Source organism: Leptodactylus fuscus, chromosome 5, assembly GCF_031893055.1.
Source record: "Leptodactylus fuscus isolate aLepFus1 chromosome 5, aLepFus1.hap2, whole genome shotgun sequence".
NCBI lineage: Eukaryota > Metazoa > Chordata > Amphibia > Anura > Leptodactylidae > Leptodactylus > Leptodactylus fuscus.
This window is the reverse complement of record NC_134269.1, coordinates 207,654,647-207,789,133: the sequence shown is the minus strand read 5'-3', so window position 1 is coordinate 207,789,133 and position 134,487 is coordinate 207,654,647. Positions and strand designations below refer to the sequence as shown.

Sequence of the window (134,487 nt, the reverse complement as noted above, 5' to 3'; positions counted from 1 at the left end):
TGATGCAGCCCTCGCAGTGTGTGACTAGCCAGGACTCGGCTCACTATGGGGACAGGCCAGGGGGAGCAGCGCTACATGCGGGGTGACATTTACCTCAGTCTCACACCGGACCCGCCACTTCTAGGTGTCCGTCAACCCGGCATCAGTGTGTGTTTCCAGGACGCTGTTGCTGTAGGAACGGGATCCGGCGATGTGATTGGTCAAAAATGTCACATGGAAGAGAGAAGGAGAATTTCTATTGGCAGAAGGGTTTCCATGGAGAAAGGGCGGGACATTGGTAGTAATATGTAATGTGCGAGCGCTGAGAGGAGGAAACCATAGTCAGGTAGTGATAATACAGTAATATGTACAGGGAGGAGAGGGAGACCATAGTCAGGTAGTGATAATACAGTAATATGTACGGAGAGGAGAGGGAGACCATAGTCAGGTAGTGATTATACAGTAATATGTACAGGGAGGAGAGGGAGACCATAGTCAGGTAGTGATAATACAGTAATATGTACGGAGAGGAGAGGGAGACCATAGTCAGGTAGTGATAATACAGTAATATGTACAGAGAGGAGAGGGAGACCATAGTCAGGTAGTGATAATACAGTAATATGTACAGGGAGGAGAGGGAGACCATAGTCAGGTAGTGATAATACAGTAATATGTACAGGGAGGAGAGGGAGACCATAGTCAGGTAGTGATAATACAGTAATATGTACAGAGAGGAGAGGGAGACCATAGTCAGGTAGTGATAATACAGTAATATGTACAGGGAGGAGAGGGAGACCATAGTCAGGTAGTGATAATACAGTAATATGTACAGGGAGGAGAGGGAGACCATAGTCAGGTAGTGATAATACAGTAATATGTACAGGGAGGAGAGGGAGACCGTAGTCAGGTAGTGATAATACAGTAATATGTACAGGGAGGAGAGGGAGACCATAGTCAGGTAGTGATAATACAGTAATATGTACAGGGAGGAGAGGGAGACCATAGTCAGGTAGTGATAATACAGTAATATGTACGGAGAGGAGAGGGAGACCATAGTCAGGTAGTGATAATACAGTAATATGTACAGGGAGGAGAGGGAGACCATAGTCAGGTAGTGATAATACAGTAATATGTACAGGGAGGAGAGGGAGACCATAGTCAGGTAGTGATAATACAGTAATATGTACAGGGAGGAGAGGGAGACCATAGTCAGGTAGTGGTAATACAGTAATATGTACAGGGAGGAGAGGGAGACCATAGTCAGGTAGTGATAATACAGTAATATGTACAGGGAGGAGAGGGAGACCATAGTCAGGTAGTGATAATACAGTAATATGTACGGAGAGGAGAGGGAGACCATAGTCAGGTAGTGATTATACAGTAATATGTACAGGGAGGAGAGGGAGACCATAGTCAGGTAGTGATAATACAGTAATATGTACGGAGAGGAGAGGGAGACCATAGTCAGGTAGTGATAATACAGTAATATGTACAGAGAGGAGAGGGAGACCATAGTCAGGTAGTGATAATACAGTAATATGTACAGGGAGGAGAGGGAGACCATAGTCAGGTAGTGATAATACAGTAATATGTACAGGGAGGAGAGGGAGACCATAGTCAGGTAGTGATAATACAGTAATATGTACAGAGAGGAGAGGGAGACCATAGTCAGGTAGTGATAATACAGTAATATGTACAGGGAGGAGAGGGAGACCATAGTCAGGTAGTGATAATACAGTAATATGTACAGGGAGGAGAGGGAGACCATAGTCAGGTAGTGATAATACAGTAATATGTACAGGGAGGAGAGGGAGACCGTAGTCAGGTAGTGATAATACAGTAATATGTACAGGGAGGAGAGGGAGACCATAGTCAGGTAGTGATAATACAGTAATATGTACAGGGAGGAGAGGGAGACCATAGTCAGGTAGTGATAATACAGTAATATGTACGGAGAGGAGAGGGAGACCATAGTCAGGTAGTGATAATACAGTAATATGTACAGGGAGGAGAGGGAGACCATAGTCAGGTAGTGATAATACAGTAATATGTACAGGGAGGAGAGGGAGACCATAGTCAGGTAGTGATAATACAGTAATATGTACAGGGAGGAGAGGGAGACCGTAGTCAGGTAGTGATAATACAGTAATATGTACAGGGAGGAGAGGGAGACCATAGTCAGGTAGTGATAATACAGTAATATGTACAGGGAGGAGAGGGAGACCATAGTCAGGTAGTGATAATACAGTAATATGTACAGGGAGGAGAGGGAGACCATAGTCAGGTAGTGATAATACAGTAATATGTACGGAGAGGAGAGGGAGACCATAGTCAGGTAGTGATAATACAGTAATATGTACAGGGAGGAGAGGGAGACCATAGTCAGGTAGTGATAATACAGTAATATGTACAGGGAGGAGAGGGAGACCATAGTCAGGTAGTGATAATACAGTAATATGTACAGGGAGGAGAGGGAGACCGTAGTCAGGTAGTGATAATACAGTAATATGTACAGAGAGGAGAGGGAGACCATAGTCAGGTAGTGATAATACAGTAATATGTACAGGGAGGAGAGGGAGACCGTAGTCAGGTAGTGATAATACAGTAATATGTACAGGGAGGAGAGGGAGACCGTAGTCAGGTAGTGATAATACAGTAATATGTACAGGGAGGAGAGGGAGACCATAGTCAGGTAGTGATAATACAGTAATATGTACAGGGAGGAGAGGGAGACCGTAGTCAGGTAGTGATAATACAGTAATATGTACAGGGAGGAGAGGGAGACCATAGTCAGGTAGTGATAATACAGTAATATGTACAGGGAGGGAGACCGTAGTCAGGTAGTGATTATACAGTAATATGTACAGGGAGGAGAGGGAGACCATAGTCAGGTAGTGATAATACAGTAATATGTACAGGGAGGAGAGGGAGACCATAGTCAGGTAGTGATAATACAGTAATATGTACAGGGAGGGAGACCGTAGTCAGGTAGTGATTATACAGTAATATGTACAGGGAGGAGAGGGAGACCATAGTCAGGTAGTGATAATACAGTAATATGTACAGGGAGGAGAGGGAGACCATAGTCAGGTAGTGATAATACAGTAATATGTACAGGGAGGGAGACCGTAGTCAGGTAGTGATTATACAGTAATATGTACAGGGAGGAGAGGGAGACCATAGTCAGGTAGTGATAATACAGTAATATGTACAGAGAGGAGAGGGAGACCGTAGTCAGGTAGTGATAATACAGTAATATGTACAGGGAGGGAGACCATAGTCAGGTAGTGATTATACAGTAATATGTACAGGGAGGAGAGGGAGACCATAGTCAGGTAGTGATAATACAGTAATATGTACAGGGAGGAGAGGGAGACCATAGTCAGGTAGTGATAATACAGTAATATGTACAGAGAGGAGAGGGAGACCGTAGTCAGGTAGTGATAATACAGTAATATGTACGGAGAGGGAGACCATAGTCAGGTAGTGATAATACAGTAATATGTACAGAGAGGAGAGGGAGACCGTAGTCAGGTAGTGATAATACAGTAATATGTACAGGGAGGGAGACCATAGTCAGGTAGTGATAATACAGTAATATGTACAGGGAGGGAGACCATAGTCAGGTAGTGATAATACAGTAATATGTACAGAGAGGAGAGGGAGACCGTAGTCAGGTAGTGATAATACAGTAATATGTACAGGGAGGAGAGGGAGACCATAGTCAGGTAGTGATAATACAGTAATATGTACAGGGAGGAGAGGGAGACCATAGTCAGGTAGTGATAATACAGTAATATGTACAGGGAGGAGAGGGAGACCATAGTCAGGTAGTGGTAATACAGTAATATGTACAGGGAGGAGAGGGAGACCATAGTCAGGTAGTGATAATACAGTAATATGTACAGGGAGGAGAGGGAGACCATAGTCAGGTAGTGATTATACAGTAATATGTACAGAGAGGAGAGGGAGACCATAGTCAGGTAGTGGTAATACAGTAATATGTACAGAGAGGAGAGGGAGACCATAGTCAGGTAGTGATAATACAGTAATATGTACAGGGAGGAGAGGGAGACCATAGTCAGGTAGTGATAATACAGTAATATGTACAGAGAGGAGAGGGAGACCGTAGTCAGGTAGTGATAATACAGTAATATGTACAGAGAGGAGAGGGAGACCATAGTCAGGTAGTGGTAATACAGTAATATGTACAGGGAGGAGAGGGAGACCATAGTCAGGTAGTGATAATACAGTAATATGTACAGAGAGGAGAGGGAGACCGTAGTCAGGTAGTGATAATACAGTAATATGTACAGGGAGGAGAGGGAGACCATAGTCAGGTAGTGATAATACAGTAATATGTACAGGGAGGAGAGGGAGACCATAGTCAGGTAGTGATAATACAGTAATATGTACAGAGAGGAGAGGGAGACCGTAGTCAGGTAGTGATAATACAGTAATATGTACAGGGAGGAGAGGGAGACCATAGTCAGGTAGTGATAATACAGTAATATGTACAGGGAGGAGAGGGAGACCATAGTCAGGTAGTGATAATACAGTAATATGTGCTGGGAGGAGAGGGAGACCATAGTCAGGTAGTGATAATACAGTAATATGTACAGGGAGGAGAGGGAGACCATAGTCAGGTAGTGATAATACAGTAATATGTACAGGGAGGAGAGGGAGACCATAGTCAGGTAGTGATAATACAGTAATATGTACAGGGAGGGAGGAGAGGGAGACCGTAGTCAGGTAGTGATTATACAGTAATATGTACAGGGAGGAGAGGGAGACCGTAGTCAGGTAGTGATAATACAGTAATATGTACAGGGAGGAGAGGGAGACCGTAGTCAGGTAGTGATAATACAGTAATATGTACAGGGAGGAGAGGGAGACCATAGTCAGGTAGTGATAATACAGTAATATGTACAGGGAGGAGAGGGAGACCATAGTCAGGTAGTGATAATACAGTAATATGTACAGAGAGGAGAGGGAGACCGTAGTCAGGTAGTGATAATACAGTAATATGTACAGGGAGGAGAGGGAGACCATAGTCAGGTAGTGATAATACAGTAATATGTACAGGGAGGAGAGGGAGACCATAGTCAGGTAGTGATAATACAGTAATATGTGCTGGGAGGAGAGGGAGACCATAGTCAGGTAGTGATAATACAGTAATATGTACAGGGAGGAGAGGGAGACCATAGTCAGGTAGTGATAATACAGTAATATGTACAGGGAGGAGAGGGAGACCATAGTCAGGTAGTGATAATACAGTAATATGTACAGGGAGGGGAGGAGAGGGAGACCGTAGTCAGGTAGTGATTATACAGTAATATGTACAGGGAGGAGAGGGAGACCATAGTCAGGTAGTGATAATACAGTAATATGTGCTGGGAGGAGAGGGAGACCATAGTCAGGTAGTGATAATACAGTAATATGTACAGGGAGGGGAGGAGAGGGAGACCGTAGTCAGGTAGTGATTATACAGTAATATGTACAGGGAGGAGAGGGAGACCATAGTCAGGTAGTGATAATACAGTAATATGTGCTGGGAGGAGAGGGAGACCATAGTCAGGTAGTGATAATACAGTAATATGTACAGAGAGGAGAGGGAGACCATAGTCAGGTAGTGATAATACAGTAATATGTACAGGGAGGAGAGGGAGACCGTAGTCAGGTAGTGATAATACAGTAATATGTACAGGGAGGAGAGGGAGACCATAGTCAGGTAGTGATTATACAGTAATATGTACAGGGAGGAGAGGGAGACCGTAGTCAGGTAGTGATAATACAGTAATATGTACAGGGAGGGAGACCATAGTCAGGTAGTGATAATACAGTAATATGTACAGGGAGGAGAGGGAGACCATAGTCAGGTAGTGATAATACAGTAATATGTACAGGGAGGAGAGGGAGACCATAGTCAGGTAGTGATAATACAGTAATATGTACAGGGAGACCATAGTCAGGTAGTGATAATACAGTAATATGTACAGGGAGGAGAGGGAGACCATAGTCAGGTAGTGATAATACAGTAATATGTGCTGGGAGGAGAGGGAGACCATAGTCAGGTAGTGATAATACAGTAATATGTACAGAGAGGAGAGGGAGACCGTAGTCAGGTAGTGATTATACAGTAATATGTACGGAGAGGAGAGGGAGACCATAGTCAGGTAGTGGTAATACAGTAATATGTACAGGGAGGAGAGGGAGACCATAGTCAGGTAGTGATAATACAGTAATATGTACAGGGAGGAGAGGGAGACCATAGTCAGGTAGTGATAATACAGTAATATGTACAGGGAGGAGAGGGAGACCATAGTCAGGTAGTGATAATACAGTAATATGTACAGGGAGGAGAGGGAGACCATAGTCAGGTAGTGATTATACAGTAATATGTACAGAGAGGAGAGGGAGACCATAGTCAGGTAGTGATTATACAGTAATATGTGCTGGGAGGAGAGGGAGACCGTAGTCAGGTAGTGATTATACAGTAATATGTACAGGGAGGAGAGGGAGACCATAGTCAGGTAGTGATAATACAGTAATATGTGCTGGGAGGAGAGGGAGACCATAGTCAGGTAGTGATAATACAGTAATATGTACAGAGAGGAGAGGGAGACCATAGTCAGGTAGTGATAATACAGTAATATGTACAGGGAGGAGAGGGAGACCGTAGTCAGGTAGTGATAATACAGTAATATGTACAGGGAGGAGAGGGGAGACCATAGTCAGGTAGTGATTATACAGTAATATGTACAGGGAGGAGAGGGAGACCGTAGTCAGGTAGTGATAATACAGTAATATGTACAGGGAGGGAGACCATAGTCAGGTAGTGATAATACAGTAATATGTACAGGGAGGAGAGGGAGACCATAGTCAGGTAGTGATAATACAGTAATATGTACAGGGAGACCATAGTCAGGTAGTGATAATACAGTAATATGTACAGGGAGGAGAGGGAGACCATAGTCAGGTAGTGATAATACAGTAATATGTGCTGGGAGGAGAGGGAGACCATAGTCAGGTAGTGATAATACAGTAATATGTACAGAGAGGAGAGGGAGACCGTAGTCAGGTAGTGATTATACAGTAATATGTACGGAGAGGAGAGGGAGACCATAGTCAGGTAGTGGTAATACAGTAATATGTACAGGGAGGAGAGGGAGACCATAGTCAGGTAGTGATAATACAGTAATATGTACAGGGAGGAGAGGGAGACCATAGTCAGGTAGTGATAATACAGTAATATGTACGGAGAGGAGAGGGAGACCATAGTCAGGTAGTGATAATACAGTAATATGTACAGGGAGGAGAGGGAGACCATAGTCAGGTAGTGATAATACAGTAATATGTACAGGGAGGAGAGGGAGACCATAGTCAGGTAGTGATAATACAGTAATATGTACAGGGAGGAGAGGGAGACCATAGTCAGGTAGTGATTATACAGTAATATGTACAGAGAGGAGAGGGAGACCATAGTCAGGTAGTGGTAATACAGTAATATGTACAGGGAGGAGAGGGAGACCATAGTCAGGTAGTGATAATACAGTAATATGTACAGGGAGGAGAGGGAGACCGTAGTCAGGTAGTGATAATACAGTAATATGTACAGGGAGGAGAGGGAGACCGTAGTCAGGTAGTGATAATACAGTAATATGTACAGGGAGGAGAGGGAGACCGTAGTCAGGTAGTGATAATACAGTAATATGTACAGGGAGGAGAGGGAGACCATAGTCAGGTAGTGATAATACAGTAATATGTGCAGGGAGGAGAGGGAGACCGTAGTCAGGTAGTGATAATACAGTAATATGTACAGGGAGGAGAGGGAGACCGTAGTCAGGTAGTGATAATACAGTAATATGTACAGGGAGGAGAGGGAGACCATAGTCAGGTAGTGATAATACAGTAATATGTACAGGGAGGAGAGGGAGACCATAGTCAGGTAGTGATAATACAGTAATATGTACAGGGAGGAGAGGGAGACCGTAGTCAGGTAGTGATAATACAGTAATATGTACAGGGAGGAGAGGGAGACCATAGTCAGGAAGTGATAATACAGTAATATGTACAGAGAGGAGAGGGAGACCATAGTCAGGTAGTGATAATACAGTAATATGTACAGGGAGGAGAGGGAGACCATAGTCAGGTAGTGATAATACAGTAATATGTGCAGGGAGGAGAGGGAGACCATAGTCAGGTAGTGATAATACAGTAATATGTACAGGGAGGAGAGGGAGACCGTAGTCAGGTAGTGATTATACAGTAATATGTACATTATGTTAGGTCATATGTATATACTATAGATTTTCGGGGGGGGGGGGGGGGGGGGGTATCTCTTGGGGTCACGCCCTTCCTGGGTTACTTACATCCCTCACAGAGGATTTTCTGTTTTAGGCGCAGTTCACACCTCTATTGGAGACTCCGCCGCCAGAAATCTGTATAGAGAAAAGTCCTGCCCGGAGAAGGAGATGAGCGGCGCCCCAGAGCTACACCGGAGACTTGGGGTAAGACTGGTGACAGGGGAGAGTTAGGGCTAGTTCACACGTGGGCAAAGGGGAGGTTTTTGACAGCGGAATTCGCTTCAAAAACCGCTCCTTTAACATGGTGGTCTATGTAGACCACTAGCTTTTTTTTTTCCACCTAGCGTTTTCCGCCTGAAGAAGCAACATGACCTTTCTTCAGGCGGAAAACGCTTGAAGAATTGCATAGAAGTGAATGGGAGGCGAAAACCGCGCGGTAAAAAACCGCGCGGTTTTTTGCACACAAAACCGCGCGTTTTTTTGCAAAAAAACGCGCGGTTTTCGCCTGCAGTTTCTATAGCACATATAGGAAAAAAAAAACCTAGCGAAAACCGCGTCAAAAACCGCGTCAAAAACCGCGTGGAATGCAAAAAACAGCGTCAAAAAAACTCCCCGAGGTTTTTTACCTCGCACAAATAAGCTAGGCGGTTTTCACGTGTGAACTGACCCTTATAGTAAATGTGATGGGATGGGGCTTACTTACACACACATCCCCCTCCCCGCCCGCTCCATGTCCATAGTGGGAGCAGGGCTCAGAGACGTGACAAGTTCAGCCCCAGTTTTGGCCACTATTTATGTGAATTCCCATTAGTAACTGAGGGCCCGGGTCACAGAAAGCAAACTATGAGCTCAAATTCCAGGGACAAGTCAGACACAACCTCAATGTGAACAGTCCCCAACTAGTAAGACCAGTCAGACACAACCTCAGTGTGAACAGCAGCCTGTCCTCCTTGCTCAGGTCTTCCCTCCTCCTTGCTCAGGTCTTCTCTCCTCCTTGCTCAGGTCTTCCCTCCTCCTTGCTCAGGTCTTCTCTCCTCCTTGCTCAGGTCTTCTCTCCTCCTTGCTCAGGTCTTCTCTCCTCCTTGCTCAGGTCTTCTCTCCTCCTTGCTCAGGTCTTCTCTCCTCCTTGCTCAGGTCTTCTCTCCTCCTTAGGTTTCCTTATAGTAATGATCTCTTTTCCTCTGAAGTCTTCTCAGCTGACACCTGATGAAGTCCATAAAGCAGCCCAAAGCCCGGAGCGGGTGCAGGACGGAGAGGTGTCTTCTCTCTTCTTCCCTCACCGGACACTTCCAGGGTTTGCACGCAGTGGAAGAAGAAGCAACATCTCCACATCTCTGAGACTCCCTCCTGAGGCTGAAGCCCCATGTTGTGGAAACGCAGCTTTTTTTGTTGCAGATTTTGTTGCGGTTTTTCGAGCCAAAACCAGAAGTGGATTTTGCAGAAGGTGGAAGTGTAAGAACTTCCTATCTATTTCCCATTCCCTTTGTAGTCACAGCCTCAGCCTTAGGGTCCATTCACGAGGAGTTTTTTGGTGCTGATTTTGATGCTGAATCCGCCTCAGAATCCACGTGGAAAAAAAAACCTCCCATTGACTTCAATGGGTTTATAATATAACAAGTATAACAATAATAACTCTAATAATATAATGAGAACATAATAATTATATAGAAATTCGCATGGGGACTCCCCGAACGGACTACCGAACGCATTGGCAAGCGGTGTGCAGTGAGAGCCCACGGACCCCATAGACTATAATGGGACAGATTTTGAAGGGTTAAGGACAGTGGAAGGTGAGAGGACGAGATGAGAGATGTACGGATGTGACTTGATTCTTAGTGGCAATGTATGAGGTCAAATCCTTCCCAAGCCACTTGTGAGCGACTAAATAATAGAGGAGCTCGTGGGAGGACGGCTCTGAAAAGAGAGGGAAGGTGTCCGGTGAATACTGAGGAGCGCGGCCTCCCCGAGGTCGGATGAAAGGGGTTTAAGATGTTGTCAGATATAAAATGCTGGTGTATTAGGGATTCAGGAGAAGTGGCGAGAAAGGGATTTATAAATAGATAAGACGTTATATACAGGAGGCCGGGATTAGACTCCTCTATTAGCCGAATGGTTAAAAGCTTAGATGTCCCCAAATCAGATTCTGAAAAAGCGGCGAAGGATTATACCCGAGGTGCGTGGCACAAATAGGTGAGAATTAGAGGAATCTGGAGGGGCCCGGCCCGGGGGGGGGGGCTCATAGTGAGACCCCCCAAATGTCTGGGCAGAGGTTTAGTCTCTATTTAAGAACAGGAAACTCTCTTAAAGGAACAGTCTGCACCTGCTGATATAGCGAGTGATCTTCTATAGGGGGCAGTCTACTGAGATATCCAGATACTGTACTCTCTACAACAATCCATCACTCCTGTCTGTCTCTCCCTCTCCCTGCAGTCTCTCTCCATCACCCCCTGCTCTGGTCTGTCTCTCCCTCTCCCTGCAGTCTCTCTCCATCACCCCCTGCTCTGGACTGTCTCTCCCTCTCCCTGCAGTCTCTCTCCATCACCCCCTGCTCTGGTCTGTCTCTCCCTCTCCCTGCAGTCTCTCTCCATCACCCCCTGCTCTGGACTGTCTCTCCCTCTCCCTGCAGTCTCTCTCCATCACCCCCTGCTCTGGTCTGTCTCTCCCTCTCCCTGCAGTCTCTCTCCATCACCCCCTGCTCTGGTCTGTCTCTCCCTCTCCCTGCAGTCTCTCTCCATCACCCCCTGCTCTGGACTGTCTCTCCCTCTCCCTGCAGTCTCTCTCCATCACCCCCTGCTCTGGTCTGTCTCTCCCTCTCCCTGCAGTCTCTCTCCATCACCCCCTGCTCTGGACTGTCTCTCCCTCTCCCTGCAGTCTCTCTCCATCACCCCCTGCTCTGGTCTGTCTCTCCCTCTCCCTGCAGTCTCTCTCCATCACCCCCTGCTCTGGACTGTCTCTCCCTCTCCCTGCAGTCTCTCTCCATCACCCCCTGCTCTGGACTGTCTCTCCCTCTCCCTGCAGTCTCTCTCCATCACCCCCTGCTCTGGTCTGTCTCTCCCTCTCCCTGCAGTCTCTCTCCATCACCCCCTGCTCTGGTCTGTCTCTCCCTCTCCCCGCAGTCTCTCTCCATCACCCCCTGCTCTGGTCTGTCTCTCCTCCCTCTCCCTGCAGTCTCTCTCCATCACCCCCTGCTCTGGTCTGTCTCTCCTCCCTCTCCCTGCAGTCTCTCTCCATCACCCCCTGCTCTGGTCTGTCTCTCCTCCCTCTCCCTGCAGTCTCTCTCCATCACCCCCTGCTCTGGTCTGTCTCTCCCTCTCCCTGCAGTCTCTCTCCATCACCCCCTGCTCTGGTCTGTCTCTCCTTCTCCCTGCAGTCTCTCTCCGTCACCCCCTGCTCTGGACTGTCTCTCCCTCTCCCTGCAGTCTCTCTCCATCACCCCCTGCTCTGGTCTGTCTCTCCCTCTCCCTGCAGTCTCTCTCCATCACCCCCCTGCTCTGGTCTGTCTCTCCCTCTCCCTGCAGTCTCTCTCCATCACCCCCTGCTCTGGACTGTCTCTCCCTCTCCCTGCAGTCTCTCTCCATCACCCCCTGCTCTGGTCTGTCTCTCCCTCTCCCTGCAGTCTCTCTCCATCACCCCCTGCTCTGGTCTGTCTCTCCCTCTCCCTGCAGTCTCTCTCCATCACCCCCTGCTCTGGTCTGTCTCTCCTCCCTCTCCCTGCAGTCTCTCTCCATCACCCCCTGCTCTGGTCTGTCTCTCCCTCTCCCTGCAAGTCTCTCTTTATCACCCCCTGCTCTGGTCTGTCTCTCCCTCTCCCTGCAGTCTCTCTCCATCACCCCCTGCTCTGGTCTGTCTCTCCCTCTCCCTGCAGTCTCTCTCCATCACCCCCTGCTCTGGTCTGTCTCTCCTCCCTCTCCCTGCAGTCTCTCTCCATCACCCCCTGCTCTGGTCTGTCTCTCCCTCTCCCTGCAGTCTCTCTCCATCACCCCCTGCTCTGATCTGTCTCTCCCTCTCCCTGCAGTCTCTCTCCATCACCCCCTGCTCTGGTCTGTCTCTCCCTCTCCCTGCAGTCTCTCTCCATCACCCCCTGCTCTGGTCTGTCTCTCCTCCCTCTCCCTGCAGTCTCTCTCCATCACCCCCTGCTCTGGTCTGTCTCTCCTCCCTCTCCCTGCAGTCTCTCTCCATCACCCCCTGCTCTGGTCTGTCTCTCCCTCTCCCTGCAGTCTCTCTCCATCACCCCCTGCTCTGGTCTGTCTCTCCCTCTCCCTGCAGTCTCTCTCCGTCACCCCCTGCTCTGATCTGTCTCTCCCTCTCCCTGCAGTCTCTCTCCATCACCCCCTGCTCTGGTCTGTCTCTCCCTCTCCCTGCAGTCTCTCTCCATCACCCCCTGCTCTGGTCTGTCTCTCCTCCCTCTCCCTGCAGTCTCTCTCCATCACCCCCTGCTCTGGTCTGTCTCTCCCTCTCCCTGCAGTCTCTCTCCATCACCCCCTGCTCTGGTCTGTCTCTCCCTCTCCCTGCAGTCTCTCTCCATCACCCCCTGCTCTGGTCTGTCTCTCCCTCTCCCTGCAGTCTCTCTCCATCACCCCCTGCTCTGGTCTGTCTCTCCCTCTCCCTGCAGTCTCTCTCCATCACCCACTGCTCTGGTCTGTCTCTCCTCCCTCTCCCTGCAGTCTCTCTCCATCACCCCCTGCTCTGGTCTGTCTCTCCCTCTCCCTGCAGTCTCTCTCCATCACCCCCTGCTCTGGTCTGTCTCTCCCTCTCCCTGCAGTCTCTCTCCATCACCCCCTGCTCTGGTCTGTCTCTCTCTCTCCATCACCCCCTGCTCTGGTCTGTCTCTCCCTCTCCCTGCAGTCTCTCTCCATCACCCCCTGCTCTGGTCTGTCTCTCTCTCTCCGTCACCCCCTGCTCTGGTCTGTCTCTCTCTCTCCGTCACCCCCTGCTCTGGTCTGTCTCTCCCTCTCCCTGCAGTCTCTCTCCATCACCCCCTGCTCTGGTCTGTCTCTCCCTCTCCCTGCAGTCTCTCTCCATCACCCCCTGCTCTGGACTGTCTCTCCTCCCTCTCCCTGCAGTCTCTCTCCATCATCCCCTGCTCTGGTCTGTCTCTCCCTCTCCCTGCAGTCTCTCTCCATCACCCCCTGCTCTGGTCTGTCTCTCCCTCTCCCTGCAGTCTCTCTCCATCACCCCCTGCTCTGGTCTGTCTCTCTTCAATCTCAAAATTAGGGAAAAAAAATTCTGCCAGTCAGAACAACAGAGGAGCGCAGCCGTAGAATCTTACAGTCTAAGACCTCATACGCCATTTTTCTAACCCCATTACTTGGCCATTTTTGGCAACTCATTGGGGCAGATTTCTCACGCCTTTTACATCCGGCACAATTTTTTTTTTGTGCAATTTTTTGATATCTGGTGTAGATGTTGTGGGAAATCTACACCCGCTGTGATATTTCCCTCCAGGGGCACGGCCTGGCGGAAGGATCTTGGAATTTTTGCCCAAAAATTGTGACTTCTTGGAGCTACAGTAAATCCTGTGACTTTTCCCCCTGCAGCATATACATTCCATGTGACTGGGGGGCGCTTTATAAATGGGGGTCCTGGTTGGTCCTTCCCTAGTGGGTGTAGAGGACCTACCTGCGCAGGATCTTCTTCTCCAGAGGACCTGCATGGTGAACAAAGAAGGGCTTGAGTATTGGCCCAAGGGTCATAGATCAGAGGGGTTGAACCCCCTTGCATCACCATTAGGATTTTGATCTTTGCTATGGCGCCCCCTGTCTTCTCTGTGTGCTACTGTATAAAATTGTGGTGCATATGAGGTAAAGTTATTATATATTCTTACACAATCCCAAGTTACCTGCACGCATCTTGAATTATCTATGAGTGTTTGAGATACGTGACAGTGCGGGGAGTCGGGATATTGGGGTGTACGCAGCAGCAGGGGAGGCGTGGGAGCACATGTAGATCTGCAGACAGCGTGGGGACCGATGTGACGGAAAGGTAACAAGATGTTCCATTAACTATTTAATCTGGAATCAGACACGAAGCACCCGGTGAGGATTATTCACCAAGAAAGTTTCTTAAAGGGGTATTCTGATTTACAAGAAATGACTCAAGAGGACGGGGGGTAGGGGGGTAATGTGACTGCTGGAATGAATAGAGTGGTGGGAGTTCCAGTGGTTGGGGCCCGACTAATGACCCCTTTTCTTGTTATTAGATAACCCCTTTAAGGCTAGGTTCTATAACAAGGCTTACTGGAGAGGATGTGGGTCCGCTGGGTTGCTACAGGGCTGACATTGGGATAAACCAGGGACCAGAGTCTTAGGAAATTTGAGTTTCTTGCCTCAGGCAGCAGATCGCCAAGTCCCTGAGGTTAAGTTCACACAGAGATTTTTGGTCAGGATTTTGAGGCCGTATCTGCCTCAAAATCCTGACCAAAAAGACGGCTCCCAATGAAATCAATGGGAGCCAGTCAGGAGTTTTTTCCGGGAGCCGGAACAAGCGAGGTGCTGATTCTTCAGGCCGTTTCGCCTCGCAATTCGGAGTGAAGACAATCCCTCCTCCAGACTAGACCCATTCATTGTGCGTAATCCGGAGTGGAGTGCGCGATCGGATTGCGGTGTAGTGCATGGCATTCAGTCGTGGCTACCTGTTTTTTTTCGACTGGCACCTGAGGCGAAGGCCGCCTCAGGTGCCGGTCCAAAGAACCCTGTCTGAACTTACCCTTAGAGTATTTTATGTTACACCTGCCCAGGGCCTCGCCAGAGTTTGTCCAATTCCTAGACAACCCCTTTAAGCTGAGGCTGGGTGTATAGTCCCAGCTACTTTCAGTCACTGCATGTGCCGGGGACAGCCGTTCCGAATAGCACGCTCCCATACAAATGAATGGAAGCAGCCAGCACGCAGACTTTGCCGGCGGCCAGTTGCTTAACCCCCCGCGTGCCGGCTACGTCCATTCATTTCTATAGGAGCGTGCTATTTGGAACGGCTGTTACGAATAGTGTTCGCTCATCTCTAGTTTTATCCCTTTGTGACCAACACACAGACACGAACACACAAAGTTTTATAGACTCGCTCCATTAATCCGTCTCTCTTCGTATCCTCGTATCTCACGTCGGGCCGCACAATTACGGCGCCGTTTCCACCACCGAGATGATGGCGCCGGCGTCCTGGTGCTCGGATAAATTAAACTGTTCAATCTTTCGGGCCTGTATTTCTCCCGTCTCTGTATATCTTCTATATAGTGTTACTCAGCAAGACGTAAGATATCACAAATCTGCGCTGGGGGAGGGGGAGCTCGGTATTAATCTGCCCCATACTGGGTCCACTATTTGTTCCCCACTTATCGTATCAGTAATTTTATAGGAAGGCTTGTGTCTGCAATTCATTGCTATGTGTGGGGGATAATATTTTACCTTTACTGGGTATACAGGGACATGAGCTTTATAGCGCTGCGCACACTGCTGTGTCTCCAGTTGCTTCTGCGCCACTGTATATGGGGGTGCTTGGAAGGGCGAGATGGCCGAGATGGCAAGATGTTTCCATGTCAAAAAAACTCTGTGTGAACATATCCTAAGAGATAAAGCCTCGGACGCGTGTCCTAGTTTATGGCAACCAAGTTCTGATACAAGGCAGCCCAATGTGGCCTTCATGAAGTGTGATATTTTTCAAAATCAGAGCAGCACGCTGCAGAAAATTTACATATAATAAGTCACGTTGTTTACCCCGTCCATGTTTCCTGTGGCCCAGCCCAATTCCACCCAGTACCTTTGTGCCCCCATATAGTATAATGCCCCTCTAGTGGCCCCAGTAGGATATAATGTCTCCCTTAGTACCCCCATACAATGTCATCCCCCTTGTGGTCTTCACACAGTATAATGTCCCCTCCTTTTGACGCTCACTCAGTATAATACCCCTTCCTCTGGACCTTACACAATATAATGTCCCCCTCGTGGCCTTCACACAGTATAATACCCCCTCCTTGTGGCCTTCACACAGTATGTTGCCCCCTCCTCTTGCCCTTACACAGTATAATGTCCCCCTTGTGGCCCTTACACAGTATAATGCCCCCTCCTCTGGCCCTTACACAGTATAATTCCCCCTCCTCTGGCCCTTACACAGTACAATGCCCCCTCCTTGTGGCCCTCACACAGTATAATGCCCCCTCCTTGTGGCCCTCACACAGTATAATGCCCCCTTTTTGCTCTCACACAGTGTAATGCCCCCTCCTCCGGTCCTCACACAGTATAATGTTCCCCTTGTGGCCTTCACACAGTATAATGCCCCCTCCTCTGGCCCTTACACAGTATAATTCCCCCTCCTCTGGCCCTTACACAGTACAATGCCCCCTCCTTGTGGCCCTCACACAGTATAATGCCCCCTCCTTGTGGCCCTCACACAGTATAATTCCCCCTCCTTGTGGCCTTCACACAGTATGTTGCCCCCTCCTCTTGCCCTTACACAGTATAATGTCCCCCTTGTGGCCCTTACACAGTATAATGCCCCCTCCTCTGGCCCTTACACAGTATAATTCCCCCTCCTCTGGCCCTTACACAGTACAATGCCCCCTCCTTGTGGCCCTCACACAGTATAATGCCCCCTCCTTGTGGCCCTCACACAGTATAATGCCCCCTTTTTGCTCTCACACAGTGTAATGCCCCCTCCTCCGGTCCTCACACAGTATAATGTTCCCCTTGTGGCCTTCACACAGTATAATGCCCCCTCCTCTGGCCCTTACACAGTATAATGCCCCCTCCTTGTGGCCCTTACACAGTATAATGCCCCCTCCTCTGGCCCTTACACAGTATAATTCCCCCTCCTCTGGCCCTTACACAGTACAATGCCCCCTCCTTGTGGCCCTCACACAGTATAATGCCCCCTCCTTGTGGCCCTCACACAGTATAATGCCCCCTCCTTGTGGCCCTCACACAGTATAATGCCCCCTCGTGGCCCTCACACAGTATAATACCCCCTCCTTGTGGCCCTCACACAGTATAATGCCCCCTCCTCTGGCCCTTACACAGTATAATGCCCCCTGCTTGTGGCCCTCACACAGTATAATGCCCCCTCCTCTGGCCCTTACACAGTATAATGCCCCCTCCTCTGGCCCTTACACAGTATAATACCCCCTCATGGCCTTCACACGGTATAATACCCTCTCCTTTTTGCTCTCACACAGTATAATGCCCCATCCTCTGGTCCTCACACAGTATAATGTCCCCTTGTGGCCCTTACACAGTATAATGCCCCCTCCTCCGGTCCTCACACAGTATAATGCCCCTTCCTTTTTGCTCTCACACAGTATAATGCCCCATCCTCTGGTCCTCACACAGTATAATGCCCCCTCCTCCGGTCCTCACACAGTATAATGCCCCCTTGTGGCCCTTACACAGCATAATGCCTCCTCCTTTTGGCTCTCAAGCAGTATAATGCCTCCTCTTTGTGGCCTTCGCACACTAATCCCCATTATTGTGCCGCCCTACAGTATAATGCCCCTATATTGTGGCTCCCTCATTAATAGTGCAAAATGTAAATAAATAATGAATACTCGCTTAGCCCCGTTTACCTACAGTCTCTTCTGCTTGTGGCTTTGGAGGAACAGACACGTTCCAGTGACATCACTGCTGGGAGCAGAGACAGGGGCTGAAGACGGGACTGTACCCGAAATCCAGAACTGCCCCTCTGAATCAGTCAGGAGGTTTCCTTTGTAATGTGATACATGATCTGTATACTACCAGACACATATAGGTCCATAGGAGTCCCTGTTTGTCATATTACGGTTCCATAATACGGCCATATCATGTCATGAACAGCTTTGAGTATCATGCAGTGAACTTCATGTTTCAAGGTTTCAGGGTGAAAGCTGTGCCATAAGGTGGACCAATGCGCCACCTGCTGACAGATATGGGAACTACCCAAAGCAGTGCCATATGTGTATAGAGCAATGTAGGATGGTAAAGTATACAGCACATAGCAGAATGGAGAAATATTCAGATTTCAGGTTTTCAGGCCCCTGGGTGTTGTTTAATACTGATGCCCTATGGACAGAGTCGGTCATCAGTACCCAATCGATGGGCAGTTTGACACCCAGGCCCCGCACTGATCAGCTGATCCAGGCTACTGCTGTGTATGGGGCCAGTCTACACCTGCTCATAGGCCCGTTCACTGTATAGCAATGTGCAGCCCTGACCGTGTATGGGTTCATGGGTCAGTGCGGGACACACAAGTCTCAGGCCAGGTCCTATTCTTGTCCATTTTGCAATCCGGACTCATTAATTCGAGTGTAGGGGTCACAGATGTCAGCTGTGTGCATTGTTCATGGACCTGTACACAACCACACACAGTTGTGTGAACACGACCTAAGCGAGAATAGTGTAAGGATAAGTGAGCAAATGTCTCCATCTAGTGGAAAGTGATGAGATTGACAACACATGATCACAACTGTGCCAGTATTCTTTACGGGCCCCATGGACTGCCATGTGACCATCTTAATGTGATGGCTTCTTTTGGATATTAAAGGGGGTATCCCATGAAGTAAAGTCAGCAGGAACTTCTGTCTCGTGCTCCACATTCAACCTGAAAGCAAGATGTGGGGGGGACTGGTGATGGTCGACGCTCTGCCGCTGACTTTACTTTGTGGGACGACTCCCTTTAAGGATAATGTATACCATAGTACCCCCCACATAGTATAAGTCCTCCTTGGTTCCTCACATAGTATATTGTCCCCTAAGTGCCCGCACATAACATAATGTCCGCCTTACTACCCCCACACAGTATAATGTCCTCCTTAGTGTCCCCACACAGTATAATGCCCTTATTAGTGTCACCGCACAGTATAATGTCCTCCTTAGTGTCCCCACACATTATAATGCCCTCTTTAATGTCACCGCACAGTATAATGTCCTCCTTAGTGTCCCCACACAGTATAATATCCTCCTTAGTGTCCCCACACAGTATAATGTCCTCCTTAGTGTCCCCACACAGTATAATGTCCTCCTTAGTGTCCCCACACAGTATAATGCCCTCCTTAGTGTCCCCACACAGTATAATGTCCTCCTTAGTGTCCCCACACAGTATAATGCCCTCCTTAGTGTCCCCACACAGTATAATGCCCTCCTTAGTGTCCCCACACAGTATGTCTTCCTTAGTGTCCCCACACAGTATAATGTCCTCCTTAGTGTCCCCACACAGTATAATGCCCTCCTTAGTGTCCCCACACAGTATAATGCCCTCCTTAGTGTCCCCACACAGTATAATGTCCTCCTTAGTGTCCCCACACAGTATAATGCCCTCCTTAGTGTCCCCACACAGTATAATGTCCTCCTTAGTGTCCCCACACAGTATAATGCCCTCCTTAGTGTCCCCACACAGTAAAATGTCTTCCTTAGTGTCCCCACACAGTATAATGTCCTCCTTAGTGTCCCCACACAGTATAATGCCCTCCTTAGTGTCCCCACACAGTATAATGCCCTCCTTAGTGTCCCCACACAGTATAATGCCCTCCTTAGTGTCCCCACACAGTATAATGCCCTCCTTAGTGTCCCCACACAGTATAATGTCCTCCTTAGTGTCCCCACACAGTATAATGCCCTCCTTAGTGTCCCCACACAGTATAATGTCTTCCTTAGTGTCCCCACACAGTATAATGTCCTCCTTAGTGTCCCCACACAGTATAATGTCCTCCTTAGTGTCCCCACACAGTATAATGCCCTCCTTAGTGTCCCCACACAGTATAATGCCCTCCTTAGTGTCCCCACACAGTATGTCTTCCTTAGTGTCCCCACACAGTATAATGTCCTCCTTAGTGTCCCCACACAGTATAATGCCCTCCTTAGTGTCCCCACACAGTATAATGCCCTCCTTAGTGTCCCCACACAGTATAATGTCCTCCTTAGTGTCCCCACACAGTATAATGTCCTCCTTAGTGTCCCCACACAGTATAATGCCCTCCTTAGTGTCCCCACACAGTATAATGCCCTCCTTAGTGTCCCCACACAGTATAATGTCCTCCTTAGTGTCCCCACACAGTATAATGCCCTCCTTAGTGTCCCCACACAGTATAATGTCCTCCTTAGTGTCCCCACACAGTATAATGCCCTCCTTAGTGTCCCCACACAGTATAATGCCCTCCTTAGTGTCCCCACACAGTATAATGCCCTCCTTAGTGTCCCCACACAGTATAATGTCCTCCTTAGTGTCCCCACACAGTATAATGCCCTCCTTAGTGTCCCCACACAGTATAATGTCCTCCTTAGTGTCCCCACACAGTATAATGCCCTCCTTAGTGTCCCCACACAGTATAATGCCCTCCTTAGTGTCCCCACACAGTATAATGTCCTCCTTAGTGTCCCCACACAGTATAATGCCCTCCTTAGTGTCCCCACACAGTATAATGTCTTCCTTAGTGTCCCCACACAGTATAATGTCCTCCTTAGTGTCCCCACACAGTATAATGCCCTCCTTAGTGTCCCCACACAGTATAATGCCCTCCTTAGTGTCTCCACACAGTATAATGCCCTCCTTAGTGTCCCCATCACAGTATAATGCCCTCCTTAGTGTCTCCACACAGTATAATGTCCTCCTTTGTGTCCCCACACAGTATAATGTCCTCCTTAGTGTCCCCATCACAGTATAATGCCCTCCTTAGTGTCTCCACACAGTATAATGTCCTCCTTAGTGTCCCCACAGAGAATAATGTCCTCCTTAGTGTCCCCACACAGTATAATGCCCTCCTTAGTGTCTCCACACAGTATAATGCCCTCCTTAGTGTCCCCACACAGTATAATGTCCTCCTTAGTGTCCCCATACAGTATAATGCCCTCCTTAGTGTCCCCACACAGTATAATGTCTTCCTTAGTGTCCCCACACAGTATAATGCCCCCCTTAGTGTCCCCACACAGTATAATATCCTCCTTAGTGTCCCCACACAGTATAATGCCCTCCTTAGTGTCCCCACACAGTATAATGCCCTCCTTAGTGTCCCCACACAGTATAATGTCCTCCTTAGTGTCCCCACACAGTATAATGTCGTCCTTAGTGTCCCCACACAGTATAATGTCCTCCTTAGTGTCCCCACACAGTATAATGCCCTCCTTAGTGTCCCCACACAGTATAATGCCCTCCTTAGTGTCCCCACACAGTATAATGTCCTCCTTAGTGTCCCCACACAGTATAATGCCCTCCTTAGTGTCCCCACACAGTATAATGCCCTCCTTAGTGTCTCCACACAGTATAATGCCCTCCTTAGTGTCCCCATCACAGTATAATGCCCTCCTTAGTGTCTCCACACAGTATAATGTCCTCCTTTGTGTCCCCACACAGTATAATGTCCTCCTTAGTGTCCCCATCACAGTATAATGCCCTCCTTAGTGTCTCCACACAGTATAATGTCCTCCTTAGTGTCCCCACACAGTATAATGTCCTCCTTAGTGTCCCCACACAGTATAATGCCCTCCTTAGTGTCTCCACACAGTATAATGCCCTCCTTAGTGTCCCCACACAGTATAATGTCCTCCTTAGTGTCCCCATACAGTATAATGCCCTCCTTAGTGTCCCCACACAGTATAATGTCTTCCTTAGTGTCCCCACACAGTATAATGCCCCCCTTAGTGTCCCCACACAGTATAATATCCTCCTTAGTGTCCCCACACAGTATAATGCCCTCCTTAGTGTCCCCACACAGTATAATGCCCTCCTTAGTGTCCCCACACAGTATAATGTCCTCCTTAGTGTCCCCACACAGTATAATGTCGTCCTTAGTGTCCCCACACAGTATAATGCCCTCCTTAGTGTCCCCACACAGTATAATGCCCTCCTTAGTGTCCCCACACAGTATAATGTCCTCCTTAGTGTCCCCACACAGTATAATGTCCTCCTTAGTGTCCCCACACAGTATAATGTCCTCCTTAGTGTCCCCACACAGTATAATGTCCTCCTTAGTGTCCCCACACAGTATAATGTCCTCCTTAGTGTCCCCACACAGTATAATGTCCTCCTTAGTGTCCCCACACAGTATAATGTCCTCCTTAATGCCCCATTTAGCATAATATCCTCCTTAATGTCCCCACAAATTATAATGTCCCCTCTAGAGCCCCACATAGTGCATTGCCCCCTTACTTGTAGGCTTCTGTAGGGTCAGCCTTTGGAGAGGAATTTGACCCACTGAAATTCCTCCGAGTGACATTGTCCTAAAACCTTTTTTTAAAAAAGAAAAAAAAAATTGCTTGGGGGCCCCATATTTACACATCCAGATTTTTTTTTTTCATCTATAAAGCTGTGTGAGGGCTCGTTTGCAGGGTGAGCTGCGCAGTAAGTTGCTTTGTGACAACAATGATGGCAATGACAATGAGTTCGTCACCCACAAATTACTATTATACTCAGATCCCACAATATAATACATGGAGGCCCATATACTAAAGAGAGATACCTTACCTGAGCTCTCTTGCGTTCCCTCTTCGCTGATGTCACACACCCCAGGTGACTGCTGATGCCCCATCCTATTGAAGCATTATGACATTGGTGCCCCCCATTTAACTCTGAGGCCCTCTGTGGTGCATGACATCAGCCAGGAGATTGGAAGAGGATCCCAAGAGAGTGCCGGATGCCACAAGGGAGCCCAGGAGGGGTGAAGGAAGGTGAGTATAAGTCTATATTATTTTACTGCACCTCCCCGGGGCTTCTGCTTATTATGAAGGGAAATCCTGAAAATGGATTTCATAAGGTTCGCCCATCTGTAGCTGCCAGGGTTATCCCATTCCTCACGACGGTCCAGGACTCCATGACCTGTCTCAGTCGGCTGGATGGGATGTATGTCCTGACTCCAACTCATCTGCATCCTCTCCGGACACAGATGAGTTGTATACAATAGGGGCAGCTGGAGGGCGACATTAAACTGGGGGTAACTGGAGGGGGAAATTATTCTGTGAGGATAGATGAAGTGGGGCATTAAACTGAGGGAAACTGGAAGGGAAAATTATACTGTGGGGGTTGCTGAAGGGGGACATTAAACTGGGGGCAACTGAAGAGGGACATTAAACTGTGGGGCAATTGGTGGGGGAAATTATACAGTGGGGTCAGCTGGAGGGGGACATTAAACTGGGGGCAAATGAAGGGGATAGTTATACTGTAGGGGCAGCTGAAGGGGGACATTAAAATGGAGGAGGTCATGAACCTTTCAGAACATTGGGAGAGGGATATTATGCTATGGGGGCACCTGGATGTGTCATACCATGTTAGGGTGACTTTAGGGGCATTATGGAAATGGGCAGGGTCAATGTGGAAGTGTGTGGGGTTAAATTTGCCACGGCACATATAGTTGGGAGGTATGCTATCCTAGTCTACTCTCCAATTCTGAAAAAGTTCTGGGCAACAACTATGGCGGGGACCACTACGGTTTACACATGGGCCAAAAAGAGAATTAGAGATTTGGACACTCACAGCCCCAGATATTCTTGGCACCAGGGCATTCAGTCTGTATTCCCGACAACCCCCCCCCCCCCCCCCGAGACTCCGAGCTGATATATAAGATTGAGATTTTATTTATATAGAATGATGACACAAACCATACAACCAATGCGACAACAAAGCCCTGAGATGCGTTTCACACACAGCATTCAACGCCGGCTGACCCGCCGTCCGTCCGCTCCATGATCTGATTTATCAAAGATTCTGACAATAATCTCCATTGAAAAGCGCTAGAAAATACATTGAACTATGAACTCCACAAAGAGGAAGAGATAAGAGAGGGCGCACCCCCAGTGCCTCATAGGACCCATAGACAGAATTCATACGTTTCGTCACAGCCGGACAGTGGCTCCTGGTCTGTACCCAGCGCCGACCATGCTCTGATAGGTTTACTCGGCACCTGACGTGTCAGCAGTCACTGCTCCATAGAATAGAAGGGGATATAAGCAATGAAATACTGAGATAGGCAGTGACGGCGGCGGCCCGGGAACAGTATATTGTGCAGCAGGTGTAAACAGAGGCCGTAAGCTCATCTAGCTAATACATGGGGAATAATGCATGCGTTTCCTATAAGCTGAAGTCAAAGGTCAGATCAGACTTCCCCATCCTCTGCTTATACACCAGGTCGAATTTGTCATTCATCGAAACGGTGAAAATATCTTTCCATAGGCCGATCCTTCCTGAAGAGAAAGAGCAAAGGGTTAAAAATTCCAGTCAAATATGACAATTCTCCCTACTATATTCATCCTTGACCACAGGGGGCAGAATGAGCACGGATTGGGCCGTTGTACTAAAGATAGTCTGTGAGACAAAGAGTTGAATTGGATTTAAAGGGGACCGTTCACCACCTCAAGCATCGTCAACTTTTTGCAGACTTCAATAGCGGCCGCTCCACTGATTCCGACGCAGTTGGAACTTTTTCTCTAGCCCCTACCGTTCCTGAGCAATCACTGCTGTTAGTTTGTAAAAATTAGGCTCTACTACGGTTAGGTGGGCGGTGCCAAGCTGTTTGCTGTAGTCTAGGACCGCCCACCTGAACTATGTGAAACTAACAACACAGATTACTCAGGAACGGTTGGGGCTAGAGAAAAAATTCCAACTGTGCTGGAATCGGTGGAGCAGCGCCTATTGAATGACGTGGAGGTGGTGAAAGGTCCTCTTTATAGGGGTCGTACAGGAGTAGAAAATATAGCTGCTTTCTTTTCAAAACAGCGCCACACCCATCCACGGTTTGCATCTGACGTGTATGAGCATAGTGAGACATGATAGGACTGAGATTCACAATAGTAAGTCAGCATTTAGTAAAATCTGCTTTTTATAAGCCCCTCTTATTAAAGGGATTTCTAGAAGTTAGATGGATGGCATATCTTTAGGATGTTAGCAATATCTGATTGGCAAGGGTCCATTAGCCGGGACCCACACAGATCAGCTGCTCGAAGCCTGTGTAGCTCAATCACATTCACAAGAGTGGGGCTGAGCTTCAATACCAAACATAGCCACTATACAATGGACGGCGCTGTGCTTGGTTTTTAGTGAAGAGGCTACAGTGCTCATCAAACAGCTGATCAGTGGGGGTGCCGACCTATATTACAACAATATGATGTGCAATCTGCTAAGGAAAGGTGATGTTTGCCTTTAAATATGACGGTAGAGGCAGCGAACCTGCCCTGCATTATGGATGAGAAACCCACCTGACGCCCGCTGTTCCTGTAACTGGGAAGCATGCAAAACAAGCTAATGAAGAAGCTTCAGAACGAAAATAACCAAAGGGCTAAAAGAAAGCACAACAGAACTGAAAAATAAGACCATATTCACACCGCAAAAGAAACGGAAAGATGATGCATAAATAAAGCTTGACATAAAAAACATGAATGACATCAGCATCAGATTTACATAAACGCTAATAACATGCACACAATGAAAGGGAATACAATGACATGACTGTTTTATTCCAGACATAGCGCCACACTTTTTTCAAAGGTTGTTCCTTGTATTGCAGATCAGCCTATTCCTTTGAATGGGGCAATACCAAGCACAACCCATGGACAAGAGTGGCGCTCTTTCTGGAAAAAAGCAGTTTTTTTTATTCTTAAAGAAACACTGCAGCGTTTCTTCTTAGCTTTGCAATGTGGTCATTGTAGTAGTCACGTAGAGAGCAAATGTCATAATTCTGATGCAACTACCCATGTCTAGCACCTGTAGCCTTGTCTTGTACTTATGCTTAGAACCTGTATCCTTGTACTTGTACCCATGTCTAGTACTTGTACCTTTGGCTTATATTTGAGCTCATATCTAGTACCTGTACCCTTGTCTTGTACCCATGCTTAGAACCCATACCCTTATACTTGTACCCATGTCTAGTACTTGCACCTTTGGCTTATATTTGAGCTCATATCTAGCACCTGTACCCTTATCTTGTACTTATGTCTCATATCTGTACCATTGTCTTGTACTTGTACCTTTGTTTTATATTTTTGTTCATGTCCAGGTCCTGTACACTTATATCCATGTCTAGTTCCTGTGCCTATGTATTATACCTGTACCTATATCTAGTGCCTTTACACTTATCTTGTACCTGTACCCTTGTCTTGTACTCATACCTAGTACCTGTACTCTTGTGTTGTACTTGTACCCATGTCTAGTACCTGTACCCATATCGTGCACCTGTACCCATGTCTAGTACCTGTAATCTTGTCTAGTACCTGTACCCATGTCTAGTACCTGTAATCTTGTCTAGTACCTGTACCCATGTCTAGTACCTGTAATCTTGTCTAGTACCTGTACCCATATTGTGCACCTGTACCCATATCGTGCACCTGTACCCATGTCTAGTACCTGTACCCATGTCTAGTACCTGTAATCTTGTTTAGTACCTGTACCCATGTCTAGTACCTGTAATCTTGTCTAGTACCTGTACCCATCTCTAGTACCTGTACCCATCTCTAGTACCTGTACCCATGTCTAGTACCTGTACCCATGTCTAGTACCTGTAATCTTGTCTAGTACCTGTAATCTTGTCTAGTACCTGTACCCATGTCCTATACCTGTACCCATATCTTGTACCTGTACCCATGTCTAGTACCTGTACCAATGTCTTGTACCTGTATCCATCTCTAGTACCTGTACCCATGTCTAGTACCTGTACCCATCTCTAGTACCTGTACCCATCTCTAGTACCTGTACCCATGTCTAGTACCTGTAATCTTGTCTAGTACCTGTAATCTTGTCTAGTACCTGTACCCATGTCCTATACCTGTACCCATATCTTGTACCTGTACCCATGTCTAGTACCTGTACCAATGTCTTGTACCTGTATCCATCTCTAGTACCTGTACCCATGTCTAGTACCTGTACCCATGTCTAGTACCTGTACCCATCTCTAGTACCTGTACCCATGTCTAGTACCTGTACCCATCTCTAGTACCTGTACCCATGTCTAGTACCTGTACCCATGTCCTATACCTGTACCCATATCTTGTACCTGTACCCATGTCTAGTACCTGTACCAATGTCTTGTACCTGTATCCATCTCTAGTACCTGTACCCATGTCTAGTACCTGTACCCATCTCTAGTACCTGTACCCATGTCTAGTACCTGTACCCATGTCTAGTACCTGTAATCTTGTCTAGTACCTGTAATCTTGTCTAGTGTCTGTACCCATGTCCTATACCTGTACCCATATCTTGTACCTGTACCCATGTCTAGTACCTGTACCAATGTCTTGTACCTGTATCCATCTCTAGTACCTGTACCCATGTCTAGTACCTGTACCCATCTCTAGTACCTGTACCCATGTCTAGTACCTGTACCCATGTCTAGTACCTGTAATCTTGTCTAGTGTCTGTACCCATGTCCTATACCTGTACCCATATCTTGTACCTGTACCCATGTCTAGTACCTGTACCAATGTCTTGTACCTGTATCCATCTCTAGTACCTGTACCCATGTCTAGTACCTGTACCCATCTCTAGTACCTGTACCCATGTCTAGTACCTGTACCCATGTCTAGTACCTGTAATCTTGTCTAGTGTCTGTACCCATGTCCTATACCTGTACCCATATCTTGTACCTGTACCCATGTCTAGTACCTGTACCAATGTCTTGTACCTGTATCCATCTCTAGTACCTGTACCCATGTCTAGTACCTGTACCCATCTCTAGTACCTGTACCCATCTCTAGTACCTGTACCCATGTCTAGTACCTGTACCCATGTCTAGTATCTGTACCAATGTCTTGTACCTGTACCCATCTCTAGTACCTGTACCCATGTCTAGTACCTGTAATCTTGTCTAGTACCTGTACCTTTTGTCTTGCTTGCATAAATACAGTGTATAATATGAACCTAGAATACTAATTTTGCTGCGTGTTACATAGAGATATTCCATGCTGAGTAACACTGAATGTATGTTGTTGTATTGCATTGTGGGGATGTAGCTGTACAGTGACTGGTATACTGTAAGACTTCATAGGTATACTGTAGATATACTGTAAGACTTCATAGGTTGATCTTGAACTTTTGATGCAGCTTTGGATGTGATTGGAGAATAACATATGATGTCTCAAAAGCAAAATATTTTTGAATGACTATTATATTTTGATTCAAACTGTAAAATTGTGTTCCCGCTAGATCTTAGAAGGGTATACACAGGTGGTAGAGCTTTAGCTGCTGTATACTCACCTCTGCCGATAGGAAGTGCCTCTGCGTTGCAGCATTGGTCGATGAGCTGGTGGCAATGTTCTACTGTAGACTCCAACTGAGCTTTATCATAGGACACACCCAGGAATCTCACCAGCTGCTCCACCATTGTGCCGAGGTCCTGGTAAGACAGGCATAAACTGTATACACAGGTATATACCGTAATGTAACACTATTATAAGCCGCTCAGTGGGGGAAACTTTGGCCGTGCAATAATAGTGTGACAGGGCAGGACCATGGAAGGCCCATAACCCAGCCTTACCTTGTGCATATCTTCATACTTCAGAAATAGTACATTCGAGTCCAAACGGTGATCCCAGAATTCTTGGACGTGGTCAAACCATGAACCATAACCCACTGGACAAGGAAAGAGTCAAGAATATTCAATGGCATGTAAGAGGGTAAGGTCCATTATTCATCAGTCATGTAAGAAATTGTGAGAACTGCAACATGCTGCGTCTCTGAATGTTAAAGCAGACCGATCCCTTGGACAAAGACTGTGCAGCTGTAACTGTATAGCTGCACAGTTCTCTCTATCAGTGGCGTAACTAGCAATGGCGGGGCCCCGTGGCGAACTTTTGACATGGGGCCCCCTTCAAGAGGGGTACATGGGCGTGCAGGCTGTTTGTGAATAAGAGGGTGATGTGGGGTGCAGGGTGTGTATAAGCAAGACGGGAAATGGGGGTGCAAGCTGTGTGCGAGCAAGAGGGTGATCTGGAGGGGGAACCCCCCATTCCACCACACTCTTGCTCACCCACAGCCTACACCCTCATTCCCCCTTCTTTCTCACATACAGCCTGCACCCCCATGTACCCCTCTTGCTCACACACAGCCTGCATGCCCATGTACCCTTCTTGCTCACATAGGACAGAATGGGGGGTGCAGACTGTGAGTAGGAGGGGTACATAGGTGTGCAGGCTGTATGTGAGAAAGGAAGGAATGGGGGGTGCAGACTGTGAGTAGGAGGGGTACATAGGTGTGCAGGCTGTATGTGAGAAAGGAAGGAATGGGGGTGCAGACTTTCTCACACACAGCCTGCACCCCCATGTACCCCTCTTCCTCACAGCCTATAACCCATTCCCCCCATTGTACACTGACCTATACAATTCGGGAAGCTCCGCCCACAAAAGACACTGAGTCTATGTTAGTAGATTAAGGGACCTTTGATGACATCATGTCTCAGGTCCTTCAATCTACTAGTATACAGTCCTATGAAAAAGTTTGGGCACCCCTATTAATCTTAATCATTTTTAGTTCTAAATATTTTGGTGTTTGCAGCAGCCATTTCAGTTTGATATATCTAATAACTGATGGACACAGTAATATTTCAGGATTGAAATGAGGTTTATTGTACTAACAGAAAATGTGCAATATGCATTAAACCAAAATTTGACCGATGCAAAAGTATGGGCATCGCCCTTTTAAAGAGATAACAGCCTCTAGTCGCTTCCTGTAGCTTTTAATCAGTTCCTGGATCCTGGATGAAGGTATTTTGGACCATTTCTTTCTACAAAACAATTCAAGTTCAGTTAAGTTTGATGGTCGCCGAACATGGACAGCCCGCTCTCAAATGATCTGAAAACAAAGATTGTTCAACATAGTTGTTCAGGGGAAGGATACAAAACGTTGTCTCAGAGATTTAACCTGTCAGTTTCCACTGTGAGGAACATAGTAAGGAAATGGAAGACCACAGGGACAGTTCTTGTTAAGCCCAGAAGTGGCAGGCCAAGAAAAATATCAGAAAGGCAGAGAAGAAGAATGGTGAGAACAGTCAAGGACAATCCACAGACCACCTCCAAAGAGCTGCAGCATCATCTTGCTGCAGATGGTGTCACTGTGCATCGGTCAACTATACAGCGCACTTTGCACAAATAGAAGCTGTATGGGAGAGTGATGAGAAAGAAGCCGTTTCTGCACGTACGCCACAAATAGAGTTGCCTGAGGTATGAAAAAGCACATTTGGACAAGGCAGCTTCATTTTGGAAACAAAAATTGAGTTGTTTGGTTATAAAAAAAGGCGTTATGCATGGCGTCCAAAAAGAAACAGCATTGCAAGAAAAACACTTGCTACCCACTGTAAAATTTGGTGGAGGTTCCATCATGCTTTGGGGCTGTGTGGCCAATGCCGGCATCGGGAATCTTGTTAAAGTTGAGAGTCGCATGGATTCCACTCAGTATCAGCAGATTCTTGAGAATAACGTTCAAGAATCAGTGACGAAGTTGAAGTTACGCCGGGGATGGATATTTCAGCAAGACAATGATCCAAAACACCGCTCCAAATCCTCAGGCATTCATGCAGAGGAACAATTACAATGTTCTGGAATGGCCATCCCAGTCCCCAGACCTGAATATCATTGAACATCTGTGGGATGATTTGAAGCGGGCTGTCCATGCTCGGCGACCATCAAACTTAACTGAACTTGAATTGTTTGTCCAAAATACCTTTATCCAGGATCCAGGAACTGATTAAAAGCTACAGGAAGCGACTAGAGGCTGTTATCTTTGCAAAAGGAGGATCTACTAAATATTAATGTCACTTTTCTGTTGAGGTGCCCATACTTTTGCACCGGTCAAATTTTGGTTTAATGCATATTGCACATTTTCTGTTAGTACAATAAACCTCATTTCAATCCTGAAATATTACTGTGTCCATTAGTTATTAGATATATCAAACTGAAATGGCTGTTGCAAATACCAAAATATTTAGAACTAAAAATGATTAAGATTAATAGGGGTGCCCAAACATTTTCATAGGACTGTAGATGCCGGCACAGGGCTTGGGACAGTGGGCAGGAGATAGAAGTTTCTCCTGCCCGCTGTCACTATGCAAGTGCCGGGAGGCAGCAGGGGCCCGGACAGCGGGCGGTCCCTGCTTGGGTACAGTAGTAAAGGCAGCAATTTCTCGCTTTACTACTGTTGAAAGATGGACTGTGGAGGAGGCAGCTCCTCTCCATCTTCAGGCAGCCCCCGGCACTGCAGTAAATAGGGCCCATTACATGCTGGAGTTACACCAGCAGGTAACAGCCTATTTTTTAAAAAAAATCTGCAGCGGTAGCGGCTGTCACCGGGCCCCCTAGTGTCCCGGGCCATGTGGCAGCTGCTAACCGGGTAGTTACGCTCCTGCTCTCTATGATCTGGCAGATCAATGAACAGTTTGCCTGGTGATTTAGGAGAGAGCACAGAGAGTTGAAGATGGAGCAGAAGTGAGAAAAGATTTTACACTGAGTGGGAACAGGAAGGTTAAAAAAAAAAAAATCACAGGGAGATGAGGGCGAATAGAGAGGACTGTGCAGCTGTAACTGCATAGCTGCACAATTCACTCTATGACCTGGCAGGACAAGTCTGAAATGCTATGCATGACGATTAAAGGAGAAGCGCAGAGAGACTGCATATCTTTTAGTTTCAGTGGGAAGAAGAGTTTTCTCCTAATCAGAGAGAAAAGAATGCAGGGAAGGGATAGAGAACACTGTGCAGCTATAACTCTTTATGATCCTACAGAACAATTAAGGAATGCTCTACCTCATGATTAAGGGGAGAGAGAAGAGAGTCTGCCCATTTTATTTTGCATGGGAACAGAAAGGTTTCCTTCAAGTTGCAGAGAGAGAAGAGTGCAGGGAGGGGATAGAGAGGACTGTGCAGTCCTAAGAGTTCTCCCTACGATCTGATTATCCACTTTGCATGACAATTACAGGGAGAAGACAGGGAGTCTGTGTATTTTTAGTCTTAGTGGGAGCAGGGAGAGTTTGCTTCAAATCATAAAGGCAAGAGTGTAGAGAGTGGATAGAGAGAACTGTGCAGTATGCATAGTTTTAGGCTTAGTGGGGACAGATGACTTTGCTCCAAATCACAGATAGAAGAGTGCAGGGAATGAATAGAGAGGACTGTGCAGCTGTAACTGCATAGCTGCACAATTCACTCTATGACTACCTGGCGGGGCAAGTCAGGAACGCTCTGCCTAATGATTAAGGGAAGAGTGCAGAGAGCCTGCCCATTTTATTTTGCATGGGAACAGAACGGTTTCCTTCAATTTGCAGAGAGTGAAGAGTACAGGTAGGGGATAGAGAAGACTGTGCAGTCATAACAGTTCTCCCTATGATTCACCTTGCATGACAATTACAGGGAGAATACAGAGAGTCTGTGTATTTTTAGTCTTAGTTTGAACAGCAACATTTGCTCCAAATCAAAGATAGAAGAGTGCAGGGAGGGGATAGAGAGGACTGTGTAGCTGTAACTGTATAGCTGCATAGTTCTCTTTATGATCCGGCACAACAATTCAGGAACCCTCTTCCTGATGATTATGGGAGAGTACAGAGAGTCAGCACACAAGCTAGAGGAGAGGTGAGATTAGACTTTTTTCTCACATTTGTCATTCATGAACCTTCGGCAGAATTCCTGGAACGTTCCTCTGTAGCTCATTGTCCTCAGGGAGCGGTGGAACTGGTAATAAGACACTACTAAGTCTTTGGGATTACGAGCCATATAGATAACCTGTAACAAATTATATGAACCTGATTATAAAGACTGTGTGACTACAACTAATGACATCTTGGGTATTTTTAAAGGGGTACTCCACTTTGGTGGTGGTGGGTTCTTACCTTGGACTCTCCATTGTGCAGGTCTGTAGGCAGGAATCGGTATGGGAGGTGACTTTTTATAAGTCTAGGAGATGTCAATTCCTAAATCAAAAATACGTCAAACGTTATAAACATATGTAGAACAAGGAGACGTACCATTAACACCAGCTGGAAAGACATAACTAGGAACGGCGCCACACCAGTCCAATGGTTGTGTAGGGTATTGCAACTTGGCGTGACAAAAATAGGACTGAGTTGTAAAACCACACACAACTTGCGGACACATGTGGTGCTGTTTTGCTAATTTTGCACAACCCCCTTACTTCGTTTAGCAATGTCAATGGCCAGGCATAGGCCAAGCGATATATAATCCCACTATATGCCATATATATACCACTATATACTATATACCCAAGCCCCATATACTTACCTTGATTATATCCAATCCAGGCTGCGGATACTCGAGGACAGGCAGCTGCTCATCAATGTTCATCAGTCCTATCTCATCAGGGTCGGCTCCTTGACTTACTAAATACACTATTTCCTGGAGCAAGCTGGTTCCTACAGGAACACAAAAACAATGGGAATAATGCCGCATTTGTTTAAAGGGGTTTTCTGTCCCCAAATGGAATTTTGCATAACTAGCATAGACGTAGCAAACTTATGTCGTCGTCCCCCCCCCACACACACACAGCACAGCACAGAATAATGCTCCACAGTGGCATCCACACAGTATAGTGTCCCATAGTGGCCCCTCCACATACCGTAGTATAATGTCCCATAGTGGCCCCTCCACACAGTATAATGTCCCATAGTGGCCCCTTCAAATAGTATAATGTCTCATAGTGACCCCTCCAAGTAATATAATGTCACATAGCAGCGCCTGTATCCCGTATAATGTCCCATAGTGGCCCCTCCACATAGTATAATGTCCCATAGTGGCCCCTCCACATAATATAATATCCCATAGTGGCCCCTCCACATAGTATAATGTCCCATAGTGGCCCCTCCACATAGTATAATGTCTCATAGTGGCCCCTCCACATAGTATAATGTCCCATAGTGGCCCTTCCAAATAGTATAATGTCCCATAGTGGCCCTTCCATACAGTATTATGTCCCATAGTGGCCCTTCCAAATAGTATAATGTCCCATAGTGGCCCTTCCATACAGTATTATGTCCCATAGTGGCCCTTCCAAATAGTATAATGTCCCATAGTGGCCCTTCCATACAGTATAATATCACACAGTGGCCCCTCCATACAATATAATGCCCCCTAGTATAGACCCCAGAATATAATGGTAGCAGTTTGTTTCGGACTTGTTCGGTCTGAATCTCACCTGACGAATCTCAAGAGGTTCGCCCAACAAATACTATACTGATCCCCACTCCTGCCCATGGCAGCCTCCACTTCCCCTTCAGCCCTCCAGAGGACCTGTCAGATATGGGGTGCCCAGGGCCCCCTGGAGGGTTGGAGTGGAAGCAGAGGAGGCTGTGGGCAGGAGTGGAGATCCATAAATAAATACGGGCCACTAAGGGTGAGTTCACACTGCGTAAATGGCAGCTTATTCTGAACGTAAAACACGTTCAGAATAAGCGGCGTATAAAGCAGTTCCATTCATTTCTATGGGAGCCAGCATACGAGCGCTCCCCATAGAAATGAAGGGGCTGCTTCTTTCACTGCGAGCAGTCCCACTGAAGTGAATGGGAAGTGCTTGCGTGTACGGCTCGGCATGAGCAGAGCTAGACGTACATGCCAGCACTCCCCATTCACTTCAATGGGATTGCTCGCAGTGAAAAAGCAGCCCATTCATTTCTATGGGGAGCGCTCGCATGCCGGCTCCCATAGAAATGAATGGAACTGCTTTATACGCCGCTTATTCTGAACGTGTTTTACGTTCAGAATAAGCTGCCATTTACGTAGTGTGAACTAGTAGTTTTGCCATGGCTGATTACCTATCTGACCCCAGGACCCCACACTTATCATCTATTCTAGGAGCCTCCGGGTGGTGGGACCTGCTAGTGGAGCGTGCGGCACCAATACTATACAAGTAATAGGAGCGGTGCAGCAGCCCCATACACTGCAGAGCACCGATCCTGGAGCACTGCAGTGCTGCTCCTATTACTTGTATAATATTGGTGCAGCACGTTCCCCAGCAGTTTATAGCACCCAGAAGATGCCGAACAGCTGATCATGTGTCAGACCCCAGCAGATCACATACTGATAAAATATCCCAAATTTGGGTGGGAAAACCCCTTTATGGATCTGTTCACATCATTCGGTCTTATCTTGAAGTTGGGTTCACTATCAGTAATTTTTTTAGTCCCTAATTCCTTAGGATAGGTCATCATTATCTAATCAGTAGGGGTCCTATACCCAGGACCGCCGCAGATCAGCTGCTGAAGGCTGCCACAGTACCTCAGTGAAGGCTGACCTAATCTTAAGTACAGGTCATCAATCTTACAATCTCCGAAAACCCCTTTGCATAAAGCATGGTACAAGTATGGGGCTGGCACAAAGGTCATAAAACAGGGCAGTCCTTAGACCCCTTTTCAGAACACAGCTCCCCTGCTGAACAGCTAGGCTTCTTATAGGTGGCCTCATCATTGGCCATTGCAGGTGGAGGGAGTCTGCCTACTCTGACCTATGGACGGGGGGGGCCGCCATCGCTATAGTTTCCATAGTCCATGGTAGGACACGTGGGCAGGACTTGTCTTCATGACACAACCCCTTTAACCCAATGCTATCCTGACATTATGTGCCCGTGTTCATTCAGCGTTGCAGAATGCGACTTAAATTTCACGCGACCTGTAAAATTTGGAAATCCATTATGTAATGTCCCCTCTGGTGGAAACATTCAGAGCAGATCGTGTCATGTGGATCGCGAGATCCTAGAAAAAGGAAGAGAATTAAAGGGGTTTCTGGTCTCCAAAGATCCCCATGTTGTGGGTCAATAAATCAGCAAGTTACCCCCTATCCACTGGATTGGTGGTAACTTGCTGATCAGTGGGAATCCCTGCCGGGACTGAGAATTGGGGTGTTTTGCACCCCAGTCTGGACGGGATAGGATGTGCCACTCCATTCATTTGAATGGGTGCCACACCATTCATTTGAATGGGGGCCACTCCATTCAAAAGTAGGGAACAAAACACTCCAGTTCTTAAGATCTATGGAGGACCCAGCAGTGGGACCCTCATGAATCAGCACGTTACTCCCAATCCTGTGGATTGGACAACCCCCTTTGAAGAGCCTCGATGTCCTCCAGTACCGGCCCATTTGCTATAGGACTCTTATTTCTCAGGTAGACACGGCAGGTCGCGCGGCTGCTCCATGACATTCAGCAATGCTTAATCTCTCATCATTTATTCATATCCACTTACATAATCCGGAAATTTCTCAAATGCCACCAAAGCACATACTAAAGAGGAGAAGCATTAGAACAATATAGCGGCTTTCTTCTAGAAACAGCGCCACCTCTGTCTATGGGCTGTTTCTGGTACTGCATCTCCATCCATATCAGTAAATGGGATCTGATGATGGTTGGGCAGCCAAGGTTACCTGTCGTGGCACTAGACCGCCACATACTACAATGGGCCACTTTCTACCGAGTCCTCCCAAAGGGAAAATTCAGTATAGTGTGGTTGGGCCTAGGAGAACGAATGGCGGCCATCACTAGGACCCACACCGACTTGCAAAAACTATACGTATCAACCACTATAAAGTCATATGTGCCTGGATGACACCTATAGCAGAGTTCTCCATCAGAACTACAACTCCCAGCATGCCTTGCCATCCTAATGATGAATTACTCAATGGCAGCCAACGTTGATATCATTGAGAGCCGTACTGTTTCCTTACAGCGGCCACTATTGGTGAAATGTAGTATTACACGTCAGCCATTCGATATGTAATACGTTGACGGGCCGGGTCCTCCAGGGCAAGAGCTTCTCCTTTCATTAAAGGGGATCCCTGACTCACTTTATGATTGATGGGGTCCGACTTCTAGCACCCCCAAGGAACCTGAGAATGGGGACGGAGTGTGACAGACCATGGTGCAGATCCCTGCCCGATCAGGAAGCCGGAGCCATTGTGCAGGAGAAATACCATGAAGGTGAACTACGCCCCCTTATGTTCAGGATCGGTGGGGGTCTCAAAGGTCGGACTGATCACAAAGTGATGGCAAGTCCTAGTGATATGCCCTATAACCCTATTCCTCATAGGGAGGGATTGTCCTTAGGAGAGGTCACCAATATCTGATTGGTGGGGGTCTGACATGCGGGACCCCGAAACGTCATCTATCTGAAGAAAGCATTGCATTCAGATGAGTGCTGCACAGTGCTGTGTATTGTATAGTGGCCGTGCTTGGTATTGCAGCTCAGTCTCGTTCACTGTAATGGGACTGAGCTACAGACCCGCCTCGTGACGAATAAACATGAGGTCACATGGGGAAGTAACACAACCCCGAGCACTACGGCCACTATGGACACCTGATCTGCGGAGGGCACGGGGTGACAGATCAGATATTGGCGCCCCGCCGTAAATTAAGTTTTTGGAACACCCCCCCCCCCTTTAAAGTTATAATAACGTTAGTCACAAAAATGGACATCATGCAACCCAAGTCAAATGGGCAACTAGCTCTAGCCTAAAGGTACAATGTGTCCCCTATGCTACCCCTATGATCAGGAGGTCTTAAAGGGGTATTCCCACTAAAAATGTAAGTTAGTATTTATACAATAGCTGATCAATCTGTGATTCCCGGGACCCCCGCTGATCACTAGTAAGGGCGTCCCCGCCTCCCATCCTCAATATGCGCCTGCTCTGCATATAGGACTGATGGAGATAGCCAAGCACTGATCTTACACGACCACCCTCAGGGGTCTGAGGACCCTCGTCCTAGTGAAGACCCCATCAGTCACGCATTGAGCGCTCTTTACTAAGTCTCTGCTCACATCGTAGAGGGGGAATAAATGAAATGATAAGAAATATTAAATGTAATGATAAAATAAAAATAAGATATAATAATAATACAAATAATAATAATAAATAAAAATAATACAAATAATAAAAATAATAATATAAAATAAGACATATAATAATAATAATAATAATAATAATAATAATAAATAATATAAAAATAAGATATAATAATAAATAAAAATAATACAAATAATAATAAAAATAATAATAATATTAATAATAATAATATAAAAATAAGACATATAATACTACTAATAATAATACAAATAATAATAATATAAAAATAAGATCTATAATAATAATAAATAATAATAATACAAATAATAATAATAATATAAAAATAAGACATATAATACTACTACTAATAATAATACAAATAATAATAATTAATAAATAAATAAAATAATACTACTAATAATAATATAAAAATAAGACATATAATAATAAAATATAATAACAATAATAATATTGAATGTAAAAATAAAATAAAAATACAAATAATAATAATATATTTACTCATTATGCTAATTAAAATAATTCATTTATTATTATTAATAATAATAATGATAATAAGAACACAATTTAAACATTTTACATGTATTACTATTATTATTAATAAATTACAAACTAAAAGATTTATTAATAATAATACTAATAATAAATATAAATAAACTGCACGTCGTTGTAAGATACATGATAATATATATCAGATATTGCCCGTTGCGTTTCCGCCGGCAGTGCAGGGGTTAGCCATGACACAGACTGTCTGGGGGCACCTTCCTGCCCATGTTCTGTTCTGCAGACAGCGCCCCCACCCCCGGTGCCCCCAGATCTCCTCACATCACAGCATCAGATCCCTTACCATGAAAGTTTCCATGTATCATTGTGCAGACAGACGCCCATACAGCAGCCCCTGCCCCCCAATGCCAGGCTCACCCCCTCCCCTGTGCCCCCCTCATGCAGCCTAGGACTATTGCACAGCAGTGTTAACCCCTTGCAGCCTCTCCTGCATTTACCTGATTTGGGATAGGTAACAATCCAGATGTCATTCTCCCTGACAGGGAAGTCAGCAATCTCCTCCATCTTCCCTCTGCAGAATGGGGGTAACCTGATCCCATTGTACTCAAAGTACTTGCTCTCAAACTCCACAGGAGTGCTGGGGGTCTCTGCCTCACTCTCTGCCATGCTCAGGGGTGCAGGGGGGCGAGCAGCAGCAGGTGATGGCTAGCCTGGGGGGCCAGGGTGGGAGAAGGGATGCAGGATGCTCGGAGGCGATGATGTAATGCGATGCTGAGGATGCAGCACATCTGCTCTCCGACTACACCTAGTGGCCGCCGGACGCCAGTGCACGGGGGAGCCTCAGCTGGAGGCGCATGCGCAGCACTCCCTGCTCAGTAATGCTGCACTTTGGGGAATTGTCCTAGGCCTGACTGCCTTTCTGTGAATGGAGCCCAATCATTGAGTAATATTAGCTGTCTGCTCTGGCCATGAGCACAGCTGTTGTTCTGTAAGCTCAAAGCCATTTACTACCTGTCCATAACAGTGCACAAGGCGGTGGCTACAGGGGGGCCATTATTTATCAGGGGCGAAGTATTCACTAAGATTTAGGAGGATTTAATAACTTGTAATAAAGAAGAGATTATGACGAGCGCAAATACTGTTGGCGGCCAGCCCGGATATAGCGCCCACGTGTAATCCGTATTCTGCCCTGAGACCCAATGGCTGAAGCCGCCGTATAATAACGTCCCATGTCACCCTATAAAGTCATATAGAAAACTATACCCTAATTATAGAAGGGGCTCGTTCTGTAACACTGTGTATTATGAGGTTCTGCAGCAGCTGAGGTGTGTATTATGAGGTTCTACAGCAGCTGAGGTGTGTATTATGAGGTTCTGCAGCAGCTGAGGTGTGTATTATGATGTTCTGCAGCAGCTGAGGTGTGTATGATGATGTTCTACAGCAGCTGAGGTGTGTATTATGATGTTCTGCAGCAGCTGAGGTGTGTATTATGAGGTTCTGCAGCAGCTGAGGTGTGTATTATGGTGTTCTGCAGCAGCTGAGGTGTGTATGATGAGGTTCTGCAGCAGCTGAGGTGTGTATTATGGTGTTCTGCAGCAGCTGAGGTGTGTATTATAAGGGTCTGCAGCAGCTGAGGTGTGTATTATGATGTTCTGCAGCAGCTGAGGTGTGTACTATGATGTTCTGCAGCAGCTGAGGTGTGTATTATGATGTTCTGCAGCAGCTGAGGTGTGTATTATGAGGTTCTGCAGCAGCTGAGGTGTGTATTATGAGGTTCTGCAGCAGCTGAGGTGTGTATTATGATGTTGTGCAGCAGCTGAGGTGTGTATAATGAGGTTCTGCAGCAGCTGAGGTGTGTATTATAAGGTTCTGCAGCAGCTGAGGCGTGTATTATGAGGTTCTGCAGCAGCTGAGGTGTGTATTATGATGTTCTGCAGCAGCTGAGGTGTGTATTATGAGGTTCTGCAGCAGCTGAGGTGTGTATTATGTTCTGCAGCAGCTGAGGTGTGTATTATGAGGTTCTGCAGCAGCTGAGGTGTGTATTATGAGGTTCTGCAGCAGCTGAGGTGTGTATTATGAGGTTCTGCAGCAGCTGAGGTGTGTATTATGGTGTTCTGCAGCAGCTGAGGTGTGTATTATGATGTTCTGCAGCAGCTGAGGGTGTATTATGAGGTTCTGCAGCAGCTGAGGTGTGTATTATGATGTTCTGCAGCAGCTGAGGGTGTATTATGAGGTTCTGCAGCAGCTGAGGTGTGTATTATGAGGTTCTGCAGCAGCTGAGGTGTGTATTATGAGGTTCTGCAGCAGCTGAGGTTTGTATTATGAGGTTCTGCAGCAGCTGAGGTGTGTATTATGGTGTTCTGCAGCAGCTGAGGTGTGTATTATCAGGTTCTGCAGCAGCTGAGGTTTGTATTATGAGGTTCTGCAGCAGCTGAGGCGTGTATTATGAGGTTCTGCAGCAGCTGAGGTGTGTATTATGATGTTCTGCAGCAGCTGAGGTGTGTATTATGATGTTCTGCAGCAGCTGAGGTGTGTATTATGAGGTTCTGCAGCAGCTGAGGTGTGTATTATGTTCTGCAGCAGCTGAGGTGTGTATTATGAGGTTCTGCAGCAGCTGAGGGTGTATAATGATGTTCTGCAGCAGCTGAGGTGTGTATTATGAGGTTCTGCAACAGCTGAGGTGTGTATTATGATGTTCTGCAGCAGCTGAGGTGTGTATTATGAGGTTCTGCAGCAGCTGAGGTGTGTATTATGAGGTTCTGCAGCAGCTGAGTTGTGTATTATGAGGTTCTGCAGCAGCTGAGGTGTGTATTATGAGGTTCTGCAGCAGCTGAGGTGTGTATTATGAGGTTCTGCAGCAGCTGAGGTGTGTATTATGAGGTTCTGCAGCAGCTGAGGTGTGTATTATGAGGTTCTGCAGCAGCTGAGGTGTGTATTATGGTGTTCTGCAGCAGCTGAGGTGTGTATTATCAGGTTCTGCAGCAGCTGAGGTTTGTATTATGAGGTTCTGCAGCAGCTGAGGCGTGTATTATGAGGTTCTGCAGCAGCTGAGGTGTGTATTATGATGTTGTGCAGCAGCTGAGGTGTGTATTATGATATTCTGCAGCAGCTGAGGTGTGTATTATGATGTTCTGCAGCAGCTGAGATGTGTATGATGAGGTTCTGCAGCAGCTGAGATGTGTATTATGATGTTCTGCAGCAGCTGAGGTGAGTATGATGATGTTCTGCAGCAGCTGAGGTGAGTATTATGAGGTTCTGCAGCAGCTGAGGTGAGTATTATGAGGTTCTGCAGCAGCTGAGGTGTGTATTATGATGTTCTGCAGCAGCTGAGGTGTGTACTATGATGTTCTGCAGCAGCTGAGGTGTGTATTATGATGTTCTGCAGCAGCTGAGGTGTGTATTATGAGGTTCTGCAGCAGCTGAGGTGTGTATTATGATGTTGTGCAGCAGCTGAGGTGTGTATAATGAGGTTCTGCAGCAGCTGAGGTGTGTATTATGATGTTGTGCAGCAGCTGAGGTGTGTATTATGATGTTCTGCAGCAGCTGAGGTGTGTATTATGAGGTTCTGCAGCAGCTGAGGTGTGTATTATGAGGTTCTGCAGCAGCTGAGGTGTGTATTATGAGGTTGTGCAGCAGCTGAGGTGTGTATTATGAGGTTCTGCAGCAGCTGAGGTGTGTATTATGAGGTTCTGCAGCAGCTGAGGTGTGTATTATGGTGTTCTGCAGAAGCTGAGGTTTGTATTATGAGGTTCTGCAGCAGCTGAGGTGTGTATTATGAGGTTCTGCAGCAGCTGAGGTGTGTATTATCAGGTTCTGCAGCAGCTGAGGTTTGTATTATGAGGTTCTGCAGCAGCTGAGGTGTGTATTATGATGTTCTGCAGCAGCTGAGGTGTGTATTATCAGGTTCTGCAGCAGCTGAGGTGTGTATTATCAGGTTCTGCAGCAGCTGAGGTGTGTATTATGAGGTTCTGCAGCAGCTGAGGTGTGTATTATGGTGTTCTGCAGAAGCTGAGGTGTGTATTATGAGGTTCTGCAGCAGCTGAGGTGTGTATTATGAGGTTCTGCAGCAGCTGAGGTGTGTATTATGGTGTTCTGCAGAAGCTGAGGTGTGTATTATGAGGTTCTGCAGCAGCTGAGGTGTGTATTATGAGGTTCTGCAGCAGCTGAGGTGTGTATTATGAGGTTCTGCAGCAGCTGAGGCGTGTATGGTGATGTTCTGATAAATAGATAGAATTATTCCAGGCTGGGTCATAAATCATGTTAATCTTCTCGAAAATCCACTTACATAATCTGTCACTAACCTGCCCTACCTGTGTATATCTGTGCCAGGATATTGGTGGATTATCTGATTTTCCAGGATTAGGGTCAGATTACCGCCCATTGTTGTAGGTTTTTTCTGTGTACATGTGGGTACGACGGCAGTGGTCAGATGTTACATCACTACGTATGACTACGGCCATCCAGTCACATAATACAGTCTCACAATCTCCTTGGGCCCCTCGGTTGGTTGAGATCAGATTGTTCCTAGACTTGAGACTGCTGCAGCCACAGACAGTGGCTAATAAGACTGCCCCGTAGCTGCATCCCATCGTCATGTGTGGGACACCTGAGACGCCTGGACGTAATCCATCATGTAGTTATTAGGACATATAGATATCACTTCCATCTCTGGACATCCCTCTATTAGTCAGTGCCGACTGTCATGGCTTCCTTTGAGATCGCCTGTCCACCAGGAGGCGCTGTGGAGTATCACATGTTGGCAGGGTCAGACTACACAGGGCTTGTATGTAGTCTGTAGCCAAGGCAGCCTATAGGCCTGCGCTCAGTGGACACGTGTTATGATCCATTATGGCCTGGTATTTATAGTACGCCACTTCATGCCTTCCATATTGTCCTATTTAGATGTCCATTTAGCCGTCCGCTGTCTACGTGATGGATTCTCGGAAGTTCTCTTCGTCTTTCGATTGATTTTTGATGTAGCGTCTGATGTTTCCCTTGTCTGTCTCGTGTGTGGCGGTGCGTGGATAATATAATACCACAGGGCCCTGTACACATTAGCGCTGGTTTGGTCATCCATCAATTACGTATAACTAGAGATGGCCGCGCCGCTTCATCATGAGCCGGAGTCAACCTGAATATCCCAAATGGTTCATTCTTTTAACAATTGGGGATTAGTCTTGTATGAACTAAAATGGCCGCCGTGACATGCAGTAAATTATTATATAATGGGGTCTCATCATACCCCAGAGTATAATAGGGGAGGCCCGGGGGGGTATAAAAAATATTTGTCATCACTAGGGTTGAGATTTCAGGATCGATTTTAAAATCCGATTTCCGATCATTTTCCAGCCGATCCCGATCGTGAAATTTGTTCGATCGCCGATCGGGATCTGATCTTTCCCGATCCCGATCGCTCAACCCTAGTCAATGCTTCTCTATGGGAAAAGTCACTTTTAGGGTTGAGCCGATCTTGAGATTTCAAAATCCGATTTCCAATCATTTTCCAGCCAATCGCGATCGTGAAATTTGCTCGATCGCCGATCGGGATCTGATCTTTTCCGATCCCAGTCGCTCAACCCTAGTCGTCACCTTCCCTCACAACTTTTGGGCCTCCTTGCGGTGTCTGGCACTGTTCAGCAGTGACCCAGACTGTATGACGTCACCAAGGAGATCAAGAGGAAGCCCAAAACAGAGGAGGGAAGGTGAGTATAAAAGGTTTTTATTTTTTACGCCTCTACCTATTATACTCTAGGCCTCCAGTTCTAGTCGTAACACTTTGGTTCCTCAGGGGCGGGGTCTATATATGCTGTATGTCATGCAGTGTTGACTAAGAGACCCTAATTTACATCAACACTAAAAGAGCTTATAATTTTGGAATAGCTGAACGGTTTTGGATAAGCAAATCAAGATGAGGTTGGGATTTTCAGACCTGGTGACAGGTCCCCTTTAATCGTAAAGCTGATCTTACGCCGGCCCCTTAAGACACCTTCTCCATTATGACTCCATACACATTCTGCATTATCACGCTCTGGAAGATTAGACTGGAACATGTATCAGGGACTTTGCAACATGTCATAACATTTCAGATAAACCTGCAATAAAATACTAGATTAGAGTTCCAATTATACCACAGGTCAGAAAGTGAAAGCGGCGAAGGATATAGGTGCGAGGTCATGTTGTTGCAAGGACTGTATAGGAATGCCCCACAATTGGTGGACTATTAGCACGTCTTCTATGATCAGTGGTCTCCTTAGGACAACAGTGGTCTTTCGATTATAAGTAAAGTAATCAAACGTAATCTACAGAGGATCTTGGCATCAAGTGTTCTATTTCCCTGCAGTGCCTCCACAGGAGAAATAAGGCATTGCATGTACAATAAAATGAATAAACTGTTCATGGAACGAAGAGATTGTTACGAGACTGAACCTCCGAATCAACATGACAGCCAACGTATTCTGATCCAAGTTGGCAATTTTAGAACAATATCCTGAGTGATGTCATGACACGTGATCAGTCCCTTAATCTCGCCCAGACATCTGGAGTTTATTACAATAAAATACATCACAGGTGGTTTTCTTGAGAACTTTAGCCTAGATGCCAACCAACCAAACTACCTTTATACCTGGGCTGAAATTTGAGGCTTATAAAACTATAACGTTTCGGTAGTAGTTCCCGTAACCATAAGTACTTCAAAAATTTGATAAGGGAGCCCTGTCTGCTCATGTAAGATTGCGCTGTCGGCCACACACAACAATTGTTTACATTATCCTTGAAGAACATGGAGCTTGTCTGGTCTTTTGTTGAGTAGGGCAACCAACTCCGGGTGAAGAACTTGAGGTAGGGTTGGATTGTCTTGGTAGAACTTGAGGTAGGGTTGGACTGTCCTGGTAGAACTTGAGGTAGGGTTGGACTGTCCTGGTAGAACTTGAGGTAGGGTTGGATTGTCCTGGTAGAACTTGAGGTAGGGTTGGACTGTCCTGGTAGAACTTGAGGTAGGGTTGGACTGTCCTGGTAGAACTTGAGGTAGGGTTGGACTGTCCTGGTAGAACTTGAGGTAGGGTTGGACTGTCTTGGTAGAACTTGAGGTAGGGTTGGACTGTCCTGGTAAAACTTAACATAGGGTTGGACTGTCCTGGAAGAACTTGAAGTAGGGTTGGACTTTCCTGGTAGAACTTGAGGTAGGGTTGGACTGTCCTGGTAGAACTTAACATAGGGTTGGACTGTCCTGGAAGAACTTGAGATAGGGTTGGACTTTCCTGGTAGAACTTGAGGTAGGGTTGGACAGTCCTGGTAGAACTTAACATAGGGTTGGACTGTCCTGGTAGAACTTGAGGTATGGTTGGACTGTGCCGGTAAAACTTTACATAGGGTTGGACTGTCCTGGTAGTACTTGAGGTAGGGTTGGACTGTCCTTGTAGAACTTGAAGTAGGGTTTGACTTTCCTGGTAGAACTTGAGGTAGGGTTGGACTTTCCTGGTAGAACTTGAGGTAGGGTTGGACTGTCCTGGTAGAACTTGAGGTAGGGTTGGACTGTCCTGGTAGAACTTGAGGTATGGTTGGACTGTGCCGGTAAAACTTTACATAGGGTTGGACTGTCCTGGTAGTACTTGAGGTAGGGTTGGACTGTCCTTGTAGAACTTGAAGTAGGGTTTGACTTTCCTGGTAGAACTTGACGTAGGGTTGGACTGTCCTAACAAAACTTGAGGTTGAGTAGGATTGTCCTGATAGAACTTAAAGTGGATTTGAAGTGTCCTTGTAGAACTTGAGGTATGGATGTGCTTCCTTGTAGAATGTGAGATAGGGTTGCACTGTCCGAGTACAACTCGAAGTATGGTTGAACTGGCCTAGCGGAGAAGCCTCAAGTGGGCCCAGGTGCTGCCACAGTAATGAGCTTCCATGGTGCAACAGAAGCCAACCCCATTAGAACCTGATTTCCAACCAGTTACTCATTCCTAGGTTCTTATGGGTTTATGGATTTATAGATAATATCACCTTTGCACTTCGGTTCACTTTGACATTAGTTTTGTGTGAATGTATTGTGAACCCTCCTAATTGTTTCCTCTGTTAGGCCCAAGAGATTTGATACTGGAGGTTCTCTCACAGGCCACACACCTTAAGATGGTGATATCAGATACCAACTTGCTTGTTCCAACACTTATGTGTTATGGGATCAGAGGGTCAGAGTCTCCTTGAAGTCCCTACCAATAACCTAGTAGGCTGGACATGTGATGTAGCGGCCACTCGCTGTAGAGGTGGTGTCCCTGCTTGGCCTATGGAGTAGCCTTGGACTGCGGAGAGGTAAGTTCTTGTTTTATGGCTTGTTTTCTCCTGTTATGGCCGCCCTTTGTACAACCGTATGACAGTAAGAACAATAACTGGTATCGTAGCGATATGACTTCTGTTTTTGTTTGGTTACATCATTAGAAGGTTTCACCATATTGAAGTGTCCCATGCCATTACATATATATTACATGATCATTATTAGATACGTGAATCCCCCGTTTTGTTATGGAGATCACAAGCATAGGCTGAGCGCTAGTCACATTTGCCATATACTGGCCCTTTTTAGACACCAGCTGCAGCACACGAGAAACTGGCGGCATGGGGCGGGATAGGACCTTAAAGGGGTTGTTCAGGGAGTTTAAACTGACTAATCTGAATTAGCAGACCCCCGGGTCATGTGATCAGAAACAATGCTCCATGCCCTGATTTGCTCCACCCACTCCTTCCTTCCCTGGTCTATGCAATGGGGGCTGGCTGACTATAGTAAGGGGGTTGTGGCAAGGCTGGAACTCTCGGTCCATCATCATCATCTGCCGGATCGGTAAATCAATGTATGTGTTTCATAGATAGAGCAGAGAACAGCAGGCGAGCGAGGAGAGGGGAGGATTAGTGGCTTTTATGTTTGTTTGGTACCAGGAGAGCGACATAATATTGTGGGGTAACTGGGGGGAGGGATATTAAACTGGGGGTAGCTGGAGAGGATGAGCGCAGCTCTGGAGTATAATACAGGATAAGTAATGTAATGTATGTACACAGTGACTGTACCAGCAGAATAGTGAGTGCAGCTCTGGAGTATAATACAGGATAAGTAATGTAATGTATGTACACAGTGACTGTACCAGCAGAATAGTGAGCACAGCTCTGGAGTATAATACAGGATAAGTAATGTAATGTATGTACACAGTGACTGCTCCAGCAGAATAGTGAGCGCAGCTCTGGAGTATAATACAGGATAAGTAATGTAATGTATGTACACAGTGACTGTACCAGCAGAATAGTGAGTGCAGCTCTGGAGTATAATACAGGATAAGTAATGTAATGTATGTACACAGTGACTGTACCAGCAGAATAGTGAGCGCAGCTCTGGAGTGTAATACAGGATAAGTAATGTAATGTATGTACACAGTGACTGCACCAGCAGACTAGTGAGCGCAGCTCTGGAGTATAATACAGGATAAGTAATGTAATGTATGTACACAGTGACTGCACCAGCAGAATAGTGAGCGTAGCTCTGGAGTATAATACAGGATAAGTAATGTAATGTATGTACACAGTGACTGTACCAGCAGAATAGTGAGCACAGCTCTGGAGTATAATACAGGATAAGTAATGTAATGTATGTACACAGTGACTGCTCCAGCAGAATAGTGAGCGCAGCTCTGGAGTATAATACAGGATAAGTAATGTAATGTATGTACACAGTGAATGTACCAGCAGAATAGTGAGCGCAGCTCTGGAGTATAATACAGGATAAGTAATGTAATGTATGTACACAGTGAATGTACCAGCAGAATAGTGAGCGCAGCTCTGGAGTATAATACAGGATAAGTAATGTAATGTATGTACACAGTGACTGCACCAGCAGAATAGTGAGCGCAGCTCTGGAGTATAATACAGGATAAGTAATGTAATGTATGTACACAGTGACTGCACCAGCAGAATAGTGAGCGCCGCTCTGGAGTATAATACAGGATAAGTAATGTATGTACACAGTGACTGTACCAGCAGAATAGTGAGCGCAGCTCTGGAGTATAATACAGGATAAGTAATGTAATGTATGTACACAGTGACTGCACCAGCAGAATAGTGAGCGCAGCTCTGGAGTATAATACAGGATAAGTAATGTAATGTATGTACACAGTAACTGCACCAGCAGAATAGTGAGCGCAGCTCTGGAGTATAATACAGGATAAGTAATGTAATGTATGTACACAGTGACTGCACCAGCAGAATAGTGAGCGCAGCTCTGGGGTATAATACCTGATAAGTAATGTAATGTATGTACACAGTGACTGTACCAGCAGAATAGTGAGCGCAGCTCTGGAGTATAATACAGGATAAGTAATGTAATGTATGTACACAGAGAACAGCAGGCGAGCGAGGAGAGGGGAGGATTAGTGGCTTTTATGTTTGTTTGGTACCAGGAGAGCGACATAATATTGTGGGGTAACTGGGGGGAGGGATATTAAACTGGGGGTAGCTGGAGAGGATGAGCGCAGCTCTGGAGTATAATACAGGATAAGTAATGTAATGTATGTACACAGTGACTGTACCAGCAGAATAGCGAGTGCAGCTCTGGAGTATAATACAGGATAAGTAATGTAATGTATGTACACAGTGACTGCACCAGCAGAATAGTGAGCGCAGCTCTGGAGTATAATACAGGATAAGTAATGTAATGTATGTACACAGTGACTGCTCCAGCAGAATAGTGAGCGCAGCTCTGGAGTATAATACAGGATAAGTAATGTAATGTATGTACACAGTGACTGTACCAGCAGAATAGTGAGCGCAGCTCTGGAGTATAATACAGGATAAGTAATGTAATGTATGTACACAGTGACTGCACCAGCAGAATAGTGAGCGCAGCTCTGGAGTATAATACAGGATAAGTAATGTAATGTATGTACACAGTGACTGCACCAGCAGAATAGTGAGCGCCGCTCTGGAGTATAATACAGGATAAGTAATGTAATGTATGTACACAGTGACTGCACCAGCAGAATAGTGAGCGCAGCTCTGGAGTATAATACAGGATAAGTAATGTAATGTATGTACACAGTAACTGCACCAGCAGAATAGTGAGCGCAGCTCTGGAGTATAATACAGGATAAGTAATGTAATGTATGTACACAGTGACTGTACGAGCAGAATAGTGAGCGCAGCTCTGGGGTATAATACCTGATAAGTAATGTAATGTATGTACACAGTGACTGTACCAGCAGAATAGTGAGCGCAGCTCTGGAGTATAATACAGGATAAGTAATGTAATGTATGTACACAGTGACTGTACCAGCAGAATAGTGAGCGCAGCTCTGGAGTATGATACAGGATAAGTAATGTAATGTATGTACACAGTGACTGTACCAGCAGAATAGTGAGCGCAGCTCTGGAGTATGATACAGGATAAGTAATGTAATGTATGTACACAGTGACTGTACCAGCAGAATAGTGAGCGCAGCTCTGGAGTATAATACAGGATAAGTAATGTAATGTATGTACACACTGACTGCACCAGCAGAATAGTGAGCGCAGCTCTGGAGTATAATACAGGATAAGTAATGTAATGTATGTACACAGTGACTGCACCAGCAGAATAGTGAGCGCAGCTCTGGAGTATAATACAGGATAAGTAATGTAATGTATGTACACAGTGACTGCTCCAGCAGAATAGTGAGCGCAGCTCTGGAGTATAATACAGGATAAGTAATGTAATGTATGTACACAGTGACTGTACCAGCAGAATAGTGAGCGCAGCTCTGGAGTATAATACAGGATAAGTAATGTAATGTATGTACACAGTGACTGTACCAGCAGAATAGTGAGCGCAGCTCTGGAGTATGATACAGGATAAGTAATGTAATGTATGTACACAGTGACTGTACCAGCAGAATAGTGAGCGCAGCTCTGGAGTATGATACAGGATAAGTAATGTAATGTATGTACACAGTGACTGTACCAGCAGAATAGTGAGCGCAGCTCTGGAGTATGATACAGGATAAGTAATGTAATGTATGTACACAGTGACTGTACCAGCAGAATAGTGAGCGCAGCTCTGGAGTATAATACAGGATAAGTAATGTAATGTATGTATGTATACAGTGACTGTACCAGCAGAATAGTGAGTGCAGCTCTGGAGTATAATACAGGATAAGTAATGTAATGTATGTACACAGTGACTGTACCAGCAGAATAGTGAGCACAGCTCTGGAGTATAATACAGGATAAGTAATGTAATGTATGTACACAGTGACTGCTCCAGCAGAATAGTGAGCGCAGCTCTGGAGTATAATACAGGATAAGTAATGTAATGTATGTACACAGTGACTGTACCAGCAGAATAGTGAGTGCAGCTCTGGAGTATAATACAGGATAAGTAATGTAATGTATGTACACAGTGACTGTACCAGCAGAATAGTGAGCGCAGCTCTGGAGTGTAATACAGGATAAGTAATGTAATGTATGTACACAGTGACTGCACCAGCAGACTAGTGAGCGCAGCTCTGGAGTATAATACAGGATAAGTAATGTAATGTATGTACACAGTGACTGCACCAGCAGAATAGTGAGCGTAGCTCTGGAGTATAATACAGGATAAGTAATGTAATGTATGTACACAGTGACTGCTCCAGCAGAATAGTGAGCGCAGCTCTGGAGTATAATACAGGATAAGTAATGTAATGTATGTACACAGTGAATGTACCAGCAGAATAGTGAGCGCAGCTCTGGAGTATAATACAGGATAAGTAATGTAATGTATGTACACAGTGAATGTACCAGCAGAATAGTGAGCGCAGCTCTGGAGTATAATACAGGATAAGTAATGTAATGTATGTACACAGTGACTGCACCAGCAGAATAGTGAGCGCAGCTCTGGAGTATAATACAGGATAAGTAATGTAATGTATGTACACAGTGACTGCACCAGCAGAATAGTGAGCGCCGCTCTGGAGTATAATACAGGATAAGTAATGTATGTACACAGTGACTGTACCAGCAGAATAGTGAGCGCAGCTCTGGAGTATAATACAGGATAAGTAATGTAATGTATGTACACAGTGACTGCACCAGCAGAATAGTGAGCGCAGCTCTGGAGTATAATACAGGATAAGTAATGTAATGTATGTACACAGTAACTGCACCAGCAGAATAGTGAGCGCAGCTCTGGAGTATAATACAGGATAAGTAATGTAATGTATGTACACAGTGACTGCACCAGCAGAATAGTGAGCGCAGCTCTGGGGTATAATACCTGATAAGTAATGTAATGTATGTACACAGTGACTGTACCAGCAGAATAGTGAGCGCAGCTCTGGAGTATAATACAGGATAAGTAATGTAATGTATGTACACAGAGAACAGCAGGCGAGCGAGGAGAGGGGAGGATTAGTGGCTTTTATGTTTGTTTGGTACCAGGAGAGCGACATAATATTGTGGGGTAACTGGGGGGAGGGATATTAAACTGGGGGTAGCTGGAGAGGATGAGCGCAGCTCTGGAGTATAATACAGGATAAGTAATGTAATGTATGTACACAGTGACTGTACCAGCAGAATAGTGAGTGCAGCTCTGGAGTATAATACAGGATAAGTAATGTAATGTATGTACACAGTGACTGTACCAGCAGAATAGTGAGCACAGCTCTGGAGTATAATACAGGATAAGTAATGTAATGTATGTACACAGTGACTGCTCCAGCAGAATAGTGAGCGCAGCTCTGGAGTATAATACAGGATAAGTAATGTAATGTATGTACACAGTGACTGTACCAGCAGAATAGTGAGTGCAGCTCTGGAGTATAATACAGGATAAGTAATGTAATGTATGTACACAGTGACTGTACCAGCAGAATAGTGAGCGCAGCTCTGGAGTGTAATACAGGATAAGTAATGTAATGTATGTACACAGTGACTGCACCAGCAGACTAGTGAGCGCAGCTCTGGAGTATAATACAGGATAAGTAATGTAATGTATGTACACAGTGACTGCACCAGCAGAATAGTGAGCGTAGCTCTGGAGTATAATACAGGATAAGTAATGTAATGTATGTACACAGTGACTGTACCAGCAGAATAGTGAGCACAGCTCTGGAGTATAATACAGGATAAGTAATGTAATGTATGTACACAGTGACTGCTCCAGCAGAATAGTGAGCGCAGCTCTGGAGTATAATACAGGATAAGTAATGTAATGTATGTACACAGTGAATGTACCAGCAGAATAGTGAGCGCAGCTCTGGAGTATAATACAGGATAAGTAATGTAATGTATGTACACAGTGAATGTACCAGCAGAATAGTGAGCGCAGCTCTGGAGTATAATACAGGATAAGTAATGTAATGTATGTACACAGTGACTGCACCAGCAGAATAGTGAGCGCAGCTCTGGAGTATAATACAGGATAAGTAATGTAATGTATGTACACAGTGACTGCACCAGCAGAATAGTGAGCGCCGCTCTGGAGTATAATACAGGATAAGTAATGTATGTACACAGTGACTGTACCAGCAGAATAGTGAGCGCAGCTCTGGAGTATAATACAGGATAAGTAATGTAATGTATGTACACAGTGACTGCACCAGCAGAATAGTGAGCGCAGCTCTGGAGTATAATACAGGATAAGTAATGTAATGTATGTACACAGTAACTGCACCAGCAGAATAGTGAGCGCAGCTCTGGAGTATAATACAGGATAAGTAATGTAATGTATGTACACAGTGACTGCACCAGCAGAATAGTGAGCGCAGCTCTGGGGTATAATACCTGATAAGTAATGTAATGTATGTACACAGTGACTGTACCAGCAGAATAGTGAGCGCAGCTCTGGAGTATAATACAGGATAAGTAATGTAATGTATGTACACAGAGAACAGCAGGCGAGCGAGGAGAGGGGAGGATTAGTGGCTTTTATGTTTGTTTGGTACCAGGAGAGCGACATAATATTGTGGGGTAACTGGGGGGAGGGATATTAAACTGGGGGTAGCTGGAGAGGATGAGCGCAGCTCTGGAGTATAATACAGGATAAGTAATGTAATGTATGTACACAGTGACTGTACCAGCAGAATAGCGAGTGCAGCTCTGGAGTATAATACAGGATAAGTAATGTAATGTATGTACACAGTGACTGCACCAGCAGAATAGTGAGCGCAGCTCTGGAGTATAATACAGGATAAGTAATGTAATGTATGTACACAGTGACTGCTCCAGCAGAATAGTGAGCGCAGCTCTGGAGTATAATACTGGATAAGTAATGTAATGTATGTACACAGTGACTGTACCAGCAGAATAGTGAGCGCAGCTCTGGAGTATAATACAGGATAAGTAATGTAATGTATGTACACAGTGACTGCACCAGCAGAATAGTGAGCGCAGCTCTGGAGTATAATACAGGATAAGTAATGTAATGTATGTACACAGTGACTGCACCAGCAGAATAGTGAGCGCCGCTCTGGAGTATAATACAGGATAAGTAATGTAATGTATGTACACAGTGACTGCACCAGCAGAATAGTGAGCGCAGCTCTGGAGTATAATACAGGATAAGTAATGTAATGTATGTACACAGTAACTGCACCAGCAGAATAGTGAGCGCAGCTCTGGAGTATAATACAGGATAAGTAATGTAATGTATGTACACAGTGACTGTACGAGCAGAATAGTGAGCGCAGCTCTGGGGTATAATACCTGATAAGTAATGTAATGTATGTACACAGTGACTGTACCAGCAGAATAGTGAGCGCAGCTCTGGAGTATAATACAGGATAAGTAATGTAATGTATGTACACAGTGACTGTACCAGCAGAATAGTGAGCGCAGCTCTGGAGTATGATACAGGATAAGTAATGTAATGTATGTACACAGTGACTGTACCAGCAGAATAGTGAGCGCAGCTCTGGAGTATGATACAGGATAAGTAATGTAATGTATGTACACAGTGACTGTACCAGCAGAATAGTGAGCGCAGCTCTGGAGTATAATACAGGATAAGTAATGTAATGTATGTACACACTGACTGCACCAGCAGAATAGTGAGCGCAGCTCTGGAGTATAATACAGGATAAGTAATGTAATGTATGTACACAGTGACTGCACCAGCAGAATAGTGAGCGCAGCTCTGGAGTATAATACAGGATAAGTAATGTAATGTATGTACACAGTGACTGCTCCAGCAGAATAGTGAGCGCAGCTCTGGAGTATAATACAGGATAAGTAATGTAATGTATGTACACAGTGACTGTACGAGCAGAATAGTGAGCGCAGCTCTGGGGTATAATACCTGATAAGTAATGTAATGTATGTACACAGTGACTGTACCAGCAGAATAGTGAGCGCAGCTCTGGAGTATAATACAGGATAAGTAATGTAATGTATGTACACAGTGACTGTACCAGCAGAATAGTGAGTGCAGCTCTGGAGTATAATACAGGATAAGTAATGTAATGTATGTACACAGTGACTGTACCAGCAGAATAGTGAGTGCAGCTCTGGAGTATAATACAGGATAAGTAATGTAATGTATGTACACAGTGACTGTACCAGCAGAATAGTGAGTGCAGCTCTGGAGTATAATACAGGATAAGTAATGTAATGTATGTACACAGTGACTGCACCAGCAGAATAGTGAGTGCAGCTCTGGAGTATAATACAGGATAAGTAATGTAATGTATGTACACAGTGACTGCACCAGCAGAATAGTGAGCGTAGCTCTGGAGTATAATACAGGATAAGTAATGTAATGTATGTACACAGTGACTGTACCAGCAGAATAGTGAGCACAGCTCTGGAGTGTAATACAGGATAAGTAATGTAATGTATGTACACAGTGACTGCACCAGCAGAATAGTGAGCGCAGCTCTGGAGTATAATACAGGATAAGTAATGTAATGTATGTACACAGTGACTGTACCAGCAGAATAGTGAGTGCAGCTCTGGAGTATAATACAGGATAAGTAATGTAATGTATGTACACAGTGACTGTACCAGCAGAATAGTGAGTGCAGCTCTGGAGTATAATACAGGATAAGTAATGTAATGTATGTACACAGAGAACAGCAGGCGAGCGAGGAGAGGCGAGGATTAGTGGCTTTTATGTTTGTTTGGTACCAGGAGAGCGACATAATATTGTGGGGTAACTGGGGGGAGGGATATTAAACTGGGGGTAGCTGGAGAGGATGAGTGCAGCTCTGGGGTATAATACAGGATGTATCTAAGTACAGTAGCAGAGACAGGTGTAGTGTAGTGTAGTGTAGTATAGTATAGTATACACAGAGACCACTATGACAGTATGTGGAGACACTAATGGGGGGCATTACGGTACACATTGAGTGTTTGGTTTGGACACAAATAATATAGTGAATCTGGTGTTACAATGATGAGCCCCGCCCCCATACAAAGTGTTTTATTTGTAGACTATATATACTGTATATATAACACTGGTAATGGAGGCTAACAGTGGACATGCCCTTTAACTCTACTCTAAATACTTTCTCTCGGCAGACTCCTACGTTTGCTATGTATGACATCTGCACTGCCACGTGACGTCATACATAGACATGCTTGTAGCTGTTATTTTTCTGTTCTCTCGTCACGTGATCTCGCGGATTCCGTCTAGACTCACTGACGTCACCAGAGGGGGAGTGCTAGTGCGCAGGCCAGAGGCCGGGCAGGCGTTTGGAGCGCTGATTGGCTGCTGCAGGGTGCGGGCACGCCCTGATGGGCGGGGTCAGGGTGTTAGCCCTACTAGCTTGTAGCGCTGCGGCGCCCGGAGCTCAGCTCTTCCCGGTGCTTGGCGGCTGCTGCTCCCGGGTCTCTCTTCTCTGCGCCGCCGCGATGTTTGACAGGGAGCGGGGCTGGAACTTGTCCTTCGCCGGCTGCGGCTTCCTCGGCGTCTATCATGTCGGGGTGTCCAGCTGTCTGCAGGAGAAGGCGCCCTATCTGATCAGCGAGGCCGCCAAGATCTACGGAGCGTCCGCCGGAGCCCTGAACGCTGCGGCGCTGGTGTGTGGCTGCTGCCTGGGTGAGTCATCATATACCGGGGTCACCTGACTGTGTATACTGCTTAGGGGAACCCCCCCTGTCTGTATGAGAGGAGCGCCCCCATATACTCTATAGGTGTCCCTTGTATGCACTTGGCTTCCCATTATTAGAGGAGAGCCACCTGTATGTGAGGAGCCCCAATTTCTATATTTTAGGGGGTCCTCTCTTATTCTGGATATGAGAGCAGACCCCCCCCCCCCCCCCAATATTCAGATGTGGGGTCCACATAGGAAGACCCCCATGTCTGTATGAGAGGAGCCCCCCATATATTGTATGTGCAGTAATCTCTTATATGCACATGGCTCCCCATTATTAGAGGAGAGCCACCTGTATGTGAGGAGCCCCAATTGCTATATTTTAGGGGGTCTTCTCTTATTCTGGATATGAGAGCAGACCCCCCCCCCCAATATTCAGATGTGGGGTTCACATAGGAAGACCCCCATGTCTGTATGAGAGGAGCCCCCCCCCCATATATTGTATATGCAGTAATCTCTTATATGCACATGGCTCCCCATTATTAGAGGAGATCCACCTGTATGTGCGGACCCCTCCCATGTCTTCTCTTATCCAGGTTTCCTCTTCTGGATAGGAGAGCACCCCCCCCCCCCCCAAATATTCAGATGTGGGGTCCACATATGAAGACCCTCATTTCTGTGACAGGAGCCCCCACAGTTACAGATATGGGGGACTCCTTTCATACTTTCATACAGATATGGGGGGGGGGGTCTTCTCTTATGCAGACACTTGGATCCTCCTATATGGGAGTCTCTGATCTTATATAGACATGGGGGTCCTCATATAGGAAACCCCCCTTCCATTGATGTTTAAGAGGGTTTCCCTTTTCTTCACCTGTGTATTCCTTACGCTTTGTAGGTGCGAGGGGCGGGGGTGTCGTCTTATATGCATATGTAAACAAGGACCCCTCCTCCCTCCTAGGTTAGAGGACAGTGCACACATATACATAACAATACCACCCCCTCCCCCGGGGATGGATGCCACTACTGCTCCCATAGCTGTACTCACCCAGCTTTCCTGGAGTCCTGGAAATAGATATCTTGTCCCATTCATTAGTATAACAAGCTGAGTGATCAGAGCCTCTAGTACATACCAGTGAGTGGTTGCGCCCCCCATTGTCTGTGGTGGTGTCTGGTATTGCAGCCAGACCTCACTTTATTCTTTCTCCCTTCCTGTTTCCACGAACACGATGAAACTATGTGTCCGCCATTCCTTCCTCCGCCGCACATCATCCGCTCACGTGTAATTAATTGATGACTACCTTATAAATTATTCCTGTCTCGTAAGACGTGTCTGTCTCGTCCTTCGCGTCATCAGTTCTAGGAAGTCTCTGTACGTCTTGTACTCCTCTATTGCTGTGGTCAGAGATGTCACCAATGACTATGACAATGTCTGACTCCTCTCCAGAGAGGCGGCCATGCTCGTACATACTTGACCGTGACTCATTGGACGTGGCGTGATCGCAGCGTGTCCGCCCTACGGTTTTTACTGCAAAGGGGGCGAGGGATTCGCAAAGTTTTTTTTTTTTTTAATTTATATTCTTCTACACTCTCTGCAAAGGCGAATTAATCTTACCGATGTGACTGACATATTGGGGGGGGGGGGGTCAATACATACCCTAACCACTGATCCTAAAAACTAGACCCTTCCTCAAAATCTGCCAGCGGTCTGGGTCTGCTATTGAGGAATATGTGGTGTGTTGGGGCTGGCGTGTGATTGGGCGGTGGTGGTGGACTGACCGGTGGGTGGGGAGGGGTCCTGCCCCCTCTAGGAGAGGGGTTACTGCTGGTCAGGGCGCCGCTATCCTGATTCCATGGTAATGACACACATCAGCGAGGCCGGACTTCCTGGGTTACTGCAGGTCATGCCTACGCTGCAAACATGTATACGCAACCTCCTATATACCGGGTCATATATACCAGCACCCAGGTCACTACTGACACATTGCTCTCTCTGAACTTCCACTTTTATTGTTTATTGCACAACTTTTTGTAACTTAAAAAAAAAAAAAAAAATGTAATTTTTTTTTTTTTTGTAACTTTATTTTTTTATTTTTTAAACATTTTCTTCTTTGGCGCTGCGACATCGGTGTCGTAATTCTCTGCTCTACCCCTGTGTAGTGTATAGAGATGAACTAGACGGGGTCTACTGAAGAATTTGTAAAAAATCCCACTGTGGCATTTAGAAAAATTTTAATAAAAAGTTTTGTTAGAGAACTTTAACCGGAAAGATTAAAAAAAAAAGTAAAAATTTGAGCGCAATAAATAAATAAAAATAATAAAAAAATATATATTAAAGAATATATATATATATATATATATATATATATATATATATATATTCTTTACTACATCGCTATAATCTAAGTAACAAAGTCCCCTTAAGTGGCTCTGCGATTTTCGGGCTTGTTCCAACCCTGGGTCACATGATGGGAACCCCCAAGGGTATTGCTCCTGCACCATGGGGGGTGACTTTACTATAGTAACCTATAATACTTGTGTACATGGGAGATAACCCTGGGGTATATAAGTGCAGTTACACTCCCAGGACATCCCCTTTAAATAGAAGTTAAGACTGAGGTTCACATAGTGGCTGCAGGAAGAAACGCGGCGGCGATGCGTTACGTTTTTTTCACTGCATTGCATTCCTCTGCTTCCATTACAACTATAGGGGAAACCGCCGACATTTCCGTAGATATCATTGACTTGCTGGGGTTTCCAAAAACCGCTACAGTTTTGGAAACCGCAGCGTGTCTGCTGCATGTGTTTTTCCGCAACGGGTGGTTGGGATTTACTAGAATCTAGAGATGAGCGAGTACTATTCGGATCAGCCGATCCAAACAGCACGCTCCATAGAAATGAATGGATGCACCTGGTACGTCCGCTTTGACGTCGGCCGGCCGCTTAACCCCCCGCGTGCCGGCTACGTCCATTCATTTCTATGCGAGCGTGCTGTTTGGATCGGCTGATCCGAACAGTACTCGCTCATCTCTACTAGAATCCCATCCACCTTGCAGGGACTATAAAACGCGGCGCCCCACCAGGAGCATTTATACCATGTGGGGCCCCGACCGAAAGCTGTTTTCCCACCTCCGTATTTTTGGCTATATAACCATAAGATATCTTATAGATGCGGGATCAACCCCCAGGCCCTGTATAACTTTGGAGAACAGGGCCCTGTCTATTACCGAAAATAAACGGAGAGCGGTCACAGCTACTCCTCCTCTCCATTCTCTTCTATAGAGGTACAGACCACCACCCAATCCCATACAAAGGTGAGACATTCACATCCCCTGATCATTCACTTTCCACAACAGACAGGGCTACGTTCTCGAAATACACACGAGACCTGTATCTATCGCGTCTTTCTGGCACGTTCTATGACTATAGCCAGAAATACTGAGATTGTAATCACTAACCTATATCTACCTCTAAAAAAAACAGAATTCCTTTCTCCAGAAACAGCGCCACTCTGGTCTTCAGGCTATGTCTGGTACTGCAGTTGATCCTATTTCCATCTAAGGGTGTGGTCCGGAGCATGCTGATCTTGTGGTTCGGAAAAGTAAGAAGATCCCTTTAAGTCCGTCAGTGACACAGTCTGGAGTTTGTCCCTTTGCCGTTGTTGTCCGCAGGCTGTTTATTACCTTTGCCCCTTGATAATACGACCGATGTGCCTGATATTGATAGCGCGCTTGTTTACTTGGAATTATTGCTGAGATTTCCAAATCTGAACTTGGTTTTAGGGATCATCCGAGGTTTCGCCATCTCTGGGAACGCAAGTGAAATGAGGATAGTGACCTGGTGCGAGGCCGAGTAACCCTGCCCGAGAAACCTATAAACCTTCTTTGGATTTTATGTCCATAGCACGGAATAGCCATAAAGTGTGTTCCTCGATCTGGAGGGGATACCTAACGTCACCTGTGGGGGCAGCGCAGGGGAACTGAACACTTGCTACCTATTTTTCTAAATTCATATGATATTATTGGGATCATTCAGGCCTAAAAACAAGGCCAAAAGTAATGACCTTGGCCGTGTAGATGTTCCTGTTCCATCCAGTCGATCATGTATGACCTGAAGGCTCCAGGTCACGCGTAGGCCCGTCTTCCGAGGTTTCTAGAGGTCACGCACATGCCGTGTGACCCCGTGTAGAATCCCGTAGGCGGTCAGGGTTATCCTCACCTTGTATACATTCACTACTGAACAGATTACACCACTAGGATTACGTTCTTAGAAAACACGCTATCTTGTAAGGAAAGAGCCCATAAACCGCCGAGATAGAAGGTGAAGTCCTTCCCATGGTGGGGCGTTATCTTGTTTACGGGACAATTAGTCGATAAGGATCAGGGTGTTCCTGTTGGCCTAGAGGTTAATTCCTTGTATCTTTGGTTATCTATGACGATCAAGGGGTTAATGTTGCGTTATCTGCGTCGTGTCCCTACTGAACAGATTAGATTTCCGATTTTCTGAGAATAGGGTTAATGTGTCTGGTTGTGTACAGACGTCAAAACTATGGCAGCCGGGATGTAGGAGGTTTCCATCATGTCTCCACTTGTGGTCAGGGGTAGGGTTGAGCCGATCTTGAGATTTCAGGATCGATTTTAAAAGCCGATCATTTTCCAGCCGATCTTGATCGTGAAATTTGCTCGATCGCCGATCGGCATCCGATCTTTTCCGATCGCTCAACCCCAGTCAGGAGAGGACTTGGAAACTCGTTTCTTAATAAAAAATACCTATCTGTAATATTCAGATCAAAACCCTTGATGTGTCCTGTTCCGTCTCTGCAGCCGAATGTTGTTCCGATGTGATGGACGTAGCTAAGGAAGCCAGGAAGAGGAACCTGGGACCGCTCCATCCTTCCTTTAACCTGGTCAAGATCCTGAAGAACGGACTGTACAGAAACCTTCCTGAAAACGCACACGAGCTGGCGTCGGGCAAACTGTGTATATCCCTCACTCGGGTCTCTGATGGGGAGAATGTGCTGGTGTCTGAATTCGGCTCTAAAGAGGAGTTAATTCAGGTATGGTTGGGCATTCTGGTGCTACTTTACTCACATCAGTATAAGTCAGTGCTTCTCTATATATGTCCTGCATGATTCTGAGTGAGAAATCTAGCTAGAGAGCAGATTCTCCTCCATCTGGTTTTTCTACCACCTAACTTTTTGCCCTTTTCCCGCAGGCCTTAATATGCAGCGCCTTTGTCCCCATTTACTGTGGGATCATCCCGCCGACGTTCAGGGGAGTGGTAAGTGTCTGAGAAGGATGAAAAACTAAAGGAGGTGTAATAAAACTAAAAGGATTATGGTCAAATATTTGCTGGGATGTGTAGTTGTATAGTAAAGCCTTGGTTAAACAACCTGACCCCCGTCCAACCTAAAAATGAAGACCGATCACCCAATAACTGCAATGTTCCTGAGCTTTAAGGGATTATCCATGATGACCAAAAGGACTTTGATATTGCATCTTGTCCTGATTCACTTGAATGATCCTGGGCTGCAATACCAGACACAACCTCAGGGAGCAGATGGCTGGACAGGACTACTCCTTAAATTGTCAAACCGGTTCGTTATGGATTTGGCTTTGGCCAAACCTGAGATTTTTGGGGTTCACCACCCAAAAATCTCTATTATACTTCTGTGAAGAATCCGGAAAATAATACACACTGATCCACTCCTTCCCTCGCCCCTCCTGGGCTCCCTTGCAGGTCTTGGTGGACGTCTTCGGTCCTCTTCCAGTGTATTGGGTTACATTGGGGGGCTACTGAGATGTGATTGACCTGATGTTGTCTAGCCATAGCAATCCTCTGAAGATGCCCACCAAGGAGCACCAGTACCATGGGCAGCCCAGGAGCGGTGAGGTGATGAGTATCAGATTTTCTTATTTTGGCCTCCTCTCACCTCTGCTTTTTATACTCTGGGGTCTGAAGAGACCCCAAAGTATAATAATAGCACATAAGTTGTGCGTGATATGGCCCCACCGTTGTCCGCTTCAAGTGCGGCCTATCAAAAACCCACCCATGATCCTGATCGTAGGGACCACATGGGTTAGGCTTGGCCATTTATGTTCTTCTTTCTTCTCCAGCGTTACGTCGATGGCGGAATTAGCAATAATTTACCCGAATATGAGTTGAAGAACACGATCACCATCTCCCCGTTCTCTGGAGAATCCGATATCTGCCCGAGAGACAATTCCACCAACTTCCATGAGCTGCGAGTGACCAACACCAGCATCCAGTTCAGCCTGGGGAATCTTTACCGACTAACCCGCGCCCTCTTCCCACCTGAGCCTAAAGTAAGGAACAACATGTTGTCTTCTACACAGTTTGTCTTTATTCCGACTCTTTGGCCTAGACGTGAAACTGGGTAAATTAGGACAACTTTAGTGTCCATGGCAAGAAGTCACTTAGAGGTCTTCAAAAATGGAAGCATGGGTGGCTATCGACAACAAACTCCTTTCTTTAAGACTGTTGTAAACCACGGCTGATCGGTGGCGTCGACCACTAGGACCCTCACCGATCACTACGATCTCCTATCTGAATGGAGCAGTAGGTGGAGCCGCACATTTGCCCTGGTGGTGGCGGTGGAGTATAGCACCTGGCCACCTCCGACAGTCTCATGGACAGTAAATGGAGCGATGGCACCCATGCTTGGCCTGCCGTTCTGATCAGACAGGGCAGCGGGACCACTTGGGATCATATTGATTAGACACCCCCACCCGATCAGCAAGTTATCCCCTATCGTTTGGAGATTCACTTTAAAATTTGAGTACCTGCTTTAAAGGGGTTGTCCAAGACTCAAAGGTTTTGGATACTGATGACCACTCCCCAAAGGAAAGGTCATTAGTATCAGATTGACGATAGTCCGACGCCTGCACCCCCATACCAATTTGTTGATTTGGGCACCAAAAGACGTATACAGCCGGATGCGACTCTACTCCAGTTGAAGTGAGCTAGAGCCAAGAAGCCATTCTATGAATCCAGACGCTGTATACAGTGTACAGAGCCGTACACTATAGTGAAGAGCCGGGCTTTGTATATGGCTCCCAACAGAAAAATCATTTGATCGATGCAGGGTCTGATGGGTGTCAGAGAATCCCTGCTTAACCTATTCCCAACATCTGCAACGTATGCTGGATCTTTAAAGATGGCGGCCGCTCTGTACAGATCAGCTGCCATACCCACAGCAGAGACCCCTATCTAATGCTCTGATCACAAGCATTGCTTTCTTATACTGCCCCCTAGAGCTTCCAACCGGCGAGATCGTAGGAGACGTCCTGTTCCCGGGCCTGTCCTAGGAATATAGCCATGTAGCGAATATCCCATAGACTGCAATACGGTTGTATAACTGCCTATAATCTATGGTATAAATAAAAATGGGTTTTGGAACGTGAAGGGCCCCTTAAAATTATATCAAATTGATATTTCTAATAGTCAGTTTAAGCTGTGAAAATATAGATTTAAACTGATGCCATGTAATACTGCATCTCTCCTGCGGGGGCAGTGTCCCTTCAAGAATGTGCTCTCTCTATTCTAAAACCCTCCTGCACCTTCATCCTTTCTCATACGAGACTTGAGCTCATAATGTTTTTCTGATGCAATTATTATTCCTGTATCGTCTTGTATAGTCTGTCTGATCGGTGTGGCCCGGATTCTCTGGTGAGGGACCCTGGTGTCCGCCATATTTGTTCACTTCACTTCATGCTCCTGATATTGTCTTCACAGGTTCTGGGAGAGATGTGTCAGCAGGGCTACAATGATGCACTTAGGTTCCTAAAAGAAAACCGTATGTTTTTAATTTGTTTTAATTTCTTAATTCTAACGTTTCATGCGTGGGGTTTTTATTTTTTTGTTTTTTAATCTTGACCTCAGTTCAGTGACCTCACGGTAGGCCCTTTGTGGTGACCTCACCGTAGGCCCTTTGTGGTGACCTTGCTGCAGGTCCTTTGTGGTGACCTCACCGCAGGTCCTTTATGGTGACCTTTCTGCAGGCCCTTTGTAGTGACCTGTCTGCAGGACCTTTGTGGTGACCTCACCGCAGGTCCTTTGGTGGTGACCTTGCTGCACGCCCTTTGTGGTGACCTTGCTGCAGGACCTTTGTGGTGACCTCACCGCAGGTCCTTTGGTGGTGACCTTGCTGCACGCCCTTTGTGGTGACCTTTCTGCAGGACCTTTGTGGTGACCTCACCGCAGGTCCTTTGGTGGTGTGGAGCATTAGCCTTGTGTGTTAGAGAGAAATCCTTCATAGTATATGAAGGTTACATTAAATAGAAGTTGCTTTTATCTGTACGGGGTTGACCTTACAAGTGTGTGATCTGTATCTTACACATGACACATTGATTACCTGGAGATAGGGGGCGCCACAACGTCATATACAGAAGAAGCTTGAATCGTAGGCATCTTCTTAGGTGTAGAATTGTCAAGTCCTGTTGTTAGATTTATGTATAGTTGTTATTTGATATGCTTAAAGGGGACCCGTCACCAGGTCTAAAAAGCCCAATGACACCCATCGTCTGATCGTCGCCGTTGCCCTGAGCATTTTGGTGTTTTATCCAAATCCATTGAGCCGTTCCAAAGATATAAGCCCTTTTAGTGTTGATGCAACTTGGGGACTACTAACTAAGTGGGTGGAAACCTTGCCCAATACGTTATACAGTGACTCCGCCCATTTAGTTAGTAGACACCAAGTTACATAAACACTAAAAGGGCTTATATCTTTGGAATGGCTGAACGGATTGGGATAAACAAAACACCAAAATGCTCAGGGCAACAGCGCCGATCAGACAATGGATGTCATTGGGCTTTTCATACCTGGTGATGGGTCCCCCTTAAAGGGATATAACCAGCATTAGCGATTGAGGACTTCTCTTTAGAATAGGCCCCCACTGATCTGATACGGATTGGAGACCCCTGCTCTAGATTACATTTGGACTGGGGTTTTTCACTGCTTTTTGAGAAAATTTTTCAAAACTTGTAGGATAATCAAATTTTATTTCTCCCCCCTTTTGTCATAGATCTTTTAATATCCCCATCACCCTGTTCAGACCTGCAGATAAAGCAAGACATCTCAGCACCCCCCTGCAACAGCCCGGAGTGCACTGTGGACCCCCACTCAAAGAAAGAAGAGAAGGAAGAAGAGAAGACCCTGGTGAAAAAATTGTGCTGGCCTCTAGATAAAAGGATAATGGAGAAACTACCGCCAACGTTGTGCAAAGGTAACTGCGCCCCCTATCTGTCCTGGACGTCCCATAGACTTTGTTATTGGCTGGGTTTTTGTTTTTTTTTTGAGATTTTGTGGAAGGTTTCCCTTTAAGGGATTATTCGATCATTAAAGGGGTATTAGAATTGGTCACCAATTGAAGACCAGTAGGGGTCAGACACCTGACCGCTGCAGCGCTGTACATTGTATAGTGGCTATACTTGGTATTGCAGTTCGGCCTGTTCACTTGAGAAGGACAAAGAATGTGACGTCATATTGTCTGCAAAGTAAAAGTGGTATTCAGGGAGCATCCCTACAAACAGCTGATCTGTAGGGGATCTGGATGTCAGACCTCCACAGATCTTCAGTTGATGCCCTAGCCTAAGGATAGGTTATGAATTAGTAAAGCCTGAAAGACTCCCTTAGTAACCTGTCCTACACAATGTATGTTCTGTGTCCGGATCTGTACACTGTGCTGAGGACAGCTGATTGGTAGGGGTCTTGGTTGCCGGACCCCCACCAAATATTATAGTAACATTACCATTAAGTACTCTTATCTATATTTTTAGCCTTACAAGAAGCCTGCAAGGAGAAGGAAGGACTCTACAACCACATCACCAGTCTCCTGCCCATGCGGGTAGCCTCCTATATGGCTCTGCCATGTACTCTGCCAGTGGAATCTGCATATTCTATAGCACTAAGGTGAGAGCTAGGGGGCGCTATTTTTAGTTTAAAGAGCAATTAATGGGGAACACTCACCAATCTGCTGATCCTATACATTGCGTTCCTCTACAGGTTGGTAGACTGGTTCCCGGATATCCCAGACGATGTTCGTTGGATGCAGGAGATGATGTGCTCCGTGGCGGGCACAGTCTACTACCAGGCGAGGAAGAGGCTGCTCCCAGTGAGGTAAGGGGATAGGTTTGGTATTGAAGCATGTGACCCATAGGAATAGACTTGGAGGGGATGTCCAGCTCTTCGTAGTGACTGGAACCGAGGACACCCAGAAGGTCATTGAAGACCACTATCCAACCGGTAGATGAAGGTGAAAGGCTCTCGGTTACAAGAGTTGAGCAAACTGGGTCGTAATGAAATTTTTCAAAAAATTTCCAAAAAGTATACTGATTGGAAGGCCAAGGGAGATGTGGAATAAACCATCCTACTTTACTTCCCTGGGTCTAGTATCCACTCCTAGGTGATGTCAGTGGCCCATGGGGACCCTAAGGCCTGCCATGGAGCCTCTGCACTCAGTAATGGCAGGTCAATGTCTTGACTCTAGCACCAAAGTGCCATGACTTCAACGTTCCCCCACAAGACTGCTGGGGCCCAGTCTCATGTCTGTGTTCCTCCAAGGCCCAAGGAGGCTGGAAGCCACAAGGGAGCCCAGAGGAGGTGAGGGAAGGAGTAGGTCCACCAGTTATTCTACTCCGGGGTCTTAAGATGTGTGATTATTGAATGGAGAACCCCAAAAACTTTGGGTTTTGACCAATTTTTGGGAAAATTTTTCATACACCCATCTCTGGTTTATCTCTCGGCACAGCCAAGAATCTTGCAGACTGTCTACCAATCTAAAGGCAGGTTTTTGTAGGGGCTGATGTCCTAGAGTTTGATGGCATTGGTGGACAACCTTGTGAATATTCATCCACCTAAGTCGGGGCTCTTAGATGCCCCATAGAATGTGGAGATTTCCTTAAAGTGGTTGTCCATCATTGTCGGCTTTTTCCAAAAACGGCCCCACAGGTTGTCTCTTTTATTGCAACTCTAGTCCGTTGACGTGAATGGGACTGAGCTGTAGATGACACAACCTGTCGAGGGGTGGAAGAAAGAAACCATGTTCTTCTAATTGTAGACCACCCCTTTAAATTCCGTTTCTTTTTGTCACATTCTTCCTTACAGGCCACCCGTTCAAAGCACCTTAAGGAAGTGTCTGAGCCTCCCGTCTCCATTCCACCATCCCTCCTCCTACTTATCCCCTAACAACTACTCTTCCATGGACCTAGAAAGCTGGGTGTTCGATTTCTCCAACCCCGTGAATTCGGAGGACTCCGCCATACACATAAGTTGTGGGTATCCCGCAAGTTGCATTTCTGACGACTCCGGAGTGGAAATGAGCATCTCCGGCGAGGATGTGGATTCTTCTTCAGAAGTCGGTTTCTAGGTTTTACTGGAATTAAGACTCTTCTCGCGTGGTGGTGCTGGGATCTCAGGAGGACAATAAACTATTAGGGGAGGAGGACGTTGCGTGACATCACTGTGACCTTCCCGCTGGGACCCTTCTACTATGGTGCAAGCACTTGACTACACCTTCAAGGTTTCACTTTATAGTGCTCGTCAGATTTGGCCGTTTTTCACAAAAATAGCGCCACACTTGTCCACAGGTTGTGCGTGGTATTGCAGCTCAATTTATGAGAATGGAACGGAGCTGCAGTATCAAACACAACGTGCGTTCCGGCACTGTGCTTTCTTTTGGTAGAAATCAGCCGAGTTTTGCCAAATCTGGACAATCCCTTTAAATTGATTATGTAGGATTAGTAAACATGGCTGCTTTCGTCTTCTCAGGAAGTGACATCATGTTCGTTGAGCTCATGGTCATGTGACCAGCAGACGTGATGTCACTTCCTGAGAAGAAAGTCATGTTTTCTAAGCCTGGTTAAATTGTGATCTTTAAAGGCCTTTTCGTGATCAGATAACCCTACGCCGTGCTGCCTATCTGCATCGGAAAGTTGGGTGATGACCTTTCTGGTCTCTGCTGAACCTTGAAGACCCTGCAAAGGTTCTCCAGGATTGGAAAACATGGCTGCTTTTGAGGAAGTGACATCACGTCTGGTCACATGGCCAACCTGCAACTGCTGTAGCACCATGTGACTACCTGATGTGATGTCACTTCCTGAGAAGAAGGAAGCCATGTTTTCTATCCCCTACGGCACAGTGTATGTGTATGGGTATCCCATCCCTTAAAGGGGCTGTCAAACGGCACCATTCTTGTGTATAGGTAGTGTCTGGCATGGCAGTCTAGGTCTAATGAAGTGAATAGAGTTGAGTTGCAATACCAGACACGACCACAGGAGAAGGGTGGCGCTGTTCTCTTGGGGTGAAAGCAATATGTTGCTATTTTTGTACAAAAAGAGGAGACTTTGATAGAAAACTTTGGTTTTCCTCTTTAAACTTCCCTTGGACAATTTTACAGATTTCTACAAGTTCACGTCACCTCGGTGTAGCGATGATACATTCGGTGTTAATTGTATTTTAATGATCGAAGGCAAAAAGATGGATTTTTATTGTACGTTATATTTTTTAGTACCAGTCCTTGCACTTTTATAAGCTCAGAACAACTCTTGACACTGGGTGGTGAACCAAGAACGTTCCGGTAATGTGTACCATGTGATGGAAATGGGTATAATGGTGACAATGTCCATCGGCAACCTGTAGAGTCTCAGTCCGTGAAGAACAAAAAAATTAAAGTCCTTAAAGGGGCTATAAAGGATTAATTAATAATAAAAATGTATTTCTTTTTTTTCCCCCATCACAGCGCCTCTCCTGTTCACAGGCCGTGTATGGTATTGCAGCCCAACTGTATTAATTCCATTGAAACTGAGCTGCAGTACCGGAGACCACCTGCAGACAAGGTGTGGCGCTGTTTCCTAGTAGAATGCAGTCATGTTTCTTATCCTGGTCATGGCGGAGGATCTAGCTCTAGACAATCTATAGATCTACAGATTGCCCTTGGTGGTGCTAAGATATTAAGGATAAAGGGTTGTGAATGTGATAATATGGGGAACATGATGTGTTTTTGGGTCTGAGATGTTGTTGCCCCAAGATGTGAACCCAATTCGGAAACTGCCTCATGCATGATCACCTGCCGCTCGCTCACGGTGGAGGCCGCCATACTCTAGCGCCATCATCTGGGCGCTGTGTGCCTCACTTCTGAGGACTGTTTGCACTATAATACGATAATCATCCCACCTCATGTAGCGGGCGGCTATACGATAGTCATGGCGGAGACTAATGTGGTGCTGTAGAGAGTCCGAACCCTTCAGGGCATAGCCAAGAACAGAAATCTCTATCACGTTACTGTACTATAGATTACCAATATTGTCCTAAGGGGGGCACTCTCTCCTCGTCCCCACAACTACTGTTTTTGTGTCAGACCTGCCCCCTTTAAATACCCAAAATAGCACTGTGAAGACTTGACCTGCATTCCTCGGTGGATTGGCCTCTTCTAACGTTCTTTTCAGGTGGTCTTTCTATTTCAAGCACATTTTCAAGGCAGTGTCCATATTGGAATGTGGTTAAAGGGGTTGTATGAGGTTACAAAAAACATGGCCGCCTTCTTATAGAAATGGTGCCACTCTTGTCCATGGACAGCTGAGCCCCATTCTGAGGTTTCTGAAAGAAGTCGGCCATTGTCTGGTAACCTCTTACAACCCCTTTAAGATTTGTGTTAAAGGGTTTTTATATGTACAATGTATTTTACTTACAACTGCTTTAAATCTGATACAATGGGTGCTGCACGCTTCTTAAAGGGATTGTCCCCAGACCCTAAGCCTGTTAATCCACCCCTGCAGATAGATAGGTGAGGGTCACCTGAATCAAACGGTGTTTTCCCCTTGTGAATCGCTTCTGCCGTTGCGGAGATATCGCTGATTTAGTAATATGCAAATGAGCTCTGTGGCGCAATGGCGGCGCCCGTGTATTGACAACAAACATCAATATCTTTGCAACGGAGGCTCCGATTCACAAGGGGAAAACTGCATTGGATTCAGGTAACTCTAAAGTATCTACCTGCGGGGCCGGGTTGATAGGCTGGGGTCTGGTGACACTCCCTTTAAGGCATACCATTTACTGCCATAGAAGGGGGGCAGCCATTTTTGTGGCCCTCTTCCAGTTTACAAGGTACCAATAACCTTCCAGATAGTTTTAGGCATCAAGTACCTCACTTGGTCCTTGCGGGTGGCTGCCTCCCTGGTGGCGGGGTACGTTTCCGTTCCTACATGCTTTCCAGCTCTGGATTTCTGGGCCTGTGTATTATGTCACGCTGAATTATAAATGTTTTATTTCATGGACTTGTTTTAAGCCTGTGCGGTTTTGCTGGCGTCGGTGGTGACGTGCGGTTTGTGCCATCGCCTCAGGTTTATTACGTACAGTTTACGTCTTTTATTTTCCATGTTGTCCTATTGAATTCTTGACAAATGGTGGATATTATTTTAGATGACCACTACGATTAAAAATAAAATATCACAATGCGAAAGGGGTGTGTGGCGGGTTTCACTACTTGGAGGACTTGGCGCCATTGTTCACTAGCCATCCGTGTGACCGCTGAGGCCTCATACGAGATGTGGGGCGTGTGACGTCACCAGGAGGCCAGGAGAAAATGCTGGATACTGTGCAGAGGACCAAATAAAAGGTGAGGGGGGGGGGGGGGGTATAAATTTATTCTGGGGTCCGAACCCCCCGCCCAGGTATAATAATTCCGCTTCTATCCCAACTAGTTCAGACAGAGACTAACTGGAGGATTGATTTGTCTGAACCCGAGACCAAACAAATCTCCAGAGGTTCGGCCATCTCTCCTCCTAAGCAGTGCCTAAATAATACCGCCATACAGCTGCTGCCAGAGTCTAAGGCGATGCACTGAATTGTATACAATCTTGTGTGCCGCACCTGTCCCTTGGTAGCAAAAATCAATCCGAAGCGCGCCTGAAAGTCTAATAGTGCCTAAATATTACCGCCATATGGCGTCGCAGTATGCCGCCGCATCAAGCGAATTCCATTGGTATTAAAGGATTAGGGTGCAGAAGGGGTTAAACTTCAGATCCTTGTAGTCTAGGGCACTGCATAGGTGATCTGTTATACTTGCAGGGTCTTGAGACGTCTCTTTTGAACAGGAAGCTGATGTAGGTCAGTCTGTACGGCATACACACGGCACGTGACGTAGGTATCGGGGATGGCGTGCTCGGTCCACTGCAAAAATTTGGGTGTAATGTGGGCAAAAAGTGCTGCTTGTCAGATAGATATAGGACGGGGTCTGGAGATTTGTCTGCTTGCTCAGGAGGTCACCCGGTAAGATATTAAGACTCCTCCACTTCACACTCGGGTTGTTCCTTGGAGGCCTTTGGAGCAACTTTTAACACCTGCCCTAAGCATATGGTGCGCTGCTCACAGAGGGATCACGTATAGATGTTCTCCGTGGCTTTATTTTCTGTATTGGCCAGAGTCTCCATGTTTACCACTGACAGTGTACTGGAAAAAAAAAAAAACTATATGTTTAGGATCAATGTTCCTCCCCGCAACATCTAAAACAGGTCCCACCATCCAGATGGTGTCTTATATGGCGGAGAACCCTTGAGCCCCTCCTCTACCACCAGAGCCGGGATGTGACCTCTGTACTTCCTATAGCTACACCTATGGAAACTACTCTGAATCCTAGGACAGGATGAGATTTTTTATTTTTAAATAATCTGCACCTTCCAGTACTGGCCATAAGTGGGTGACCAGCAGCAGACGCCACCTATAACATACCGCCAATGCGTCTTTAATGGTAAATGTATCCGGATGATACACAGCTCCAAGAATTACATACATATACCAAGAATTACTTGAAAAAAATTGTGGCATTCAGTCACCACTAGGTGGAGCTCACTGTACACAGTTTACCAATTTACAATTTTTCATAATTGAAAGCTACAGTCTGCAGATGGAACAATCCAGTAGTCATACTCTCTGTTAGGAGTATTTAGGTTCTTTAATTTCTATTTTTCTTACCTGGGGAGTTTTTGGCTGCGCAGTGTCTGGGGTGGCATCCTGGCGCTGCGGGGTTGTCCTGTCGTGGGTATTGGTGCACACCTTCTGACTTGCACGCGCGCACTGCTGGTAGGCAGCTTTATCTCCTGGTTGATTAGTCTGTCCTCCCATTTGCACCTGGGAGGAGTGGTCTCTACTCTGTATATAAACCCATGCCTCCCATGGTTCTGTGCTGAGTGTCGCTTTTACAGAGCTAGGCCTTAGCAGGAGGAGTAGGTGGTGTTCTGGGATAGAGGAAGTTCCGTGGTTGGTTTTTGGGAGGTTTGGGTGAACGAGTTGGTTTGTGTGTTTTCCCTTCTGTGTTCACCAATCCTCCCTCTGTGTATAATTGACTGTGTGAGTGAATTGCCTTATCCTTTGATTTCTACTCAGTTTCCCTGTGTTTGTTTCCTAGTGTAAGGTTCCTTCCCATATTGGTTTGGGGGAATCCTTTCCCACATGTTTCCTGTGTGCTGCTTGTGTTGTTAGTCAGCGCACACCCTTGTCAGTCCCTGTCAGTAGCAGCTTCACTTGTTCGTTAGGGGTGACCCCCTTTAGTCTCCAGTCCCTAGAGATCTTATAGGGCATTCCTTCTCCCACTTCCCTCTAGGCCTACGGTGTCAGTGAGAGAGGAGCTGTCGGGGTCAGGCTTAGCCTGAGAACAGCCGACCTACACCCGTGAGGCAGGGACCGGGATAGCTAGTGGGAGTAGTGCAGGGCGAGATTCCCTACTGCTATCCCTTAGCCCCGTTGCAGCTACCTGGACTGACATAACACTCTCCTCTATCGGCCACCTACTGAGGAAAACAGGAGTACGGGACAGATACCAGGGAGTACGACTGCGAGATCAATATAGACACATAGGAGCTGTATACACAAAACGGTAGATTTATAGTCACAAGGATTTGCAAATTTGTTCTATTTATTATTTTAGATGTACTAGAGAAAAAAAAAAAAATGTTCAAAAATTGTAGACCCCCCCCCCTTCCCCCCCAATAAAACTGCTAACCGGAGTCTGTCACGTACCTCTCTGTTTTTGTCGTATTTCCTTTACGATGTTTACCTGGGGGGGGGGGGAAAGCAGAATATCTAATATTTATAGGATGTTAAGTTCAACAATATTTTCTACTAAAAAATAATTAAAAAAAAATTAAAAAAAAATCTTTTTGGACTCCACTGATCTCGAGGTCCCTATTTTCTCAGCTTGCTGCTCCATTCATGACAGACATCAACGCTAAAGATATCAAAATATTGGGTGTTCAAGTCCCCTTTGGTGGGGAAGAAACCTTAAATTAAAAAAAATAAATAAAATCAAAAAGATTTAAAATAACATTTCCCTTTTAGAAATAAATGTGGGGTGCCTGTGTCCCCCCAAAAAAAATAAAAATTAAAACATAACTTTATTTATATTGTCTATGAATACCATGAAAAATTGTAAAAAATAAAAAAAATTCAAAAAGCATGAATTGCAATTTTTTGGGTAAGCACCCTTAGGGCCCCTTCACTCGGCGTAAGTGCGCCACTCAGTTAGACATGTATACACGTGTCCGAGCGCGGCGCTTCAAAAGAGAGCCCGTTGATTTCAATGGGAGGTGCGCGTATATGCCGACCGGGGCTCATAGTTCCAAGGCTGCAATTGCACTCATGCGCAGTCGGCTCTACTAGTGTCTCCCTGGCAGAACCAACTGCGCAGGTGTCGGAGGTGACACCGAAGAAAGACGACGAAAGAAGGGGAGGATCCAGCAGAAGATAGAGGCGGTGCAGGATCCTTTTCTCGAGCAGCAGTGGGGACACCCCCATTGCATTTTCAGCGCTGGGGACCGCCCCCATTGCTGCAAGAGAACTAATTTGCATACTGGTAAAAACTGGTATTTCTAAGGAACGGCGCGGTGGAGATCCCATCTAAAGGTAAGAGACGAATAGACTTTCTAAAGACTATTCCGACATCTTATCCACAAGAAAAAGGGTTTTAATGGTAGAATCCCTTCAAAAAAAAAAAAAAACAACCAAAAACATAACCGCGTCATAGCTGTAAGTGGGATTTCTACCCATCCCCATTCACTTCAATGAAGTTGAGCTGTAATACCAGACACAGCCATGAACTGGTGTGGCGCTGTTTCTGGGAATCACTGATGTTTTTCTAATCTTTTATATTAGATGAACCCAAACCTCTTCTGACTGGACAATCTCCTCTTCTCTAGGTAGTGCCCCATATACTGTACAATCCTCCAGAAGAACTTACATGTGTATATGGCGACTCCTGCCAAAGCAACGAGGAAAAGCGCTCCAGCAATACCGGCAAATGCGTAGAAAATGGTGGCGTCTGTGGATGGGGGTTGGGAGGTTGTGGTTGCCTGGAAACCAAGAAAATTTTGAACATGATCAAACCTGCGGCCCCGAAACTGGTGCAAAACTACAACGAGCAGCCTGTCCTGAGGGTCCGCACCTGTCGGGAGATGAGGGGGGGCCGTAGTCTTACAAAGATGGGGAGACCGGTCACTAACTCATCTCCTTTACCTTCTTGTCAGACGGTGAATGCTGCTGTTTGCTTTTGGAAACTGTCAACAAGGATGGCTGTCATACAACCCCCCCCCCCCCCCCCCCTAATAATACAACTGAGAATCTGTTATACAGATCTTCTTATAGATGGATGTACAGGATTTATTTATGCTAATATTTCCAATAATGGCAACCACTGCAACATTCATCCAGCAACGAATACTGGGAGATTATAGCTTCAAAGCCAGCAGAATAGTGAGCGCAGCTCTGGAGTATAATACAGGATAAGTAATGTAATGTATGTACACAGTGACTGTACCAGCAGAATAGTGAGCGCAGCTCTGGAGTATAATACAGGATAAGTAATGTAATGTATGTACACAGTGACTGCACCAGCAGAATAGTGAGTGCAGCTCTGGGGTATAATACAGGATAAGTAATGTAATGTATGTACACAGTGACTGCGCCAGCAGAATAGTGAGCGCAGCTCTGGAGTATAATACAGGATAAGTAATGTAATGTATGTACACAGTGACTGCGCCAGCAGAATAGTGAGCGCAGCTCTGGAGTATAATACAGGATAAGTAATGTAATGTATGTACACAGTGACTGCGCCAGCAGAATAGTGAGCGCAGCTCTGGAGTATAATACAGGATAAGTAATGTAATGTATGTACACAGTGACTGCGCCAGCAGAATAGTGAGCGCAGCTCTGGAGTATAATACAGGATAAGTAATGTAATGTATGTACACAGTGACTGCACCAGCAGAATAGTGAGTGCAGCTCTGGAGTATAATACAGGAGAAGTAATGTAATGTATGTACACAGTGACTGTACCAGCAGAATAGTGAGCGCAGCTCTGGAGTATAATACAGGAGAAGTAATGTAATGTATGTACACAGTGACTGTACCAGCAGAATAGTGAGCGCAGCTCTGGAGTGTAATACAGGAGAAGTAATGTAATGTATGTACACAGTGACTGTACCAGCAGAATAGTGAGCGCAGCTCTGGAGTGTAATACAGGATAAGTAATGTAATGTATGTACACAGTGACTGCACCAGCAGAATAGTGAGCGCAGCTCTGGAGTGTAATACAGTATAAGTAATGTAATGTATGTACACAGTGACTGCACCAGCAGAATAGTGAGCGCAGCTCTGGAGTATAATACAGGATAAGTAATGTAATGTATGTACACAGTGACTGTACCAGCAGAATAGTGAGCGTAGCTCTGGAGTATAATACAGGATAAGTAATGTAATGTATGTACACAGTGACTGTACCAGCAGAATAGTGAGCGCAGCTCTGGAGTATAATACAGGATAAGTAATGTAATGTATGTACACAGTGACTGCACCAGCAGAATAGTGAGCGCAGCTCTGGAGTGTAATACAGGATAAGTAATGTAATGTATGTACACAGTGACTGCACCAGCAGAATAGTGAGCGCAGCTCTGGAGTGTAATACAGGATAAGTAATGTAATGTATGTACACAGTGACTGCACCAGCAGAATAGTGAGCGCAGCTCTGGAGTGTAATACAGGATAAGTAATGTAATGTATGTACACAGTGACTGTACCAGCAGAATAGTGAGCGCAGCTCTGGAGTGTAATACAGGAGAAGTAATGTAATGTATGTACACAGTGACTGTACCAGCAGAATAGTGAGTGCAGCTCTGGAGTATAATACAGGATAAGTAATGTAATGTATGTACACAGTGACTGCACCAGCAGAATAGTGAGCGCAGCTCTGGAGTATAATACAGGATAAGTAATGTAATGTATGTACACAGTGACTGCACCAGCAGAATAGTGAGCGCAGCTCTGGAGTATAATACAGGATAAGTAATGTAATGTATGTACACAGTGACTGTACCAGCAGAATAGTGAGTGCAGCTCTGGAGTATAATACAGGAGAATAATGTAATGTATGTACACAGTGACTGCACCAGCAGAATAGTGAGCGCAGCTCTGGAGTGTAATACAGTATAAGTAATGTAATGTATGTACACAGTGACTGCACCAGCAGAATAGTGAGCGCAGCTCTGGAGTATAATACAGGATAAGTAATGTAATGTATGTACACAGTGACTGTACCAGCAGAATAGTGAGCGTAGCTCTGGAGTATAATACAGGATAAGTAATGTAATGTATGTACACAGTGACTGTACCAGCAGAATAGTGAGCGCAGCTCTGGAGTATAATACAGGATAAGTAATGTAATGTATGTACACAGTGACTGCACCAGCAGAATAGTGAGCGCAGCTCTGGAGTATAATACAGGATAAGTAATGTAATTGTAAAGTGACTCGGCTTTTCTGTGGATTATGTATTTCATACATATAAGGGCTTATTCACACGACTGTCTCTTGGTGTGTGCTGGCCATAGTATGATATAGTATACTGTATATGTTGGGCAGGGTGCGTTTTCTGTAACCGAATTATCATTTTTCTGTGCAGTATTGCTTTATTTCCGTCACTTTCTATTACTGTAACATATACTGTAATATAGAGTAGTCGTGGTACCTGTGAAGTGAAGAAGGTTCTTGTGGTTCTATAAGTCACAGTCACAGGATTGTCCGTATCACGATGTACTAAGAGAAAAGCAGAGATAGGATTTGCCTAAAAATTTGTGCTCCCCCCCCCCCCCCCCCCGCCTTCATTAGCTGAATAACCAGTGTCCTAGCCGCCCAGGCCAATGCCCTCTACCTACATGCGGCTGGTGCGGCCTCGGTAGTAGAAGTTTTAGTAGTTTGTGGCTCAGTGGATCCTGGGGGAGAAAAAAAAACAACATTACAACATATTTAGACTTTTCTGAAGAAAAATTAAGAATTTTGGGTGTTGCATATGGATATTATTGGAGAAAAACACAGTAAACGTAGTAGAGCCAGAAATGGGTGATCTGCGGATTTTTGGGTCTATCTTCCCTCCTCTTGTTTCTGTAGGTGTGCACACTATATTCCGTCTTCTGTACTCTAGCGCCTCACCGTGCTGTGAGTATATTGGTCTTTTCTGCCCCTTTCCCATTCATTCCAAATTCTGCCTCTACTCCCCATACTTGTCAACTGTCTCAAATTTTCAGAAATAATCCCTGACATTATATAGTCTGACAGACAAACTGCACCTGCATCCCCCTCCTCTCCCCGCCTCCTTGTCTTCTAGTTATTGTTTTACACTGGATGGATTTTGCTGTGACCGAGGAAGTTTCTGAAAGTTTTTATAAAACCTACAGGCAAGGAAATAATACAGGCTGATAAAGGTTAGGTATACAGTGAGGTGCAAAAGTTTTAGGCAGGTAAATACTATTAGAAGGGCTTATAGTTTTTGTTAATTTACAAAATGAAATGAATGAAGAAAAGGCAAATCTGAATCCCATCAATATACAGTCCTATGAAAAAGTTTGGGCACCCCTATTAATCTTAATCATTTTTAGTTCTAAATATTTTGGTATTTGCAGCAGCCATTTCAGTTTGATATATCTAATAACTGATGGACACAGTAATATTTCAGGATTGAAATGAGGTTTATTGTACTAACAGAAAATGCGCAATATGCATTAAACCAAAATTTGACCGGTGCAAAAGTATGGGCACCTCAACAGAAAAGTGACATTAATATTTAGTAGATCCTCCTTTTGCAAAGATAACAGCCTCTAGTCGCTTCCTGTAGCTTTTAATCAGTTCCTGGATCCTGGATGAAGGTATTTTGGACAAACAATTCAAGTTCAGTTAAGTTAGATGGTCGCCGAGCATGGACAGCCCGCTTCAAATCATCCCACAGATGTTCAATGATATTCAGGTCTGGGGACTGGGATGGCCATTCCAGAACATTGTAATTGTTCCTCTGCATGAATGCCTGAGGATTTGGAGCGGTGTTTTGGATCATTGTCTTGCTGAAATATCCATCCCCGGCGTAACTTCAACTTCGTCACTGATTCTTGAACATTATTCTCAAGAATCTGCTGATACTGAGTGGAATCCATGCGACCCTCAACTTTAACAAGATTCCTGGTGCCGGCATTGGCCACACAGCCCCAAAGCATGATGGAACCTCCACCAAATTTTACAGTGGGTAGCAAGTGTTTTTCTTGGAATGCTGTTTCTTTTTGGACGCCATGCATAACGCCTTTTTTTATAACCAAACAACTCAATTTTTGTTTCCAAAATGAAGCTGCCTTGTCCAAATGTGCTTTTTCATACCTCAGGCAACTCTATTTGTGGCGTACGTGCAGAAGCGGCTTCTTTCTAATCACTCTCCCATACAGCTTCTCCTTGTGCAAAGTGCGCTGTATAGTTGACCGATGCACAGTGACACCATCTGCAGCAAGATGATGCTGCAGCTCTTTGGAGGTGTCTGTGGATTGTCCTTGACTGTTCTCACCATTCTTCTTCTCTGCCTTTCTGATATTTTTCTTGGCCTGCCACTTCTGGGCTTAACAAGAACTGTCCCTGTGCTCTTCCATTTCCTTACTATGTTCCTCACAGTGGAAACTGACAGGTTAAATCTCTGAGACAGCTTTTTGTATCCTTCCCCTGAACAACTATGTTGAACAATCTTTGTTTTCAGATCATTTGAGAGTTGTTTTGAGTAGCCCATGATGCCACTCTTCAGAGGAGATTCAAATAGGAGATCAACTTGCAATTGGCCACCTTAAATACCTTTTCTCATGATTGGATACATCTGGCTATGAAGTTCAAAGCTCACTGAGGTTACAAAACCAATTTTGTGCTTCAGTAAGTCAGTAAAAAGTAGTTAGGAGTATTCAAATCAATAAAATGATAAGGATGCCCATACTTTTGCACCGGTCAAATTTTGGTTTAATGCATATTGCGCATTTTCTGTTAGTACAATAAACCTCATTTCAATCCTGAAATATTACTGTGTCCATCAGTTATTAGATATATCAAACTGAAATGGCTGTTGCAAACACCAAAATATTTAGAACTAAAAATGATTAAGATTAATAGGGGTGCCTAAACTTTTTCATAGGACTGTATATATTTAGTGGGACTGCCCCATGGAGGAGGAGTTCAAACAATGGGGACATTATACTCTATGGGGGCTACGAGGGGACATGATACTGTGTAGGTGGAAATGGATGGGTTAGAGGCACAGATTTTGTCCCTTGTGCACTTACACAGTTGATTTTGACAGGCTGACCAATGTCGTCAACTTTCTGTGGATGAAGGAAATTTCGATCATGTGACGTGGCCATCGCCCTCTGTTAAAGTTCTTTAATTCACAGGAAGATAAAGACTCTGTGTAGGAGATTATTATTTATATAAGTGTCAGTGGAGGTCAGTGAATCCCTCCCAGGCACTGATGTGTACTGGACAATGCAGGGCTGGAGGCTCCCCGGAAATTCTGGACAGGGTGCTCTTACTTGCAATTGAGCAGGTGCAATGGGAGGAAGAGCCAGGCCCCCCTTCCTAACAGGCCCCATAGCAGCTGCCTGGTCTGTCTTGGCTGTGTACAGCATTACATAGTATAAGTGATCTTATATTCTTCTTCCACACAGGCCAAGAATTATGGTTTACCCCTTCATGATGTTGTGATATTGCATGTAATGGTCTCACCTCTTTGTTCTTGTATCTTGACATCAACCTTATTTTTCTGATCATTGAATAGTCCAGAGATATCTACCCGGCAGCAGTAAGTCCCTTCATCTTCTTTGGTGGCCCCGGTGATGGTCATGGACACGTCCCCCTGACTGATGTTGCCCAGTAGCCGGTATCTGTCAGATTTCCTCCAGGTTACTATCCTGCCATCAGTCCTGATGATCTCATCATTACACCAGGTAAGTGAACAGTCGCCCCGACCCCAGCACATGGGATAGTGATACTTATATATGGTATAAGTGCAGGGTAAGAACAATGTGGTGTCCATCACTGATCCGATCACCTCTTCTGATACTGCCAGGACTGTGGGGAGGAAATTTCATGTGAATACAGAATAATAGTGATCAGTTATGTCTAACTTTAAAACCAACTACATAGAAAAATATTCTTTACCATATATATATATACTGTATATCTCCTACCACCCTATATCTACAGCACCTACGCAGAGCAATCTGTGACCTACAACCCTGTGTAGTCGTATCCAGAAGTTTTGCTCTCGGATGGCAGGGACTGGGACTGTCGGATCACTGGAGAGGGACTGGTGACGTCACCCACATACACCAATGACTTCTTAGGCTCGGTTCACACTAGAGGTGACTCTTTATTGTTGGGATCCGAGGGAGGGGTGGACGGCTAAAACAGTGGTGACACATGGATGGTAAATGAATCCTTGGTCTGCCCACTAAAACTGACCCTGGGCTGCTTTCCTGGGGTTCCAGTCCTTGGGTCTCTTATATGTACTTGGGGTCTTTATGCCATTGCTCCACCTTAAACATGCCCTATGGCTGACATAATGAATTTTCCCTGCCCCAGGTCAACAGGACTCCCACGTACTTAAGTCTTATGTTGCATAGAGGTCCATACGTCCTGTTAGACCCCAGGGTCTTCCTCTACGCGTCATATAACCATGTCTTGGCTCAGGATTAGGACAGGGCAAATATTAAGAAAATGATGCCCGAGAACCATGTCCATCAGACGGAGACAAATCCTCGTGTTAAGTTACTCACCTATAAGATGCAAGAAGTAGAGCCCTCTGGCTGCCGAGACCTTCATTGTCTTCTTCTCGCTCCCAGGTGTTGTGTTACTATAGATTGTGTCGTCTATGTAGCTGGCTCTTCTCCGTCTATGATGGGGGTTGGTGGGGGCTCAGGTCATATCCTTTTTGTTATAACCACACTACAGCTCTACACGCGACATTGACCATGTACGTCTAACTTCTGAGTTTCACAACGATGTGGTTATGTAGCAGAGTTATCTTGTCTGTATTTTGTAAAACCGGGGCTTCCTGGATTAGTAAGAATTTGCAAGATACCGAGAGCAAACCAAAAAAAAATCGCCCCGATTTGCAGAAATATTCTTAAATATTGATGACCTATCCTAGACTATAGGAAGCCGTACACGGCAGAGAGATGAGGCGGGCAACACTTTAATACCCCCCAGTTGTCCTGGATTCGGTGGGACAGTCCTGGATTTCAGGTGCGGTCCTACTGTCCTCGGCGGTATGTCCTGGTTACAACTCATCTGTGTCCTCCAGAAGATAGAGTTGAGTACAATGGATAGGCAGGGATTCTTCAGACTGTGTGGGGGTTACATAGGGGACTTTAGACTGTGTGGGGGCCATTATACTGTGTGTCGGTCACTGGGGGACATTACAGTCTATGGGGGCCTAATACTGTGTGGGGTCACTGGGGGACATTACAGTCTATGGGGGCCTAATACTGTGTGGGGTCACTAAGGTGAATTGATACTGTGTAGGTGCACAAAGGGACTCGGTAGGAGCACAAATGGATGTATCGTATGTAAACTTCCCATGATGCACTGCAGTTACAATCTTAATAAATTCCCCCGAGCTTCGTCATATATTATACATGGGACTGCAGTAGTTTGGACTCTCTATTGAGCAATGTTCATAGAGATGAAGGGATGCACAACAACATCCAACATGGCGCCCTCCCCTGGTGTTGTTACCCCCCCAAACCCCCATAACCACCTAAGATCCAAGGACTTGATCCATGTTTCCCATCCGTCTCCTTCCCCGAGTTCATTCCTCGCACCCCTTACTTGATAATATTGGAGGACCCTTTACAAATATTCAATACCCACAAAAAGAAGGCATGAGGCCTACCTGGACCGGCCCACATATCCGGCCTCTATGTTATAGATGTTGGTGTTTCTTCCACCCAGGCCAAGAATTATGATGTTCCTGTATATATAATATAATATATCATGAACCACAAGTGTAAAATGGCGTACCTTCCTGTATCTTTAATCCAACCGTTATCTTCAGGTCATTGAACCACCCACGGATCTCCACCCGGCAGCAGTACGTCCCTTCATCTTCTTTGGTGGCCCCGGTGATGGTCATGGACACGTCCCCCTGACTGATGTCCCCCAGTAACCGGTATCTGTCAGATTTCCTCCAGGTCACTTTCCTGCCATCAGTCCTGATAATCACATCATTACACCCGAAAAGTGAACAGTCGCCCCATCCCCAGCACATGTGGTATGGGGTCCCTTGAACAGTGTAAGTACAGGGTAAGATCAATGTGTCGTCCACTAATCCGGTCACCTCTTCTGATACTGCCAGAACTGGGGAAGAAAGTTTTCTGTTAATACAGGATATCAAAAATTTTTGTCAGATAGATAGGTTATGTTTGTCAGATAGGTAGGTTATGTTTGTCGGATAGGTAGGTTATGTTTGTCGGATAGATAGGTTATGTTTGTCTAACTGAAAATAATACATCTAAATACAGATATTGCTCATTAATATATTCTACCGTTTTGTTTCTACAGTACCAGGGCGCACCAATGTGTCTCCATGGTTACAGACTACAAACAATTCCGTGTAGTCTGATACTACAGTCACATTCCCTACATTCTGTCGCCAACAGATAAGAGAGACTGTAGTATCCGAGCACCTCAGGTTTATTGGTCATCTTGAAGTAGACACAAGGAAGGAGATTATTTTTAATGAAGTCTATTTACAAAATTGCTTTTATTTTCCACGTTAAGGGGCGGTCCATAATGTAGGTGTCTTCTTTTTTGTGTGTGTTTTTGAATCCCTTTTGTCGTGCACCATATATAGTCCCATTGACTATATACAGTGGGGTGGTCAGCAAGTGAGGAGGGTGGAGATAGACTGGCCAACGAGAAAGCTGGGACAGTTTGGTACCACCCCTGCTTTCCAGATCACTGGATTCTGGGGAACCGCTGGGTCCTAGAGGAACCAGATCAGCTCGGCGCTGTATACTAGTAGGTTGTAGAGGAATTCACCAAGAAAAGACATGTTGACGCGCGTCTTCTTATATGACGGAAAGGTCTTTACGCCCCATTAGACACCAGGACCTCGGTGTAAGTGCTACCTACCGCACTCCCTTTATCTATGGTTTTGGTTGAGGTTTATATAGAGAGCTTAACATTGACCCAAAGATGTCTTGAGGAGCATGCGCCCAAATCTACCTGATAAACAGAAATTCCTATGTTACGTTACCCACCTAGAAGATGGAAGAAGCACAGACAGTGGGCTCCTGAGACCTTCATTGTCTCCTTCTGTCTCCTGGTCGATGTTGTAATAGAATAGACAATGTCCTCCATGGAGCTCCGAGTTACATCTGTGGTGAAGCTGGTTGGGTCTCCGGACTTACTAGTATATGAGTCACATGAAATACTGACCTTGTAAGTGTTTGTGGGTTTCTTAGTGATGTCGCCGTGTTATCTTCTCTGAATCTACAAAAGTGAGACTTCCTGGAGAAATGAGGACAAACAAAACCAAGCGGACCAAATGGTATGATTTGTAAGAAGATTTTTTTCCCCTAAAGGGGTTCTCCAGGAGTATAATATTGATGGCCTATGTTAAGTGTAGCACCAGAGGTCAGGTCCAGCCTGTTTACCATCTCCAGCCTCCATGGCTTCACCTTCTTCTCATGGTCCCAATGTCCAGCTACTGCAGGGCGCATGCGCCAGCTCCTTCTGCTTTTTAAAAGATTTGTCATCCATATTACAATCCTTAAAAACCCCTTTAAAGGGAACAGATGTAGAGCCCCAAACTGCCAAGGGGCTAAGGGAGTGTAGACAGATAGCAGAGCAATGTATTGGTGTATATGGATATGGTCATGTCAGAAGGACCGTGGTAAGTTATAACAATGGCCATGTAGTGGGAGATATCAGGCGTTCTGAAGACCATATAAGAGATGACAATACAGTAACCCATAGATGGCGTCTTCTCTTTCCTTTTCTTCTACTTATGGCCCAGACCACCATGATAGTTTCTCCTGATGACTACAGGTTCACTGCCAAGACGTCTTTGGCCGCTCATTCCTATAGCCTTAACAGCAACACAAATAAATTCAGACTCTACAAATGTAATGGTGTCAGTTATAGCTGGCCTCCATAACAATGACAGCCATGGAACCCCTAAAATAGGGATAGCTATAGATCCCTAATAGCAGTGACAGCCTCATACCCACCTAGCAGTGACGGCCTCAGACCCACCTAGCAGTGACGGCCTCAGACCCACATAGCAGTGACAGCCTCATACCCACATAGTAGTGACGGCCTCAGGCCCACATAGCAGTGACGGCCTCAGGCCCACATAGCAGTGACGGCCTCAGGCCCACATAGCAGTGACGGCCTCAGACCCACCTAGCAGTGACGGCCTCAGACCCACCTAGCAGTGACGGCCTCAGACCCACATAGTAGTGACGGCCTCAGGCCCACATAGCAGTGACGGCCTCAGGGCCACATAGCAGTGACGGCCTCATACCCACATAGCAGTGACGGCCTCAGGCCCACATAGCAGTGACGGCCTCAGGCCCACATAGCAGTGACGGCCTCAGACCCACATAGCAGTGACGGCCTCAGGCCCACATAGCAGTGACGGCCTCAGACCCACATAGCAGTGACGGCCTCAGACCCACATAGCAGTGACGGCCTCAGGCCCACATAGCAGTGACGGCCTCAGGCCCACATAGCAGTGACGGCCTCAGACCCACATAGCAGTGACGGCCTCATACCCACATAGCAGTGACGGCCTCAGGCCCACATAGTAGTGACGGCCTCATACCCACATAGCAGTGACGGCCTCAGACCCACATAGCAGTGACGGCCTCAGACCCACATAGCAGTGACGGCCTCAGACCCACATAGCAGTGACGGCCTCAGGCCCACATAGCAGTGACGGCCTCAGATCCACATAGCAGTGACGGCCTCATGCCCACATAGTAGTGACGGCCTCAGGCCCACATAGCAGTGACGGCCTCATACCCACATAGCAGTGACGGCCTCAGACCCACATAGCAGTGACGGCCTCAGACCCACATAGCAGTGACGGCCTCATACCCACATAGCAGTGACGGCCTCAGACCCACATAGTAGTGACGGCCTCAGACCCACATAGCAGTGACGGCCTCATACCCACATAGCAGTGACGGCCTCAGACCCACATAGCAGTGACGGCCTCAGACCCACATAGCAGTGACGGCCTCAGACCCACATAGCAGTGACGGCCTCAGACCCACATAGCAGTGACGGCCTCAGACCCACATAGCAGTGACGGCCTCATACCCACATAGCAGTGACGGCCTCATACCCACATAGCAGTGACGGCCTCAGGCCCACATAGTAGTGACGGCCTCAGGCCCACCTAGCAGTGATAGTCACAGACCCCCAGATATCAGTTCTTCATACAGTGACCAATCTGTAGAGGCCACCCTGCAGACAGGAAGTAGCGACCAGCAGCCTGGACCAATGATGCGGCAGGAGGTGTGTCTCGGACTACCCTACACCTTCTGTAGGCACTGTATATGAGACGTAGACCCTCTAGTATTAATCTCACATCTGGACATCCTCTTTACACAGAAGACGCTACTGACCTACTTGCTTCTGTCTTCTACATGTGAGTCAGGAAGGATGTTTGGTTTCTGTGGTCAGCTAGAATGTGAGCAGATGACTAGAGATTTCTGGCCGGCGCTATATACTGTACCGCTTGAACTATATGTTGGTTTCCCCCTAAAAAAGGGAATTCCCTTAAGTCGTCCTTTAATGTCGGTAAAGTAGATCAGAGCTGCTCCTCCAGCTGAGTTCTTGCCAAACTCAAAGTGGTCCAACCACCCACTATTATAAATGGCACATGCTAAGTGGTAGAGATGGATGAACCTGGCAAATATTTGTGAGGTCCATTGTTCTGTTTTGTTTTTGGTCTGGGCCGGAAGGGTTTCAGAGCCCAGAGTATAACAGGTGGAGGCCCATGGGAGGTGCAGAATCAAAAAAATACATCCCGATACTCTCCTTCCATGTCCTCTCCAGGGCTACCTCTAGGTAGACTATTATTTGGGTATATCATCATTGTTTGGCTACCATTGGGTCAATATAAGGCCAACTACCATAATGCTACCCCCCATCCTCCGCCTCCCCCTACTAAATAAACCACACAGGTGATTTCATCTCATATCTTTTATTACATTTTTTTTTTCCCGATTTTCCAGGCTTTGCGTCATTTCTGTATTTTTCATGCTGCAGAGAGAAGGAGATGTTACAAGATCAGCGACAAGAATTTTTTAAAAATTTTTCTAGGAATGCACCAATTACATGGCCAATCACTGATGACATCATGTACATTGTATCTTGTAAATGTTGAGGCCAGTGATTGGCTGCTGTAGTCACATGATCTACATGATGTCATCACTAAAAGGCCAATGGAGCTGATGGGGCATAAAATGGCTTATGGTTATATAAACCTGATCCAATTTAACTGACCAGCAGGGGGCCCTGCAATCTGTATGTAATATAAAAGGGGTAGTCAAAATTAGGAAAAAAAAAATTAAAATAAGTTAAAAAATTTTTTTAAAGCCCCCGACTACTCCACTTTAATAAATGTGACCCCAAATGTCAGCCGATACCTGGTTTCCTTGTCCTGTAGAAGATTCCTCATGTTCGGGGTCTTAATCTTCAGGACATTGTTCAACTGGAAGAGTATAAAAAAAAAAAAAATGGCTGTGATCTTACGACCTTAGAATCCAAAATCTACCCATTACACATAGGGGAAAGCAAAAACGCCCCCATAGACTTTGCCGGTGCTTAACCCCTTCAGGACTGGGCCACTTGTCCCAGGTTTAGGGCCGAATGCGTTTTTAGGATTTTTTGTACATGCGATTTTGAGAGCGATATTTTTTTTTCTCGTTTGAATTATTTACATAAGATTGGTCTCCTTTTTTCTCTAAAAATATTTTTGCCGTATGGTGAACCCCGTAGTGAGAAAAAAAAATCAGAAGTGACGAACCGTTGTTCTTTCGTTGTTGCCTAAAAAATTTAAAATTTTAAAAAAATTCCCCAAAATAGTTCCCCAAAAAAGTACATCTGGTGCCGCAAAATAAGCCGCCCTATGCATCCCCATACACTGTAATCTAAAAACAGTTATGGGAGTCAGAATATGGCAACTCCAAGAATTTTAAATTTTTTTTGCAAAGTTTTAGATTTTTTTTTAGGTGTTAAATGTAACATAAACTATATAAATCTGGTATTGCCGGAATCGTTCCGACCCAAAGAATACAGGGGATGTGTCATTTTGGCTGCACAGTGAATGCCCTAGAAACAAAGCCCTTAAGAACAACGCAGAAACGAGGTTTTTCTCCAATTCCACCCCATTCAGAATTTTTTTCCAGCTTCCCAGAACATTGTACAGAATAATAAATGATACCGTTAGGAAGAACAATTTATCCCACAAATATTAAGCCCTCATAGGTGTCTGTGAATGGAGAAATAAAAAAGTTACGGGGTTTGGAAGGCAGCGAGTCAAAAACAGAAACCGAAAAATGCCTGCTGCAGGAAGGGGTTAAGTATAATGTAAGGTTAGAATAGACCTTAGGGGGATATTTTACCATTACTTTTTTCCCTACTGCTTTCCCCTATAACTAGGTCTGATACATTGGCCCCGGTTACAGTAGGGATACAGCCTCCTAGTATACAGTGTACTGAGCCCCATGGGCATGTATATGGGGAAATCAGGAGGTATAATCTAAATTTTCTCAATGGCTATGGACGTCAATTGGCAATTTCTGATATTTCCCATGGACGTTGATAAGGTAAGGGGGGGGGGGGGGGGGACAGTGATCCAGATATTCGGAAGTGCGCTGTATTTTGGTAAATGACTTACGCTCGGTGAACATGTCGTGCTCCGTAGATGTGGCGGGATGATCTGTAGTTTTTGGATTTCCTGTTGGGATAAGAAGAAGGTATTGGCATATGGGGTGAAGCTCTTGGACCTGGTGCCTAAGGGAGTTAATACTATAAATGGGTTGTGGCAGATGGGGGGGCGCTGTTATAGACTTTGCATTAGGGCCCAGAGTCTTCAAGTGAGGGGTCTGATGGTGCAAATTTAGATACCCCCTTCCAAAGTCTTCGTATCCCCAGTACCAATAGAAGAGCCTTAACCATTACTAGTATTTAGGGGACAAACTTGTGGCCCTGGGTCGTTTTTCTCACCTTTTTCTATTTTCACTTCCAAATTTTTCTTCAGGTCATTGAACCATCCAGGGAATTCCACCCGGCAGCAGTAAGTCCCTTCATCTTCTTTGGTGGCCCCGGTGATGGTCATGGACACGTCCCCCTGACCGATGTCCCCCAGTAACTGGTATCTGTCAGATTTCCTCCAGGTCACTTTCTCGCCATCGGTCCTTATGATCTCATCACTACACTTAGAATATGGACACGCGCCCCGGCCCCAGCACATGCTATATCCAGCGCTCTGAATGGCGTAACTGCAGGGTATTGTTACTGGGCCATTCTCGTAACCGATCACCGGGTCAGAAGATTCTGCCATAACTGTGGGGGGGGGAGAAACTCAAGTCTTCAATGATAAACTACCGAGCAAAATATTTAAGACGATATAATCCTACGTGCCTCGAGGGACTCACAAAATTATTATATACCCTTTAAACTGAAGATCCCTTTAAGTGCTGTTTCCGTATAACCCAATTGTAGCTGAACTCACGTACTGGGAATTACGTTACTAATAGACAGTTTGTAGACCTCTATTCCTGGCTAATATATCAGCTGTGTTTTGTGTTTTATAGTCTTTGATTGCAACCATAATAGTGGGGAGAAGCTCCTGCTGCAGCCAGAAATGTCATCATAGGCAAGTCTAAGGATCCATGACCATCACAGACAGCGCATCCACCAAGAAACTCACCTGTAATGGACAGAACGAGGCAAAGAACCCAACCTGAGTACATCGTGTGCGTCTTCTGGAGGACACTGACTGAGGAAACATCTCGAATTTCTCTTAAAGCGCTAACTATGTGTGAAGTATATACGGTATATATATAACTGCAAGGAAGGGGAAGTCACAGAGCTGTGAAATGTCTTATCTGTCTGTAAGTATTACTGCTGATCAACACTTATGTCTGATGGTAACTACCAGGTGAGGCCGTATAGAGGCGGCTATAGGGGACAACAACTGAGGAGGAACATATATATATATATATATATATATATATATATATATACAGCTAGACTGCAAACAGGGATGGCTATGGATGATAGAAAGTGACTGCACCTCCATTACTGTACAGTGACATCATAATGACTAAATATTACATCATTATATTTACTGTCTATCTATGCTGTGATGTCACTGTGTACATAGTGATCTTTTGTGTGTATTATCCCTGTACTGTGACATCACTGTCTGTATTATCCCTGTACTGTGACATCACTGTGTGTATTATCCTGTACTGTGACATCACTGTGTGTATTATCCCTGTACTGTGACATCACTGTGTGTATTATCCCTGTACTGTGACATCACTGTGTGTATTATCCCTGTACTGTGACATCACTGTGTATTATCCCTGTACTGTGACATCACTGTGTGTATTATCTCTGTACTGTGACATCACTGTGTGTATTATCCCTGTACTGTGACATCACTGTGTGTATTATCTCTGTACTGTGACATCACTGTGTGTATTATCTCTGTACTGTGACATCACTGTGTGTATTATCTCTGTACTGTGACATCACTGTGTGTATTATCCTGTACTGTGACATCACTGTGTGTATTATCCCTGTACTGTGACATCACTGTGTATTATCTCTGTACTGTGACATCACTGTGTGTATTATCCTGTACTGTGACATCACTGTGTGTATTATCTCTGTACTGTGACATCACTGTGTGTATTATCTCTGTACTGTGACATCACTGTGTGTATTATCTCTGTACTGTGACATCACTGTGTGTATTATCTCTGTACTGTGACATCACTGTGTGTATTATCCTGTACTGTGACATCACTGTGTGTATTATCCTGTACTGTGACATCACTGTGTGTATTATCTCTGTACTGTGACATCACTGTGTGTATTATCTCTGTACTGTGACATCACTGTGTGTATTATCCCTGTACTGTGACATCACTGTGTGTATTATCCCTGTACTGTGACATCACTGTGTGTATTATCCTGTACTGTGACATCACTGTGTGTATTATCCCTGTACTGTGACATCACTGTGTGTATTATCTCTGTACTGTGACATCACTGTGTGTATTATCCTGTACTGTGACATCACTGTGTGTGTTATCTCTGTACTGTGACATCACTGTGTGTATTATCCCTGTACTGTGACATCACTGTGTGTATTATCCCTGTACTGTGACATCACTGTGTGTATTATCTCTGTACTGTGACATCACTGTGTGTATTATCCTGTACTGTGACATCACTGTGTGTATTATCCCTGTACTGTGACATCACTGTGTGTGTTATCTCTGTACTGTGACATCACTGTGTGTATTATCCCTGTACTGTGACATCACTGTGTGTATTATCTCTGTACTGTGACATCACTGTGTGTATTATCTCTGTACTGTGACATCACTGTGTGTATTATCCTGTACTGTGACATCACTGTGTGTATTATCCCTGTACTGTGACATCACTGTGTATTATCTCTGTACTGTGACATCACTGTGTGTATTATCCTGTACTGTGACATCACTGTGTGTATTATCTCTGTACTGTGACATCACTGTGTGTATTATCTCTGTACTGTGACATCACTGTGTGTATTATCTCTGTACTGTGACATCACTGTGTGTATTATCCTGTACTGTGACATCACTGTGTGTATTATCCCTGTACTGTGACATCACTGTGTATTATCTCTGTACTGTGACATCACTGTGTGTATTATCCTGTACTGTGACATCACTGTGTGTATTATCTCTGTACTGTGACATCACTGTGTGTATTATCCTGTACTGTGACATCACTGTGTGTATTATCCTGTACTGTGACATCACTGTGTGTATTATCTCTGTACTGTGACATCACTGTGTGTATTATCCTGTACTGTGACATCACTGTGTGTATTATCTCTGTACTGTGACATCACTGTGTATTATCCCTGTACTGTGACATCAAGTCATAAATGAGAGTAGATTTAAGGTTGTGCTCCTTGGTCGTGGATGGTCCATATGATAAATATTTGTATTTTCTCCAATTTCCAGTCCTGAATTTTCTCTCATTAGATGTCCCCGCTCATCCCCGGACAGAGACCAGATTTCACTATCACTCATTACCTTGTGCGACGCTCTCCGGCCCAGGTCTGTTCTGTTGATCTACATTCATCCCCAGGTTCCTCAGCAGCTCCTTGTAGTCCAGGCTGTGCTTCTTACCTATACAGTATTGGTTCCAAAACCTGGAGACATAGACAACACCCCCTATAATAGCAGCTTATACCCCTCAGCTAGTACAATGAGATGTAAGAAGGTCACATCAGAGGCTTGCAGATAGACAGGTTAGTGTCACCAGAACCAGCATATCACCCCAGCCCCGCAGATAGATAGGTTAGTGTCACCAGAACCAGCATATCACCCCAGCCCCGCAGATAGATAGGTTAGTGTCACCAGACCCAGCATATCACCCCAGCCCCGCAGATAGATAGGTTAGTGTCACCAGAACCAGCATATCACCCCAGCCCTGCAGATAGATAGGTTACATCACCAGAACCAGCATATCACCCCAGCCCCGCAGATAGATAGGTTAGTGTCACCAGAACCAGCATATCACCCCAGCCCTGCAGATAGATAGGTTAGTGTCACCAGAACCAGAATATCACCCCAGCCCTGCAGATAGATAGGTTAGTGTCACCAGAACCAGAATATCACCCCAGCCCTGCAGATAGATAGGTTACATCACCAGAACCAGCATATCACCCCAGCCCCGCAGATAGATAGGTTACTGTCACCAGAACCAGCATATCACCCCAGCCCTGCAGATAGATAGGTTAGTGTCACCAGAACCAGAATATCACCCCAGCCCTGCAGATAGATAGGTTACATCACCAGAACCAGCATATCACCCCAGCCCCGCAGATAGATAGGTTACTGTCACCAGAACCAGCATATCACCCCAGCCCTGCAGATAGATAGGTTACATCACCAGAACCAGCATATCACCCCAGCCCTGCAGATAGATAGGTTACATCACCAGAACCAGCATATCACCCCAGCCCCGCAGATAGATAGGTTAGTGTCACCAGAACCAGCATATCACCCCAGCCCCGCAGATAGATAGGTTAGTGTCACCAGAACCAGCATATCACCCCAGCCCTGCAGATAGATAGGTTAGTGTCACCAGAACCAGCATATCACCCCAGCCCTGCAGATAGATAGGTTACTGTCACCAGACCCAGCATATCACCTCAGTCCCGCAGATAGATAGGTTACTGTCACCAGACCCAGCATATCACCCCAGCCCTGCAGATAGATAGGTTATTGTCACCTGAGTCAAATTGGGCTTTTCCCTTGTGAATCAGGGTCTTCTGGTTTCTTGTAGTTTGTTGCTGTTGATAGTATATACTATATGTGTTTAATCTCTGGGGCCTTGTGCTCTCTTCTTGTTCATATCAGGATCAGTTTCCATTAGTGATATCTTTTGGGTACAGTGAGAGTTCAGTGGTTTCTCCGGTTAGGATCAGCGTTTGCAGATGGATCTCAGGAAATGTTTAGAGGTACCCAGGGTCAGGATAAGTTATTGTCTATATAAAGTGGTTGTTCTGTTACAGACATTTATCCCCAGTGATCAGGAGGAGGGAGGGACTGAAAAGTCCCTACAAAGCCTCCTTGTAAATTGTGTGCCAATGTGTTTGCATGACTGCCACTCCATGCACTTCTATGGGACGGTTGAGACTCTGATTGGAGCTGCAGCCCCATTGAAGTGAATGGTGTACCGGTTAGATAAGTGCACTGGCCCACCATTCACAAGAAGGCTTTTGATCCCCTGAGCATAGTGCATAAGTGTCCATAACAGAACTACTGGCCACCTCTATCATCTGCCCATTACCCAACCACCATCATACACAAGTTCTATGGTCCGATTACCATCACGTTCCATCTTTTGGTGAATTCCTGTTTCCTTCTAGTCTTAGTACCTGGCATTAGGTGATACATAACTTATATTTCTTATTTATTCCACAGTTTGGCACCTAATTCTGCCGGACTGTAAGTCCTGGGGATAACTGAGCACTAATACACTGAGTACCTAGGACATTACCATAGGCGCAGGCCAGATCTGCCATCTTGCATCCAGTGGTTGAATTAGTGGAATAAGTTGTCTTAGAGACTGTAGTATACTGTGCGGTATTTTTTATTGTAATGACATGAAGGCCACAAAACATACAATATTGTAAGACGGTATAATGTAAAGTCTGTCTAATCCATAGTACTACGTAAGCCCTACAATACTACACAAGGAGAACAGATCTAGAACGTGGAGCTATTACAGTAATTGCCATCCATCGGGTCCGTAAGATCCTTCATATCACTCATCGGGTGTAGCGGTGGTGCCGTTGTCTCTCTTGACTTCTGTATATTTGGTAAAATGGCTGCCCTTAGCGTCGTATGCTTCTTTGGTCCTTCATCTATGGTATTCAATGCTGGAGAGATATGTAATGAGATAAATTTGGTTAATAACTGTGAGCCTCATGTATAACATAAAAAACTACCAATACGGGCATGGGTTGATCTAGCCAACAAGTCCATCTTCTCGAAGACAACTATGATACATGGCGTCAAATGTGTTGCCCCTACTATAATGGTGGGTGGGATAACCCATAGAAGAGTCTTCCTTTCTACATTGGATTACCTTCTCGATGTCTCAGTTTTTTATTGTTTGGAATCCATCTGGAAGAAAAAGAAAGAAATTTCCGACGTTAGCTTTCCATACTTTGCACTTCAAGGGTTTGCCATGAATAGTCAAAAGCTGGGAAGAAACTCGGAGACCTGAGGATAAAATGAGCCAAGATCTACGACTATGACTATATTTTTGACTTTAGGAAGACACCTTGATCATGTTTGAAGGACGGCTTTGCCAACCATGGTCCATGACACCATCTAAGCAGGCTTCCACTACCATGCAATGGACTTCTATCTCCACTATGGTCCATGTAGTCTTGATCTTGGCCACCAGATCTCACCTCCTAAATGTTCTTGTACACTATATAAATGATAGGCCTGATCTCAAGTATTTTTTAGGATAAATTATATTAAATTACCATCTTGTACTTCCAGATAGATGTCCTTCATTTTGTCATTCATTATTCCTGGGAGCTCCACGCGGCAGCAGTACGTTCCTTCATCCTCCTTTGTCACTCCGTGGATGCTCAAGGACACGTCTCCATCTTGCATTTTCCCCATCAGCTTGTATTTATCTGACTCGGTCCAGGACTCGGAATCGCCATCACTCGAGACAATGGTGTTGGAACATTTAAACAATGGGCAGGGGCCTCGTCCCCAACACATAGGGGAAGTGCCCTCACTGACGTTGTAGTGACAGGGTAATCTTACTTTGCTGCCTACGCGTCCAGATATGCGGTCGGCTGTGAATATGAAGGAGAGAGAATTGGTATAGATCCATAATAGAGCGCCCATAGACTGTAAATGCCCATTCTGACCCTCCTCTCTATATCTAGGGCCCATCTCTGGGTGCCCTGTCCATCCCAACCAGACTGTGAACATCTAATAACCATACATGTTCTCTTCAGTAGATACTCATCCAAGCTTGCTTATAGATATTGGTCAACTCTGCCCATAGTTCCAGCCCTGTCTCTCCAGTAGGGCACAATATAAGGGATTTTACAATGTACGTTCCGAAAGGGAATGTTTTGTACCACTAAACCATCAACATGCCCTTAAGTAGCCGGGCTTTAGGGTCCCAAACTTCTGTATCCTCCGGTGCATGCTGCCAGGTTGAATACGTTGGAGTCCAATGGGTTCGCGAAGTTACTCCGGTGCATGCGCATTGCCTACAGTGGCGTTAAGGTCGAAACACTTGCATGCGCAGTATAGCAAGGTGTACTGACCTCCGCTTCACTGTCCACAATGCAGAAGCTCCGGAGACCCTCAGCAGACTCATCTCATTGGACAACCTATGACTGCTAAAGATACCAACTCCAAGCGGTGGTAGGATGTAGAGGTTTGAGACCGTAAACCTCAACTGCTTGAAGGCATTTTGTCGGTCCCAAACAGCTTGACAGGTTCCTAGGTGTGTGTGGCTATTTTGGGAATTCCATATAGAAGTGAATAGAAGGGACATACATGTGTGGATCCTCTAGGATTTGCATCTATCACCTATCCCTTCACTAATAAAAGATGGGAAATGCTATACCATCACGTATCTCAACTCGGATTTCCTTCCTTAGATCGTTGAAGAATCCTTGGACCTTCACTCTGCAGCAGTAGAATCCACCATCATCCGCATTTGCATTGTCTATGGTCAAGGACACGTTTCCCTTTCCCAAGTTCCCTGTTAAATCGTATCTGTTCGACTCTTTCCAGGTCACTGTATCGCCATCACTCTCGAGGATTGTATTGTGACATGAGAGTAGTCCACAACGACCGCGGCCCCAGCATGTTTTGTATGTGCCGCTGTCGGTGGAATATGAGCAAGGTAATACCAGTTTATCCTTCACTGACCCTTTGATAAGATTGACTGTGGGAATAAAGGAATAGTCAACGGGTATTAGGACATGTCAGTGAAAGATTGAATTTCTTACTCTAATTTTTACAATTTCCAGTTGAGTATTGTTCACTGCTCAAACCTACATCCCAGTTGTACCCAATATTGGACTGGCCCAAGAGTACCGGAGGATCCTCCGGTAGATCTTTGGATAATCCCAAAGATTTTCATAAATTTAGCAACTTCCCCAGAGATTGGACATCCCTATGCCCTTACTAAGGATATTACAATGCCCCTCAGTTTAGTAAAGGGCTTGTCTAGTTTAGATAATCCACCCTATTAGGCGATTCTGGGTTTATAGAGGGGGTCCTCCTACAGGATCCTCTACTTCGAAGAGTGCAAAGTGGTTACAAAAAGTGTCTATTGATCTGTCTTGCAATAAACAGACAGCCCACTGATGCATATAGGTACTATGTAATACTTAAAGTATACCTTTCATCATCTCCATCTCTTTGCATCCTTCAATAAACTCTGCTTCACTCATTCTGACGCAATTGGAATTTTTTCTCTAGCCCCTACCATTCCAGAGTAATTACTTCTGTTAGTTTCAGCACAATTATGCTCACTCCTCTCAGGTGGGCGGTCCTAGACTGGAGCAGAAAGACAGGGACCCGCCCACCTGAGAGGAGCGAGCATAATTGTGCGGAAAATAAGAGCAGTGATTGCTCAAGAACGGTGGAGGCTAGAGAAAAAATTCCAACTGTGCCAGAATCAGTGGAGTGGCAACTATTGAATGATGTAAAGAGTGAAGGATATTGAAAGGTCCTCTTTAATCATCCATGTGGTGGCGCTGCAGGGAAATTGAAAACTTGCTGCCACATGTACCCACAAATTACAGCTGATCTCCGCTTAATAAGTACATGAATTAATTTAAAAAAAAAAATCATCCTACCATCTTTAATTTCCAGTTTTATCTCTTTTTTATCATCATTGAAAGGTCCCGGAATCCGTACACGGCAGCAATAGGTTCCCTCCTGATCCTTTGACAGTCCACTGATGGTTAGGGATACGTCACCGTTTGCAACATTCCCCAATAGCTTGTATCTGCTGGATTCGCTCCAGACCTCCTTGTTCTCATCGATAGAGAGGATCTTGTTTTTACAGCCAGAGATAGGACAGCTTCCTTTACCCCAGCAAACTTCTCTTACCCCTTCACTGACTGAATATTTGCAGGGTAAAGTCATGGTGTCATCCACTGACCCTTGAACAAGATTGTCTGACTTCATGGCTGTGGAGAAAAAGAATCAAACATAAGAGATTCCCGGTGGGGGCGGCCTGGGGCTCTGTTTCTTATTGGGATTCTGCAGTTCCCATGACTGGGGGTTATGTCACAGTCATATATATGCATACAGTATTACAATAGAAGATAACACCACTGTGGCATCATTACTGACAGTAATGATGTCACAGCTTATCTCCTCCCCCTCCCTGCATAGACAATGTCTAGAAAACTTGCCCATAGACCAGAGTTGGAGTCGGCTCCAGTCTATTGCTGTTTATGGCCATGACTATGCTGCAAAGCAGATGACTAAATGCTGTGAACAGAGCAGAGGAGAATCTCAGACAAGATGGCCGCCTCCATAATCATGGACAGAAAATAGAATTTAAAAAAATCTACATTCAGAAAATAAAACCAGATTATGGAGAGTAGAGGAACGGTCCATGACCAGGTCCTACAGTAAATGACTTACGATGTTGTATCTCCACATCGATCTCTCTCTTCAGGTCCATGCCAAGATCTGGCACCTTCACGCGGCAGCAGTACACCCCAGAATCATCCTGGTTCAGATCACTAATGGTGAGCGGCAGGTCTTCAGTTTCCATATTCGCATTCACCTGGTATTTCCTAGATTTTGCCCAGACCACTCTGGTTCCATTGATGGTGACTACTGGATAGTTACAACCTGTATTTGAGCAGGATCCTCTTCCCCAACACGCCAGACTTGTATGTTTGGTAATCGGGTAGAAGCAGGGTAAAACCAGCTTGTCGCCAACGACCCCTGTGGCACGATAGGCTGATATCAGGCCTAAAGAGGAGAAATACAGAGAAAGGAAAGTATCTAGGTTAGGTTGTGTCTAGAATCATGATGGACCTTGTTGACCAGGAGGACATATCTGAGAAAAAGGGGTTGTCAAGGTCGTACTCTGGCCACAAGCCACTAGACCTTTGAACAGGGCTTTTAGATACAAGGTTAGGGCCGTAGATCAAAGGCGGAACTTGGCCTCCAATGGAAAATCTACACTACGTCCCCACTTACTGGTGTCTGCTCATGTTGTAGAGCAGTTCTTGGCCCTCCTCAGGCTGGAGGGCCTTGTAGCGATTGCTACCTCTGCATCTCCTGACCGTAGAGGGCAGTAGTTACTCAACTTTAATGTCGACAAAGGATGTGGTGGTGCCATGTAACGTTCTCCTCAATAAGCAGAAAGTCTACAAACCTTCCTGACAGTAGCTATATGGGGTACCCAAGTGGCCCAAAGATCCCACAATTTGATACCCAAGTTATCAGTGGATCATGGTAGGTGGTGACCATTCTGTGGATTTTATGCCACTGAGTCACAGTCAGTGGTATCAGTACCATAACCCACTACAAGGGCTCAGTATCATGGTTATGGGGACCAGGTGGGAAGGCAGGGGTAGGGGGGCATTTATTCCAAATTTAATAAGTTTCCTGATCATGTATGTAGGTCAGAGGATGACTATGTGTCCTGTCCAATTATAAGAACTATGTAGACACTTTTATCATCCAACACTCCTCGAGACCAGACAGCAAATTCGGAGATTTCTTTGGGCCCTTTGGGTCATTTAATGGTCGCTGATCCACTGATTCCGGCGCAGTTAGAATTTTCTTATCTAGACCCCGCCATTCCTGAGTAATTGGTGCTGTTCGCTTTGGTGCCCAATATAATAATAAACAGGCAAGGAGGTGGGATTCTGATCTTTGATTGGACATTGTCCGAATGCTCAACGCCCCCTTGTCTGTCCCTGCCTGACACCACCCACATGACAGTAGAAGCCTAATTATCATATTGGGCACCAAAATTAACTGCACTGATTGCTTAGGAATGGCGGGGGCCAAGGAAAAAATTCTAACTGGGATCAGTGGGGCAGCGACTATTAAAGGATGCAACAAACTGGAGTGGGTGGAGGTGATGAAAGGTCCATATTAAAGGTGTACCCAAATATTGGAGTTGGGGGTTACAGGGTGAAACAATGAGTGGTCTAAAGGTGTAACTATGGCAGAACACAGAATTGGTATGTTTATACCTTGCCCTTATACATTGTACAGTATGGATTTTGTAGACCTGGGGTGTTGTCTGTAAGGGTTAACTTTGCTCATTGTGGGCGAGGTATCTGATTTGCCCATGTACTGGTTTCAGTCATTGAGTAACCGGTGTGTACAGGCTCATGACTTTCTACATGGCCTACCCTATGTCCTGCACCTTGTACCCCTGGACCTGGCTGCCATCCTGTATCCAGTGAATGTTTACTCTGAACTTATGTTTATACCTGTTCCTGTGTTTGCCAGTCCCTCAGCATCTGAACTTTCAACCTGCGGGGGGACATTGTTTATCTAGACTTTTTAAGGTGCTTGATACTGTGCCATATAAAAGGTTGGTAGATATTATGAGAATACTGGGCTAACACATGGCTCATGGATGGGGTGGCTATTAATGCTACATAGTCAGATTTGGTCAGTCACCAGTGGGGTGCCACAGGGGTCAATATTGGTAGGGCTACAATCACCAGTGGGGTGCCACAGGGGTCGGGAATGGTGAGGCCACAGTCGCCCGTGGGGTACCACACGGGTCGGTATTGGTGGGGCTACAGTCGCCAGTGGGGTGCCATAGGTATTGGTATTGTAGGGTATAGTCACCAGTGTTGTGCCACAGGGGTCGGTATTGGTGGGGCTAGTCACCAGTGGGGTTCCACAGGTATTAGTATTGTAGGGTATACAGTCACCAGTGGGGTGCCACAGCAGTTGGTATTGGAGGGTATGAAATCACCAGTAAGGGCCACAGTGGTCAGTATTGGAGGGTATACAATCACCAGTGGGGTGCCACAGGGGTCAGTATTGGTAGGGCTACAATCACCAGTGGGGTGCCACAGGGGTCGGGATTGGTGAGGCCACAGTCGCCCGTGGGGTACCACACGGGTCGGTATTGGTGGGGCTACAGCCGCCAGTGGGGTGCCATAGGTATTGGTATTGTAGGGTATAGTCACCAGTGTTGTGCCACAGGGGTCGGTATTGGTGGGGCTAGTCACCAGTGGGGTTCCACAGGTATTAGTATTGTAGGGTATACAGTCACCAGTGGGGTGCCACAGCAGTTGGTATTGGAGGGTATGAAATCACCAGTGAGGGCCACAGTGGTCAGTATTGGAGGGTATACAATCACCAGTGGGGTGCCACAGGGGTCAGTATTGGTAGGGCTACAATCACCAGTGGGGTGCCACAGGGGTCGGGATTGGTGAGGCCACAGTCGCCCGTGGGGTACCACACGGGTCGGTATTGGTGGGGCTACAGCCGCCAGTGGGGTGCCATAGGTATTGGTATTGTAGGGTATAGTCACCAGTGTTGTGCCACAGGGGTCGGTATTGGTGGGGCTAGTCACCAGTGGGGTTCCACAGGTATTAGTATTGTAGGGTATACAGTCATCAGTGGGGTTCCACAGGTATTAGTATTGTAGGGTATACAGTCACCAGTGGGGTGCCACAGCAGTTGGTATTGGAGGGTATGAAATCACCAGTGGGGGCCACAGTGGTCAGTATTGGAGGGTACACAGTCACCAGTGGGGTTCCACAGGTATTAGTATTGTAGAGTATACAGTCAACAGTGGGGGCCACAGTGGTCATTATTGGAGGGTATACAATCACCAATGGGGGCCACAGTGATCAGTATTGGAGGGTATACAATAACCAGTGGGGGCCACAGTGGTCAGTATTGGATGGCATACAATAACCAGTGGGGGCCACAGTGGTCAGTATTGGAGGGTATACAATCACCAGTGGGGGCCACAGTGGTCAGTATTGGAGGGTATACAATCACCAGTGGGGGGCCACAGTGGTCAGTATTGGATGGCATACAATAACCAGTACAGGATCAGATCTGGATCCCCTTCTTTTTATATTTTCTATTAATGATCTGCTATAGGTAAAAATCTCCCAGAATTTAGTTGACAGCTGACTTTTAATCTACTCTGACTCTGCCAATGGCGGGACCCCTCAGCTGACCCGGATTGTGTGGGAGCCCCACTCCTTAAGAAGCGGATAAAGTTGATTACCATGGTGGACTGCGGTGCTATCAGCTCCATGCTCCACTTTTCAGGCTATGGTTGACAATATCTGCGGTAGGACAGAGCCGTGAACGCCGAGCCCCGGACAGCACTAGTTTTGGAAGTGGCAATGTGTGCATCCCAAAGTAAGCCAACCAATAGGTCTATCATCTATCTTCAACCACTGTGATAAACCTGACGCATTTCCAGACGGCCAAAGACTACTCTGTTTCAGTAAATATGGGCCTCCCTATATATTGTTGACTATTCTTCATGATCTAAAATCGATTGGTACTTGATATTTTGGCAAATCAAGAGTCACCGTAACCTCCGGGCCACAATGTAACCCCATCTATCTAAACAAGACTACTGATCGACCACATACAACACCCATCATCCTATGACCATTGTCTGCTGCGCCCGTGCACTTACCTGGGCATAGTAGCGCCAGCGCAGCCAGCAGTAGTGTGCACCGCCCCATGGTGTCCAACACTCGGGAGTAAAACGAACTAGTAAAATGTCACCGGTGAAGAGAAGCTATATAGCAGGAGACGGGAGCGCGCCCGCACGTGGTCACTGACAAAACATCATCCTTAAATATTTAACATGAAGATAAGGGACGAGCAAACAAAAAAAGTGAACGTGGGGTTTTTGGTTTTATTCCAGAATAGTTGGGAAAACTTTTTGGGAGCTGGGGGCTGGGCTGTCACTTCATAGGGGTTTGTCCAATGGAATGAAATTTTTAGAAAACTTGATACTCTGTGATTTCACTACCTGGTTGAAATTAAAAAAAAAAAAAAAAAATACAAAATGTTTTTGTAAAAAATTTGTCAACAAAAGCCTTTCATGTAGTAGGTTAGGGCAATAAACCAAACCTTTGCCCCGATGAAAGCTCTGGCTCTTTCAACAGAATATCGTGTACAGGGGTCCAAACATTATACATAGAATATACTGAGCTTGCAAATTTTTGTTTATAAAAAAAAAAAAAAAAGGGAGGGGGAGGAGCATTGCTCTTCAGTTTTAGTCTAAGGACATTGCCATAGGTATAGATTTAACCGGAGTCCTACTAAGGTCACAAGCTGCTCGTCTGCACACTCTGTAGACCCCATCCCCCTCCAATTTTTTTTTCTTCCAAACTCTGAGTTGCTTAACAATGTAAAGAGAGGACAGGAACGTCCCGTGACCCTCCGGCCCCCGCCAGCCTGACCTGCCTACACATCTACATCAGATGGAGAGCAACACAATGGTATCTACACGGTGTCAACAAATAGTCTAGAGCAGTGATGGCGAACCTTTTAGACACCAAGTGCCCAAACTGCGACCCAAAGCCCATTAATTTATCACAAAGTGCCAACATGGGAATTTAACCTTAATAATGTGCGGATCCACAATTGCGGACAATTACAGACCAGCAAAATATGGTTATACGAAAGGGGCTTTATAGAGCTTTCTGCTCCACTGTGACCACACAGGCCGTTCTGCTTCACAGTGACCCCCACACAGTACAATCTGCTTCACAGTGGCCCCCACACAGTCCGTTCTGCTCCACAGTGGTCCCCACACAGTATAATCTGCTCCACAGAGGCCCCCACACAGTATAATCTGCTCCACAGAGGCCCCCACACAGTACCTTCTGCTCCACAGTGGTCCCCACACAGTATAATCTGCTCCACAGTGGTCCCCACACAGTACCTTCTGCTCCACAGTGGTCCCCACACAGTACGTTCTGCTCCACAGTGGTCCCCACACAGTATAATCTGCTCCACAGAGGCCCCCACACAGTACCTTCTGCTCCACAGTGGTCCCCACACAGTATAATCTGCTCCACAGAGGCCCCCACACAGTACCTTCTGCTCCACAGTGGTCCCCACACAGTATAATCTGCTCCACAGAGGCCCCCACACAGTACCTTCTGCTCCACAGTGGCCCCCACACAGTACCTTCTGCTCCACAGTGGTCCCCACACAGTACAATTTGCTCCACGGTGGCCCACACACAGTATAATCTGTTCCACGGATGGGTGCCCAAAGGTTCACCATCATGGGTCTAGAGCGTAGACAACAAGGAGACCCCAACGTATCACTGTGCAAACGTTTTGGACAGCTGTGGGAAAAAAAAAAAGTTGCAAAGTAAGGGGGAGCTCAGAAATGGAAGGGTTATGTTTGTTTTTGTAAATTACCAAATTGAAGTGAATTATTGCAGGTGCATTATCCTGCTGGAACACACCACCAGCCATTAGAGGTGAAAGTTTGTCCATAGGTTGTGGAGGCCTCTTACTCCCGTGCGCCAAGGTCCAGTTCTCAAGGTCATGTACCCACAATAGGAGGCTTCAGCATTGGAAAGGGGTCAGCATGGCCACGGTGACTGACCTAAAGCTATAAGACAAGCATGTTCTTACAACTTCCATCCATTGACTGCACCAAGACCTTCAGCAGGGTCTGTGTTCTTCTGTGGAATCCAACGGGACGGATTAGCCTTCACTACCCTTATGTTTCAATGAGTCTTGGGCACCCTCGATCCTGACACCAGTTCACTGTTTCTTTCCATTGTACTTTTTAGGTAGGTGCTTACACCCCTGCATTCTTGGTATAATCACCCCAAAAGACCTGCAAATTTGTAGATGCTCCGACCTGGCTGTCTAGCCAATATGGCCCTTGTACAAGGTTCCTGACGATTTTTCCTGCTTGCAACACTTCAACTTTAAGAACTACTGCAAGAGTTTGCTTGTTCCCTGATATATTCCACCCTGGACAAGTCACCACCAAGAAATGCTCTCGTCTTGTACTAAAAAAGGAGAATAAAGAACCCAAAATCTGGAGTCGTGGTAAAATACAAGGTTGTGTTTATTCAGAATGTTTTCTAGATACATAAAGATTTCCCTAAATTCCAAGCATGACAGCTGGAACGCTATACATGGTCACTGCAGCTCCACGGGAAGGGCAACACTGTTGAAATCTGGACATTTGGCAAAGGGTCGCAAGAACACGAAAACGATAAAAGGGTCTTACCAAAGTTTGCTTAAAGCGACACCACCAGGGAAGTTATTTTTCGCGACGTGTGTGCATTGTACATAGTGTTATAGATACAGATCACGTGACCTGCTGTGATCCAGAAGTCCACAAGTCTATGAGGTGCACAAAGCTTCAGACTTAAAGGGGTTGTCCGGGATCTGAAGAGGTTTGATACTGATGACCCATCTATAGGATGTGGCCACCTGAAGCAAAGTCAGGCTCCAAATTCAATAGTGGGGCTGCAGTACCAGGTGCCACGGCTACAGTGTATACAGTGTACAGAGCACTGTATACTGCAGCCCTGCTTTCAGTCCTGTGAATAGGAGCAGGGCCGCTTCCGTATACTTAGTATATGGCCGCATCCGCTGATCGGTTTGGCGTTTGATAGGTCATCAGTATAAATATATTGTATCCTAGACATCGCCTTTAAGCATCAATGTCCACAGATGAACGCGGCGAAAATCTGATCTGTCCATCGGCCGGATTTCCTTGCCTGAAGTCAATCTAGCAACTTGGGCTCCCTGTATCATGGTGACCTATCCGTTCCTGTCTGGATTCCCAGTGCCGAGGCCTTAGGTGCTGTCACCCATTCCCATCGTACCTGCGGCCCCAGCAATGAATGCAGCCATGGCAGCAATCATACGGCCCGCACTTCATGGGGTGCAGATCAGGACGGTCACAATGGGGGGTCAATGCCAGAACTGAAAGGAGGAACATTGCGATCAGTGTCTCAATGACAAGTAGAAGTTAGTACAGAGCACACACTACACCCGGGAAGATAACACTACTTCCTATGGAGTGCTGATCAAAGGGGTTGTGCTGACAGGGGATACACAAGACCCCCCCCTAAATCCTCCTTGTGCGCAGACATGACCTACTCCCCATTCACAGAGATTCTAGTCCAACGGTCCCATAGCAGTAAATGGGGCACCGGTCACATACACAAGGAGGCTTCTGGACCCTCTGATCATTGGGGACCCCGGGAATGGGCACATATCTATAAAGGCTCAACCCCAGAGATTCCACTTCTCAAAGACACAATACAATAGATGTATAACATACTGCATCAACGCGTTCCATTCCCCGTCCCCTCCACACAGGCCGGTCCATCCAAGAGGGGTACATCGGACTACCCGAGCACAGAGTAGCCGTCATCTCACAAAAAGAGCCGGAGGAACTGGGCAATAAAAGCTTAAAAAGGAGGAAGCGGGGCTTTTATTTCATATATTGTGACTGGAAGGAGACAAAGTGGTGTGAATACTGATGATCGCTTATAGCGTCTGCGGACTCCGATCCCTCTAGGGGTCAGCCTATAAAGTTAGACTATACCAGAGCAGGTTGGATTCCCTTGATAGGCCACACAGCAGAAAAGTTGCTTTTTTTTCTTGCAGATTTTGCTGCTTTTATGAACCAAAGTCAGGAGTGTCTACAATACGTGAGCAAGCCTGCAGCCCAAAAGGGGTTAAAGTTACAATTTGTTTGGACGCGGCCTCAGATCATTCAAGACACAAGAGTAAGATATCCAAAACAGCAAAACGGGGGATGAGAGGCCGATCTCCGTGAGGTCAGTCTTTCCAACCCAAAAAGTTGAATGTTTTTGAGTTACGTGTGAGGGTTCTCCTAAGGTCTTCATGCAAAAAAACAAACAAAAAAAAAACCTTGCAATTTTACAGCTTTATTTTGCTCAAAAAAAACAAAATTCTGTTTACCCATTGGTCTATAAAACAAGAAATTAAGAAAAACCAAAACAAAACCACACCCACGATGAGTGACGTTAAAGAGGCTGTCCTACAAAAGCAAGTTATGTACAAAGGATAATGTGCTGATCAGCGGGGGTCCGACCGCCTCAGGAGAATGGAGTAACGGCCCAGGCCACTATTCATTTTAATGGGAGTGACCTCTGACAATCCCATCGGAATGAACGGCGTGGTGCAAGCTCTGCCGAACTCCCCCATCCTGAATGGTTGGACCGCCGCTGACCTGCATATCCGTATAACTTGCTTTAAAAGTTACATTAAAAACATAGAAACATTAGCTCGTGCTGCACGACAAACAGGCCAGGGCGTCACAATAGGCTGAGCCACGGGGTCAAGATCTTGTCGCCGCCATGTGACGAACCATGGTGGGCTGGTTCGGTCTCTGATGTAGTAGTCAGATTCGGGAAACGGAGCAAGAAGTCGTCCCGGATCTGATACCAAAGTAGTATTAGGACATGTAAATCTACAGCGGGTCAAAGACCAAGGGACACGGCAGCCCGGATACTATTTACTCAGCAGGTTGCCATACAGCGCCGGCGTTTCATGTTGCAAACTAAACAGAACAAATTAAACAACTTTTTTTTTTTTCTCGCAGCTTTTAGTTTTTCTTCTCTGGAGCCTTCGCCACCTTGCTGAGAAGTTTCTAGAAAGAGAGAAGAAGAAAAACATTAAAATGCAAAATAGACAAACAATTAAAGGGGTTATCCGGGACTATGATATTCAGCTCAGGCCAGTGATATCACGTCCTCAATCTTACGGCCATGCTGCAACTCAGTCCTGTTCAAAGGAATGGGGCTGAGCTGCAATACCAAGCACGGCCTCTATACGGCGTATGGCGCTGTGCTGGATAAATCATGAAGATGCCGCAGCAATGAATATCACGGCCTAAGGAAAACGCTTTACGAGAAACATCTCAGTTTTCACTTTCTGATTTTTATTCTATTTTCTGTCTTCTGTCTTTCATTACGGGGGTGGCCATCTTGCCTGAGCTTCTCTTCTACTCCAACAGCATTTGGTGACCTGCTTTACAGCATAGTCATGGCCATAGGCAGCAATAGTCTGGAGATGACTGTCTATTTGAGGAGGGGAGGAGATAAGCAGTGACATGTGATTTTTCAGTGGTCTTATGTATAGAGGTGTTAACTTCTATTGTAACTCCATCTGTGACGTAAAGTAGGTGACTGTTGCGAAGAAAACACCTACACAGAATTGGCAAGAGTCAGTCGAGACCAGCAAGAGCGGTGGAGGAGTGGTGAGGACAATATTGCTTCTACCCTTCGAGATTAAGAAGAGACCATCCCCAAACACGGCCACAAAGCCATGGTAGCGTGCAACAGAGTTACGAATACTCAAAAATTCCAAAAATTAACACTCACCTTCAGTTTCTGGTAATGCGGTAAGGTACTGCAATGCGTCACTTTGGCCACCTCTTCGTTGGTATAGAACAAAGAACACAACTTGCAGTAGAAGCCGGTCTTGGGAACCACAAAGTCCACTCCTTAAGGAATTAGCATAAAATAGGAGGTTAATACACAAGAAACCCCTAAATATGGGACGTTGTACTGTAGCGCCATCCTCAGACACACAGGGTGCCTACAGGACTGCTAGTCTATCCACACACGTATCACACTTACCGACGGGATTGTTGGGCTGATATGGGCCGAGCACATAATCCTTACTTAATGCCGCCATGGGGTTTGTTGCGATGGTGGTTTCAGTGGTCTGGGGAGTCTCAGATATTGGGGCTGGGGGCTCCTCGCTGGTCTCCTGTTCTTCTACCTCTTCTGGCTCAGCTTCGTTTTCTTGTTCGGTTTCTTCTACACTTGTGCTGACTGAGCTGGATTCCATCTTGGTGGCCCCTCCTGACTTCTTCACCGTGGTGGCCTTCACCTTATCCGAATCTTCTTCATCGCCGACCTCATCCAGTGTGACAAAGTCGTCTATGTTCCCAGAGAACTTGGGAGCTTCCTGAAAGCAAACAGGGCATTCATATGAATTCACGGAAGGGTTTTATTTACTATCTAGACTAGATAGATCTTTTTGGGGGGTTCACTCCCTCAGATTGCTGGGGGTCCTAAACCAGCTCAGGGACCTGTATGTACCTGCTGTTGTGCCTCAGTGGCCTGTGCGGAGGGATCTGAAGAGTCTGGCTCCTGGGCTTCAGTCTGATCTTCTCCCATCTCGTTGGCTTCGGCCTCATTTGGGTCAAGCACCTCATCGTCCGCCACGGAGCTATTGGTTTCTAGGAGAGCAGTCGCTTCCTCTTCCTCCATCTCCTCATCTTCGAGTAGTTCGGGTTCGCAGGAATCCGTCACTATATCTTTCTGATCTGACTCCTCTGAAGTGTGAACGGCATCCTCGGCGGAGACTTCTTCGGTCGTAGCCTCGGCCTCCCCGTCGTCACCGCCAGCGGCCTCATTACTGTCGTCGGTCTTTTTCTGCTTCTCCTTGACGGCCGGTTTGCGGTCTACAGGGTGAGCTCGCTTTCTATAACGTAAAAGACAAGTCGCTGAATACATTAGCTGAGAATCGCCACATGGTAGGCAGAAATAGGAGACTATTAGAAGGAGAAAATTCTGGCACTGAGGGAAGGCAACTCAAGAGGGATTATATACAGCTCGGCTGAACCTCTAGAGTGTCGGCAGCGATATCAACCCACACATCAGAAGACGAGTCAGGTCAACTACAGGGACTCAAGAATAGGGGCTTCACAAACCCGTCTGAGTAACATGGTGGATGTAGAGATCACTCAATTCTATGGAAACGCTGAAGACAGCCAAGTGAGTTTCCCTGTCTGTATGGGGGATGCCTTCAATTCTATAGGATGGTGTAAGAAAACCAAAAACATTGCGCAGATAACGTATGATCTCCCATAGAGTCCAATGCGCTGCCCCCCCTTTCCTGTGATTGCTGGCTGTCCCAATGTCAGGACCCATACCGATCAGACCTATCTCCTGTCCATAGGAAAGAGGGTAAGTCTTCATGGTACAATACCTTCATGCAGCATGGGCTCCCATAGGCTTCTCTAAATATACTCAGGAAAGCTGCTCATCTCCTTCCCCGCATAGAAGTCTAGCATGAAGGTCAGCTGAACTATTATAGGTCTAGGTCAATGTAGTGAAAGATTTAGGTTCTGCGACCGGACCGCCTTCCCTGGGGATCTGTGTAAGCCTCCATATTGTGGGTTTGGCAGGCCGCTGACCGTAGGTTTCAGAAAAATCGGAACACAGTCCACTAAAATTCCCTGGAAACTTACTAGATGACCTTGGACTGGAGACAACAAACGGCCATAGATACAGAACACGTTCCGTAGAAAGTAGAAACACTTACCGATTCTTTTGTTCCATAAGTTTGTTCGGGATCTGAAGAGAGAAATTAAAGTTATGAAATATATTTCTTTATAAGAAAAACAAATCTGCAGGATCAGATCCGGGAACATTCTCCATAACCTGTCACTCTCATGGAAGATTTCTGTGCATTGTTATGGTGGCCGCCATCTTGCGGAACTGCTGTTAACGGCATTCAAGGATATGCTTTACAGCAACTGCACTGCAACCTCTAACCAGATTCGAATAGCACGCACCCATAGGAATGAATGGAAGCGGCCAGCACGTAGACTTGGCTGGCCGCTTAACCCTCTGCATGCCGGCTGAGTCCATTCATTCCTATGGGTGTGTGCTATTCGAAACAGGAGTACTCGCTCATCTCTAGTCACGTGGCCTGACTGCAGCACAGTCCCATTCAAGGGGGATGCCTGAAAAGGCTGAAGCCCTTACCCAAACCCTGCAGCCTCATAAAACAGGGTGAGGAGAAGACCTCAAGAGTTGCACCCCTACACAAACAATAGGAACATTGCAACGCTTACCCTTAAGACCAGCTTCTTGTATCTTTCGGACAGGTCTACTTTCAACGTCTTTCCATGGAACACCAGAGGAACTATCTCACACCGCTTTACCATGTCCTGAGCGTCTTCCAACCTTTCCATTTCAATAAAAGCCTAAAAAGAAAACCAGAAATACACATTAAAATATCTTCTATATTCTTTATATAACAATGTATATACTGTTATGTACTGTATAATATAGACTGATAGACACATAATGATCACCTACCTGATTCCTCACTCTCATTAGAATATAAGTTCTCACTTTCCCAAAGGTCTCGGCGAGCTTAAGGAGCGCGGCATCGGTGTAGCCGTAACTGGGCAGCTTACTAAGGTGGATGACGCGGCCGGGCTCGTTTTTTTTCGGTTCGGGTCTCATTTCAGGCTTTGCATCCATTTTCTAAACGGAAAGGCACAATATTACAACCCAGCGTCAGATTTTAGACTCTCTCGGCTTTGTCATACCATAACGGATTTTACTCTGTGACGTGGCCTGTAGGAGGGGCTTTGACCAGGCAGAATGGATCTTCCATAGAGATGAGCGAGTACTATTCGAATAGCATGCACCCATAGGAATGAATGGAAGCGGCCGGCACGCAGACTTTGCTGGTGGCCGGCCGCTTAACCCTCTGTGTGCCGGCTGCATCCATTCATTCCTATGGGTGTGTGCTATTCGAATAGTACTCGCTCATCTCTAGTCTTCAATTATTCCAAAATTACCAGAGACATTAGGAGTAACGACAACATAAGAGCAGAAGCTCCAGAACGGATTTACTACAACAGCTCTGTGTCCCGTATAACATTCCCTTTCAGATTAGTATGAATGAGAAGCTTCTGCATGTAATATAATACAGACTATTTTTTATTTTTTACCTTAATCCGCTTATATTTATGAGACATGTGCACATGAACAGGTTTCCCCATGACAATAGCCTGACGTGTGCTGTAATAATCGACCACACTCAGAGCCTCCTCTGTAGAGGACATTTCAATGAATGCCTTAAAAAAATAAAATAAATAATTATTACATATTTTTTAGCAATATATACACACACACACACCCTATTAACTCCCCTCCCCCACATACCTCATTCATTTTGCTTAATACCAAGTGGCCGGTAATCTGCCCAAATGGCTCGGCAAGCTTTAGCAGCTGGTTCTTCAGATTCTTCCCTCGCTCAAAGTTTATGATGTGAACAACTCTCCCAGCTCCCTGCACGGAGAGGGGGACACAACACGGATACGGCACATTCAGTGAAGGGGATACTGACCTAGGCTCAGAACATGTGTAGAAATATAACATGAACACGGCCTACTGGCATAGATCGAACTGAGAGAATAAAACCAGGGAGCTCCTGACCACAACCAGCTTCTTGTATCTCTTGAATGACACGGGGTCGTCCAGCCAGATGTTGGGTGTGGAGACCACCACACACTGGGCAGGATAGTAGCTAGTATATAAGTATAGCCTATACTTATTAAAGGGCTCATCCAGGAGCCAAGTTGCAGTACCGCTCCAGGACACTATACAGGGCTAGGAGCCAACTCCTTCCGGGCCTAGTGTTTTGTATCCTATCAGAAGCCTCTTGGTATAGCTGATCAGTGTAGGTGCCAGCTATGAGCCCCCAACAGATCAGATGCTTATGACGTATCATAAGACTGGACCATAAACCTCTAAATCCTGGAAAACTCCATTAACAGGATAAGTATGATATGAATTGAGTGCCAGACTGTTCTGCCCACACCTGATGTCATACTGGGTGGTAGAAGGCCCGAAATCCCCCTTAAAAGAGGACCTTTCATGGTCCGGGGCACAGGCGGTTCTATATACTGCTGAATTCAGTGCACTGTCGGCTTTCCCGGTCTGTGCCCCGGGTAAAGCGCTATCAGTCCCGATACCGTAGCACTTTAGAGACAGAAGGGCGTTTCTGACAGTTTGTCTGGAATGTCCTTCTCCACAGCAGCGCCTATCGCGCTGTACGGTGTGAGCGGGGAGGAACGCCTGCTCCCTCTGCTCACAGTATGTGTCCATAGACGAGTATTATCAGGAGGGGAGGGGGCGTTCCTCCCCGCTCACACTGTACAGCGCGATAGGCGCTGCTGTGTTGAAGGACGTATCTGACTGACTGTCAGGAACGCCCTTCTGACTGTAAAGCGCTACGGTACTGATAGCGCTTTACACCGGGCACAGACCGGGAAAGCAGACAGTGCGCTGAATTCAGCGCCCTGTCTGCTTTCCAGCATTATATAGAGCTGCCTGTGCCCCAAACCATGAAAAGTCCTCTTTAAGGATAAAGTTATATACACTATAGGAAAGCTGGATTTTTTTTTTTGTTGCAAATTTTTGAGCCAAAGCTGGGACTGGATTTAGTAGAAGGAAGTAGTATACGATATGTATAAAAAAAAAATAAATTAAAATATGTGCTACGAGTTCTCTGCCTTCCTGACATCTTACATACCGGTCTACCCTGCACACGTCTTGGTCCAGGCCCGCGTTCTTTCATTCCTGTAATACAAGAATAAAATTACACTTTAAAATTTAATAAAATTACACAAAAAAAAAAATAATTCAGAAGGTAAAATATTTGAGGTTTCTTTTAGTTCCGGCCATTTTATGAAGACAGGTGCAGACAGGCGCAGGCTATTATTTGGGGAAGGTGTTACACCTAAATCTTTCAGCATGGGTCGCCCTTTAAGAAGGCTTTCACTAATAGAAGGGTTAATAGTTTATTTTTGTCAATTGCCAACATGAAATGAAAGAGAAGAGAAATGTAAATCCCATCAATATTCAGTGTGACCTTTGCCTTCCATCAGTTCTTCTCGGTACTTGCAGACAGTTTTTGGCAGGGAGGTTGTTCCCGCCGCCGCCATCTTGGAGAACTGCACCCAGGTCTTCTGTGGATGTCGGCTTGCTCCAATCCGTCTTGTCCCAGACGGACTGACCGATGTTGAGGCCTCCACAAACATTGACGGGATTTACGCTTCTCTTTTCTTCATTGACAAAACTAAACTATTAACCCCGTTTCTGCCTAAATCTTTTGCATAGTACTGTCTAGAAGACAGGAAAGCTAAGTGAGAAGTGAAGTGCGTGAAGTCTTACACACCTAGGTGACCCCTTCCTCCTCCACGTCTTCCTTCGAGCCCACTTCCCATAGACAGTAATGACTGAGGCGACGGCGGTGGTGGCCCCAATAGTCCTGGTGCATGGTTTGTAGACTGGCGCAGCATGTGGGTATCTCCCCTGCAAACAGACAGACGTTTTATTCTTTGGCCTTTATAGATATTTCAAGAGAAGCCAAATGTCAAGGTATTACTGGTAGTTGTAAGTGCACCCTCGGCCTGTGGACACTTACATGTACATGTGTTTTGCATGCAGGTTTGGAAGGCAAGACATAGGACTACACAATATCTCTCCCATACACATGCATACTTGGCTCAACCAAGCGAGAACATATCTGATGAAGACCCCCCCATCGGCTGAACCTGACCAGTCATCTAAATACCAGTTTTACTTCCCAAAACGGTTTACAGGGACTCCGGTTAGGTAATACTTACAACCCATGTCCATTCCACTCGGGGTATCTGGAATTAAAACAGAAAAGTCAAATATTACAATCCGTATAGCATATTCAGACCTCTAGGATCTGCATCTACTCAGGAAAGCAGAGAGGTGGCGGCGGCGCATGTGCCTAAGGGGCTATAGACAAGTCCTGCTATAGCCTCCCCCCCCCAATCCCTACACAAGCCATGATAAACATATCTAATGAGTATATAGGTGACGTACACTTCCAGCAGGAGCAGGCGGTGCCTTCTATGAGTCGGGCCATTAATATGCTCATTCCAGCCCTAGAATAAAAAAAGGAAATAATTATATTACATAAGTAACAGTATACACGGCAGCGTGGACATAAGAGAGGCCAAAATGAAGAGCCATATTTGAGTGTCTATGGTCTGGTCCACAATATATGCAATTAATGATTAACACTAATCAGGAAAGCTAGGGATACCAATATGGCTCTTTTTTTGAAGCAGCAGCGCCACCTTTGTGCATGGGTTGCGGCTGGTATTGCTGCTCAGCTACATGGAAGTGAATGGAAACAAGCTGCCGGACTGGAAGAAAGCCAGGTTTCCTAATCCTGAACAAGTCCTTTAAGGCAGCCACAGTGGACTGGTGGTCACATCTCCATTCAGTATGTAGGAGCCATCAGGAGAAGGAGATGGAATAAGTGGGGGCTTCTACATTGGAGACCCACAATAACACAACCTGAGGATGTGTCAGACATGGAGCAAACCTGTCAAGTGATTTCTGATGCCCTGAGAGCAGCATATGATAGAGGAGAGAAGCTGAGCTCTGTGATATATAGGGTTATATGATAGAGGAGAGAAGCTGAGCTGTGTGATATATAGGGTTATATGATAGAGGAGAGAAGCTGAGCTGTGTGATATATAGGTTATAGGATAGAGGAGAGAAGCTGAGCTCTGTGATATATAGGTTATATGATGATAGAAGAGAAGCTGAGCTCTGTGATATATAGGGTTATATGATAGAGGAGAGAAGCTGAGTACGGTGATATATATGATAGAGGAGAGAAGCTGAGCTCTGTGATATATAGGGTTATATGATAGAGAAGCTGAGCTGTGTGATATAAAGGGTTATATGATGATAGAAGAGAAGCTGAGCTCTGTGATATATAGGGTTATATGATGATAGAAGAGAAGCTGAGCTGTGTGATATATAGGGTTATATGATAGAGGAGAGAGTCTGAGCTCTGCTATATAAGTTATATGATGATAGAAGAGAGAAGCTGAGCTCTGTGATATATAGGGTTATATGATAGAGAAGCTGAGCTCTGTGATATATAGGGTTATATGATAGAAGAGAGAAGCTGAGCTCTGTGATATATAGGGTTATATGATAAAGGAGAGAAGCTGAACTCTAGGTTTATATAATTTGGAGCAGAGTAAATCCAAAAAGGACTCCATGGAAGAAAAAAAAAAAAAAAAAGGGGAGTCCTAACCATCTTTACAGCGACAGCTCTCCCTATATGAAGGTATACACAGAAGACAGTCAAACATCCTTCGGAAAAAAACACTCTTACAATCATCCTGTGTGTGTATAGGGCAAACACAACTCTCAGCGACAATCCTGTGTGTGGGCGAGACTGGCGCTTGCCTTACATACACAAGAAGATTGTCATAATTTACATTTTACAGCAGAGACTGCGAGAGTTGCGCTTGCCCTGCGCGCACACAGGATGACTGGTGCTTGCCCTACACAATCTAACAACAATCATCCTGTGTGCGCGCAGGGCAAGCAAAACTCTTGCAGTCTCTTCTAATAATGTAAACCTATTGGAGCTCAGTTTCCTTTCCTTTATCCTATCCTACTCCTATAGGGCAGCAGAACTGATCTGACAGGATCCCTTTAAGTGAAGAAAACATGGTGCTGTAATGAATGACTGCAATTGCTGAAACATTCCTTTGAGAAATATTGCTTGATGTAACCTCTTGTAAAAGGGATTGTAGCTCACGGTGCCAGATTTTGATTGGGAAGTGAAGGGATAGAGCAGAGCTGATGTGTTTTTGTCATACGACAGACACCCCATTCAGGCTAGAAGTCCTTTAGAAGGGCTACTTTTTCCAAACAAAGGTCCACGTGTTTAGAAAGTGAAACTAGAGAGGCCTTGCTTGGGGTAATGGAGTGGAAGATTTCAAGAGAATCTAATGGAAGAGGAAACCGGAGCAGGAACACAATGGGTTGAAGGCATGGCCAAGCGTAAGAGCTCAGAAGGGATCTTCAAGCAATGCCAAGTATCGCCACCTATCTGACATTACTTGGTGTACAAGTGGGAGAGGGAAAACGTGACATCCAACTTTGGCCAAAACTACCGCCCTGGTTGAATGTTTTTCATCAAAGCCATCAATCTATCTATGCTGATGACATTACAAGGACCTCAAAAAGTCATGGGAGCTGGAGATTTGTGTAGGGACCACCTCAAATGACAAGGACCTTTTGGACTTATATATACGGGGCTAAGAGGAGGCTCCTGCCAGTTGTCTTACAGCCAGATACAGGACAGCAAGAAGGAGGAAGAGGAGGAGGAGGCATGGCCGATCTACTGAGACACACGGAGGATTACCTTATAAATTTTCTCAGTTTTAATAGTAATAAGACACACCTGGACTAGAAGGAAGCGAGAGGATTAAGGGGAAACGTGCTGGAATTTTCTAGTGTTCTTTTAAGGTGCCTCCTCCTGCTCGGGTAGATATAAGATAGTTGGGGTGGGCTGTGACTAACTTAGAAGAGTGTATTCCACCAGTTTTGGGAGAGACTGAGATCCAAAGAAAATTTGGGAAAAAAATTACACTTATGGTACGGAAATTGCCAATGCAGATAAGACTCAAGAGGGAATGCCATTAGATTGAAAACTGAGGGGGAGGGGGGAGAAAGAGCAGCGACACAAAAATGGATTTTACCAGATGACCATACGCCTTACGCACATCAAGTACGAGTACTTTCTAAAAAGTGGAGACATTAGAGCAAGTTCCGTCATGACTTCTACAGGAAGAGTAAACGCCAAAAAGTAAGCTATTGAGGTAGCAACTCACCTTCTTAGTATGGATTGCTATGTCACAGAGGGAACAGAGATGGGGGAAATCTTTTGGAACGAGTCCGTGAAAATCGTCAACATTTCTAATGGATGGCACCCCTCTTGCCTTTTCGTAGGCAGAGCGTTCTTGCGGTTGGCTGTAGCGCATGGGCTCATAGTTCGTACCAAGCTTACGGTAAGGAGGGTCAGATAAGAAACTGTCTTCTCTAAACCTTTCCCGATCTCTTAAGTGGTCATCTAAATCCAGTCTCTCTCGATAAGGGGGTTCTCGAGAGCGGCTCCCATGGTCATAATCGACCACGTGGTCAAGAGCAGATGAGCGTTCGACAAAGCTCTCTCTTCGGAAGGGTCTTACATCGTCGTCCCATTCACTGCTAGACACTCTCAAGGGCTCTCGAGGAAGTCTCTCTCGGTAACTCAACATAGACATATCTTCTGACCTCCTCCTCTTAATTTGTTGAATAAGCTGTGGCAAGCTTTCGGGAGTAATCTTCTCCTCGGGATAGCGACTTAGTTCATCCAAGTCCCTAGAGGACAGACCAAAGCTGGCCAAGATCTTACTGGCCTGATTGGAGTCTCCCCTATGTTGAGAAGACATGGGGGGAGGGGGAGGAGGAGGAGGAGCTCGGTTACCAAGACTAAATATAGATGGCAAGTTTTTGGAGGAACCGGCCAGCAAGCCGCGAGAGCCCTGCGGACCTAACTTAGAGCCGGAACCGACGTTCATATAGTCTCTGCCTAAGGACGACTGAGAATAGGGCTTCGACATGATCGGACTATTGCTCTGGTTCACACAGCAAGGAGGAAAACAGGAACGAGAGTGCCCCGAGAACGAGTATATTTAACCTTGAGAACGTGGTTACGAGGAAGACCCAAGTATCTTCGTTAAGTAGAAAGATGGCAGACAATTCTGTAGAAAAACAAGTAATTTTAGTCAACACAACAGTAATCGGGATACAATCTGAGCAAAAAAAAGTTAGGACTAGAAAAAACCCCAAAATGTTAACATTTCCTATATACACAGTCCATGAATAACAGTCAAGTGTAAGGATCCAGCAACAACGTAAGTGCTGCTAAGCCGATAGTGAATAGGAGGAAAGATGGAAGGCGGAGACAGGTGGATGTTCATCATGGGACTGGTCATACATTCTGGATATGGGACTGGTGGGACGTTACATAAAAGGATATCAATGTCTGAAATGAAAGAAAACTTGACGGCTCCAGGGTTAAAGGGCACAGAGAAAAGTTATATATACACAAGCAAGTACATCTTAAAGAATACATTAAGAAAAGGTGAGCGAAACGGAAACAGTTTGTGGATCATAAGGTGAACGTGATGCCGGGCCGACAACTTTGATCTTTATGGTCCATTTCAATCACTTTGTGTCGGCCCTTACAGAGGTCACCAAACTCCACGACTATCGAATGAGGTAAAGCATGGAGGCCGGGACAGCAAGTGGTCTCCAAATGAGTGAGAGGAAGTCAAAAAGGAAAGTTTCCTGCCATATTTTATATTATTCATTCATTTACTATACTATCAGAACGTTTGGAAAAATCTTAGCTCCATATAAAGATGGCAGCCGACAGATGAGCAAACCTGATGGCTGGATCTAATGTCAGAACATCTCCCTTTCTAGGCCTCCATGCACCCAGCCATGGGCTAGTTATATTCAACAGTTGGCAAGTGTATGGCCACATGATCACGAGCCCATAAACCCTAATATTATGTATGGGTCCGCGGAGAGCGCACAGATACCATCCATGTACCTGCCATTTTCTCATGGACGTGTGCATGGAGTCTCAACCAGCACCGACCAACCTACTATGGTCTTCTGTTGTTACCAATAAGGAAACCTGTCCATGTACAAGACCCTTCGGGCCTTTAATAGAGTGGAAGCAAAGAAGAATTGGACACTGCTTCTGCCTTAAAGGGTTGTCTAGGACATATAGTTTTGCGTAAGTAGGTCAGGGAAGATTCCCGAGGAAGTCCTTGCCACACATGACCACCAATTGGCCTCAGTGGTCACGTGAAGCCAATGGACAAGGACACCAATGGACTGGGGACAGGAGTGTAGCTTTTTTACTGGCCTCTTCGCATATAACTGTATACTCCGAACACAACCTTTAAAGGGATTCTACCATTAAAACCCTTTTTTTGTGGATAAGACGTCGGAATAGCCTTTAGAAAGGCTATTCGTCTCTTACCTTTAGATGTGATCTCCGCCGTGCCGTTCCTTAGAAATACCGGTTTTCACCAGCGCTGGAAATGCAATGGGGGCGTCCCCACTGCTGCTTGAGAACAGGCTCCAGCGACGCCTCTATCTTTGGCTGGATCCTCCCCTTCTTTCGGCGTCACCTCCGACGCCTACGCAGTTGGCTCTGCCAGTGAGACACTAGTAGAGCCGACTGCGCATGCCGGCTGGCGGCCATAGTTCCAAGGCCGCAATTGCGCAGTGCAGGCTACTGGTGTCTCACTGGCAGAGCCAACTGCGCAGGCGTCGGAGGTGACGCCGAAAGAAGGGGAGGATCCAGCCGAAGATAGAGGCGTCACTGGAGCCTGTTCTCGAGCAGCAGTGGGGACGCCCCCATCGCTGCGAGAGAACTAATATACATACTGGTAAGAAACGGTATTTCTAAGGAACGGCGCAGTGGAGATCACATCTAAAGGTAAGAGACGAATAGCCTTTCTAAAGGCTATTCCGATGTCTTATCCACAATAAATCCCTTCAAAATTCCTCTCTGGCCCTGAAAAGTGACCAAACTACATAATGTACGGACACCCTTATTTGACTAGACAGAAACGGACATCTATTCTCCTCCATCCTACAATTCCTTCTCAACAGTATGACTTGTTAAGGGATTTTCATGGGAGGCCCTTACATAACAAGATGTTACCTTACTTGCCCCAACTAACCTTTATTCCTTTGCAGCCAGGTCATAACACCTACAACTTTCTGTACTCAATGCCCCAATAGGAGAATGTGAAATTTTTAGAAAGTTCTGCAAATTATAAAAAAGGAAAAAAAAAACTAAATTTTTGCATGGATATAAGTATTCAGACCCTTTGCAATGACACTGAACTTTAAGCTCTGGGGTCCGCTCATTTCTCCATTTGTGATAAATTCAGATGACTGTACAGGATTTGGAAAGACACCCCTCCCCCCCCCCCGTCTATTTAAGGTCTCAAAGCTCGGCGCATAGTAGAACCAAACCCAAACCACGAGGAGGAGAGAACTCAGAGACAAGATTGCATCGAGCCACAGACCTGGAGGATGATACATCTTGGGAATGGTAACTTTGATAACTCTCGCATGCAAGAAGTTTGGAATAACCAGGATCTTTCCTAGACGTTGCTGCCCTACCAAACTTGAGTGATCATGGGAGGAAGGCCCTGGTGAGAAGTCAATGTCACTTTTCCTGAGTTCCAAAGATCCTGTGTGCAACTGCGTTAAGGTCAACCATTTGGGCCCTCCACCAATCTGGGCCTTATTGCAGCGTAACCAGAAAGAAGTAGATAAAATCCTGGACAAGAGTGCTGGGAACCTCAGATTAGGACCAAGACTGACCCAAAACACCACAGGAGTGTCTTGGGGTCAACTCTGTCAATGTTCTCGAGCGGCTTGGTCAGAGTTCTGACTCTCCGGAGAGACTTGAATGGCGCCACACCGACAAGCCCCATCCAACCTGAGAGGATTAGAACGTAAATACCAACGGGACCGGCGCTACCAACTACTGACTAAAGAGTCTGAATACTTATGGAAATGCAAGAGTTTAGATTTTCCTTTTCAACAAATTGGCAAAAGATTTCTAAAAATTCTGCTTCCGCTTTGTCAGTAGGTGGGGGGATTGAGTGAAGAATAATGGGGAAAAACTGGATTTTTTTCCTTATGTTTCTTAAGTAAGTAGTAAGGGGAAAAAGGAGCAGCAAGAACTTTCGGATGTCGGAGAGGAGTAGGTGTGATTTGCCAGTGCCAACGTTGTGGCCTAAAAATTAAGTAGTATCGGCCACATCACTTCTAGACCCATCAGCATAAAAAACACAAAACAGGGAATTTTTTTCTGACTTCTGCTCATACAAAGGCAGTGGAACATCAAAAGCGAGTCCTCCAACCACCAGAAGGCACCGTAGATTACAGAGCGCACATTATGAGGACGTCATTCTCACCGGTGACACTGCTGCAGGGTGAAGACTACAACTAGCAAGTCACCGGCTCTGACGTTACAGCAGGTTTCATTCTGCAGCTAGAACTGACACCTACAAAGAACATAGCAAGCCTATGGTCCAGAGAAAGATTAAGGAGATTTTAAGCTAAAGGTCCCCTGACAAAGGATGTGGGGTATAAGGAAGGGTTCAAACCAGGCCACCTCTCTCCAGGGGCCGGCAAGGAGAACAATGGTACGACCACCAGGACCTCTTACAATGAAACAATGAAGTCCAAGTCTGGAGAAAAAATAAATGGACACCACAACCACAGGGGTCACCAGTAAGATGGGTGAAGAGGACAGAGGAACGGGTGTGGACAAAATACTGAAGTACGGGTTATAGCAGTCTACGGCAACCAACGTGAACCAGCAGAAACTGAACCAGGTAGGCGAAATATTTAGTAGTACCAACTACCGGAGGAGACTCCAGCCCTGAGCAGGAAGACTTGGTTAGTGATGTAGGGAGTTATGAATGAGAAGCAAATCCCGCACAGAGGTCCGGAGACTTCATCTACCCCTCGGAAAACTTCAAAGGAGTTGGGGAATCCATCAAAGCTGCTTATGGAGGAGAATAGAAGGTCTATGGTGTGACCCTACTGCTATGAGGGTGCAGCCACTGTCGGGGGAACCATTGCCATAAAGAAGCACTCTGCTATTATTTTTTTAAGCAGGTTTAAACTAATACAATGTATACTAATCTCTTTGTTCAGTCGGGAATTAATCCCACATAGCGCACGATAGGGTTCCCGTCTCCCCTTCGCGCACACATGAACGATGGAGAGAATTGGTTTCAAAAGAGGGGCACATCTTGGCTGTATCGCACATGTGCAAGGGCCACTCTGGACACGAACACAGACACCACTGGATTCCTAACCACAGAGGTTGTTTGATTTTTTTAGGACTCTTTGGGGTTTTCTGGGCCCCAAATCGAATTATCACATATTACAGTATGTGATCTATGGGGGACCAAGACAGAGACTCCGCACAGTCTGGGTACCCAGAACTGCTAATGGTAGGAACGGCGCAGCAGCCCCATCCAATGCATTGTGGTGGCTCAAGGATTGACAGCGCAGCTCCTACCACTTGCAGATGGTCTGTGCGAGGGCCAGGATGGACTCCCGGAAATTATATACAGATTCCCAATCATGAAGACAGGTTACCAGAAAAACAAACAAACAAACAAAAAAAAAAAACCCAGTGTGGGGCCAGAGAACCCCTTTAATGCAGAAGGAACCGGTAATAACTTGTGGTATTAGATCGTGCAGAGTAGACTGGACAGCAACTTCTAAACTACATCCTCATTCTGTGTCTTCATCTGCTTTTTATGGACTTCGATAAAAGACCCCGATTTGGGACTTCTTGGTGAGCGAAGAATCCATTTTTCCTTTCCATGACATTTGGGGAGTCATTTTTGGTTTGGTACATTCCACGTCCGGACCTCTGGAATAGGACGGTCAGAGATCTGCCGCCGATACCGACATTACTAAGTGTGATACACAATACAGGTTGTTGTGGACACCAGGTGAGAGTCCGACGAGACCAAATTCATTACCTTCAGACAAAACCATCTACTACTTTCCCTTTAGAAGGGATTACACCATGTGCCGTCCGTTTCTGTGTTTCTTTATATCTACTGGACGGATGGAACATGATGTGAATATAGCCTTAGGATGTTAAAGGGATCCCGCCCTAAAAGAGCAACTACATACAGAGGCCACCACAGCCGTAGTGTCTGTGAGGTGTTCATTTTTCTTAAAATTAGTGGAGGAAAGTGCTCCTTAGGCTGAGGCCCCATGGGCCGTATACCATCACTAAAGTGCTAAGGGAAGAACTGCTGCGTGATCACATTGCCGTTCTTTCCGCGGCGCTTTTAAGAGAAAGTTCACGGAGTTTTCCTCTGCGGTCTCTCTCTTAACATTATATCTACAGGAAAGCCGCCGGCGTTTCCATAGATATAATTGACATGCTGCAATCTTTTCTGCAAAGTGGGCATAGGATTCGCATGAATCCCATCCACTTTGCCTGCACTGTACAACGCCGTGATTTTTCCCGCAGGCAAATCGTGGCGTTTCAGGTCCATGGGGTCCCGGCCTTAAAGGACTTTTTCCTCCACCAGTTTTTGGCGTACACTGTGATGGAGTCTCCAATGGACGCAAATATGAACCAGCCTTACTGACACTATTGAGAAGCCTCAACCTCAGGGCATTTTTTTTTTTAACATAATGTAGATTGTGCCCCCCATTTAAAGCTCACAATGTACATTGTTCTATCAGTAGGTCTTTGGAGAATGGGAGGAAATCCACACAAACTCCTTGCAGATGTTGTCCTCGGCAGGATTCAAACCCAAGACTCCAGCACTGCAAGGCTGCAGTGCTAACCACTGAGCCACCCCCAAGCTCAAGGGATCGAATATATAAAAAAGATCTGGTTTTTCAGCTCACCCCATCAAATGTCCATTGATTCTGTGTCGGTGTGCACGGAAGCTGGTGGACTCAACCGGCTGCAATGTATCCCAAGAAGAAGAAAATCCAGCACCTCCCGACGCCTCATGCCATGGTATGAGGAAGGGACTGGACGTGTCCCGAAACGTGTAGCTGTATTACACCCCAATGTGGTTGCAATGTTTCCGTTTTAATGAATTGAAAATAAAGATTTGAAGTTTTTAAGACGTCGGGAGGTGCTGGATTTTCTTCGTCTTGGGATACATCTAATATATACCCAAATGTAAAGATGGCGGACACTACACCGAGACCCCCAGAAGTTGTGCAGAGGAAAATACAACGATATATCAACGCTACACAGAATATACTGAATTAAAAGAGGTGGTTGAATATACACGATTGTATTACTTATCCTGTATTATACTCCAGAGCTGCGCTCACTATTCTGCTGCTGCAGTCACTGTGTACATACAGTACATTACTAATCCTGTATTATACTCCAGAGCTGCGCTCACTATTCTGCTGGTACAGTCACTGTGTACATACATTACATTACTTATCCTGTATTATACTCCAGAGCTGCACTCACTATTCTGCTGGTACAGTCACTGTGTACATACATTACATTACTTATCCTGTATTATACTCCAGAGCTGCACTCACTATTCTGCTGGTACAGTCACTGTGTACATACATTACATTACTTATCCTGTATTATACTCCAGAGCTGCGCTCACTATTCTGCTGCTGCAGTCACTGTGTACATACATTACATATCCTGTACTATACTCCAGAGCTGCGCTCACTATTCTGCTGGTACAGTCACTGTGTATATACATTACTTATCCTGTATTATACTCCAGAGCTGCGCTCACTATTCTGCTGGTACAGTCACTGTGTACATACATTACTTATCCTGTATTATACTCCAGAGCTGCGCTCACTATTCTGCTGGTACAGTCACTGTGTACATACATTACTTATCCTGTATTATACTCCAGAGCTGCGCTCACTATTCTGCTGCTGCAGTCACTGTGTACATACATTACTTATCCTGTATTATACTCCAGAGCTGCACTCACTATTCTGCTGGTACAGTCACTGTGTACATACATTACATTACTTATCCTGTATTATACCACAGAGCTGCACTCACTATTCTGCTGGTACAGTCACTGTGTACATACATTACATTACTTATCCTGTATTATACTCCAGAGCTACGCTCACTATTCTGCTGGTACAGTCACTGTGTACATACATTACATTACTTATCCTGTATTATACTCCAGAGCTGCGCTCACTATTCTGCTGGTGCAGTCACTGTGTACATACATTACATTACTCATACTGTATTACACTCCAGAGCTGCGCTCACTATTCTGCTGCTGCAGTCACTGTGTACATAAATTACATTACTTATCCTGTATTATACTCCAGAGCTGCACTCACTATTCTGCTGGTACAGTCACTGTGTACATACATTACATTACTTATCCTGTATTATACTCCAGAGCTGCGCTCACTATTCTGCTGCTGCAGTCACTGTGTACATACATTACTTATCCTGTATTATACCCCAGAGCTGCGCTCACTATTCTGCTGGTGCAGTCACTGTGTACATACATTACATTACGTATCCTGTATTATACTCCAGAGCTGCGCTCACTATTCTGCTGGTACAGTCACTGTGTACATACATTACATTACTTATCCTGTATTATACTCCAGAGCTGCGCTCACTATTCTGCTGGTACAGTCACTGTGTACATACATTACATTACTTATCCTGTATTATACTCCAGAGCTGCGCTCACTATTCTGCTGGTGCAGTCACTGTGTACATACATTACATTACTTATCCTGTATTATACTCCAGAGCTGCGCTCACTATTCTGCTGGTACAGTCACTGTGTACATACATTACCTATCCTGTATTATACTCCAGAGCTGCGCTCACTATTCTGCTGGTACAGTCACTGTGTACATACATTACATTACTTATCCTGTATTATACTCCAGAGCTGCACTCACTATTCTGCTGGTACAGTCACTGTGTACATACATTACCTATCCTGTATTATACTCCAGAGCTGCGCTCACTATTCTGCTGGTGCAGTCACTGTGTACATACATTACATTACTTATCCTGTATTATACTCCAGAGCTGCGCTCACTATTCTGCTGGTACAGTCACTGTGTACATACATTACATTACTTATCCTGTATTATACTCCAGAGCTGCGCTCACTATTCTGCTGGTGCAGTCACTGTACATACATTACATTACTTATCCTGTATTATACTCCAGAGCTGCGCTCACTATTCTGCTGGTGCAGTCACTGTACATACATTACATTACTTATCCTGTATTATACTCCAGAGCTGCGCTCACTATTCTGCTGGTACAGTCACTGTGTACATACATTACCTATCCTGTATTATACTCCAGAGCTGTGCTCACTATTCTGCTGGTACAGTCACTGTGTACATACATTACATTACTTATCCTGTATTATACTCCAGAGCTGCGCTCACTATTCTGCTGGTACATTGTGTACATACATTACATGCAGTATATACCACCATATACATTACATTGCTATACAATCCACCAGACCGCACATGACTAGAGCACTGTACACACAACCACCAGGCCCGGACTCCATTACAGCCACTGATAACGGAATCCCAAAATGGCGCCGTTATTACCTCAGCAGCGGCCCCGTCTCCTCCCTCACACAGTATTAGCCCCGCCCCTCACCGGTTTCCCGCTCACCGCTGCACCATCACACTCTGCCCAGTCTCGGATCCTTGTGCGTGCTCAGAAGACTCTCCAGAGCTCAGCACTTCCGTCTCCGGGTTAAGGTTATGGCGGATGGAAGTGGGAAGACCTCCACTAACCATAGAGATCACAGGCTGCGGCTAGATAGGAAGGCTGGAGCTTTTCTGCCTGTTGCCTGCAACATGAACTGAAGTGGAAAGCTATGGGGGAGGATGAGAGTGTATCCACAGCGCCACTCGTGTCTATAGCTGGTACTGCAGTTTACATTTAGGGCCAGTATAAGATTAGTCGCCCTGTGACTCCTTCATGTTAGTAAATAGAGTCACATGAAGACCCCGAGGGTGAGACAACCGCCACTTCTAGTCGTAAAATAGTTGAACATTGACCAACTCTTTCTGCCGCAGTCGGCGCGCCCTCAGGTGACAATGTGACTCTATTCACTAACGTGAGGGAAGGAGTCGCAGGGTGACACAGCCATCTTTGGTGATGTGACCGTGTGGCCCTAGGCAAAGAGATACGCAAAGCCCCCCCAGCCAGAAATAAACAGAATAAACTTTAGCTATGACTGATACAGGGCCCTATAGTGTCCCCGAATAAGGAACATGACCCCTGAGGGCAGGGACTGGCTGTCTGAGACCCCCCAAAATTATAGACCTTTAATAGGTCCGAGGTGCAACATTAGAACCAGCTCATAGGTGGGCGGGCATTCAGGGTCCGCCGTCTTCTTCATCCACGCCTCCTCTTCCTCGATGTCCTCTGGTCCCGTCTTCCTCCGGCGCTCGCGAACTGACATTGCTTAAAAAAAATGGCCTGGGTGCATGTGCAGTAGCATGCTGCTTCTACTACGGCTACTGCGCAGGCGCCCAGGCCATTTTTTTTAAGCAATGTCAGTTCGCGAGCGCCGGAGGAGGACGGGACCCGAGGACATCGGAGGAAGAGGAGGCGTGGATGAAGAAGACGGCGCACCCTGAATGCCCGCCCACCGTGCACGTTCAGTAAGTTTATCACATTCTGTTTTAGGGTTTTATTTTAAAACGGGGAGGGGTTTAGTTTAATATAACTTTTACGGTGCCTGAATAGCCTTTTTAAAGGCTATTCACGCATATGTGGGGCTCTATCAGCATGATTTTGCTGATAGAGCCCCTTTAAGTCCCTCTCCTGGTGCCCCAGTTTAAACAGGGGGAAACTAGAGGGGACACGAAACTGGGACAGCTGGAGGGGGACATTAACAGTGGGGGTAGTTGGAGGGGGGCAATAAATTAATAACAGCTGGAGCGGGACATGAAAGTGGGGGCAACTAAAGGGGGACATTAAAATCGGGAAGCAGACATTAAACTGTAGAGGTAGCTCCACGGTTTAATACCCCCTCCAGTTGTCCCCAGTTTAATGTCCCCCCAGTTTAAGTGCCCCCCTTCATCTACCCCCAGTTTCATGTCCCCCCTCCATTTCTTATATCCCTTCATCTCCCCCATTTCTTGTCCCCCCTCCATCTGCCATAGTATAACATTCCCCTTCCATCTCTGCCCCTAGATTACCGAGACACACGTTTACAAGAAAGGGGGGTGTTGTAATCCAGTTTGCATGGAAAGTGCCCTCCCCCTCCCCCATACATTTCAATGGTATAGGCAAGTACTGTAACTTCTGCTGTGCGTAGGGGGTAACTTTTCGTAGCCAGAAGAGCATGTTTCTTTGTAGGCAGAATGGATATGTGAATAGAAATATTCCATGAATTGGGATTCCTGCATTGTATGGTGTAGTGAGGAATGTAGACAGAGCAATATATACATAACAGCGGTGAATAGAAATAGTTACAACGTCATTTTTATTCATGTGGTTTTCCAGGTTTCTGTACATACATGATATAGGGGCTCTCCAGGACTAGGATATTGATGGCCTATCCCTACTACCCCTGCCAATGATAGGTTAGCAGAGGCCATGACACTTACAGGCCAGTGATGTCATGTTTATGAGGCATATGGCTGTGCAGCATCTCTGAGCTGCAATTCCCAGCACCGCCACTATGCAATGTACAGCGCTGTGGTTGGTATTCAGTTATCAGGCTGCAAAGAGCTGATCGGTGGGGGTGCTGGGTGCCAGACCCCCACCAATCTGATAGGTCATCAATATCCTAGTCCTGGATATCACCGTATAATGTTCTACAAATACACTTTAAATTTCAGTCCCTCACCATTTGTAATATCTCTGCTTAGAATCAGTGAATAAGAACATTCTTGTTACATCCAGAGACCGAGAACCTGTACAGACCTAACACTTATCACAGCTGAGACTTTGCTACAGTTACATCCAGTCAGCCTGGACTTCAGGCTAAAACATTTTACATACACTGACACATTGTAACAAACTAACCAGACAGGAGAAATATTCAGTGTTCTCTTAATCTCTGAGCAGTAATCATTCATCATGTTCTCCATCTTCTTCTGGTTGGCAGCACTACAGGGAACAACCTACAAGAATAAGCACAAGTGGACGTTAAAACAAGATGGCGGCTCCATCATCATTGTGAAGGGTTAATTCCAGTTGCTAAACTGTAACTGAGAAAAATAAGCTAACCACTAACCCCGAGCTATAGCCAGAAGTAACAGATAAGAGGCTTCCCCAGTAACCCTGAGGCTTAGATTTTGACTAAATCTGCTGATCTTTGTGTCTATGTGCGTATTAGAATATATCTAGTTAAAACCAGTTTTTCATGCCCCTCCATACTACGTGCTGGCGGATGTAAGTTACCATATTTGTACATCGCAATACGCAGTGGCGTAACTAGGAATGGCGGAGCCCCGTGGCGAACTTTTGACATGGCCCCCCCCCCAACCGACGCCAAAGACCTTGACTGACCCCCTCCTCCGCACTCTATTATGTCCATTAGTGGCCCCTGCACACAGTATTATGCCCCATAGTGGCCCCTGCACACAGTATTATGCCCCATAGCAGCCCCTGCACACAGTATTATGTCCCATAGTGGACACCCATAAACAATCATTATACTCTGGGGCCTATTATTGGGGTGATATGCTGGTTCTGGTGACACTAACCTATCTATCTGCAGGGCTGGGGTGATATGCTGGTTCTGATGACACTAACCTATCTATCTGCAGGGCTGGGGTGATATGCTGGTTCTGGTGACAGTAACCTATCTATCTGCAGGGCTGGGGTGATATACTGGTTCTGGTGACAGTAACCTATCTATCTGCAGGGCTCAGGTGATATACTGGTTCTGGTGACACTAACCTATCTATCTGCAGGGCTGGGGTGATATGCTGGTTCTGGTGACAGTAACCTATCTATCTGCAGGGCTGGGGTGATATACTGGTTCTGGTGACAGTAACCTATCTATCTGCAGGGCTGGGGTGATATACTGGTTCTGATGACACTAACCTATCTATCTGCAGGGCTCAGGTGATATACTGGTTCTGGTGACACTAACCTATCTATCTGCAGGGCTGGGGTGATATGCTGGTTCTGGTGACAGTAACCTATCTATCTGCAGGGCTGGGGTGATATGCTGGTTCTGGTGACAGTAACCTATCTATCTGCAGGGCTGGGGTGATATGCTGGTTCTGGTGACAGTAACCTATCTATCTGCAGGGCTGGGGTGATATGCTGGTTCTGGTGACAGTAACCTATCTATCTGCAGGGCTGGGGTGATATGCTGGTTCTGGTGACAGTAACCTATCTATCTGCAGGGCTGGGGTGATATACTGGTTCTGGTGACAGTAACCTATCTATCTGCAGGGCTGGGGTGATATACTGGTTCTGGTGACAGTAACCTATCTATCTGCAGGGCTGGGGTGATATGGACATGCACATTCCCACACCATTCAAACTCTATGGATGGAGATAGTAATGTGCATATCTATCCATTGCTCCATGTTAAAGGTGGGGCATGGGGACCTCATTCTCATCATCATCGATCAGACACTTATCACTGATCCTGTGGATATATAATACATTGCTATCAGTCTAGTGAGATACGTCCCATAAACCAAACTTATGCTTGTATAGGATTAGGACCAAGATGGGTAACAGAAGGATCAGCGCTCCTCTAATGGTGTTTCCAGGGTGAAGAACATTCCTTTTGTTTCCATCACCATCTATAGACACAGAGAATGGGAAGATAAAATGACAATTGGCCCATTCTACTGTATTCTAGTAATTGGAATCGATAGTCACATGTACAGGGGGGAAATGCAGCAGCTACTGGAAAATTTCAAAAATTAAAATGGTCATAGACTCCCCCCCCCTCAAAAAAAACCCTGAAGAACTCGGCTTATACTCGAGTATGTACAGTAATATATAAAGAAATATTTCCTACTTGTCAAAATCTTTACAAATATTTCTTTTGTCTTCACAGCGGTTGGTTTAGAGGTGTAAAACCTGCAGCAGTACGCTCCTTCATCTTCCTCGGTCACGTTGGTGATGGTCAGGGACATATTCCCCTCTGTGATGTTACCCAGTAACTCATATCGATTAAACTTCCACCAGGTGACGCTGCTGTTCGTCTGCAGAAAGGCAGTGAAACACTTAAACCCCGAGCAGCCGCCCCGTCCCCAGCAATAGTTGTGGGTGTTTTTGGTGGTGGGGAGCGCGCAGGGGAGCGTTACAGTCTCCATCTTTGTTTTCTTTACTGCATAATAAAAAGACATAGAAGCATTTAGTAATGTGTTGTGCTATCACGAACTTAGAACTAGGTGCAGTTATAATGGCGTTCGATACATAGTGTCCCCCCCTCCCCTAACGTCACTACGGCGAAAAACTGCATGTGGTTCTTCAGCAGTTTGACATGGGACCCCCCCAGCCCTCTGCAGCCAGTAGATGTAAATAACAGTGTTTTTTATGTTCCCTCGCCTTCCCTGGTCCTCCGATCATTATACTCGGGGGTCTGTAAAGAGAGAGAGGATTTCAGTATCTACCTACAGTAGATACTGAAATTCTACTACCCCGTATCAATTACAGTGCTGGACAGCATGTCGCTGGGAGGCGAGGACTATAGATGACTATACTGCTAGGAGTCTCGCTCCCAGCATGAAGTTCAAGCCAGTAAATCTGCATACCTCCCAACCATCCCGATTTCCGCGGGACATTCACGATTCCGGTGACGTGTCCCGCGGTCCCGGTTGGAGGGAGGTATGTCCCGATTTCAACTCAGATCTGCGTCCAGAGGACGCAGATCTGAGTTGAACACATACGCGGCTGAAGCAAGGAGCTGTCACAGTTCAGCTCCTTGCTTCGCCGCTGAACGCCACCTACTGGCTTGTAGACGCGATGTGATGACGTCACATCGCGTCTACAACTGTGCGCCAGTGAGAGAGAGGCGCGCAGAGTGCAGCGGGGGAACGAGGAGAAGGTAAGTGTAATGTGGAGGTGGAACGTTAAACTGGGGGCAGATGAAGGAGAGAACGGCATGACACTGGGGGCAGAGATGTGGGGAGATGAATCTGGGGGAAGAAATGGAGAGGACATGAATCTGGGGGCAGAGATGGGGGGGACATGAATCTGGGGGCAGAGATGGGGGATATGAATCTGGGGACAGAGATGGAGAGGACATAAATCTGGGGGCAGAGATGGAGAGGACATGAATCTGGGGGCAGAGATGGAGGGGACATGAATCTGGGGGCAGAGATGGAGGGGACATGAATCTGGGGGCAGAGATGGGGGATATGAATCTGGGGGCAGATGAAGGAGAGGACGGCATGACACTGGGGGCAGAGATGTGGGGACATGAATATGGGGGCAGAGATGGGGGGACATGAATCTGGGGGTAGAGATGGAGGGACATGAATCTGGGGGCAGAGATGGAGGGACATGAATCTGGGGGCAGAGATGGAGGGGACATGAATCTGAGGGCAGAGATGGAGGGGACATGAATCTGGGGGCAGAGATGGGGGGACATGAATCTGGGGGCAGAGATGGAGGGACATGAATCTGGGGGCAGAGATGGAGGGACATGAATCTGGGGGCAGAGATGGAGGGGACATGAATCTGGGGGCAGAGATGGGGGGCATGAATCTGTGGGAAGAGATGGGGGGACATGAATCTGGGGGCAGAGATGGAGGGGACATGAATCTGGGGGCAGAGATGGGGGGATATGAATCTGTGGGCAGATGAAGGGTGTATATGAAACTGGGGTAGAGATAGAGGGGGGACATATAATTTACGGGTGACTGTAGGAGGATTATACTGTGTGCAGGCTCATGAAAAATTAATGAGAATGGGCGGAGCCAACACAAAAGTGGGCGGGTCTAAATTTGCCACGGCGCGCTACGCAAGCCGCACATTTTGTCCCTCTTTCAGTTCTTCAAAAGTTGGGAGGTATGAATCTGGCTAAGGGTAGGTTTTTTGGTCCGGAACCTGAATGAATGGGACTAGTAGAGAGGGAGTGTCTTCAGGCAGATTCGTGAGGCGACTCCACCTGAAAGAATGAACACGTCGCTTCTTTTTTCCAGGAACTGGAACAAACCGCTCCAGAAAAGAAATTTTTGATCCGTCTTTTTGATCCGGATTTTGAGGCGGATACGGCCTCAAAATCCTGACCATAAAAGCCGTGTGAACTTACCCTAACACACACCGTGAAACAGGGTCCTGTCCTGCTACCCTAAAACATATAACACATGAATCCATTCCCGTTACCTTCCACTATCTGCATATAGGTTTCCTTTTTCATGTCATTGTCTGGTCCAGGGATAACCACTTTACAACAGTAGGTTCCTTGATCTTTCGTAGTCAGCCCGCTGATGGTCAGGGACGCGTTCCCCTGTATGATGTTCCCCAGGACATTATATCTATCACTTGTCCTCTTGGTAACTCTGGTGCCTTCCGTCTGTAGGAGCTCGTTGTCAGATCCAGTCGCAGAACAATAGCTTTCTTTCCAGGAAATTTTAGTCACCCCATTACCAGGAGAAAATATACAGGGTAATGTCACTGTATCGGGCGCCGATCCGGACACAGAGCCAACTGGTGCTGTCATGGCTGCACATGGAAGAGAGAGGAATTATAGAATATTACAGAAATATTAATAATATGTCGCTGGAACTTTATAGGTATGAAGTGAAATCGTAAAAAACCTCCTTTGTTAAAGACATATCTAAAATTAAAGGGGTTGTCTAGTTCCAAACTGATGTTATATACTGATAACCTATTCACAGGTCACCCGGACCCCACACAGATCAGCTCCAGCAGCCTCCAGGTGCCAGAAGCAAGGAATACAAGTAATAGGAGCGGTGCTGCGGTTCCCCAATATATACTGCAGTGCCGCTCCTATTACTTGTATAGGAATGATGCTGCACTTACATCCACTAGGCACCGGAGACTGCTGAAGTAGCTGATCTGTGTGGGGTCTGGGTGTTTCTTCTCTTACTTAGCTGCTCTAGGCTCCTAGTACATCTTCTTTTTCTCAGTATATGTGTCTATGTCTGTAATATATTACTGTGCATTATCCTGTATCTGTATTACTAGGCTGCTGTAACTTGCTGAAATTTCCCCACGGTGGGACTATTAAAGGATTGTTAAATATCCCGAGGATAAGTCTCGCAGATGACGTCACTTACCTGTGAAGCCGAGAATGACTACCAGGACCTTTAGGATAAGGAAAGAAGTCGTCTCCATAATTGGTCCAACCCAGAAAGCAGACTGAGGAGCTGAGATGTCTGGAGTATATATATATATATATATATATATATATATATATATATATATATATATATATATAGTAGAAGACATGGGAAGATAAGACGGTCAGGAAAGCTTATTCTGAGTACAGACTGTTATATAGATAGAGATCTGTGATAGAAACCGAGATATTTACTCAATGAGTTTAACAATCTGGATTGCAGAAAGAGACATTGCAGCAAAACATCAGCCG

General features: G+C 45.9%; 4 protein-coding genes across 6 annotated transcripts; 1 reads left to right on the top strand and 3 right to left on the bottom strand.

The window, feature by feature from the left end:
- Window positions 1-23,780: 23,780 nt before the first annotated feature.
- On the bottom strand, window positions 23,781-39,285 carry SULT4A1 (sulfotransferase family 4A member 1). Its single transcript, XM_075275112.1, has 7 exons — window positions 38,996-39,285; window positions 33,432-33,562; window positions 33,023-33,103; window positions 32,789-32,915; window positions 28,690-28,784; window positions 28,410-28,548; window positions 23,781-24,409 (listed from the first exon to the last, which is right to left on the bottom strand). The coding sequence occupies exons 1-7, from the start codon at window positions 39,162-39,164 to the stop codon at window positions 24,297-24,299; spliced, it is 855 nt and encodes a 284-aa protein (XP_075131213.1). The 5' UTR covers window positions 39,165-39,285; the 3' UTR covers window positions 23,781-24,296.
- A 16,975-nt stretch (window positions 39,286-56,260) lies between these two features.
- Window positions 56,261-70,978, top strand: LOC142203976 (patatin-like phospholipase domain-containing protein 2). The gene is made up of 9 exons (XM_075275110.1): window positions 56,261-56,514; window positions 61,333-61,565; window positions 61,724-61,789; window positions 62,626-62,835; window positions 64,265-64,325; window positions 65,554-65,754; window positions 66,308-66,440; window positions 66,534-66,647; window positions 67,635-70,978. Exons 1-9 carry the CDS (start codon window positions 56,328-56,330, stop codon window positions 67,894-67,896), a joined length of 1,467 nt encoding a protein of 488 aa, XP_075131211.1. The 5' UTR covers window positions 56,261-56,327; the 3' UTR covers window positions 67,897-70,978.
- A 23,325-nt stretch (window positions 70,979-94,303) lies between these two features.
- LOC142205098 (polymeric immunoglobulin receptor-like) lies at window positions 94,304-102,402 on the bottom strand. The gene is made up of 7 exons (XM_075276455.1): window positions 102,353-102,402; window positions 98,341-98,676; window positions 97,542-97,877; window positions 96,299-96,622; window positions 95,187-95,510; window positions 94,778-94,815; window positions 94,304-94,568 (listed from the first exon to the last, which is right to left on the bottom strand). The coding sequence occupies exons 1-6, from the start codon at window positions 102,399-102,401 to the stop codon at window positions 94,790-94,792; spliced, it is 1,395 nt and encodes a 464-aa protein (XP_075132556.1). The 5' UTR covers window position 102,402; the 3' UTR covers window positions 94,304-94,568; window positions 94,778-94,789.
- A 2,343-nt stretch (window positions 102,403-104,745) lies between these two features.
- MATR3 (matrin 3) lies at window positions 104,746-126,676 on the bottom strand. Of its 3 annotated transcripts, none has more exons than XM_075275130.1 (15): window positions 126,591-126,676; window positions 117,181-118,092; window positions 114,356-114,417; window positions 114,127-114,153; window positions 113,676-113,812; window positions 113,031-113,077; window positions 111,659-111,784; window positions 111,445-111,570; window positions 110,801-110,971; window positions 110,554-110,685; window positions 110,019-110,050; window positions 108,791-109,175; window positions 108,323-108,656; window positions 108,065-108,186; window positions 104,746-107,331 (listed from the first exon to the last, which is right to left on the bottom strand). In XM_075275130.1, the coding sequence occupies exons 2-15, from the start codon at window positions 117,949-117,951 to the stop codon at window positions 107,287-107,289; spliced, it is 2,517 nt and encodes an 838-aa protein (XP_075131231.1). In that variant the 5' UTR covers window positions 117,952-118,092; window positions 126,591-126,676; the 3' UTR covers window positions 104,746-107,286. The 3 variants fall into 3 exon arrangements, with proteins under 3 accessions (XP_075131231.1, XP_075131233.1, XP_075131232.1); XM_075275132.1 differs by having other exon boundaries at window positions 126,606-126,676; XM_075275131.1 differs by lacking the exon at window positions 126,591-126,676 and having other exon boundaries at window positions 117,181-118,559.
- Between the last annotated feature and the right edge of the window lie 7,811 nt (window positions 126,677-134,487).

Bases quoted from the DNA above. Each gene is read 5' to 3' on its own strand.
- LOC142203976 (XM_075275110.1), top strand. From the start codon at position 56,328: ATGTTTGACAGGGAGCGGGGCTGGAACTTGTCCTTCGCCGGCTGCGGC. The intron at 56,515-61,332 runs GTGAGTCATCAT...CCGTCTCTGCAG, and splicing joins GGTGTGTGGCTGCTGCCTGG to CCGAATGTTGTTCCGATGTG. The intron at 65,755-66,307 runs GTAACTGCGCCC...CTATATTTTTAG, and splicing joins ACCGCCAACGTTGTGCAAAG to CCTTACAAGAAGCCTGCAAG.
- SULT4A1 (XM_075275112.1), bottom strand. From the start codon at position 39,164: ATGGCAGAGAGTGAGGCAGAGACCCCCAGCACTCCTGTGGAGTTTGAG. The intron at 33,104-33,431 runs GTAAGTATATGG...TTTTTGATTTAG, and splicing joins CTGGATTGGATATAATCAAG to GAATTGACATCTCCTAGACT. The intron at 28,549-28,689 runs GTAAGGCTGGGT...CTGTCTTACCAG, and splicing joins AGTATGAAGATATGCACAAG to GACCTCGGCACAATGGTGGA.
- LOC142205098 (XM_075276455.1), bottom strand. From the start codon at position 102,401: ATGGGGCGGTGCACACTACTGCTGGCTGCGCTGGCGCTACTATGCCCA. The intron at 97,878-98,340 runs GTAAGTCATTTA...TTTTCTCCACAG, and splicing joins CGATGTGGAGATACAACATC to CCATGAAGTCAGACAATCTT. The intron at 94,816-95,186 runs GTAATTTAATAT...TTTTTCTTCCAG, and splicing joins CTATCTGGAAGTACAAGATG to ATGGATTCCAAACAATAAAA.
- MATR3 (XM_075275130.1), bottom strand. From the start codon at position 117,951: ATGTCGAAGCCCTATTCTCAGTCGTCCTTAGGCAGAGACTATATGAAC. The intron at 114,418-117,180 runs GTGAGTTGCTAC...TTTTTATTCTAG, and splicing joins TAGCAATCCATACTAAGAAG to GGCTGGAATGAGCATATTAA. The intron at 113,813-114,126 runs GTAAGTATTACC...GTCTGTTTGCAG, and splicing joins GAGTGGAATGGACATGGGTT to GGGAGATACCCACATGCTGC.